This window comes from Lampris incognitus, chromosome 2, assembly GCF_029633865.1.
Source record: "Lampris incognitus isolate fLamInc1 chromosome 2, fLamInc1.hap2, whole genome shotgun sequence".
Lineage (NCBI taxonomy): Eukaryota > Metazoa > Chordata > Actinopteri > Lampriformes > Lampridae > Lampris > Lampris incognitus.
In genome coordinates this window covers 22,851,912-22,994,544 of record NC_079212.1, presented here as the reverse complement: position 1 = coordinate 22,994,544, position 142,633 = coordinate 22,851,912, and the positions used below count along the sequence as shown (strand labels likewise).

The 142,633-nt window shown below is 44.3% G+C and overlaps 7 protein-coding genes and 3 non-coding genes across 15 annotated transcripts; 5 read left to right on the top strand and 5 right to left on the bottom strand.

Annotated features, from left to right (window-relative positions):
- The first annotated feature begins 21,948 nt into the window (after positions 1-21,948).
- On the top strand, positions 21,949-27,754 carry fkbpl (FKBP prolyl isomerase like). Of its 2 annotated transcripts, none has more exons than XM_056275095.1 (4): positions 21,949-22,031; positions 22,741-22,896; positions 23,029-23,327; positions 26,500-27,754. In XM_056275095.1, exons 2-4 carry the CDS (start codon positions 22,743-22,745, stop codon positions 27,139-27,141), a joined length of 1,095 nt encoding a protein of 364 aa, XP_056131070.1. In that variant the 5' UTR covers positions 21,949-22,031; positions 22,741-22,742; the 3' UTR covers positions 27,142-27,754. The 2 variants fall into 2 exon arrangements, with proteins under 2 accessions (XP_056131070.1, XP_056131069.1); XM_056275094.1 differs by having other exon boundaries at positions 22,741-22,905.
- A 3,627-nt stretch (positions 27,755-31,381) lies between these two features.
- trnaf-gaa (transfer RNA phenylalanine (anticodon GAA)) lies at positions 31,382-31,454 on the bottom strand. Its single transcript has one exon. It is a non-coding gene; the product is annotated as a tRNA-Phe (tRNA).
- Positions 31,455-39,354: 7,900 nt separating this feature from the next.
- ebp (EBP cholestenol delta-isomerase) lies at positions 39,355-41,681 on the bottom strand. Its single transcript, XM_056274921.1, has 5 exons — positions 41,558-41,681; positions 41,022-41,334; positions 40,865-40,901; positions 40,643-40,773; positions 39,355-40,294 (listed from the first exon to the last, which is right to left on the bottom strand). Exons 2-5 carry the CDS (start codon positions 41,332-41,334, stop codon positions 40,074-40,076), a joined length of 702 nt encoding a protein of 233 aa, XP_056130896.1. The 5' UTR covers positions 41,558-41,681; the 3' UTR covers positions 39,355-40,073.
- A 498-nt stretch (positions 41,682-42,179) lies between these two features.
- trnah-gug (transfer RNA histidin (anticodon GUG)) lies at positions 42,180-42,251 on the bottom strand. Its single transcript has one exon. It is a non-coding gene; the product is annotated as a tRNA-His (tRNA).
- A 643-nt stretch (positions 42,252-42,894) lies between these two features.
- trnae-uuc (transfer RNA glutamic acid (anticodon UUC)) lies at positions 42,895-42,966 on the top strand. The gene has a single exon. It is a non-coding gene; the product is annotated as a tRNA-Glu (tRNA).
- Positions 42,967-56,063: 13,097 nt separating this feature from the next.
- znf740b (zinc finger protein 740b) lies at positions 56,064-69,953 on the top strand. 2 transcript variants are annotated; one of them, XM_056274362.1, is made up of 7 exons: positions 56,074-56,139; positions 59,680-59,831; positions 60,009-60,236; positions 61,141-61,275; positions 65,731-65,860; positions 67,446-67,564; positions 69,608-69,953. In XM_056274362.1, the coding sequence occupies exons 2-7, from the start codon at positions 59,787-59,789 to the stop codon at positions 69,782-69,784; spliced, it is 834 nt and encodes a 277-aa protein (XP_056130337.1). In that variant the 5' UTR covers positions 56,074-56,139; positions 59,680-59,786; the 3' UTR covers positions 69,785-69,953. The 2 variants fall into 2 exon arrangements, with proteins under 2 accessions (XP_056130338.1, XP_056130337.1); XM_056274363.1 differs by lacking the exon at positions 59,680-59,831 and having other exon boundaries at positions 56,064-56,139.
- Positions 69,954-84,282: 14,329 nt separating this feature from the next.
- On the bottom strand, positions 84,283-113,383 carry copz1 (COPI coat complex subunit zeta 1). Of its 2 annotated transcripts, XM_056272994.1 has the most exons (12): positions 113,315-113,346; positions 111,111-111,190; positions 110,881-110,954; positions 110,616-110,758; positions 97,080-97,148; positions 96,865-96,946; positions 96,688-96,779; positions 93,096-93,151; positions 86,074-86,151; positions 85,871-85,922; positions 85,713-85,751; positions 84,283-84,986 (listed from the first exon to the last, which is right to left on the bottom strand). In XM_056272994.1, exons 4-12 carry the CDS (start codon positions 110,649-110,651, stop codon positions 84,939-84,941), a joined length of 552 nt encoding a protein of 183 aa, XP_056128969.1. In that variant the 5' UTR covers positions 110,652-110,758; positions 110,881-110,954; positions 111,111-111,190; positions 113,315-113,346; the 3' UTR covers positions 84,283-84,938. The 2 variants fall into 2 exon arrangements, with proteins under 2 accessions (XP_056128969.1, XP_056128970.1); XM_056272995.1 differs by lacking the exons at positions 110,616-110,758; positions 110,881-110,954; positions 111,111-111,190 and having other exon boundaries at positions 113,315-113,383.
- Positions 113,384-120,053: 6,670 nt separating this feature from the next.
- nfe2 (nuclear factor, erythroid 2) lies at positions 120,054-125,085 on the top strand. Of its 2 annotated transcripts, XM_056298387.1 has the most exons (5): positions 120,054-120,242; positions 121,044-121,162; positions 121,776-121,854; positions 121,968-122,105; positions 122,820-125,085. In XM_056298387.1, exons 3-5 carry the CDS (start codon positions 121,807-121,809, stop codon positions 124,059-124,061), a joined length of 1,428 nt encoding a protein of 475 aa, XP_056154362.1. In that variant the 5' UTR covers positions 120,054-120,242; positions 121,044-121,162; positions 121,776-121,806; the 3' UTR covers positions 124,062-125,085. The 2 variants fall into 2 exon arrangements, with proteins under 2 accessions (XP_056154362.1, XP_056154354.1); XM_056298379.1 differs by lacking the exon at positions 121,044-121,162.
- Positions 125,086-125,235: 150 nt separating this feature from the next.
- hnrnpa1b (heterogeneous nuclear ribonucleoprotein A1b) lies at positions 125,236-128,525 on the bottom strand. Of its 2 annotated transcripts, none has more exons than XM_056298400.1 (11): positions 128,445-128,525; positions 127,525-127,644; positions 127,244-127,390; positions 126,904-127,114; positions 126,724-126,807; positions 126,556-126,642; positions 126,368-126,463; positions 126,130-126,273; positions 125,891-126,049; positions 125,728-125,798; positions 125,236-125,547 (listed from the first exon to the last, which is right to left on the bottom strand). In XM_056298400.1, exons 1-10 carry the CDS (start codon positions 128,454-128,456, stop codon positions 125,737-125,739), a joined length of 1,122 nt encoding a protein of 373 aa, XP_056154375.1. In that variant the 5' UTR covers positions 128,457-128,525; the 3' UTR covers positions 125,236-125,547; positions 125,728-125,736. The 2 variants fall into 2 exon arrangements, with proteins under 2 accessions (XP_056154375.1, XP_056154383.1); XM_056298408.1 differs by having other exon boundaries at positions 126,595-126,642.
- Positions 128,526-129,387: 862 nt separating this feature from the next.
- cbx5 (chromobox homolog 5 (HP1 alpha homolog, Drosophila)) lies at positions 129,388-135,799 on the top strand. Its single transcript, XM_056298421.1, has 5 exons — positions 129,388-129,489; positions 129,962-130,151; positions 130,280-130,505; positions 133,650-133,750; positions 133,835-135,799. The coding sequence occupies exons 2-5, from the start codon at positions 130,027-130,029 to the stop codon at positions 133,974-133,976; spliced, it is 594 nt and encodes a 197-aa protein (XP_056154396.1). The 5' UTR covers positions 129,388-129,489; positions 129,962-130,026; the 3' UTR covers positions 133,977-135,799.
- Positions 135,800-142,633: the final 6,834 nt, after the last annotated feature.

Sequence of the window (142,633 nt, the reverse complement as noted above, 5' to 3'; positions counted from 1 at the left end):
GTACACCCGCTCCGCGGAGGAGGCTTGTAGGTCTTCCTTCGGGGCGGTCCGCAGGCCCGGCATGACCCATGGGAGCTTGTCGACCCAGTTGCAGTCCTTGAGAGTAGCCCGAAGCGCAGCCTTCATGGACCGGTGGAAGCGCTCACATAGGCCGTTCGCCTGAGGGTGGTAGGCGGTAGTGCGATGAAGCTTGACGCCCAGAGCCTCACCCACAGCATTCCATAGCTCTGAGGTAAACTGTGGCCCGCGGTCAGATGAAAGGTCGGAAGGCGTACCGAAACGTGAGACCCACGACCCAATAAAATCCCGGGCCACATCAGCAGACGTCGTGGATGCCAGGGGAACAGCTTCAGGCCAGCGCGTAGTCCTGTCCACCACAGTGAAGAGGTAGGTGAACCCATGGGAGGGGGGTAGGGGACCAACCAGGTCGACGTGGACATGGTCAAATCGTCTCTCCGGCACTGCGAAGCGTTCCAGGGGCGCCTTAATGTGGCGGTGTATCTTAGCCCGCTGACAGGCAACACACGAGTCGGCCCACGCTTTCACGTCTCTCTTAAGTCCCTCCCACACAAACTTAGCAGAGGTCAGGCGCACGGATGGCTTACCGCCTGGATGAGAGAGGCCGTGCACAGCTTCAAATACGGGGCGTCTCCAGCTGTGCGGGACGATGGGCCTGGGCTGTCCTGTGGAGACGTCACACAGGGGGGTGACACCTGTGTCGCTGAAAGGAACGTCCTGCAGGCGGAGCCCCGTGTCGGAGGCCCGGAGACGGAGGATGCTCGGGTCCGTGGCCTGGTCAGCAGCCATCTGTGCATAGTCAAGGCCTAGGTGGACCGCTCCAATCACTGCCCTAGAGAGGCAGTCAGCTACCTGGTTAGACTTACCAGCGACGTGCTGGATGTCGGTAGTGAATTCCGAAATGTAGGAGAGTTGTCGCTGCTGGCGAGCGGACCATGGATCGGCCGTCTTGGACATGGCAAACGTGAGGGGCTTGTGGTCCACGTACGCAGTAAACTCGCGGCCCTCTAGCAGGAAACGGAAATGCCGGACGGCGAGCCAGAGACCGAGGAGTTCCCTGTCAAAAGTACTATACTTGCGCTCTCGGGGTGTAAGCTGGCGACTGAAAAAGGCCAAAGGCTGCCAAGCCCCCCCCACCCACTGTTCCTGAACCGCACCAACAGCATAGTCCGATGCATCCGTGGTTATGGAAATAGGCGCTGTAGGTGAAGGATGCGCTAGCAGGGTAGCCTGGGAGAGCGCAGCTTTAGTCTCGATGAACGCACGGTCCCGCTCTGCTGTCCAGTCGACCGCCTGGTTGGGGGACATGCCTTTCAGCGCCTCGTACAGTGGCCGGATGATAAAGGCAGCTCGAGGAATGAAGCGGTGGTAGAATGTCACCATCCCGATGAACTCCCTGAGCGCATGAGCTGTTTGGGGGCGCGGAAAGGCCGCCACCGCTTCCACCTTTGAGGGCAGGGGGACTGCCCCGTCCCCAGTGATGCGGTGCCCGAGGAAATCAATGGCTGTCAGCCCGAACCGGCACTTCGCCGGGTTGACGATCAGCCCATGCTGGCTGAGGCGTGTGAAGAGAGCATGAAGATGGGACAGGTGTTCTTCCTCGGAGGCGCTGGCGATGAGTATGTCGTCCAAATAGACGAAGATGAAAGGAAGGCCACGGAGCACTGAATCCATCAGCCGCTGAAAGGACTGGGCCGCGTTTTTGAGTCCAAATGGCATTCGTAGGAATTCAAATAGGCCGAATGGGGTAGTCACCGCTGTCTTGGGGATGTCTGAGGGGTGCACGGGAACTTGATGATAACCACGGACCAGGTCGACTTTTGAGAAGACGCATTTGCCAGACAGGTTTGCAGAAAAGTCCTGGATATGCGGGACAGGATAGCGGTCGGGCGTGGTGGCGTCATTTAGTCGGCGGTAGTCCCCGCATGGGCGCCAACCTCCATCAGGCTTAGCGACGATATGGCTGTCAGAGTTGCGGATGATCCCCATGCGTTCCAGGGGCTCGAACTCAGACTTGGCAATGGCGAGTTTGGCGGGGTCGAGACGCCTGGCTCTGGCGTAGACCGGGGGCCCCTTCGTAGCAATGTGATGCTCCACCCCATGCTTAGCAGTGGGTGCAGAGAAGGTAGGCTGGGTGAGGTCAGGGAACTCAGCGAGGAGGCGGTTGAACTTGTCTGCCTCTGAGAGAGAGTTGGCTAGACCTGCATAGGCCGCTTCCCTCCGCGTACATGCGAAGGAGGAGAAGGTTAAGGCATCGACCAGACGGCTGTTCTGAATGTCCACTAACAAACCGTAAGCGCACAAAAAATCAGCTCCGAGGAGGGGAAGCGTTACATTGGCCATGACGAACTCCCACGTGAAACGTTGTCCACCAAAACACAGTTCTACAGACCGCACGCCGTAGGTGTGGATAGGGCTGCCGTCAGCCGTCGCCAACTGGGGGCCCCGCTCCCCGCCCATGATGTCGACGTCAGTAGCAGGGAGCACGCTTCTCTGTGCGCCCGTGTCACAAAGAAATCGCCGACCGGAGATGGTGTCGAGGATGAAGAGTAGCCTGCTCGTATCGCCAACACTCATGGCCACTACTGAGTGTTGGCCCTCTCGTTTCCCGTCGGCCTGTAGTTGCAGGGTGAACGGCACCGTTTAGTGTAATGAATGAAAGGTCACGTGTTTAACTTGACCTACTCACGGATGTACGTGCAGTGCGTGTGACGTATACAGGAAGTTAGAAGCGCATGTTATGAAGGTTGTAACTCGGATGAACGCTAGTAAAAGCTACACAGTTAAGAACCTACGAAGTCGGCTCGTTCTTGAATTATTCTTATGTCAGTAAGACAAGGCGTCTACGGACATTACATGGTGTCAGAATAGTCTGTGTATCTGAACACGAGCGGTCATGCCGAAGTTTAATCCGCCGAGTGAATTCAAGTTTGACTGCCCCGTTGAATGGCCGGAGTGGAGACAACGGTTTTCGCGCTTCAGGCTCGCGACAAAGCTGGATAAAGACGACGGGGAGATTCAAGTGAGTTCGCTGATTTATGCAATGGGCAGCGAGGCTGAAAAGATATTCAGCTCGTTTGACTTCGCGGCGGAGGGTGATAAAGTGGACTATGATATCGTACTGAAAAGGTTCGACGACTACTTTATTCCCCGCCGTAACATCATACATGAGAGGGCGTGCTTCTATCAACGTAGCCAGCAGCCAGGAGAGACAGCGGAGATGTACATCCGGACATTGTATGAGCTGTCTGAACACTGTGAGTTTGGGGACAAGAGGGATGAACATATCAGAGATCGTCTGGTAGTGGGCATAAAAGATAAGGTGCTCTCCCGTCAGTTCCAGCTCACAGCGGACCTTACTCTGGTGAAAGTCATTGAACAAGTGCGCCAGGCGGAGGCAATAACAAAGCAGCTCAGCCTCCAAGCTAACCAACCAGAGGCCCAGCTGGCTAACGTCAATGTTGTCCGATGGCGGGACGAACGCCAAAACAAAAAGGGCGGACAGCGTCATGGTGGCGGCAGTCCGGCAACCAACAAAGTAGATGAATGCGGGAGGTGCGGCAAGACGCAGCACACCGATGAGCGGAAGTGTCCTGCAACGAACAGTAAGTGCAACAAGTGTCATAAAAAGGGACATTGGGAGCGTGTATGTCACTCTAAAGCGGTGAGAGAAGTCACTGAAGAGGTTAAACAGCTGTACTTTCTGGGAGAAGTTGGCAAAGAGAGCAGTCAGGAAGATTGGACTGTTAGTTTAACAATAAGTGATGTACCAATAACCTTTAAAATTGACACGGGGGCTGACGCTACTGTTATCAACCAAGGGACATTTGAAAAGCTGAAGCCAAACATAAAACTGGGACCTCCTGACACATGCTTCATAAGCCCAGGTGGAAACATCAGCTGCATAGGACAGTTTCAAGCCACAACCAACTACAAGGAGAAACAATACTCCTTTCCAGTGTATGTGATCAAGGGGAGAGGCAGCTGTCTGCTGAGTCGTCCAGAGGCAGTGGAGATTGGTCTAGTGAAGCGGATGAATGAGGTCAGTGGAGTTTTCGGTTCAAGTGGACTGCTGAAAACAGACCCAGTGAAAATAGCTCTGGTGGAGGGTGCCCAGCCATACGCGGTGCATACAGCCAGACGGATACCACTGCCACTTGTACCACTGGTTAAGAAAGAACTGCAGCGCATGGAAAATGAGGGTATTATTGAAAAAGTGACTCAGCCCACAGAATGGTGCGCCGCTATGGTGCCGGTGCTGAAACCGAACAAGAAAGAGGTTCGCTGCTGCGCTGACCTCAGGAGGCTGAATCGAGCGGTGAAACGTGAGAAATACGTGCTGCCCACTATGGAGGAAATAATGCCAAGGCTCGCAGGGTCAAAGTTCTTCACAACGTTGGATGCAGCAAGTGGGTTTTACCAGATCCCCTTGCATGAAGACAGCAGGGGGCTCACCACTTTCATCACCCCATTTGGGAGGTATGCTTTCTGCCGCCTTCCATTTGGTATAACGAGTGCTCCAGAGATTTTCCAGAGAAAGATGGCGGAAACTCTGACAGGGCTAGAGGGCACAGAGGTGTACATGGATGACATCCTTATACATGGAGAGACTGAGGAAATCCATGACCGGCGCCTAGCAGAGGCGCTGGGGGTCATTGAAACAGCAGGTCTCAAACTGAACCAAGCGAAATGCAAGTTCAAACAGAAACAAGTCCGCTTCCTTGGTCATATCATCAACGAGGCAGGCATCAGACCTGACCCGGACAAAGTGGCCGGAATAGAGAACTTTCCTCAGCCCCAGAACGTGACGGAACTCAAGAGGTTCCTCGGGATGGTGAACTATTTGGCAAAATACGTCCCAGAGCTGTCTACTGTAGGTCAGCCGCTTTATGGACTGCTTAAAGCAACGACAGAGTGGCTGTGGGGACCTGCACAGAACACAGCATTCCAAGACCTTAAAGCAGCACTCGCCACCGCCCCGGTACTCACCTTTTATGACGTCACTAAGGCTACGGTGGTGTCAGCAGATGCCAGCAGCTACGGGCTGGGGGGCGTTCTGCTCCAGCAGCACGGGGAACACTGGAAGCCCGTGGCCTACTGTTCCCGACGGCTGAGTGACGCAGAGACAAGGTACGCACAGATCGAGAAAGAGTGCTTAGCCAGCGTCTGGGCATGTGAAAGGTTCGAGAAGTACTTGTTTGGGCTTGACAATTTCAGACTTGTCACCGATCATAAACCACTAGTGCCTCTCATGAACAGCAAAGACTTGGATAATGTGCCCATTAGGTGCCAGAGACTGTTAATGAGGCTGATGCGTTTCAATGCAGTGGCTGAATACGCACCAGGCAAAACTTTAGCTGTGGCTGATGCACTCTCCAGAGGCCCAGAGCAGCGCTACGGAGATGGTGCTTCTCATGACGATGTTGCAGCGCACATTGATGCCATCGTGTGCCAGGTGCCTGCCACACCTCAAAGGATGCAGGAGATAAAACAGAGCACGGATGTGGATCTGCAGCTCCAGACAGTGTTGGGCTTCATCAGACACGGCTGGCCTGAGTATGTCGATAAAGTGCCGGAGACAGTCAGAGACTTTTATCAGGTGAGAGGGGAGTTATCTGAGGTAGATGGTTTAGTCATCAGAGGCAGTCGTATCGTCATTCCCACAGAGATGAGGGAGGTGATCTTAGACAGAATACACGACGGGCACCAGGAGATAGTTAAGTGCAGAGAGAGAGCTAGCCAGTCAGTGTGGTGGCCCAAAATGACAGAGCACATTACAACAAAGATACAGCAATGTCAATTCTGCAGAGAACACAAGAACACACAGAGAAAAGAGCCTTTAATGTCAAGTGAGCTCCCATCCAGACCATGGCAGAAAGTTGGCATAGACCTGTGTGAGTACAAAAAGCAAAACTACTTGATAGTGTCTGACTATTATTCCAGGTTTTTGGAGATCCTAAATCTACCAACAACTACTAGCAGTCAGGTTGTAGCTAGGCTGAAGGCTACATTTGCACGTTTTGGTATCCCTGAAATTGTAGTTAGCGATAATGGGCCACAGCTAGTTTCAGAAGAGATGAGGAGGTTCAGTGAGGATTATGATTTCATCCATGTGACTTCAAGCCCACACTACCCCCAGAGTAATGGACAGGCAGAGAGGGCTGTTCAGATAGCCAAAAGCATATTAAGGCAGGAAGACCCTCTCCTCGCCCTGTTGACATACAGAGCTACACCCTCTTCTTCCACTGGAGCCAGTCCAGCGGAATTGCTCATGGGTAGGAGACTCAGAACCACCTTACCCACATTGCAGCATAACCTGAAACCGGCCTGGCCTAAAGAGGAACTGATCAAAACCGCTGACGCCGCAGCCAAATCGAGGCAGGCTTTCTACTACAACCGCAGGAACGGCGTGCGGACACTGCGCCCACTGAACTCGGGTGACGCAGTACTCACCAAACCTGATGGACAGAAAACATGGACAATGCCAGCAGTTGTTCACAGTCAGAGCTCCACTCCCAGATCCTACATAGTGGAGACAGCTCAAGGTGAACATTACAGAAGGAACAGGCGCCACCTGTTGGCCACACCTAAAACACTCACCTTTGTCAGCAGGGATCCTGACCATGTCACTCCAGGGGAGAATGGAAACATGGATGAGTCCCGAGCAGCAGAAAGGCCAACTTCCACACCATATGTTACTCGCTCTGGCAGGGTGAGCAAGCCAGCAATCCGGCTGGATTTGTTAGGCGTATGGACTTGTGTACTGTGGGAGATTTTTAATTTTTTGTGAAAAGGGGGGTGATATACAGGTTAAAATTGTTGGCAGTAAATGTTCAGAGAAATGTTTAGAAAATAATCTTAGAGGGGGAGACGTAATGAATGAAAGGTCACGTGTTTAACTTGACCTACTCACGGATGTACGTGCAGTGCGTGTGACGTATACAGGAAGTTAGAAGCGCATGTTATGAAGGTTGTAACTCGGATGAACGCTAGTAAAAGCTACACAGTTAAGAACCTACGAAGTCGGCTCGTTCTTGAATTATTCTTATGTCAGTAAGACAAGGCGTCTACGGACATTACAGTTTAGCTTTCGCACCAAATCGAGCGTGGTACATACAGAGTCCAGAGGGCTTGTAGCGGTCTGATGCTGTGGCGCCACCGTCGGGCCACGCCCGCGATGTCGGCGGGGGGCCAGTGAAGGTAGGAGCCAGCACCCCGGCATGGGAGGAACGTTGTGTAGCGACGAAGAATCGGTCAGCCTCCTTTGCCAGCTCACGGGGATCAGTGATGGTGGAGTTAGCGAGCGCAGTCTGGACGTGGGGCGGCATGTTGCGCAGAAACAGCTCCATAAACAGGAAACATGGCTTTTCTTGACCCAGTAGGTTTAACATCCTGCTCATTAGCTCCGATGGTTTGCCATCTCCCAAGCCCTGAATTGCGAAGAGGCGACGTGCTCTCTCCGTTGTTGACAGTTCAAAAGTTTCAAGGAGGAGATGTTTAAGTGCGGCGTATTTACCATCGGCCGGTGGGTTGGTTATGAAACCGCTTATCCTGGAAGCCGTAGCGCCCCCCCCCCCCCAGCGCTGCCACTACGTAGTAGTACCTGGTCTCGTCTGCTGTTATGTCTCTGAGCGCAAACTGTGCCTCAGCCTGCGCGAACCATGTAGCCGCGGAAGCCTCCCAAAACTCCGGCAGTTTAATTGCAACGGCGTTCGTAGCCATAATGTGTGTGGTTTCAGAAAACTTATCCGAAAACCGACGTCGGGGTCACCAGTGTAGAGCCGAAGGAACGGAGAAGACCGTAGGTTCACACTTTAGCCGTGTAGGCAACTTTCTTTAATCCACGGTAAATCAGAGAGACAACCAAACCACAGCTCGACTGAGCGGAGGTGGCAAGAATAACCAGAAAACTGGCTGGACAACCATAACTTAACCCTGCGTTAACCTGCCAGGGCAACCATGACTTAACCCTTAGTTCCTGGGTTGAATTCTGTCCCCAATACGTGTCCACCACAAAGGTATCGTTGATTGGTTCATGATTCTTGTGTTGTGAGACGATATTGTTTGCTGAGCGTTAGGCATGCAGCTGTAACTCATTTTGATTGTGTTCTTATTGAGGTTGATGGTCCGGGGTAAAGCACTTATCCAAAAGTTCAAAAAACTGCTTACCGATGTTTGTGGCCAGGGTATCACTGTAGGGTGGGTTGTACCAGGTGATGTTTCGTCTTCTGCTACATTTGTTGATTTGCTGGCAGTCAGTATTTAATGGTGGGTTGTACTTAAGCTTAAAATTGTAGCCGCTCTTTTGCAATACATCTTAGTATGGGGGTGTAGCTTCATTGAAGATGGACTCACTCAATGATAATTTTGAGAGTCTTCTATTAATACTGTAGTGAATTCGAGGGGCAACCACGGGAACTGCCGCAGCCGGGAGGTGAACCCATATGTCCCGCACCGCGGGAGACATCGCTGACCGCTCGACTACCCTTTAGTCGACTGGTTAACGTTGTCGCCCGTGGTGCGGGAGATACGGGTTCGTGTCCCGGCTGCTGGCAGTTCCTGTGGTTGCCCCCTGATTTCGCTATAATTCTTTCTGGGATGTTCTTCAAGATGGAGGGTGGGTGGTTGCTTTCTCTCAATATATATAGCTTTTTTTACGAAACCATCAATGGCGTTGAGTGCTCGACTAATGAGGAGCGGAATATCAACACGGATACAGGAAAAAATATTTTAATGCATAACAGTACAGGCCTGTTTCGTGCGCCCCTGTCTCAGCTGCTACTGTTTTTTTCACAAAGAATCATACCGCTACATAGCCCAGCGTCACGCCCCTAATCTTGGTTGGACAGCGACCAATCAGATGGGGAAACATTCAAATTACAACAACCAATGGGGTAGGTACTTATGATGCACAGCAACCAATGGAGGGATAGAAAACATTACAACCAATGGGACTGGGGTTTGTTTTGAAAAGCATTTAGGGGCCAGGGCGCTATTGAAATGGCGTGCATTAAACATTTAACAAGGTAACGTGAATTATATATTGGAGTGGTGTTGGGGCACAGTTGGGAGGACAGGTAGTTAAAGAAAACATATATTTAAAATAGTATATTTTTAAAAATCCACATTATTTGTGAAAAAAACATTTACAGCTGATGAGTGCGAGATGCACGAAACCGGCCTGTACTGCTATGCATTAAAATCTTTTTTCCTGTATCCATGTTGATATATATATATATGTATATCCCCACGACCCTGAGAGCAGGATAAGTGGTTAAGATAATGGATGGATGGATGGATGGATATACATATATATATATATATATACACTATATATGTATATATATATGTGTGTGTGTATAATGTTTAGCTCTGTGAAAGATTGTCATGCAAAGATGCAACACTATGAAGTCCTGTTGCCTTGGGAGTTGAATGAGGACCATGTTTTTTCCCGCTGTAGTGGAGTGGTGAAGCAAGCTCTTCATGACATCGTAATCTGGATAGATGGCCTTGGCCTGGCAGACTCTGCTCCATCACTTCTAATGGAATAGCAAAGTCATATTTCACCTCTTGCGCAACTCCAATGGCAATCATTCTGAATTGCAGGGCCCTCTAACAAGACAGTTTTACCTTGTTTTCATCGACTGGTCCTCACCCAGGCAGGTAATGGACGTAATGGGTCTCCTACATCAGTACCACAAGGAGTAGAGCGACACCTCCATCCCTCCTGACCTCACGGTTTCAGTGTCTGTAATCGCCACAAGGATCAGCCTTGATCCCCACTTGACCTGAAAACCTCAATAAATCAGTCTCCCTTGACTCATTGGTATGGTACAACACACTCCTTAAGATAGCATTATACGGCATAACCACCAAATCAATTCACACACCTAAAGCAGCCACAGATTCCTGCTGCGCTTGACTCAGATGAGTTTAAACCGCACGAAAACTTGTGTCTTTATATACAAACGCAATCTGGTGAGGTTAGTATGTGCAATGCACTCAGTGTGGGAACCACTTGGAATGGCTTGAATTTGGCTTCTGTCCTCGCACCGACAGTTTACATTGTAAAGGCTGAACTGTTGTCAGTGTTTCTCACTCTCAACAACAAACAGCCCAGAGGGAGTACAACTAGACAGGAAGAAAACAAAACACCAGCTCACATGCTTCATACACACAATCACACATGTACACATGCGCACACACACGCACACACACAAGTACATCCACACACCCACAAACACATACACACACTGTCCAGCCTTCCTCCTCACTATGAGGGATAAACACCTCGCAGTGGCCCGATCTGTTTACGAGTTAGCCTCTGACCAGCCAGGGCTGTGTGTGTGTGTGTGTGTGTGTGTGTGTGTGTGTGTGTGTGTGTGTGTGTGTGTGTGTGTGTGTGTGTGTGTGTGTGTGTGTGTGTGTGTGTGTGTGTGTGTGTTAGGGCATATGTTGCACTGAGATTACAGGGCAATTTAGCCAGTCTCTCTTGAGGAAAAACAAACACAAACAGAATGTCAGACAAGCTCATGGTTTAAAGTTTTTGGTGGAGGAATTATGTAGTGTATCTTGAATGCAACCTGTCATCTATCAAACAACGGAAAACACAAAAAAAAACACACATCCAAAAAATGCTCCTCCCTTTTATTCATTGTTTGTCTCTGTTTCTTCGAGTTTTTTTAGTTACTTATTCCCTATACTCAAAATTTATATATCATAGAATTAAACAAGTTATTTTCTCTCAAGCACTCTCCGCGTGCGTGCGTGCGCGCGCGCGCGCGCGCGCACGCACGCACGCACGCACACACACACACACACACACACACACACACACACACACACACACACACACACACACACACACACACACACACACACACACACACACGTCAGGCCAGGACTCTGCAGTCTACACCCATCTACAGGCCAGTGGCCACTCTTTCAAGGATGAGGATGTGCACATCCTTGATAGGGAGGAACGCTGGTTTGAACGGGGAGTCAAAGAAGCCATCTATGTGAAGAGGGAACAACCATCCCTGAACCGGGGGGGGGAGGGGGCTAAGAGGACATCTGTCGCCATCTTACAATGCTGTGATTGCAACTATTCCCCAATCCTCTGTGACTAGTACACATGGCCATTGTGACTCTAGTTAATGCTCACGGCAGTTTGAATATGAAACCGATCGTTGGTTTCTGTTGTCATGCCGCCATATTGTTTATAAGGGTGGGGATACATGCAGTCAGTTGAGACTGAAGAGGTCACTACGATGAGCGATGAAACATTTCTCTCAATAAACCTTGTGTCCAGATGAGCTGACTCAACCTTCTGTCATTTCTTTACCTGGATTACTGAGCAGGCATAAAGACAAGCGACACGTGGTTTGGGTGTCCTCGGAGTCCCAGTGCCTCACAAATACCAACATCTCAAGTTGAGAATGGCCCAACATCAATTCGTTTCTCTTTCCGTCACCTCCTCCGTCTCTCCAAGCAGGCGAGTGAGTTGTGATGACAGTCTCTGTGGCGGGATTGACATTTTCGGTTAGTTCTGGTGTGATGCCCCGGCTGGCGGTCAGAGCACCTTTATCCCCGTGGGAAGAGTCTCTCCGCAGACCACACCAGTGACTCAGTCAGCCCCCCCCCCCCCCCCCCGGCCAGAGGAGCCTTCGATAAAGCCGATTTACACAGCCGGGCGATGCCTTGACACAAAACTGTACCTCAACACAGAATAAAGATATGAAACGCTTAACGTAAACACGAAAGTGAGTGTATTTCAGTGCAACACACAGTTTGCTATTTTTCAACACACGTTAAAGGTGTGTCAGAGGTAAGTGGATGGATGCCCCAAAACTTGTTTCAGCTTCTTCTCATAGATACTATGTCTTCACGTGAACGGTCCCTTCAGTTTATCCATTTATTACTGTATTTATCACTGTATCCATTCATGTATCTGTGTTTGCTTTAATATTTTCCCTAACTGTTGCATCATCACGGTTCATGTCGATGTGTATTTCTTGCATACTGGGATACTGAGTGAGAACATGAGGTGTGTCAGATGTCCGTCTAATCTGTTTGTATCCTGTGCACATGACAAATGCATTTGAAACACACAGTATATTTTTTCCGCTCAGTGTCTTCACCCTAGTTTCCCTCTTGCCTCTTCTGTCTCACCCTGGCTTGTTTTTCTGTATCTCCTCACCTGTTCCACCAAAACTACTCCCCAAATGACGCAAGTCGGGCCCCAAGGAGAGAGTAGTGGAGGTTGTACCAACCCCACTAGCAGCGGTCAGGGCTAGTTATTGGGCTCACGGTTTCCTCCCGGACCTGCTATTGGCAAGTTTTAACCGCTGTCTGACAAACAGAGGCTGGGTCCAGGGCCGCCTTGGAGACACATTGTTCTGATATCACCCATTGGGATGTTTCACAAGAGCCCAGCAGGAGAGTCTAGGTGTGCCAAAAAGAAGGTGAAGGGGTTGACCAGGGTAGATAGGAGAGACACAGGGGACGAAGATGATAAGGGATGTCGAAAGAGTGAAGTGAAGAGTTCTTTTGTTTGAAACATGTTTGTGTGTGTGTGTGTGTGTGTGTGTGTGTGTGTGTGTGTGTGTGTGTGTGTGTGTGTCTGAGACACGCGAAGAAGAGAATTTCTTGTTGACACTGGTTCCCACGTACACAAACACACATGGCCTCCCTCCCTTTCTCGTCACACACACATACACACATGCACGCATGCACACACACACACACATACATGCACGCACACAAACACATACATGCACACACGCACGCACACAAACACACACACACACACACACACACACACACACACACACACACACACACACACACACACACACACACACACACACTGAGATCTTGGATCTCCAAGCTGATTTGTTCCAGGACATTAAAGAGCAGTTAGGAGGGGCTGGCCTCACAATCACCCCATTCACTCCAAAACAAAATATCTTCCTTTTTGTTTTCTCTTCTTTGCTTTTTGAAACACGTCAGAGCTGAAGGATATCAGTAAAATCAAATCAGATTTCCCCCTTCTTAGCTGGTAATGGGCAGTTTGTAAACGGCAAAACGATGTGATATGATGTGCATTATACAACAGGAATGTTAGAATCTGTTGTGTAGACTTCAAAAATGTAATGCAACAAAATAGACTATTTGGCAGTCAGCCTTTAAGCAGTCCTGTCTACACTACTATACTGCGTCTACCTGTCAATCACAACATGCAATATTGCTGGGGAGAGAGAGCCCCCTACTGCTAATGCAGTCAAGGTTTACTCACTGCTCGTCAAAAAGGCAACCACAGAATTAAGGGATGAGGCAGGTTATTTAAAATGAGATAGATAGAATTGGTTTGGAGGACTAAAGTAGGCGTAGGCCTAATGCCGACTGGATGAGTGGACTTACACAGTAAGCAGAGTAGGTGTTTTTATGGTGCCCTGTGGTGACAGGTTAACTGACATGTTATAATCAGGTAATGCTTGCATGCCTGGTCATATCCAGATGATACACGACACTTTTCTTCACTGTCTTCCGTTTTGTTACAGCTCATTTGTCATCTGTTCCGCTTTTGGGCTAGTGCCCAAACAATGGTGATCTGGATTTACTAAAAAAGTTGTGTCTTAGGGCGTCCAGGTGGTGTGGCGGTCTATTCCGTTGCCTCCCAACACAAGGATCACCGGTTCGAATCCCAGTGTTACCTCCGGCTTGGTCGGGCGTCCCTACAGACACAATTAGCCGTGTCTGCGGGTGGGAAGCCGGATGTGGGTACGTGTCCTGGTCGCTGCACTAGCGCCTCCTCTGGTCGGTCCGGGCGCCTGTTCGAGGGGTAGGGGGAACTGGGGGGAATAGCGTGATCCTCCCCACGTGCTACGTCCCCCTGGCGAAACTCCTCACTGTCAGGTGAAAAGAAGCAGCTGGCGACTCCACATGTATCGGAGGAGGCATGTGGGAGCCTGCCAACAGGTCGGTCCAAGTCCAGGTGAGCCGGTTTGAGGCGATCTACTGAAATGCTCTCTGGCGTTTTGCCGATTTCCACGACAGAGTGCTTGTTTCCAGTCTTCAGGATGCAGATCGGCCCGTCGTAGGGAGGCTGTGGTGGGTCCACGGTGGGCGTCGTGGCGGATGAAAACAGATTCTGCCCACTGCAGAATTGCGGGGATGTGAGACTGTAGGAGGTCGTGTTACGAAGTGGGGACCGGTGCTAAAGTTCTGGCGTTATCCAGGAGCGTGGTCCGTTGATGGGCTGCAGACCAGGGAGCTGTGGTGTTGGGGACGAAATCCCCTGGGACACTCAGCGCCTGTCCGTAAACCAGTTCAGCGGACGAGGACTTGAGGTCCTCCTTAGAGGCGCTCCTAAGGCCCAGCATGACCCACGGGAGCCTGTCGACCCAGCTGATATCCTTGAGGTTGGCCCGAAGAGCGGCCTTCATAGAGCGATGAAACTGCTTGCACAACCCACTGGCTTGCAGGTGGTACATGGTGGTGCGGTGGAGCTTCACCCCTATGCTCTCTGCAACTGCGTTCCTAGGCTCAGACGCAAACTGTGAGCCCCGGTCCGAGGAGAGGTCAGATGGGATGCCGAACCGGGCGACCCAGGTCCTGATGAACGTCCGAGCTACGTCAGTGGACGTCGTCGATGACAGTGGGACAGTATCTGGCCATCGAGTGGTCCTGTCCACCATGCTGAGGAGGTAAGTAAAACCGTGGGAGGGGGGCAGGGGGCCCACTAGGTCCATGTTTACGTGGTCGAACCATCCTTTCAGGCACCGGGAACTGTGCCAGGGGGGCTCTGGTGTGGCGGTGCACTTTAGAGCACTGACACTCCACGCAGGTGTCAGCCCAGTCTCTCATGTCTTTTTTGAGCCCATGCAAGACGAACTTGGCTGCCACTAGTCTTTGAGACGACTTTTTGCCAGGGTGGGACAGGCCATGGACAGCGTCGAAAACACGCCAGCCAGTGGGAATGACGGCCCGGGGCCGACCCGTGGAGACGTCGCACACGAGCGTGGTGCCAGCGTCGTCGAAAGCCACGTCCTCTAACTGCAGCCCTGTGACAGATGTCCTGAAAGCCTGCACGTCCGGGTCGGCGGCCTGGTCAGCTGCCATGCGGGCATAGTCAAGACCCAAGTGGACGGCCCCCGCAATGGCCCAGGAGAGGCAGTCGGCGATGAGGTTGGTTTTGCCAGCAACATACTGTATGTCCGTGGTGAACTCCGAGATGTAGGAGAGCTGTCATTGCTTTCGAGCGGACCATGGCTCAGCCACCTTGGCCATGGTGAATGTCAGTGGTTTGTGGTCCACAAACGCCGTGAACTGGCGGGCCTCCAGCAGGGAACGGAAGTGTCGAACGGCGAGATAGAGAGCGAGGAGCCCCCGGTCGAATGTGCTATAGTTCCGTTCGCATAACTGTTGGCTGAAGAAATCGAGCGGCTGCCAAGGCCGTTCACCCACTGCTCGTGCCGACTGCGTAGTCTGAAGCGTCTGTACTCTGTAATAATGGCGATCGGAGCCTTGGGTGATGGGTGCGCCAGCATTGTTGCGTTAGCCAGAGCAGCCTTAGTGTCCTCAAACACCTTGTCCCTCTCCCGCAGACCAATCCACAGTGTGTTTGGTGGCCCTGCCTTTCAGGGCCTCATACAGGGGTCACATGAGTTGAGCAGCTTGGGGGATAAAGCGGTGGTAAAAAGTCACCATGCCGAGGAACGCGGTCATGGGAAGTTTACGATGGCGTCCACCTTTGACGGGAGGGGTACCACCCCATCTTTGGTGACTCGGTGTTCGAGGAAGTCGATAAACCTTAATGGGTCGAGGAAGTCGACCCATTAAGATCTATCTCGACTGGCCCAACTGTCCACAACAGGTGATGTTAAGGGTTGTCAAGGTCATCTTGAGGAATGGGGACCAAGCTTTGGAGACCTAAGCCGCGTTGGACGACGGCTCCGAACGAAGTATCGTTCTCCCTCAAGGCATGCAGTGCCTGAACCTTCTCAGACAGCCAGAGACTCTCCATCTATAGACAGTCCAGCAGAATGTCGAACAGCCCCAGGGCAGCTCCATCTACTTTGATGTTTCTCCACTGTGCATGCCTTCCCAGAAGTATCGGATCCACCAGGCCTTCACCGCCGAAGGCTTCAGCCCGGCCGAACACTCCTACCCCGTGGCTGCACTACAGAAACACTACAAGTAACCCCGCGGCCTGCCCTGCAGTCTGATTGATTCAGATATGCCACACCTCCTGATCCCAGTACAGCCCATACATGCTGTCGGCATCTGCTCCGGACTAGGTTGGTCACTACAGGGTCCAACAAGCCTTGCCCAAACTACATCTTCTTCACAGTGCCTCTGCATCTCCACTGTCTCCCCCGCCACCGAGTTCTTCAGGAATGTTGAGCACCTCTGGCAAGTTGACACTCTTCCTTACACCTGTAAGAAGGAAGCCACCTGCTCCAAGCAGGACCAGCAAGCCATGGCAATGCTCCAAGCATCCACCACCAGGGTCGAGGCCGATGGAGTCCAGCGCTACGTTAGCCACCTGCTTCAGCAAGCAAATGCTACTCTGCATCATGCTCCAAAGGAAGCTGTGCTACCATGCCTCCGCAGCATAGAGAGAAGACTTGCCAAGGACCCTAGGTGAGCAGAGGTCTACTGTAATTAGATACGGGAACTGGAGAAGGCTGGTTATGTGGCAAGGATAACCCCCGAAGAAGCTGACCAGTCTGCGGAATCATGGTACATTCTGCACCATATGGTGACCCACAACAGTAAAGACAGGATTGTCTTTAATTGTTCGTTTCAGTACCAAGGCCTGTCCCCACATTAACTTCTGCTCCCTGGTCCTGCATTCGGGTCTACCCTGTTTGGTGTCCTCATCAGATTCCACCAACATGCCGTGGCAGTCAGTGGTAACATCAAAGGCATGTTTCACCAAATCCGCCTGCTGCCCACTGACAAGCCAGTGCTATGCTTCATCTGGAGGAACATGGAGAGAGAGCAGGAGCTGAGCATTTACGAGTGGCAGGTACTCCCCCCCGGAACGACATGTAGTCCCTGCTGCACCATTTATGCTCTTCAGCAACACTTCCAAAACCACACAAAGGGCAATCCCATCTTGACAGAGATAGTTGAACAGTCCTTCTATGTCGACAACTGTTTGTATAGCACACACTCTGCTGAAGAGGCCAAGCATCTTGTCGATGATCTCCTCCAGCACCTACAGACTGGAGGGTTTGAGGTCCGCCAGTGGGCAAGCAATGTGCCCATGGTCATCGAGCACCTCCCTCCTGAGGCCCGCTCTGAAAGCAACGAACTGTGGCTCTCCAAGAGCAGTAGCGATCTTCAGTAGTCTACCCTGGGTCTACACTAGAACTGCCTCGGCAACTCCCTTGGTTATAAGCATCACCCTGTGGAGACCTCAGCACCCACCATGAGGAACCTCTATCGAGTACTTGCCTGCCAGTATAACCCCCTTGGGTACATTGTACCATTCACCGAGGGCTAAGGTCCTCATACAAGACCTTTGTAAAGAGGAGGTTGGTTGGGACGACCCAATCCGACCTCAAATTCTGCTTGACAGATGGCGCACCTGGGAACAAGAGATTCCTCACCTCATCCACCTGGAGTTCCCCAAGCCTACGCTCCACCACACGCAGACACCACTACAGCAACAAGGGATCTCCACATGTTCTGTGATACATCTGAGCATGCATGTGGCTCTGTTGCCTACATGATGACCATGGATGACCAACAGCAAGTACATGTTTCCTTTGTGCTCAGTAGGTCTCGGGTGGCTCCCAGGAAGCAGCTGTTGATGTCTCGACTTGAGTCGAGTGCTACCTTCACAGGTGCTCGGCTCGCCGACGTACTCCAAGCTGAGCTCACCGTGCCCATCCAACGGGTTGTCTTGTGGTCAGACTCCACCACAGTTCTCCACTGGATCAAGTCAGAGTCCTGTAGATACAAACTCTTTATGGGCACATGAGTCGCGGAAATCCAGAACCTGACTGAGCCCGATAGCTGGAGATAGGTGAACTCTGTCACAAACCCAGCAGATGATATCATTCGGGATGTAACCCTGGAGGAATTAGCCCAACCACATCGATTGCACCAAGGGCCAGAGTTCCTCTACTTACCTGGAGATCAGTGGCCTACTATGCTGTCTGCTCATCCTAAGTCTGATGACCGAGAACTAAAGAAGTCCACCATAATCTGTAATTTAACCATCTCTCCCAGTCCTCAGCTCCCTACCATTGAAGACTTCTCTTCATGGAAAGAGCTTGTCCAAGAAACAATCAGGTCCCTTCACGGGACGGTTGTAATGTCTGCACACTGGGTCATCAGTGCTGTATTTGGGTTAGCACTGTTCTATTGTGCTGCAATCGGTATGTGATACCTATACGGTTGTTCTTGAATTGATTGGTTGAGTCTGCTGTAAGGGGTTTTTGGAAATGGAGAGTAAAACGAACGTTGCGTTGACGCTGATACTGTGTCATGATGTGACCCCCTTCAGACATAATATTGGCGACGAAGATGACCACCTGCCCCCTTTCTGGCATTGCCTGGTGAACCTCCAATACCCTGGACTCGCTGGTTACAGTCCTTCGAAACTTATCTCATAGCCTCGGGGCTGAGCGAAGTGAGCGCGGCCCGGAAGAAGGCTCTGTTACGGCGCAGCTTGGGAGCTGAGGGTCAGCGTGTGCTCGGGATGCTAGGGACCATCACTGACTATGACGCAGCTGTGGGGCTTCTGAACACCCATTTCGCTGCTCCACAAATTGCCCTCCTTTGGTGATTTTTATTCCGTCAGCGATACCAACTGCCCGGTAAGTCTGTGCAGCAATATGTAGCTAATTTGCGAGGACTGGCTAGCTCGTGCAAGTTTGGCGCGTTGCAGGACGAGATGCTCCGCGACCAGCTGATTGAATGCACCAACAGCGCGAAGGTGCGTGAGACACTTTTACTTGAACTAGTTGATCTATCGCTGTCTAGAGCAATTACCATTGCACTGCAAGTGGAGAGTGCAGCTGAGTGTGCAGCTATGCTAACTACGCAGCAAGTGGCCACCCCCAGTCAAGTTGCCTCCTCAGATTGCTCTCTTTACTAGATGCTTCCCCCCTGGGACGCTTCTCAGCCAGAGCGAAGCAGACCCCGACTCCTCGAATGTCATGCAACTTGGGCAATGACAGTGTACTCGGCCCCGCCCACAACAGCCCTGCGGTAACTGTGGATCTCAGTCTCACGCCTCAAAGGCCCAGAACTGTCCAGCCCGTGGCCAGACATGCCGTAGCTGCGGTATGCAAAATCATTTTGCTAACGTCTGTCGCTCCTCCCCAGCTGAGTCAGACATCCATGCCTCCCAGTTTGCACATGTAACCCCTGGAAAATCTTAACATCTTCAACTCTTCCACCTCCAGCTCTGCCTCCTGTTTTTGAGTTAGTCCCACTGTCTCCAAACCATATAACATAGCTGGTCTCACTACGATCTTGTATCCCTTCCCTTTAACTCTTGCTGGTAACCTTCTGTCGCAAATCACCCCCTGACACTCTTCTCCAACCACTCCACCCTGCCTGCACTCTCATCTTCACCTCTCTTCCACACTCCCCGTTACTTTGAACAGTTGACCCTAAGTCTTTAAACCCATCCACCTCCGTCACATCTACTCCTTGCATCGTCACCATTCTGCTGTCCTCCCTCTCATTCACGCATATTTGTTCCGTCTTGCTCCTATTAACTTTCATTCCTCTTCTCTCCAGTGCATACCTCCATCTCTCCAGGCTCTCCTCAACCTGCACTCTACTCTTGCTACAGATCACGATGTCATCCGCAAACATCATAGTCCACGGAGACTCTTGCCTGAGCTCGTCCATCAACCTGTCCATCACCATTGCAAACAAGAAAGGGTTCAGGGCCGATCCCTGATGTAATCCCACCACCACCTTGAACCCATCCGTCATCCCTACTGCACACCTCACCACTGTCACACTGCCCTCATACATGTACTGCACCACTCTTACACTCTGCCACTCCTGACTTCCTCATACAATAAATACTACACCTCCTCTCTCAGCACCCTATATGCTTTCTCTAAATCCACAAATATACAATATATCTCCTTCTGGCATTCTCTATACTTCTCCATCAACACTCTCAAAGCAAACATTGCATCTGTAGTGCTCTTTCATGGCATGAAACCATACTGCTGCTCGCCAATCATCGCTTCTCTCCTTAACCTAGCTTCCACTACTCTTTCCTATATATTCATGCTGTGGCGGATCAACACTAATGCAGTCTAAATCACAATCTATGGCTGTGCCAATTATCAGTGATTTGTCTGGTAAATACTACTACTACTACTAATAATACTACTACTATTCGTCTGCTAAATACAATGTTTATAAATACAATCCTGACAATGTTACAGTAATATGGTCACATTCCATTTAACAGTCATATTTTTTTTAGTGAAAAATAATTACAGCATAACAATGTACCTGCTCATAAACAAAATAATGTCAGCAAACTATTCGAGAGAAATAATACATAGACCTAAAAAGAGAAACCAAGCAAAATAATATCTGAATAGAAAATTAAAAAATTAAAGAGAATAGAATATAGACTAAAATGAATCGATACATGTGACTGAAAGAATTAAGATAGCGTAGGAATTGGGTATATTGAAAGACTCAAATTGCCTGACAATCAGAATCGGCAGAATCATATTTATTGCCAAGTACAAGAATATACAAGGAATTTATCGTGGTATGTTGGTATAAGAGGGAAAAAATAGAATTAGAAAAATGCTTTTCCACAGAAAAAGCGTGTGAATGCTGAGCTGCTGAAAGAAATCGCAAAAGCATTGCTGAAAACTGATAAATAGGAAAAGTCAGAAAGTCACTAGCCTACCTGAAATACCTGGAAAGAGGAAGAGCAGTTAAGAAGTGTCAGAAGATGATCAAATCTACCAGGTGTTGAGAGTTGACAGTAATTAGGCTGGCAGTTGAGTTTCAAATTGATATGTGATGTCACAATAGGACTGAACAGTCGAACAGGCAAACTGTATGACAGAATTGCTCAACTTTAGAGCTGAATTGTTGAAAAACTCAAATATTTTTAAAATCTGAATAGGATTCTGAAAGAGTTGAATGTCCTGAACTGTTTAAGCTTTAAATGGGGTTTCTAGCTCAAAAAATGAAGGAGATACAGTTCAAAGGTGATGAGGGTTTCAACCTTTCCCCATAGACTTCCATTGTTTTGAAAAAGTAGAAAAAGCTTAATATGGCTAAAAGTATAAAAGATTTCAAAAAACCGAAATGTGAGCCTTGATGGGCTTAAAGAGATGAACATTTTGATACCTGAATGGTTTCAGTGGCTAAAAGTATGAAGGAGTAAAAGAGGTGGAAACGTTGCAAAAGTCCCGAATTGACTCCCATTCAAAAAATGGCTGAAAAAAGTTTAATATTTCAAAACGTTCAAAAAGTATGAAAAATCTGAAAGGGGAGCAATAATGTCCTTAATGAGTTGAACATTTTGATAGTTGAATGGTTTCAGTAGCTAAAAGTATGAAGGAGCTACAAAGTGTAAAAAATGGGCGGAAGAAAATAAATAAATAAAGAACTGCAAAGCAATAGTGTGAATCTAAATATTAAAGTTTAAAACATAATAAATAAAATATTCATACAATATAAAACAAAATAAAAATAAAAGTAAGGTGCAATCAAAACCGTTGTTGTTACTTAAATTATTTTTTTGTATTTTTTTTAGATGTTTTAGTTCTATTGAAAATATGTCATTGTTCATGGTAGCTGCCATCAGTTCTGTCAAACAGTATTTGCTCAGCGTTTCCCAATGAGTTTTACCACATGTACAGTGTCGTCACATCCTGTACCAGGCGGAAATGGTTTCTGTCACATGGTTTTGTTTATGCTGTGAGACTACGGCGATCCTGTCTCTCAATGGAGTAGCTAATTTTTGCTGTTTATTTCAACCAGACCTTTTCGAGGTGAGGTATCTCCATTATCATACATTAAACAACTGCTCACATGGTTGCGTGTGCCATTGTGAATGTGCAGACTACGTTATAGCTTTAGCTTCAAGTTTTATTTTTCTGGGCGGGCCTGGTGTATTATGCTAGCTAACATAAATTGACGGAAGTTAGTTGCCGGTGTCGTCGCACGGATCGAGTAAGCATGTATTAACTCCTTGGGGCTTCTAATATTGGGTTGAAGTGCACTTGTAGTGACATTCTCAAAATTTGATCGGTGTAAACTAGTTCAAGTCACTTGACAGCGTCATCGACCGCTTAAAAAGTACCCACATCACTATTTGATATGGTAGAGAAGTACAGAATTGCGCTCCCTCTGGAATTTGTATAGCATATGCGCAGAATTAGGTATTAGACGCTACACCGAACATGGATGTAAAAACTTTTAGACCTAGGCGTCATTTATTCTAAACTTATTCGAGAGAGATTGCCGACTTATTGTATATGTAGTTATGCATTTACAATGTCACCATCCCCCAAAGTTTACCCACCTCTGGAGATCTATGTTGATGTTTGACTGAGTATTATGTATTTGTGTGCAAACGGTATCTTAAGCACAAAATTTGCTCATAAAGAAATGATCAAACAAATGCTCCACAGCAACTGATCTTTGTTGGGTATTATTATCAATATTATTATTATTGTTATTCCATTTCTCTGTATCCAGTTATGGATTCTGTATACCCACCAACAACACAAGATGGCAAAGGTGGTCATGATAGCCATGATGTCACATCCTGGGTATCAGTGTGTTCCAAAGGCCTTTGGAAGGTCCAGCGCAGGCGAACAAACAAGGGAGGTCGACAGTCCACTTTTACTGCTGGTGATGATGGTACTTTTCTGATGTTATCATGCTTCTTCAGTGTAAAAGACCTGTCCTTTTTTTAGATTGCATACTGTAGTTGAATTATGTAGCACTAATATTATTCATATAATGTGTCTTTGTTCTATGTAGCGTGGTCATCCAGTGACTACCCAAGAATGGGTTCACTGTGTCAAGTCCGAGTGTATCTCAAAGAAAAGCAGAATGATGCTGAGACTTTGATAATTGCTGAAGAAGACGAGGAACTGTCAGTCAAATCTAAACAGCCAATCACAGAGATTATAGAAGTGCATTCTACATCCGCTCAGCACTCGCAGGATAGTGTGCTGCATGTTCCACTTGGTGAATGGACAATTCTGAGGCTGGGAGATGGTCACTGTGATATCACAGAAGCATGCGTGGAGGGAATGAGAGCTGAAGAAAAATGCGAGGTAAGAAGAGACTAACATGTACTTTTGCTCATAGCAAATTGACTGCATAATCAAAATAAACTTTCTACCCTTCCGTCAGCTCTCATGTAGTTTACTTCTTAGTATTTCAGCATTTTCGCTTAGATTTTCTTCAGGCAGGTGATAGACCCCCTCAAGTTACCCAAAGCTATAGGTCCTGTCACAGGGCAGCAGGGCTGTGAATGATTTGTTATAGACAAATGCAGTGTACACCGTTTTGTCATAGACTCACAGGGAGGTGGTTGTTTGTATCAAACGGTACATTTAACAGGGGTTGCGCCATAATTAATCATGATCTTTCATTGTGATGGGTGGGATTGTAAAAACTGTCGTACTCTATTTTTTACCCACTGTATTTATTTTCATGTTTACCGGTATTATATTTTACATTGCATTTGTGTTTATATGGATTGTAATGCTTATTTGCCAAGGATATAATAGGAATTACTAGGGCTGTGCTTAACAGAAATGTTAAAGTTTTGGAAAGATTAAATAATGTCAATTTATTCATACTGGAACCTCATGTGTGTGCGTCAGAAATATTGAATGTGTTTTTTCCAATGCTAGTAGCCTACTTTACACAGACAGCAAAATGACTGTCTACCACACAGGCAATGTTTTGATGATGCTTTAGCAAAGATGGTTACTTATACACCCTATTTGAATAGTAAATATACATTTTCCCAAGTTTTCTCAAAAAGCCAACAAAGCCGATTCCTTATGTTGATTCTGTCAAAATGATTGATGGAGTTTGGAATTCTCCATTGACCCTGAAAATTTGGTAAATGACAGTTAAGTCTCAGTTCACGCAGCCTCTGATTTAAGCTGAAATAAAATAATTCTCGTAGAAATACAATGTGAGAAATATTAACATACCATAATATGAACAAAAATATTATGGTACCTGCTCTAGGCTTGGGCAATATCAAAAATTCCCTGTTGATGGTATACATTTAATATCAGTATCAATATACAATTAAAATAGTGGATTGCTCCCGCCAGGTTGGGGATGAGTTGTTGCCTCAAATGAAGGCGTTCAAGTATCTCGGGGTCTTGTTCACGAATGAGGGTAGGATGGGGCGGGAGATTGACAGGCGGATTGGTGCAACATCAGCAGTCATGCGGACGTTGTACCAGACCATTGTGGTGAAGAGGGAGCTGAGCCAGGAGGCAAAGCTCTCAATTTACCAGTCAATCTTCATTCCAACCCTCACCTATGGTCATGAGCTTTGGGTAGTGACCGAAAGGGTGAGATCGCGGATACAAGCGGCTGAAATGGATTTCCTCCGTAGGGTGTCTGGGCTCAGCCTTAGAGATAGGGTGATGAGCTTGGACATCCAGAGGGAGCTTGGAGTAGAGCCACTGCTCTTTCACGTCGAAAGGAGCCAGCTGAGGTGGTTTGGCCATCTTATTAGGATGCCTCCTGAGTGCCTTCCTTTGGAGGTTTTCCAGGTACAGCCAACTGGGAGGACACCCCAGGGTAGACCCAGAACTCGCTGGAGGGACTACATGTCCATTATGGCCTGGGAATGCCTTGGGATCCCCCAGGAACAGGGACGTCTGGAATGCCCTACTTAGCTTGCTGCCACCATGACCCTACCATGGAGAAGTGGCTGAAGATGAATCAATCAATCAATCAATCAATCAATCAATCAATCAATCAATCAATCAATCAATCAATATATAATATTATCATTGCTGTATGAGTTCAGTTAAAAACATGTGCAAAGACTACATGTGGCTTTTATACAACAGGTTTCTATTTAGCAATACTAGAATGGCTTGTACCAAATTAGTATTCCCATAAGTTTATTCCAGGTGTCCTTACTTTTTATGCCTAGTCTTCCTCTCAGCTAAGTTAAAATGAACCAACTACATTGTACTTGTTCTGAAATAAAGTTGATTTTGGCTCTGATTAAGTTTTTACATGAAATAACTCAAAGTACCTGCCATCAAAGCAGATTAGACTATTATACTGCACATCAGTAGAGCAACTGAATCTGACAATTTTTTTTAAATCTAAAAAACTCAAACGTGCAGCTGATTATAGACTACAGTCCTGTATACACTGAATCCACCAAACCATATGGTGCCAAAACAAATGAATGATTTGACTGTAAGTGATCAATATAAAACTTGAATAAATAATCAGCGAAACTATGTCAATAAGGCCAAAATAAAAGCCAGGGTGCCTAAATAATCACTAATCTCAACAATATGTGATCCTTATGTACTGTTTCTGTCTAGAAAAATGAGAACGTCACTTTTTCTGGCATCAACAGAGCCATGAAATCCCAACATTTCCAGCTGTGCTGAAAACGATCTGATGAAGGACATATGGCCCACACATGGAATTTTTTTCAGCACAAGTTTTGCCATCACAGGGAATGATTTCTCCCCTTTTTAAAAAAAAAATTCATATCGTATGGGTTTTAAGCAAACTGCTGTGTTCATTAACTGGGGGGTGTAGGATGCTTGTGATTCTAGCTTTAGTTATGACTTCCTTTTCAACAAGTATGCATATACCTTCATTCACGTTCGCTGTTTTTCTCGAAGAATATGTAAAACAGGCAAATATTTTTGATTGCTTCAGCATGCTATTCAGTGCCCTTCTCCCACGTGTTGCTGGTGCACTTGGCCCAATGTTACTGTGTGTGCTGTGTGTCAATATTCAATGAAAGAAACGGTTATAACAATAATACAGCATTTATTGCTTGCTGTTATTGCTATTATTATGAATATCACAGTTTCCTATTTATTTAATCATACAGGCCAATGTTTTCATTGACTTTGTTCATTTGTTTGTTTGTTTTCCTGTGGCAAGGCAGTAGTTTACCTAGGTAGAGGAAACATTACATTTTTCTTTTTCGTCATCATTATTTGGTCACAGGAATATTGTCCAGGCATCATGGCTCAGACCTTTACAATCATTGTTGGTAACTAGATTTTTTTTTTTTGGTGACCTCCAAATTCATGCTTTGTTGCACTGAGGGCTTCAGTTCAATGTTCAAATGTGAAATGTAAATTAGGAGTAGCAGGCTCAGGAGTAAAATTCATTGTGTAGTGGTTACATCAGAGCTGTGTAATTTTAATTTTCATGAACATTGAAAAAGGCAAATATACAGCAAGTCTGAAAATTATTTTCTCCCTTCAGATATTGCTGTCTCCACTGGGAAGTGGACCAGAACCCCAACCCATATGGGAAGGCCACGCTTTACGTGCCACTGTTGAGTTGCACTCTTTCACACCAGGCAAGGAATTCTGGGAAATGTCTCCTGATGAAAAATGGGAATGGGTTCGGTCACACAAGGAGAGGGGCGGAGTGAGGTTCAGGAGTGGGGATGTTTGGGGGTCTGCAGACAGCTACAGTCGGGCCCTCAAACTGCTCATCACTCTTCACATCCATACCATAGAGGCAAATGTGAAAGGAGAAGATGAAACATATAAAAAGCTAACAGAGTCTCTAGTTCCTTCAGCTAATGAATACAAAACCATCAAAGCAGAGCTCCACTCCAACCTTTCCTTGTGCCAGCTCAAACTGAAACAACTGGAGCGGGCTAAGGCCAGTGCTACTAAGGCTACACAGCTAGAACCCAGTGGAGCTAAGGCCTGGTACCGGCTAGGCCAAGCCTGTCAATTGATGAATGAGCTAGAAGAGGCCAGAAAGGCATTCAGGAGACTGCTGGAGTTACAACCAGACTCACCTGCTGCCCTAAAAGCACTGAAAGATGTGGAGAGTAGAGAGAAAGAGACAAACTCACAGTTGAGGCAGAGACTCAGCAAGATGTTCAGCTGATGACTGTAAAGAGGCAAGTAACAATGACTGGTTTATGATACAACAAACTCCATTTTCCTTAATGTCATGGTTTCTTTCCTACTCATGTTGACTCATCATAATATTCAATTTACAGAATGTGAATTATCTGAATGTAAATTTCAAGTATATAATGCAACCTGTAAAAAACTCGTGTCTTGGGACATCAAATATCTGGGAAGAAAGAAGTTGATGGGGAAATTCTTTATTCAACACTAAGTAAAATGTTTAAAATCAACTTGTACTGTTGTCCTGTTTTACCATATTAGTAGAAATGTTATTTTCTATTGGGCCACTAAGTGTCAGGCTTTGCCAACATTGAGCCAAAAGGATACTACATTTGGGAATTGATTGATTTTGTTTGAATAGAATAATGGTCACTACACAGTCTGGATGTAATTAAGTGAACAACTGATCAACAAATATTTTTTTACGTTAGAATCTTTAACATCCATATTCTGTTAGAAGAGGAAAATGTATATGCGACATGAGAGCACTGACATATTTGAGAACATCGCCCTGTATTTTGTATTTCTGTTATTGGTGCTGAATTAAAGTTTATATATTTAAACTCAATTTGCTTTTGTACGTTGAACAATGCCGTGAATGTGGCTAAAATGCCGAAACCCGGGATCAAACTAGGGACTTTTAGTCAAATGCTCTCCCAAATTACCCGACACAGCCACTAGTCAGCACAGATAAGGCAAACCTGATCTATGCAAATTCTCCAGCTGGACCTGGCACACTGCTCTGAGTTCAGGGTCATCCTTACTACATGTCACCATACACACATACATATATACCATGTCTTTGTGGAAAAATAAAGTCAAAATAATTCATTTACTTTTCAAAGATATGCCTGTGACATACAGGTTATCCCTCTTCTGGGTCCAAAATACCCGACAGTCGCTAGTCTGTGGCAAATCACATCACAAATTCCATCATTTTGAAAACCAACTGTGTAGCATGGTTCAACTTTTGCAAGCAAATAAAATGTCAAAGTTCATAATTTGACAACCAATCATGCTGCATCGTCCATCTTTCTAAATGCAAATCAAATGGCAAGATCATCTTTAATAAGACAATCAAATCACGAATTCTATTTTTGAACTACCAATCACACAAGCACTTCAAATTTCTTGACCCAACTGACTGGATTAGCAATACGGTCATTGTAAAAAAAATAAAAAATAAAAAAAAAGCCAGAGAAACTTGCATTGACCCAAAGCATCTGAACCAGGCACTGAAATGCTCTCACTACATCATGCCAACACTGGAGGACGTCCTGTACAAGCTTCCCAAGGCCAGGATCTTCACCCTGGTGGATGCTCGAGATGTGTTCTTGCAATGTAAGCTGGATGAGGAAAGCAGCCTCATATCCACTTTCTGGGCCCCCTGGGGTCAAAAACACTGGCTCAAGCTCCCGTTTGGCAAGCAGCATGAGTTACTGTCTGGGCTCAAGGGCATCGAACCCATCACTGATGATATCCTGATCGTAGGCTGTGGTGACTGATAAAGAAGCAGAATATGACCATGATGTAAAGCTCCTGATCACGCTGTGCCTTGACCTGAAGAAGCTGCAGTTCAAGGTGAGAGACGTTCACTTCCACAGCCATATTCTGTCAGCCACGGCCTGAAGCCGGACCCTGAAAAGGTGAAAGCAATCCTTGACATGTCAAACCCGACTGATGCAAAAGGAGTGCAGTGGCCCATCGGCTTTGTAAACTATCTCGCAAAGTTCATGCCATGCTTGTCTGAAGTCTGTGAGCCTCTGCAATGGCTGCTGGACAAAGAGACACCATGGCACTGGCTATCCAATTATGAGGCAGCGGTGCAGGAGTTGAAATCTCTGGCCTCGTCTATGCCACTGTTGCGTTATTTTGATGTAACAAAGCCTGTCACAATCCAGAGCGACTCCAACCAAAGTGGACTTGGTTGCTGCCTTATGCAGGAGGGCCAACAAGTCGCATTTGCCTCAAGAGCTCTCACTCCTACTGAGCAAAACTATGCGCAAATCGAGAAAGAATACCTCAGCATCTTCTTCGCCTGCCACCGATTCCATCAGTACTTGTATGGTCGTGAGATGATCACTGCGGAAACTGACCACAAGCCACTCATTGCCATATTCGGCAAGCCTCTCCTCACTGCGCTCAAGAGGCTTCAGAACATGCTCCTGACTCTGCAAAACTACAGCCTGAAGGTCGTTTACAAACCTCAGATGTTTATCAGCGACACACTGAGCAGGGCAATGGTGTAATGCACAGGCAGAGATACAGCATATCAGCGGCATGGCATCTGCTCACTTCTGCAGGAACAACAAGATGCTCAACAGATGAATCGAGCAGAGTATTTAAACATCACAGATCACCACCTGGCCCAGTTCAGACAACACACGGACAAGGACGAACATCTGCAGTCACTGAAGTCCATGTTTCTCACCGGTTGGCTGGACCTGAAAGAGGAAACACCGTTCGCAGTAAGAGATTACTGGCCTTTTCGAGATGAGATCAGTGCGCAAAATGGCATCCTGTTCAGAGGTCAAAAGTTCATTATCCCCAAAACACTACAACCAGAGATGCTCACCCACATACACTCCAATCACAATGGCGGTGACACATGCCACCGCTAGGCCAGGGAGACATTATACTGGCCAGACATGCAGGCAGAGATAAAAGACTTTGTCAGCAACTGCACTACCTGCAACGAGTATGCTCAGGAACAGCAAAAGGAAACTATGCTGTCACATGAGCTACCTGCAAGGCTTTGGCAGATCGTCGGCATGGACTTATTCAGCCACAGACAAAAGGACTATCTTCTCATCATTGATCACTACTCTGACTTCTGGGAGATTGAACTGCTGCCAGACTTGTCTGCAGAGACCATCATAAAGTGCTGCAAGGCAGAGTTTACAAGGTATGCCCAGCCTAACAAGGTCATCACGGATAATGGGACACAGTTTAACTTCCAAGTTCAAACGTTTCGCTACAGAATGGCAGTTTGACCACATGACCTCCTATCCAAGGCACCCAAAGGCAAATGGCAAGGCGGAGTTGGCTGTAAAGATTGCTTAAAATCTGTTACGCAGGGCTGCACATGATGGCAACGGCCCCTGGCAGGCCATTTTACACTGACGTAATACACCAACCGAACACATGGACAGCAGTCCAGCACAGTGCCTCCTGTCAAGGCATCTGAAGACTCCCATCCCCGTAGCCAAAAAGCTACTTGAGCCCCACATCATGGTCGGGGTCACAGACAAACTGCATCACAGGAAACAGCTTGCCACGTGTTTCTACGACCAGACTGCTCGTGACCTACCAGAGCTGGACGTGGGTGAGGCAATCAGGATGAAACCGCTGCCGGGTGACCACACAGGACGTTGGAGGCAGGGCATGTGCCTACAAAAAGTTGCGCCACGCTCTTACCTGGTGGATGTCGGTGGCTCTCTCTACCGCTGCAACAGGGTGAATCTGCGCATAGCAGAGCAGACATCAAACCAGACATCAAACCATCAAACACACCACGCATTCACCTGGATGAGCCAAATCATAGTCCAGAGCTGAGGGCAAGGTGCACAGAACTGAGGCATGCGCAAACTGGGGGTGAGGCTCCTTCCCCACCAAGCTCACCAGCTGATGGCCCTAACCCTATGCCTGCCAGAGCTCACGCTTACTCTCAGGTGGGACGGCTGTACAACCCACCAGACAGGCTCAATTTGTAAGCAAGGACTGCTCAAAAATGTTGAACTGTTCTTTATTATAAGACTTGGACTTTAAAAAAAAAAGAGAGCGAGAGAGAGAAGAAGAAGAAGAAGAAGAAGAAGAAGAAGAAGAAGAAGAAAGAAAAGTTAGATGGCAACTTAAGGAACAGTTGTTTGGTTGTTATGTTTGTGTTCAGGTTAGAATTGTTATGTCAGAATTTATTTGTATTCTAAGAACTTAATGTGATGCTGTTGCCTTTCGCACTTTCTATTGAAAATCCAAATTAAAACTAACGTTAGTTAACCCGTTATGATATACCCGACATGACAGCAATGCATCACTGATGTATTTTATAACACTGACCTGTATTCAGTGTTTCTTTCATAATTTTTGAATAAAAGCTTTAACTTTTTTTTTAATTTATTTTATTGCTTACATGTTCAATAAACTGACTGAGAGTGTGTATATTTCAACTATATTTCCTGTTGTACGTTGAACAATGCTGTGAACGGGGGCCAAAATGCCGAAACCCGGGATCGAACCAGGGACCTTTAGATCTTCAGTCTAACGCTCTCCCAACTGAGCTATTTCGGCGTGTCTGGTCGGGTCGCTCCGTATTGTTGTAAACTGTACACGCACATGGCGTCCTTTATTTGTGTATCCAATTGTTTGCTAAAGTCTAACTGAAGTTAATGTGGCATGGCTATAAAGCAGATGAGGTTATATGAATTATTTATACATGTTAAAAACTGTATGCTCCCCCCCCATTTTTCAAGTCCCATAGTGTACGCCTGCTTGTTCCCTCGGAACTTTTCAAACAGGCAGATTCGACACGTTGCAACGTTATTGCAGATCGAGAAAGTTTTGCTGTTTCCTGGCCTGTTGGAAAATCTCATTTATTTCATTTTTATCATATTCCTAGTGGGTTTTAGGTTGTAAGAATAATTTTCTCAGCCCAGTTTTTATGAACAATAATAATGGAAATATTCCTCACTCGTTCCATAGTTCATGTGTGACATCTTGCGCATGCGGCAGTGGGTGGGGTAAGTTAGGGCAGCGCCGTGCTGAGTTAGGGGTTCTCAACCTTTTGTAACTGAAGGCCCACTTCTCATTTTTAAAATCTACTGCTACTACTTTCGGCTGCTCTCATTAAGGGGGGGGGCACTGTGGATCATGCACCCATCCATTATCCAAACCGCTTATCCTGCTCTCAGAGTCGCGGGGATGCTGGAGCCTATCCCAGCAGTCATCGGGCGGCAGGCGGGGAGACTACCACATGCCTCCTCCGATACATGTGGAGTCGCCAGCCGCTTCTTTTCACCTGGCAGTGAGGCGTTTCGCCAAAGGGACGTAGCACGTGGGAGGATCACGCTATTCCCCCCAGTTCCCCCTCCCAGAGGAGGCGCTAGTGCAGCGACCAGGACACATACCCACAATCCGGCTGACTGTAGGGACGCCCGACCAAGCCAGAGGTAACGCGAGGATTTGCACTGGCGATAGCTGTGTTGGTAGGCAACGGAAGCCAACCGCTTCTTTTCACCTGACAGTGAGGAGTTTCGCCAGGGGGACATCGTTGTTAAAATAAATTATTAAAAAAACATAACATTGTGGAGTTAGAAAAAAACGAGACAGGAGATGTGAGAGTAGACGTAGTCGAGGTAGTTTACTAGCTCCAACTGAGCATGTCATACATTCGACGACACTGAACTCTGAACCGGAAGCGGAAGTGCATTATCTGACCCTTCGCCTCTTCCCTTAAAGGTACACCGTCCTCTTAGGTGAATGTCTCTCGTTATATAGATGTGGGTCACCACACAGGCCCCCCCAGAATTCACCTACACAAAACAATGCAAAACAGCAAAAGTGCAAGTCATGAACATAAAGATAGACTCTACAACAGAACAGTCAATGACATAGTGCAAAGTCACGGGGAAAACAGGTGACGAGTCGGGGGGCGGACCCTGCGGCCATAACGGCTGCGCTTCACAGGAGGGGAAACAGATGGGGTCGAAACCCGGGCCATAGGCGGGGCCGAAGCAGGAACAGAGGCAGGTGCCAGGGCCGACCTAGGAGCCCCCGCCGCGGGGGTAGGGCCAATTGCATTGGCTCCCCAATGTCCAAGTGAGCGGGCTTGAGACGGTCTATAGCGACCCGCTCCGGCCTGCCCCCCATGTCCACCACAAAGTTCTTATCCCCCGCCTCCAGGACGCGGAAGGGCCCGTCGTATGGGGGCTGCAGCGGGGACGGATGGCTGTCGTGCCTAATGAAGACGTACCTCGCCGATGGCAGATCCTTGGGGACGTAGGACCGGGGGAGGCAGTGTTGAGACATCGGAACGGGAGCGAAGGCACCGGCAGCGCTCCGGGACGCACTGAGGTGAGCCGTAGCATCCGGAAGAAACTCCCCCGGAACCCGCAGGGGCTGGCCATACACCAGCTCAGCGGAGGAGGTCTGGAGGTCTTCCTTCGGGGCCGAACGCAGGCCGAGCATTACCCACGGGAGCCGGTCCATCCAGTCGGTCAGTGAGGCTTGCCCGCAGAGCGGCTTTCATGTCCCGATGGAACCGCTCACAAAGTCCGTTGCTCTGCGGGTTGTACGCCGTAGTGCGGTGGATCTTCACCCCCAGGTGCTCAGCGACCGCCGTCCAGAGCTCCGAGGTAAACTGAGAGCCCCGGTCGCTCGTGATGTCACCAGGCGTGCCGAAACGGGCCACCCAGCAGCCGATGAACGCCCGTGCTACCTCTGCTGCCGTCGTGGAGGACAAGGGAATAGCCTCTGGCCACCTGGTGGCCCTGTCCACAATAGTGAGGAGGAACGTATAACAACGGGAGGGGGGCAGGGGACCCACCAGGTCAACATTGACGTGGTCAAACCGCCACAAACGGCGCCAAAGGGGCCTTGGTATGGCGGTGCACCTTGGCGCGTTGGCACGCCACACACGAACCGGCCCAGGCTCTAACATCCTTACGGAGCCCAGGCCAAACGAACTTGACGCTCACCAGCTTGGTCGAGGCCGTGGACGGTGTCGAAAACTCGGCGCCGCCAGGAAGTAGGCACCAGGGGGCGCGGTTTACCGGTGGAGATGTCACAGAAGAGGTTGGTGTTGGCCGCGTCGAACGTCACGTCCTCCAGCCGTAGCGCCGTAGGGGTCGACCGGTAGTCTTGAACGGTCGCGTCCTTGGCTTGGTCCGCTGCCATAGCGGTGTAGTCGAGTCCCAAGTGAACGGCGTTAACAACCGCCCGTGAAAGGCAGTCGGCGACGAAGTTATCCTTGCCCGACACGTGTTGTATGTCCGTGGTAAACTCGGAAACCGCCGCGAGATGGCGCTGCTGACGCCCAGACCACGGTTCTGAGGTTTTGGCCATACAGAACGTCAGCGGTTTGTGGTCCACGAAAGCGGTGAACTGTCGGCCCTCCAATAGGAACCTAAAGTGTCTGGTTGCGAGGAAGAGACCCAGTAGTTCCCTATCAAAGGTGCTGTATTTGCGCTCGCTCTCACGGAGTTGTTTACTGAAGAACGCCAACGGCTGCCAGCCCCCCCACCCACCCACTGCTCACACACGGCCCCCACGGCGTAGTCGGAGGCATCCGTTGTAAGGGCTATGGGGGTGGCAGGCGACGGGTGAGCCAGCAGCGCAGCGTTGGCCAGCGCGGTCTTGGCGGCCACAAAAGCCTCGTCCATCCCCGAAGACCAGTCCAGCTCGTCCTTAGACTTCTTACCCCGCAGGGCCTCATACAGGGGACGCATGATGTGGGCGGCACGGGGCAGGAAACGGTTATAAAAGTTCACCATGCCCAGGAATTCCTGCAGCGACTGTACAGTGCGGGGGAGGGGGAACATGGTGACAGCCTCAACCCTGGCAGCGAGGGGAACGGCCCCCTGTGGAGTGATGTGGTGCCCGAGGAAGGTGATGGACGACTCCCCGAACTGACACTTAGCTGGGTTGATGATGAGGCCGTGTTCGCTGAGCCTGTCGAACAGCTGTCTGAGGTGCGTCATGTGTTCCTCCGCCGACGCGCTGGCCACAAGGATGTCGTCTAAGTACACAAACAAAAATGGCATGTCGCGGAGCACAGAATCCATAAGGCGCTGAAACGTCTGCGCCGCCCCTTTAAGGCCGAAAGGCATACGTAAAAACTCAAAGAGCCCAAAGGGTGTGATGACAGCCGTTTTTGGGACATCCAGTGGGTGGACCGGCACTTGGTGATACCCCCGCACTAAGTCGATTTTGGAATAGATGGCAGCGCCCGCCAGGTGGGTAGAGAAATCTTGTATGTGCAGTAAGGGGTACCGGTCGGGGGTCGTGGCATTGTTTAGGCGACGGTAGTCCCCGCACGGGCGCCAACCCCCGTCGGCCTTAGTAACCATGTGAAGAGGGGAAGCCCATGGGGTGTCAGAACGGCGGACAATGCCGAGGCGCTCCATAGTCGAAAACTCCTCCCTGGCTATTGCGAGCTTGGCCAAGTCGAGGCGTCGGGCCCGGGCGTAAACTGGGGGGCCCACTGTGGTGATATGATGTTCCACGCCGTGCTTGGCCACCGCCGAGGAGAAGGTGGGTGTGGTGAGCTCGGGGAAATTGGCGAGCAGGCGTTGGTATGGATCCCCGGTGGAGAGTGTGTTAGCGAGGCACAGCGCTCCAGCCCCCCCAAGCGTGCAGGGGTATGACGCAAAAGAGACGGGATCAATCACGCGACAGTTTTTAACATCCACCAGCAGGTTGAAAGCACAGAGGAAATCCGCACCTAGGAGCGGGGTGGATACAGCAGCCATCACAAAGTCCCAGCCGAAACGTCGGCCGCCAAAACACACGTCCACATGTCTGATACCGTACGTCCGAATGGACGTGCCGTTGGCGGCGTCCATCTGGGGGCCGTGACTGTCGGTCATGGTGTCCACAGCTTGTGCTGGTAGTATGCTGCGTTGAGCGCCAGAGTCAACCAGCAGCCGCCGGCCCGACAAGGAGTCTCTGATGAACAACAGCTTGCAGTCACGGCCAGCGCCCATAGCCGTTAACGAGCGCCGGCCTTGGCGTTTCCCTGAACACTGTAACTGCAGGGTTTGCGACACCGTTTTGCTTTTGCCCCAAACCTGGCATGGTAATAACAGAGCCCGTCGTCAGGTTGGCGGCGGGCTGTCACCGCAGCCGCGGTGTCCATATAGTCGTACACAGGTGGTGGTGGGGCGGTCTTGTGGGGTAGCAGGGCATGCACAAACTGTTGCCGGTTGGCCAGGAAAACCCTGTCTGCTTCAGCAGCCAGAGAACGGTAGTCCTTGGAGGCGGCGAGAGGAGAACTGGCCAGTGCTGTGCGTACAGGTGCGGGGAGCTGCCTCAGAAAAATGTGTGTGAAAAGAAAGGCCGGATCAGCCGATCCCAGCACAGACAGCATTTTTTCCATTAACTCAGACGGTTTGCCGTCGCCGAGGCCATTCGGGGACAGTAAACGGTCTGCCTTCTCCAGCTCCGACAGTTCAAATAGTTTCAGGAGGAATGTCTTTATAGCATCGTACTTGCCAGCAGCTGGCGGAGCTTCCAACAGTGTCATTGCTCGCGCCGTTGTCGATGCGTCTAACGCCGCCACTACGTGGAAGTACTGCGTTGCATCCTGCGCTATCCCTCTCAGCTGGAACTGGGCTTCCACATGTTGAAACCACGGCCGTGGATTATGCTGCCAAAAGTCGGGTAGCTTCACAGAAGCGGTGTAAATGCTAGCGTTAGCAATAGCCATGTTGTTAGCACCGGCGTCGTCGTTGTCAGACATACTCGTATTAGTAGTTCGATCACGTCGGGGTCACCAATGTGGAGTTAGAAAACAACGAGACAGGAGACGTGAGAGTAGACGTAGTCGAGGTAGTTTACTAGCTCCAACTTAGCATGCCATACATTCGACGACACTGAACTCTGAACCGGAAGCGGAAGTGCATTATCTGACCCCTCGCCTCTTCCCTTAAAGGTACACCGTCCTCTTAGGTGAATGTCTCTCGTTATATAGATGTGGGTCACCACAACATGACAAAAAGGAGAAAAAAATCAACTGGGCTGTAAATTTGTGTTATGCCACTGTCAACTGCAATGACCAAAATAAATATTCTCCTTACCCTCAGTGAGACACTTGAGCTTGCTTCTGGGAAATAATGAGATCAAGTCGCGGTGGGATTGGTGAGAGGCTGACACTAGCATTCGAAGTTGCTTTCAGTTTGTTCCTTACCTTTGGTTTTGTCAGATTCATATTTATTGCCAAGTACACGTACATAGAGTTTGCCTTGGTATGTTGGTGCAAGAGGGAAAATTAACAGTAAATAGTAAAGATAAAAGTTAAAAAGAATAACACACACACACACACCCACACACACGCACAGTGGTGGTCACCTCACAGCAAGAAGGTCTTGGGTTCGAGCCCTGGGAAGTCCAACCTTGGTGGGTCATCCTCTGTGTGAAGTTTGCATGTTCTCCCCGTGGGTTTCCTCCCACAGTCCAAAGACATGTAAATCAGGTGAATTGGCCATACTAAATTGTCCCTAGGTATGAATGTTTGTGTGTGTCTCGGCCCTGTGATGGCCTGGTGGCCTGTCCAGGGTGTCTCCCCGCCTGCTGCCCAATGACTGCTGGAATAGGCTCAAGCATCCACCGCAACCAGGATAAGCTGTTCAGCTAACGGACGGAAGGATATATATATCGTAGCGAATTCGGGGCGCAACCACAGGAACCGCCACAGCTGGGACGCGAACCCGTATCTCCAGCACCGCGGGCCACATCGCTAACCGCTCGACTAAAGGGTCAGACCCGTCAGCCAGCGGCCAACGTGTCTACTGGAGGGTGGGCAATACGGGTTCGCGCCCCGGCCGCGGCAGTTCCTGTGGTTGCCTCCCGAATTCGCTACATTGGCGTCAGAAGTGGGATGCGCGCGGACGTTACACTACCCCCCTGTGTAATGTGCGTGGAGAAGTAGACACGTTAGCCCTTGATTAACGGGTCGGACCCTTTGGTCGAGCGGTTAATGATGTCGCTCGCGGTGCGGGAGATACGGGTTTGCGTGGCGGTTCCTGTGGTTGCCCCCGGAATTCGCTACAATATATACATAGTAGCAAATTCGGGGGGCAGTCCGGGAGACCGTCACCATGGCCGGGACGCGAACCTGTGTCTCCCGCTCCGCAAGCGACAACGTTAACCAGTCGACTAAACGGTCCGACCCGCGAACCAGCGTGTCTTCTTATCCATACACGTTACACTACCCCCCTCCTTCGGGAAGCGCGTCCCCGCGCTTAAGCATATCAGCTCCTTCACGCCTCCGCTTCCGATGGCCTTACGGTCGCTCCATCCCACTTCTGACACCAATATAGCGAATTCGGGGGGCAGACTGGGAGACCGTCGCCACAGCCGGGACGCGAACCCGTATCTCCTGCACCGCAAGCGACAATGTTAACCAGTCGACTAAAGGGTCCGACCAGTTAGTCAAGGACCAACGTGTCTACTTAGTCAAGGACCAACGTGTCTACTTATCCGTGCACGTTACAATATATATATATATATATATATATATATATATATATATATATATATATATATATATATATATATATATATATATATATATATATATATATATGTATCAATACAGGAAAAAAGATTTTAATGCATAGCAGTACAGGCCTAGCTTCAGAAATGAGGACGCGAAAAATGCAACGGCCTTAAGCCGCCACAATTGATCATTGGTAAACAAGAATATCAGTTATTCCGTCTCTTGGAAAATCCTTGCAAAGAGTAGTGCATATTCAGTTAGGGGCAAAAGAGGTAACCTGTGCTTGGCAGAAAAATATTTTATTATTTGCAGACCTTGAATAATAGAAACGAATTGGCCACCAGTTGTAGACACCGAAAAAAATATCTTCTTTGTAACTAGAAGTAAAACGTCTTTATTATCCCCCCCCCCATTAGATGATACACATATGACATTTATTAGGTTTTTTACATATGCTTTTTTTTAAATATGCTATTTTAAATATGGATTTTTTAAATATGTTTTTTTAACTACATGTCCTCCCAACTGTGCCCCAACACCAGCCCAATATATAGTTCACATATTACCTTATTATATTTTTAATGCACGCCATTTCAACAGTGCCCTGGCCCCTAAATGCTTCTCAAGACAAACCCCAGGGTTGTAATGTTTTCTACCCCTCCATTGGTTGCTGTGCATCATAAGTACCTACCCCATTGGCTGTTATAATTTGAATGTTTCCCCATCTGATTGGTCGCTGTCCAACCGACATCAGGGGCGTGACGCTGGGCTATGTAGCGGTATGATTCTTTGTGAAAAAAACATTAGCAGCCGATGAGACGGGCGCACGAACAGGCCTGTACTGCTATGCATTAAAATCTTTTTTCCTGTATCCGTGTGGATATTCCACTCCTCATTAGTCGAACAATCAACACCATTGACGGTTTTGGAAAAAAACGCTATATATATATATATATATATATATATATATATATATATATATATATATATATATATATATATATATATACACATAATAACTGGCTTTGTAAATTACCAAAGGGGGGAAAAACATTTTAATCTAACCATTTGGTAGTACCACTGCCTTTATAGCCCACTAGATGGCGCTGTGAGGCCCACCAGAGAATGGTTTGCGTAGGCAACTAATAACTGGGCATATATCCTTATAGTTACGTCTTGCCTCTTGAACCATCTATTTACCCTTTTATTAACTAAGGATTATTCGATCAAGTTTCACATCACAGTGCAAGTTTCTCGGAAATCTTGCACATGCAGTTCAAAGTAGTCCTAAATTTAGTTTGGACTCGATTAAATTCATTAAATTGAGGCAGAATATTGACTAAAATCAACGCTTAAATGGGCAAAGTTTAATGTCAGGTTAATCTTGTTCGCAGCAGTGTAATGTCAGTAATAAATGTGCACCAACCGATACCAGTCAAAAATGACCAGAATTCTTCAAGAAACAACAAACAACATGAGGGTGGTGTAGTGATGACGTTGGAAACATGTTTTTCAAAGAATACACTTGCAACTTCTAACATTGAATAACAAAAATATTTTGCTTGATCGTTATTGTTCGTCAGCTTCTTCACCCACAGTACTTTTTAACAATAAAAATATGTATGTGACATACAGTTTTCCTTTTCCTCTCACAAATACTCTAGCATCCAAGTCCTTTTTCCTATTGTTGCATATCAGTTCCTCTTAGACTTTTTTGACCTTATGGTGTCCATGTGCATCTGGGCTGATGAGATATGGCTCCATGCATCCAAAATAAGCACCAGGGGTATGATGATCCACAGTACATTCATGAACACAAAGTAGAACCAGAAGTAGATGGGGTGTCCCAACTCACTGTGAGCATAACCATCTCTGTGTTCTGTGTAGAAGTAGAGGACTGCTCCATACAGCTGGCCTGAAATCAGATTGTACAGAATTTTAAAATCTAATGAAGTTTTGTATCTCAAAACGTCATTCATTTGAATGTCATTTGAGATCAAGAGAAACATCTTTTTAAAAGTGGGTCTTATTTCTTGAATGTATGTATGTATGTATCTATGTGTTTGTAAGATAAGGTCAATGTTGTTTCACTGTAATTCAAAAGACAAAAATGATAGTGTAAGTGGAACAGGGTCCTGAGCAAATGTGGATCAATTCAGCTACCCAATTTTGGATCTTCTTGCTTTTATATACAAGTGTGTTATTATTATGATTAAGCTATGATTAAGCGATAGGCTTTGAATGACTGATTTTATTCTCTTACCTAATGAAATAATGAGTTGCAGTACAAATCTGTAGGGCTTGTTGGTCAGGAAGGAAAACACTGCCCAAAAGCTAAATGGTCCCCATAGCCACGCAGTCACTGTCTCCATACAGACAGTGAAGTTATCACCTCTACATAGAGGAAAAAGGGACATTCAGTAGTCTATTCCTTCTTCCTTGAGAAATACATTAACATTAGATTTGTGTCCACATATCAACTTACATTACATATCGACTGTCTCCTTTGGAGTATTCTTTCCCTGTAGATTATAAAAAGAAAGCTTATTGACACACATCGCACTGCAGCATCATATTTAACAGTGTTTACACAGTTCAGAAAAACCCTGTATGTGTCCGTGCTTATATAATGGTACACGTACAAAGCTGTGAGAGAAGCCTCTGGTCTGCTGGGATGCTTTCATAATATAGTGAGAACCAGCCCTCAATGACACTGTGTATAAAACCACAGACAGCAAACCAGCACAAAGCCAGGCGCCTCCAAATTCCCATTCTGCCATTGGTACCCTCCAGGCCGGTGATTACCCAGGTCACCAGCAGAAATACCCCCGACACAGAGAAGAGAAACACTAGGATCTCAGACATGGATCGGTCATTGGCCACATAGCTGGGAATGGACAGGTTACGTGGCCAATATGGATGAAGAACCTGAGTTTCTGAACTGGTCTCCATCATCTGTTAAAAGGAAAGAAATAGCAGAACTCTCAATAAAATCCATATTAGACCTAACCCGTTATGCGGAGTGTGGTAGATCGTTGATATTCTATACACTGCTGTACAAGTTATAAATTGTGTATGATTTCCATAATGATTTTTTTTTTATTCAAGTTTGCACGAATTCGGAGGAGCACTCTTTCATTTATGTAAATTACACAAATAGTTCATCTTCTGTTCTTACCAGTGATGTTGCCAAGGGGAATGTATAGTTTAAAAATTAAACGAAACGAAATTTTGGGTAAAATAAAATAAATGGGATATTTTAAAGTCCGGAGTTGCTTGGTCAGTGCGGGTACATCTTTGCATTAAAAACTCAAATACGGAAATTGGTTAAATGGGGTGGTTACTTGGAATCACAGAGACCAATCAGACAACATCGAGTTAGTGACACGTACGATGTGTCGGCTTGTTGATTGGTTTGTCTTCTCGGAACATGGACGTTATCAAGAGAGAGAGCCAATGAAATGAAGACTACCTTCCTTTTATGCCATTTGGTCGGACACGTTATATATCATTGAGGGGAGGAAAAAAAAAAAGGTACCTTTGGCCTGGAAAAAGAGACGTGAGCTGTCGGGGCTGGTGCCGACCCAGTGTTGGGTCGTAAGAAACGTTAGCTTAAAAGTATTAAACTCAGAGAAGTTAATTACAAAGTCCTTCCGGTGACCTCAAAAACTCCCTTGTGTGTTCACGGGAACATAACGCCGATATGGATATAGTCCTAAACTCACCAACCCGTTTAAGTCATCATCACGGCCACAAAAATCGAAAATGACACCCTCATGCCGTGCCAGGAATCTTGTTCCTGCCGTGACCCGGATTCGAACCGGGGTTGCTGCGGCCACAACGCAGAGTACTAACCACTATACGATCACGGCGAGCTACCGGGCGGTGATGGTGACGCAGGCTCAGTGTTATCTTATCAAATATGCCCGCTGAACCTGGCCAGGTAGTTAGACTCAGAGTGGGGGGATTTGTCTTCAGACATGCCGAATAATCCAGGCAAGAAAATCAAAGAAAGTTGAATCAGTGTAGGAGTTTCCTCGGCTATATATATATATATATATATATATATATATATATATATATATATATATATATATATATTCTACCAGATATTGTTAATTATTGCTCAAAGCCCTCCGTTGACAGACGCACCCAGTACATGCCTGCCACTGTGGACACACTACATTTTTTGTTATCACCTGAGGACTTAATTTATTATCCATATCTTATCCAAGCCGCTTATGCCAACTGGGGTCGCGGGGATGCTGGATAATTAAAATTATATATAATTTATATTCACAATATATTTAATGTTTTCTATAGTTTTGGCTTTATGCATGCTCATATGCCTTTTTGGTCCTATAGTTTTGATTAACTCACAGTTAACTCAAAGTTTCTTTATAATACAAATTTTGGGTAATTGCAATGAGGCTGCAATGAGCATACAACTTCAAAATTCTACCACTGCTCGCCAATTTTGACTTCATAATGTTAAGTGATGGAGGGATGTTCAAGTCCCATATGGTCTAGCGGTTAGGATTCCTGGTTTTCACCCAGGCGGCCCGGGTTCGACTCCCGGTATGGGAAAGTACGTTTTTCTGTTCTCCACGGGGAAAGATGCTTTTTGTTTTGTTTTTTGGCAGGGCCTCGTTCCATACCATCACGTTTCATTTTGCATTGCATTTTGCTTTCCGTTTACAGGCGATAAAAGAATACGGAGTAAAAAAATAAGAAGACTCTTATTACTTTCATTTAAGTATATCTTGTAGTATAATATAATAAAATAGTAATGAATGAGAGGGAGGACAGTGGATCGGTGAGGATGCAAGGAGTAGAGGTGATGAAGGCATATGAGTTTAAATACTTGGGGTCAACTGTCCAAAGTAATGGGAGTGCAAAAGAGAGGTGAAGAAGAGAGTGCAGGCAGGGTGAAGTGGGTGGAGAAGTGTGTCAGGAGTGATTTGCGACAGAAGGGTACCAGCAAGAGTTAAAGGGAAAGTTTACAAGATGGTTGTGAGACCAGCTATGTTATATGGTTTGGAGACAGTGGCACTGACGAAAAGACAGGAGGCGGAGCTGGAGGTGGCAAGGGCCAAATTGTGGCAGGTCTTGTGGGGTGTTCCCAGTATGCAGTGGTCAGTACCTACCAAAAGTGGTCAAAGGAAGGACAACCAGTAAAACTATGACAGGGTCATGGGTGCCCAAGGCTCATTGATGCGCGTGGGGAGTGAAGGCTAGCCCGTCTGGTCCGACCCCAAAGAAGAGCTATTATAGCTCAACTTGCTGAAAATTTTAATGCTGGTTGTGATAGACAGGTGTCACAGCACGGTGCATCACAGCTTGCTGCATATGGGGCTGCGCAGCCACAGACCAGTCACAGTGCCCATGATGACCCCTGTCCACCACCAAAAGTGCCTACTATGGACACGTGAGCATCAGAACTGGACCATGGAGCAGTGGAACACGGTGGCCTGGTCTGATGAATCACATTTTCTTTTAGATCATGTGGATGGCCAGGTGTGTGTGCGTCATTTACCTGGGGAAGAGATGGCACCAGGATGCACTATGGGAAGAATGCAAGCTAGCGGAAGCAGTGTGATGCACTGGGCAAGCACTTTGAAGTCTTACAGTTTAATTTTGTCATTCCTTTAACTGAAAGGTCACTCCAGCCATCAAGGAACACATGCTGAGGCAAGGAACCATGTTAGTGGGCTACCAATCTCTGGGAGACAGTCCTTTTTTTTCACATCGTGGTGCTTTCCCCAACAGGTTTCCAAACAGAATCTGGGTTTGTTTTTGTTTTTTTCTTGATGAAATTGAGAAATTATGAGTTGATCTGTGAGCAATATCGTTATTAAGATTTTATCAAACTTAAGACTATTCGTCCACCTGGCCCCAAAATGGTGGAATAACTCCCTTCATATCTTCTTCAGAATGAATTATTCAGGGCTTCAGAATGAATTATTTCATTCAAGAAAGGCCTAAAAATGTTCCTTCTCCAAGCCTACCTTAATCTATGAATGATCTCTAAATATGACCATAACAGAGACTTGTTGCTGCTCCAGCTAATTTGGAATCCTCTTTTACAAACCCCAATTCCAATGAAGTTGGGACGTTGTGTAAAACGTAAATAAAAACAGAATATAATGATTTGCAAATCCTTTTTGACCTATATTCAATTGAATATACCACAAAGACAAGATATTTAATGTTCAAACTGATAAACTTTATTTTTGTTGGTTTTTTTTGCAAATATTCACTCATTTTGAATTTGATGCCTGCAACACGTTCCAAAAAAGCTGGGACAGGGGCATGTTTCCCACTGTGTTACATCACCTTTCCTTTTAACAACACTCAATAAACGTTTGGGAACTGAGGACACTAATTGTTGAAGCTTTGTAGGTGGAATTCTTTCCCATTCTTGCTTGATGTATGACTTCAGTTGCTCAACAGTCCGGGGTCTCCGTTGTCATATTTTGTGCTTCATAATGTGCCACACAGTTTCAATGGGAGACAGGTCTGGACTGCAGGCAGGCCAGTTTAGTACCCGCACTCTTTTACTACGAAACCACGCTGTTGTAACACGTGCAGAATGTGGCTTGGCATTGTCTTGCTGAAATAAGCAGGGACGTCCCTGAAAAAGACATCGCTTGGATGGCAGCGTATGTTGCTCCAAAACCTGTATGTACCTTTCAGCATTAATGGTGCCTTCACAGATGTGCAAGTTACCCATGATGCCATGGGCACTAACACACCCCCATACCATCACAGATGCTGGCTTTGAACTTTGTGCTGATAACAATCTGGATGGTCCTTTTCCTCTTTAGCCTGGAGGACACGACGTCCATGATTTCCAAAAACAATTTGAAATGTGGACTCGTCAGACCACAGCACACTTTTCCACTTTGCATCAGTCCATCTCAGATGAGCTCAGGCCCAGAGAAGACGGCGGTGTTTCTGGGTGTTGTTGACATATGTCTTTCACTTTGCATGGTAGAGTTTTAATTTGCACTTGTAGATGTAGCGACGAACTGTGTTAACTGTCAATGGTTTTCCGAAGTGCTCCTCAGCCCACGTGGTAATATCCTTTACAGAATGAGGTCGGTTTTTAATGCAGTGCCGCCTGAAGGGTCAAAGGTCACGGGCATTCAATGTTAGTTTTCGGCCTTGCCGCTTACGTGCAGAGATTTCTCCGGATTCTCTGAATCTTTTGATGATATTGTAACGTGCATGGATAAGTAGACACGTTGGTCCTTGACTAACGGGTCGGCCCTTTAGTCGACTGGTTAACGTTGTCCCTTGCGGAGCAGGAGACTCGGGTTCGCGTCCCGGCTTGTGGCAGTCCCGGACTGCCCCCCGAATTTGCTACATTTATGTCAGAAGTGGGATGGTGAGATCGTGAGGTCATCAGAAGTACGTGCGCCCAGAGGCGTGAGGGAGCTGATATGCTGAAGCAAGGGGGCGCGCTTCCCGAAGGAGTGGGGGGGGGGTAGTGTAACGTGCATGGATAAGTAGACACGTTGGTCCTTGACTAACGGGTCGGAACTTTAGTCGACTGGTTAACGTTGTCGCTTGCGGAGCGCGAGACACGGGTTCGCGTACCGGCTGTGGCGGTTCCTGGTCTGCCTCCTGAATTCGCTACAATATTATGGACTGTAGATGATGACTATTTGCTCACTCAGTTGTTCACAAAGTGGTGACCCTCACCCCATCCTTGTTTGTGAACGACTGAGCCTTTCGGGGATCTTCCTTTTATACCCAATCATGACACTCACCTGTTTCCAATTAACCTGTTCACCTGTGGAATGTTCCAAACAGGTGTTTTTTTTTAGCATTCCTCAACTTTCCCAGTCTTTTGTTGCCCCTGTCCCAGCATCTTTGGAACGTGTTGGAGACATCAAATTCAAAATGAGTGAATATTTGCAAAAAAACCCAATAAAGTTTATCAGTTTGAACATTAAATATCTTCTTTTTTCGTGTATTCAATTGAATATGGGTCGAAAAGGATTTGCAAATCATTGTATTCTGTTTTTATTCACGTTTTACACAATGTCCCAACTTCATTGGAATTAGGGTTTGTACTTATCATTGTTGGTGTCTCCCTGTTGTGCACATATAGGGACTGCATGTGAAATGACATGTATTCTTGGCTATGATTATTTTTCAGTGGTTGCAATAATCCTCAGAGGGTAATACATAAAAATGATCAACAATCAATAAAGACTCCACTATCTTTAAACAATTTTCAGCTGTTCTTTAAAACCAATAAATGTAATTAGCTCTTCTTGTGTGAGTTTTGTACATTTTGTCCTGCAAAAGATGCATGTCTGGACAGAAAGGTGCATTTGTAGAAATGAAGCTTGACTTGGCTCTTTTGACTGGTGTGAATTAATTTAGTTTATGGGTGGCCTGTACTGATTACTGTTATGATTGCGGAAAGAGTCCTTTCTACTTTTCTCGTGCTGTCCTAAACACAATCTTGATATTTTGGCTAAATTTCATCGATGATCGTGCTATATTGATTGATTGATTAATGTTTTGCTTCCTGCTGGCTGTCCTCCTGAAGTGTACAAAACCAGCGACAGTGACAGAAAGTGTATACATACTGCCACCTACTGTTTTGACAGTATTGACCAGAAAGCCTTTGGTGAGCAACTGTCTTTTTCTAGCAGGTTTTTTTTAGAAACTTTTTTCCCCTGATAAAAAAAATATTTATTAATATATATATATATATATGTATAATAGATGTTGTATTTTTTTATATTTTAACTGCCTGCCCTTCCAACTGTACCCCATCACCACCCCACTATATGATATACATAGATTACCCCATTTGACGTTACCTTGTTATATTCTAAATGTATGCTATTTCAACGGTGCCATTTAAATGCTTTTTCAAAACAAGTCCCAACCCCTTACCCCACTGGTTGTAATGTTTTCTCCTCTCATTGGTTGCTGTCCACCAAAATAAGGGGCATGACACGGGGCAATGTGTGTTTTCTTTGTTGGATCACAACCCAGCCACTGAGGATGCACAAGCCAGTGCATTCTTAGTGCCAGTCCCAAGCCCAGATAAATGGGGAGGGTTGCGTCAGGAAGGGCATCCGGCATAAAATCTTTGCCAAATCAAATATGCAGATCATAAATAAGATTTACATACTGGATCAGTTGAGGCCTGGGTTACCAACGACCGCCACCGGTACTGATAACCAGCAGGGTGCCGGTGGAAACTATGCTACTGTTGGGCGAAGGAGAAGGAGAGGGGGGAGGCATGTCCAGAGGCAGCGAGGGAGGAGGAAGGGTAGGAGTGTGGAAGTGAGAGTTGGAATTTTGAATGTTGGCACTATGACTGGTAAAGGGAGAGAGCTGGCTGATATGATGGAAAGAAGAAAGGTAGGCATACTGTGTATGCAAGAGACCAGGTGGAAGGGGAGTAAGGCCAGGAGTATCGGAGGTGGGTTCAAACTCTTCTATCATGGTGCGAATTGGAGGAGAAATGGGGTAGGGGTAAGAGTATGTCAAGAGTGTGTTGGAGGTAAAGAGAGTGTCAGACAGAGTGATGAGTATGAAGCTGGAAATCGAAGGTGTATTGCTGAATGTTATCAGCGCATATGCCCCGCAAGTTGGGTGTGAGATGGACGAGAAAGAAGAATTCTGGAATTAGTTGGATGACGTGGTGGAGAGTGTACCCAAGGAGGAGAGAGTGATGATTGGAACTGACTTCAGTGGACATGTCGGTGAAGGGAACAGAGGTGATGAGGAGGTGATGGGTAGGTATGGTGTCAAGGAGAGAAATGTGGAAGGACAGATGGTGGTGGATTTTGCAAAAAAGATGGAAATGGCTGTGGTGAATACATATTTCAAGAAGAGGGAGGAACACAGGGTGACATACAAGAGTGGAGGAAAGTGCACACAGGTGGACTATATCTTATGTAGAAGGCGTGATCTAAATGGGATTGGAGACTGCAAGGTGGTGACCGGGTAGAACGTACCTAGGCAGCATCGGATAGTGGTCTGTAGGATGACTTTGGAAACCAAGAAGGGGAAGCGAGTGAAGGCAGAGCCGAAGAGCAAGTGGTGGAAGATGAAGAAGGAAGACTGTTGTGTGGAATTCAGGGAGGAGTTAAAACAAGCACTGGGTAGTATGGCTGGGCAGGCACTGCAGAAATAGTGAGGGAGACAGCTAGGAATGTACTGGGTGTGTCATCAGGACAGAGGAAGGAAGACAAGGAGACTTAGTGGTGGAATGAGGAAGTACAGCAAATTATACAGAGGAAGAGGTTGGCAAAGAAGAAGTGGGATAGTCAGAGAGATGAAGAAAGTAGACAGAGGTACAAGGAGACGCAGTGTAAAGCAGAGAGGTGGTGAAGGCAAAGGAAAGGGCGTATGATGAGTTGTATGACAGGTTAGACACTAAGGAAGGAGAAAAGGACTTATACCGGTTGGCTAGACAGAGGGACCAAGCTGGGAAGGATGTGCAGCAAGTAAGGCCGATCAAGGATAGAGATGGAAATGTGCTGACAAGCGAGGAGAGTGTGCTGAGAAGGTAAAAGGAGTACTTAGAGGGGCTAATGAATGAAGAAAATGAGAGCGAGAGAAGGTTGGATGATGTGGGGATAGTGAATCAGGAAGTGTGGTGGATTAGCAAGGAGGAAGTGAGGGAAGCTATGAGGAGGATGAAGAGTGGAAAGGCAGTTGGTCCTGATGACATACCTGTGGAGGCATGGAGATGTTTAGGAGAGATGGATGTGGGGTTTTTAACTAGATTGTTTAACACGATCTTGGAAAGCGAGATGATACCTGAGGAGTGGAGAAGAAGCATACTGGTACTGATTTTCAAGAACAAGGGCGATGTGCAGAACTGTGGCAACTACAGAGGTATAAAGTTGATCAGCCACAGCATGAAGATTTGGGAAAGAGTAGTAGAAACTAGGTTAAGAGGAGAGGTGACGATTAGCGAGCAGCAGTATGGTTTCATGCCACGAAAGAGCACCACAGATTACATTACATTACAGTCATTTAGCCGACACTTTTATCCAAAGCAACTTACAATAAGTGCATTCAACATAGGAAATCAGGAGAGCTACTACTCATCAGAGGTAATCGGTGCATCTTCTCTCTAAACAAGCATCTAAGAGCAAAACCAGTGCTAAAGTAAAAACGCAAGAGTTTTTTTTTGAACGAGTGACTATAATAAGTGCTAAGAGCAAGTAACAGGGTAGTAGTTCTTGAAGAGGTGAGTTTTCAACCTGCGCCGAAAGATGCGATGTTTGCGTTGAGAAGTTTGACTGATAAGTATAGAGAAGGCCAGAAGGAGTTACCTTGTCTTCGTAGATCTAGAGAAAGCATATGACAGGGTGCTGAGAGAGGAGGTGTGGTATTGTATGAGGAAGTCAGGAGTTGCAGAGAAGTATGTAGGGGTGGTGCAGGATATGTATGAGGGAAGAGTGACAATGGTGAAGTGTGCGGGTGGAATGACAGATGGGTTCAAGGTGGAGGTGGGATTATATCAAGGATCAGCTCTGAGCCCTTTCTTGTTTGCAATGGTGATGGACAGGTTGACGGACGAGATCAGGCAGGAGTCTCCGTGGACAATGATGTTTGCGGATGACATTGTGATCTGTAGCGAGAGTAGGGTGCAGGTTGAGGAGAGCCTGGAGTGGGGCAGGTATGCACTGGAGAGAAGAGGAATGAAAATCAGTAGGAGCAAGACGGAATACCTATGTGTGAATGATAGGGAGGACAGTGGAATGGTCAGGATGCAAGGAGTAGAGGTGACGAAGGCATATGAGTTTAAATACTTGGGGTCAACTGTCCAAAGTAATGGGGAGTGCAGAAGAGGGGTGAAGAAGAGAGTGCAGGCAGGGTGGAGTGGGTGGAGAAGAGTGTCAAGAGTGATTTGCGACAGAAGGGTACCAGCAAGAGTTAAAGGGAAGGTTTACAAGATGGTAGTGTGACCAGCTATGTTATATGGTTTGGAGACAGTGGCACTGATGAAAAGACAGTAGACAGAGCTGGAGGTGGCAGAGTTGAAGATGCTAAGATTTTCATTGGGAGTGATGAAGAATGACAGGATTGGGAATGATTATATTAGAGGGACCGCTCAAGTTGGACAGTTTGGAGACAAAGCAAGAGCCCAGCAAACATGCCCGTGTGGGCTCACTGTCGCACGGGCATGTCCAAGGTATAACCGGTCCATCCCATACTTAACTAAAACTGCCCATCCAACAAGACAAGTACCCTCTCAACTTTTTGGTTTGTCGCAGCTGTTTCATATTATAGTTAAGAGAAAGAACACTAGTTTTTTTCGTTAATTTTTTGTCCCTTAAATGTTCCCATGGAGCAGCTCATAGGTGTGGGTTTACTGTGGGGCAATATGGGCAGGGGCAAACCCGCACTAATCCCACATTGGCCCCATGTGGTTAGCCCATGTGGGGCCCACAGTAGTTTTGCCCTTTGAGGCCCCTGTGTGGGCTTATTATGGGCAAGCCCAACCATGCTCTTGCCCGCAATTAGCCCACATGGGCCCGCTGTGGGTCAGCCCATGCGGGGCCCACAGCAGTTTAGCCCTTTGAGGCAACTATGTGGGCCCTCTGTGGGTAGGCCCATGCGGGGCCCACAGCAGTTTTGACCTTTGAGGTCAACCCCCTGTTTACAGTACAGTTAAAACTTTTTAAGATTACAACTGCTTTAGGGTAAGCGGTACTCAAACTTTTTATTTACCACCCATGCCCAACGCTGCATATAGTCAGACCTCTGCAAAAATGACAGTAAAATGTAAACAAGTTTTCCAAGGTATATAACCGGTCCATCCCATACTTAACTAAAACTGCCCATCCAACAAGACAAGTACCCTCTCAACTTTTTGGTTTGTCGCAGCTGTTTCATATTATAGTTAAGAGAAAGAACACTAGTTTTTTCGTTAATTTTTTGTCCCTTAAATGTTCCCATAGAGCAGCTCATGCTGTTTTTTTAACCAATTTAATTACAGATTAACTATTACTCATAACTTTACAATTTTAATAATTTTGAACCATCAGAAATTTAGCAAACATACACACACAACAGCTTATTGTCGTCTCATATAGTCTGCAATACATCTGACATGTTGTGCATGTGTACAGTAATAAACTTGACACACTCCATCACTCTAGCAGTACACAAGTAAATATAGCCTATAGCCCTGGTTCAGTTTGGGCTTGGTCACGAGGTGGTGCCAACCCTCATTACTTTAAATACTCCAAGAAGTTGGATTTGGGTAGTTTAATTTGAATTTTGCCCCGCCTGAGTCCAGGGAACAATCAAAGTGTCTGTTTACCTAAATAAAAAAACACGGTCACATACAGATAATTTTGGCTTTACTTGCCCAGGTTTCGAGACATCTCTGTTCGAGATTTGCCTCTACCCCAACAGGTGAATGGAATCCCAGGCTAGATTAAATGCTCCACCTGTGGCTAACTCATACTGTGCACTTACATTTCAATTGTTTTCTTCAGATGCTATGACAAAAAGCAGCTGGGCCACAGCATCCGAGGTGGAAGCTGCCATCAAAATGTGGCTCGGAAATGCCAGGGATAGAGACGGAGGAAGGAGCAAAAAATAAATAGATTTAATGTTTGGGTTTTTTTTAGATTTAATGTTCTTATTGTGTTCAAATGTGGTTCTATGTTTGTTGTTCTGTTTTATAAAAGTATTTAATTTGGTATATAGTTTTGTTTTTCAATTCCAATTGTTTCCAATTTTCAATAAATTCTTTCTTCGTATAATTTATATTTTCTTCATTTTTTTTGTTTGAGCTGGCTGTCAATAAAATGTCACTAGCATAACAGGTACACATGGGGCACTATGGGCCCGTGTGGGACCACTGCTCCCAGCCCAAAGTGTGGGCATACTATGGGCATGCTGTGGGCCCACAATGGGTCCCACTGAGGGCCCACTCTGCTTAGTGTGGGCAGCCCACACTCAGCTCACACTCTGGGCTGAGCGTGGGCTGCCCTTTAGTATGGGGCCCACACGTGCAACCGCATTTCATGCCGGTAACGGGGCCCACAGTGGGCTGCCCACAGTGGGCCCTCTGTTCCTGCCCGCAGTGGCCCCACATAGGCCCCAAAGAGGCATGTTTGCTGGGAGAGGCCAGATTGAGATGGCTTGGACATGTGTGCAGGAGAGATGCTGGCTATATTGGGAGAAGGATACTGAATATGGAGCTGCCAGGGAAGAGGAAAAGAGGAGGGCCAAAGAGGAGGTTTATGGATGTGGTCAGGGAAGACATGCAGGTGGCTGGTGTGACAGAGGAAGATGCAGAAGACAGGAAGAAATGGAAACGGATGATCCGCTGTGGTGACCCCTAACGGGAGCAGCTGAAAGTAGTAGTAGTAGTAGTAGTAGTAGTAGTTCTTTGTTGAATCACATTAGTAGCTGATGAGTGTTCGATGCACGAAACATGCTTGTACTACTATGTATTAAAAAAAATGTTCCTACATCTATATTGATATATGTATATATATGCCGGCAATTATATGAGTCACATAGGCTGTTTGGATAATGCATGGATGGATGGATGGATGGATGGATAAATTGTAACTCTAATATCTCAATTCAACCTACACATTCTCACTCCCAACTCGTCACATATGGACACTTGCTGAGGACGACCTCTTCGTCACTGTTCAACGCTCTAGGTACCCCTTTACCGTCAACTTTCAACGTGGAGGGTCGTTGTAGGCACACAAAAAAAAAATTCCAGATTATCCCGACTGTTTTTTTTTATAGAAGTACAGAGTCTAAATCTATCTTTTATCTGTGTGCATTCATCAACATGATCTCACAGAAATACGTGAAATGATTTCGACCTCTTAACACTCACATTGTGGCACGTAATGTGTTGTGTTAAAATTACGTGCCGGCACCAGGGACGATTTTTTTGTTCTCTAAAAACACTGATTTGTGTGTGATATAACTCATTTTGATGTAATGAGGTTAGGGTGGTTTTTTTTTTTTTTTGTGCCCATGAGGGATCTCAGTCCCTCAATGTTGAAAGTTGACGTTAAAGAGCATTGAACAGTGACCAGGAGGTTGTCCTCAGCAAGCGTCCATATATGACGAGTTGGGAGTGAGAATGGGCTCATTTAACAGTTAATTTCTGTTAACAAATGAGAAGACAGCCACAATACTTATGACATAGTGACCATCTCGCCTCCCCTGAGAATAGCTCACTATCAAATATGTAAATAAAACATGGTCTTCAGGTGAATAATCACGTCTTTCCAAGGGCTTCATCAATCAATCAATCAAGTTGCATTTTTTATAGTGCTTTTCTAGCCACAGATGTATGGGCTATAGGTCTCAAGTAATTTCAAGGCCTATGATCCTAGGCTTTTTGTGCGCTGGTACTATGGTGGAGCTTTTGAAATATATTGTGGCAAGCCAGCGTGGAAGAATGAGAGATAGCAATTTCTTATTTGCAACCCTCGTGTCCCATACACCACACCACCCCAAGTGTTGTTTAATTTTAACACGCCGTCAGAACCAAACGGAACTGACGGGAAAGGAGAGGCAAGAGGCAAAGGATTCAGTTAATGGCAGCTCTTGTGTCCCATACACCACACGACCCCAGGAGTGCTCTTTTATTCTAATTCTCCCCAATGGTTGCCGAAGAATGGCTTCCCCTGAAAGGTCGTTATTGAACATACAAGTCTTAGTCACGGTCCTACAGTCAGTAAAATGGTCGTCTACCCAGTCCGAGTCGAACATCCGAACAACAACACAATAATCAGAACATGAACACATAAATCAACAATTTCAACAAACACCAACAGTCCCATGAGCCCCTGTGTTCCCCCAGCGTGGAGCAGCCGACAGTCAGAGTAACCGCCTCCCCCTGTCGCTATAGCCCCCCACCCGAGGGGTCAGTTGTCCTCGACGACCCCATCACCCAAGACATAGTCCCTCAAATGTCCAGGGGGCCAACACTGGCGAACAGGTTGCCCAAAGCACCGTCCAGAGCCGGTGTCGGTACTTGATCTACTCGCCCTGCTCGGGGTCCTGCGACTACAGGTGACATCACTACTTGATTGGGTAGGGGCTTGTTTAGTTTTTTTTGGGGGGGGGGCTAGTTCAGTTTAGGAACAGCGGGAAACAGTAGATTGACGTTAGACGCAGCTCGGGCCTTCGGCCCTCGCGCGCGTTCACTCGTCCAGGGGTCCTGAGCCTGCAGCCTCGCTCCTTAAGACGCAGCTTGGACATTCGGCCCTCATACCTTTACTAACCAACTGTATGTCAACGTGGATTGTAAAAAACACACAGCTAAATAATTATAAAGCTAGCAACATAATCTGTGACGTCATATGTAGTTGAAGGACCCCGAGTCAATATTGTACCCGAGCAGAAATGGAACCCACACCAGCCCGAGTCCGAGTAGCGGGAGTGCACGTGAGCAGCGGCAGTGCACGTGCAGCTCTACGTCGCATCGACCAGGCCAGTAGAACCGCCCCCTGGCGTTTCCGTAGTGCCCCGCCCCGACCAAGCCATGGACCATCTAGAGAACCTGGGGTCGGAGCACACGAGGCACCAATAGCTGCAAGAGGCCACTCCCTCGTCCGGGAGCTTGCCACCTCTGGTACACCAATCCGTCGTGGAGCTCAGAGTTGCCCTACTGCGAGTGGTAGGCCCCCCACCTTGGGCCCCAGCGCTGACACCTTCGTCCACTTGGGGCGCCGCCTTGTCTCCAAGCCAGCCCTTCACCAGCACAAGGGCCATGTCTGCCTCCTACTCCAGTGGCCGCCCCGGGGCTGTGACCGGCGGTTGCTCGACGACTGACTCGCTGGCCCCTGAGCCCTCTCCTCCTCCGGCCGGACCGGAGCACCACGGTCTTCATGCCGAGCGGGTGATGGTTGCCTCCAACACGTTAACACGGGCTCCCCAGTGGGTCAGCAGGTCCGGGCCGATGACACCTGGGTCCCAGATGTTGGCGAGCCAGAACTTGTGTGTCAGCTGGTCTCCGGCCAGGATTTGCACTGACTTCTTACCTCTCATCCAAGCCTTTTCTCTAAGTCACCGTCATAAACTGGGTGTTAGTTGGGGACCATGCTATCTTTGTCACGTGACAGGTCTGGGTTTAGGGAACCTCTACAGGAAGTTCAGATTATGTTATTTCAAAATGGTATAACTCATAACAGCCGCAGTTAATCACTTAATTACTATCACTGCCACGTAAGAAGTCCCATTCGTGGGTCCATATGCCACCACGGTCTTTCATCATGAACGTCAAAGTGGCTAGCACCATTTGTTATGATGAGAAGTAAAAATGAATTAAATTTCAGGAGGCTCTGCTCATTTTAAGAAGCTGTTGTAATTTCTTTGAGAAATTTACACAATTTGAGTTGTATCTTGTTATGGATCTATCTTTGATAATTCTGAAGTTAATTTAACCTTTATTCGGTGGTCCGAAAAAATGTTACGTAAACAAAATAAGATTTTTCATTCAAACACCAGTGTTTAAATATTTTCACCTGACGAGTCACCAGAAATAGTTTTTAATATCAGATTTTGAAAGTAAACGTCCCAAATTCACTCTGTTCCCTTACAAAGATGGCCGTAAATATGGGTCACGTCGCTTAACTCATACGTGTAGGGCTTTGTCCAATAAGAACTCTCCCCAGGGAGCACTTCCGGTAGCGTTTCCTGTCAGTGTTTGTAAACTGAGAAAAAATTGGAAGTGCGACAAGAATTATTAATCTCAGTAACTCTTAAAATCGAAAGGTGAGTATACAGTTTTAAGACCATCTTGATTACGAAGCTCTTTGCGTTTTGATAATAGGAGTCTGAACTATTTTAGGCCTTTTATCCGAAGAGAGTGGGGTTATTTTGTAGTCGGCGCTCAACCCGCACGCCCTGCCTCGCTGTTGTTGTCTTATCGGTGGCGGGGGGTGGGAGTTCGCACACAGTCATACAAGTGTTGTCCCAAGCCCGGCTAGCTAGCTAGCTCGCATTTTGAGCGTTTGTATGATCCCTGGTAAAAAAATAAAAAATAAAAACGTTTCTCGCCACACTAAACACATTAAAATGCGTGTTTTCAGAAAGATCGCGTTAATCTTTTTTATACAGCCTTGCTGAATGTTCCGTTGATATTGATCCATAAAGCGTACAGTTTGCCAACAGGTCATGGAACAATTCGTAGATTTACACCAAATACAACTAACGGTAAACTAGTTGTTGAATTCAGAAATTATTCTAAAAGGGGACCGCATATTTGGCTGATCAGTGTTTGCCTCTGCGACAATACAAAACCTCACTGTTACTGATCAGAGTCATTACATCCGTTTAACTTTGAATTTCATTTTCAGTTTGCTAACTTTTGTTAGTTAAATTATAAATTGCACAGTCTTGTGCACAGCTTATGTAGTTCTCCTTTACTGCTAGCTGGATACTTTATCCACAGCTTCATTATGTGAGAGGAAGTGGTAGCATAGCTAGCATGTTGCAGCTAAAGTTGCTTGCCCTGCCCAAGGGCGCTGTGGCAGTTTAGTGATTGCAAGTATGTAATTCATAATCTACTATAGCAGCCACTTTTATCCCACAACTACCAAGAATCCAAACACTGACCCTCCAATATTTTGTCGTCTTCTTCTTCTTTCGGGTTGCTCCCTGTTTCCCAGGGGTCGCGACCGCGGATTTGATATTTTCCATCGGTACCCTGTGAGGACCCTCCAGTATTTTATAATCTCATGAATTGCACGGCCTTCAGCTACTTGTTCTAGTTTTTTCATTGCTCTATTACCACTATTGGCATCAAGGTGCAAATCCATGTCAATCAACCTTAGTTGAGACTGCTCTCGCCTCTATAGGTACATGAGCTTTGGCAATGTCAGACCATAGGCATAAAGCGATGAAATTACAAGTATTTTGATAGTATCCAAGGATCAATCAAATAAAACACTTGTGTGCTTGTAGTTCTTTTTTTATGTATCTGTTACATATCAGATTAAGATCACAGGTTTCACAAATTAATTCCTAAGTGTGGCATAAATTTCACAAGCAAATTTGTAATATTGGGCTATACAAATAAAATTGATTTGATTTGATTTATGGATGTTCAATAATCCAGGTAAGGAAATGACAAAAAATTGAATCAGTTCATCTGGACACAAAGTTTATTGAGAGAAACATTTCCTCACTCATCTAAGTGACCTCTTCAGTCTCAACTGACTGCAGGTATCCCCACCCTTATAAACAATACAGTGGCATGACAACCGAAAACAACAATCGGTTTCATATACAAATTGCTGTGACCATAAACTAGAGCTACAATGGCAATGTGTACTATTCACAGAGGACTGGGGAATAGTTGCAATCACAGCATTGTAAGATGGTGACAGATGTACTCTTAGCCCCCCCCCCCCCCCCCCGACCGCCTTCCTTGGTTCAGGGATGGTCGTTCCCTCTTCACATAGATGGCCTCTTTGACTCCCTGTTCAAACCAGCGTTCCTCACTATCAAGGATGTGCACATCCTCATCCTTGAAAGAGTGGCCACTGGCCTGTAGATGGGTGTAGACTGTGAAGTCCTGGCCTGACGCTTTAGCTCTTCTGTGTTTTGCCATCCTCTTGGCCAGAGTCTGTTTGGATTCCCCAATGTACAAGTCACGGCAGTCCTTATCAGCATATACTACATTGCTCTGTTTGTGCCGGGTGACCCAATCCTTGGGGTGGACCAGTTTCTGACGTAGCATGTTTTGGGATTGAAAGCAACTGAGACGCGGTGTTTGGAAAATACACATTTTAACTGTTCCAACACTCCCATCACATACGGAATCACCACTGGTTTACACTGTGGCAGCTTTTGTCCTTCTCTCTTTGATCGGCTGGTGCAGTGTTTAGGCGTTTTCCTGGCTTTGACAAATGCCCAGTTAGGATAACCACACTTAACCAGGGCCTGCTTAATGTGGAATTTCTCCCCTTCCCTGACCACTGTGTCGTTGGAGACATTGTCAGCTCGGTGATACAGCATCCTTATGACTCCTAGTTTGTGCGCCAGCTGACCAGTATGTGTTGGTTTACGGTAAACATCAACAATCAAATGTCCCCCATCACCAATTGAAATTTCACAGTCTTAGAAGGCTAACCTTTCATTATTCACATCCTCCCTGGTGAATTTGATGTGATTGGCCACAGAGTTAATGTGGTCGGTGAAATGTGGTATGTCCTTAGATTTAATTTTACCCAGGTGTCATCCACAAATCTGAACATGACAGATTTGAAAATGAAAATAACAGAAGACAGATTAGCCTTCTTAGACTGTGTGTGATGCATATCTTCTGATGCATGTTACATAATATGCTTAGCCAGTTGGCATCAAAATAATTGTCCCAGCCAAATTCACAATCACAGGATGCACTGCCACAGTCTAAAGAAATTATGCTTCATAACATTCATCCTGATCCATAACATTATGTTGAGAGGCACGTGACCACTGAACTAGTGTTTCAGGCAGTCAGCCATTTTCTTAGTCGTACAAATGTAAAAAAAATTTTACAAATTTTTTTTTTTAACTTTACAAAATGTGTCCACTTACAAAATCTGTCATCACAGTATTGGCTGCACTTTACACATAACAGTAAGTTTAGAAGTTTTTAAGATAAAAAAAAAAAATCACCCAGGCACAGATTATGACTAGCTGTCCAGGGAGTTAGCAAAGCAGAACATGTGCCTATCTCTGGAAAATAGCATTGAGTACTGTTTCTGTGTCCACTTAATGCTGCATTTACTGTCTGAAACATGCAGATTATGACCTTGATGTGTTGTCTATCCTTTGTGAAGCTTTGGGGGTGACTTGTTCATGTTCAAAACAGACTGTACAGTCCTAGATCAAAAGAAAAATGTTTTCGGTTGCATCTTCTCTTTGTCAGGAGCACACAAACACACTCTTTTTAAAAGCTTCGCATTTTGTATTTTCAATATGTGATGCTGTCCCAAAGCATATATATTAGATGGTGATGTGTACTTATAGAAAGACTATGTTGCCTTTCTTCTTTCTGTCAGCTCTCCTTTTCTCTGATGGTTTAAATATATCATTTTACTTGGCTGCCTTATGTTTTTTGTCAACGCTGGGAACATTTGGCATGTACCAAACCATTGGGGCTCTCTTCAAGCCTGATCAATTGGATTTGTGAATTGTTTGCCCAAATTTCTAGTCCTATCCAAATCTAATGACTGATTAAACCTAAACGGATCGGTTTGGCATTCTCGTTCCTGATTCCAACATGGAAAACTTAGCCTTATATTTTCATACCTCTACTTTCAGGCTTTGGCCCCCTGATGATTTGGGTGGGTGTGGTCTCCTCTGTCACCCCTCATCCTGAGTGAAGTCCCCTCTGTTCCCCCAAACACACACTCATTCAAACCACGGCGATGACACACCATTCCAACAACTCTGTTCGAGACCATATGAAATGGGTCAGTGGAAGTCTCCTCATCTCCAGAATCACCGTCATTGTTTTCGTTTTTGTCTTTCCAGTCCTGCGCCTATGCATTTCCCTTTTACCCCTGGTCTTCAGTATCTCTGTAATTTCTTTTCTCAGAGGAATCCCTTGGCTACATGTCCTAGCACTGACCTGTTGTTTGTTTTGCTAGGCTGGGTTGCTAGGCTGTGAGGCAGTGCTGTCCAGCATGGCACTGATGCAGGCCAACAGTATTCCAGGCCAGAAGAAGATGATGTCCCCACTTGGCCAGGGGCAGAGGGACAGCTCTGAGGGCCACCAGTCCCAGCACAGCCACAGCCATGGACACCAGGGTCATCATGGCCATCAGTCCCACCATAGCCACATGGGCCACCCCTCAGCTGGGAGCTGTCCACCTTTGGTGAGAGACACACCAGTCATAGCGCCACACACAACCCAAGAGCTTCATTGTTTCTACATGGAGGAAAACTTGACAGGCTTGCTCAGAAAGCCTGTTAACACTGTGTTTTTCGATTCAATAAAGTCAACTTAATTATGTATGTAGTTTATTGACCATTAGAAATCATGGTATTAAATTTGAATAATGGTCAAACCGGAAAAATAACAAAATGTTGTAACCATATTTCTGCTGTGGTATTTATTTATTGAAGCTAAACACTGATATATTTCTATTTTGTCATTATGAGATAATGTGATTTCTTCATAAGTGAATATTTGTTTGCTAGATTGCTTGTTTGTTTAAAATGAATAAGGACATTAGCCTCGCAAAGCCAGCCCACAAATTTCACTTGCTCATTGTGGTCTGGCAAGACTCAATAGGCATTTGTTTGTGTTAGGGGTATCATCAATGGACGTAGACCAAAATTACTTTGCAGGCGATTGGATCAGCCTTTAATCAGTAGGGGCTGCAAATCCCATGATGTAGAACCAGAGCGCCACATTTAAAAAAATGCTGATCTTCTTGTAAACACAACTGCCGTTAGCAGGTCAGTCAGTGTAGCTAGTTATTTTGTATGTGCGTGATTGTTTACGTCTTGTTTTTGATGCTGCTCAATGCTAACCTCTCCAAGAGCAACTATTGTTGTCATTATCAAAGTTTAGCGCTATTTATTGTTGGTATCTAAACCCTTGATTCTCAGTGGATACTTTCCCAGACTACTATCTCGCATAGTGAAAACTGAGCTCACGAGGTTTAGGCTGGCTTCACGAGGCCATCAGGATATTTATTACCTTATTGACATTTTCTGTTTTACTATTGATTCATTATCATGCTAACTGCCTTTTTCCCATTTGTTCCTCCAAAGTTAATCCGAAAAGATGGGGATTACCACTCCTCAAGACTGATGGATGAGAAGGAGATACAGGCCAGCCAGAATATGCAACCCAAGAAAAAGCACAAAAAATCAGGGACAGCAAACAAAATTAAAGAGAAAGTGGAGGTAAGAATGTTACAAAGTGCTACTTCTAAACAAAAAGTGAACCACTCTTACTTTTGCTATAATAAAGTTTATGACTTTCTGAGTTTTGAATTACCTATCAATTAGTTTTGAACAGTCTGGTATGAGGTGCGCAAATACATTGTAAATCATTGCAGTGCTCTGAATTTGAGTGTATTTTGACTTATTTGTCACTCATGTCATAATGGGTGGTGCTTATCATTGTGTTCGTTGTAGGCTGTAATAATGATCAGTGATATCCTGACAAGTGACCTAAATGCAGACAAACCCTCTGCTTGATAAACTTGTTGCCTTCTGACAAGAAGTTAGAAACATGTGCATGTACTTAGAAAACTCCCAAATATACATTATATACCCTACTATTATTGCAACATCATACTTTTTATACTTTTTAGAGAAATGAAAAGGAAGATGTTATCATTGAAAGGTTCCGATATCATCACTGTCCTCCAAAATACAGGAAAAAAAATCATTACATGCCAATTTCTTTTTTTAACTGCTATTTTTATTTGCGTAGAGAATCTTGTGTTTCTCTTCTGTGAAAAGGCATCGAATTCATAATGCCTTTATGCATGCTCAATAATCCAGGTAAGAAAATCAAAGAAGGTTGAATCAGTTCATCTGGATACAACGTTTATTGACAGATACGTTTCATCACTCATCTAAGTGACCTCTTCAGTCTATACTGACTGCAGGTATCTCCAGCCTTATAAACAATACAGTTGCATAATGACCGAAACCAACGATCAGTTTCTTATGCAAATAAGGGCGTGACCATTAACTAGAGTTTCTGTGTGTAATATTCACAGAGGTTTTGGGAATGTTTGCAATCACAACATTATAAGATGGCGACAGATGAACTCTTAGACACCCGCCCCCCCCCGATTCAGGGATGGTCGTTACATCTTCACATACAGTGCATCCGGAAAGTATTCACACCCCTTCACTTTCCTCACATTTTGTTATGTTACAGCCTTATTCCAAAATTGATTAAATTCCTTTTTTTTCCTCATCAATCTACATACAATACCCCATAATGACAAAGTGAAAAGGGTTTTGTAGAAATTTTTGCAAATTTATTAAAAATAAAAAACCGAAATATTGCATGTACATAAGTATTCACACCCTTTACTCAGTACTTGGTTGAGGCACCCTTGGCAGCGATTACAGCCTCAAGTCTTGGGGTATTCTCCCATTCTTCTCTGCAGATCCTCTCGAGCTCTGTAAGGTTAGATGGGGAGCATCGCTGCACAGCTATTTTCAGGTCTTTCCAGAGATGTTCAATGGGGTTCAAGTCTGTGCTCTGGCTGGGCCACTCAAGGACATTCACAGACTTGTCCCGAAGCCACTCCTTCGTTGTCTTGGCTGTGTGCTTAGGGTCGTTGTCGTATTGAAAGGTAAACCTTCGCCCCAGTCTGCGGTCCTGAGCACTCTGGAGCAGGTTTTCATCAAGGATCTCTCTCTGTACTTTGCTCCATTCATCTTTCCCTCGATCCTGACTAGTCTCCCTGTTCCTGCCGCTGAAAAACATCCCCACAGCATGATGCTGCCACCACCATGCTTCACTGTAGGGATGGTATTAGCAAGATGATGAGAGGTGCCTGGTTTCCTCCAGACGTAATGTTTGGCATTCAGGCCAAAGAGTTCAATCTTGATTTCATCAGACCAGAGAATCTTGTTTCTCATGGTCTGAGAGTCCTTTAGGTGCTTTCTGGCAAACTCCAAGTGGGCTGTCATGTGCATTTTACTGAGCAGAGGCTTCCGTCTGGCCACTCTACCATAAAGGCCTGATTGGTGGAGTGCTGTAGAGATGGTTGTCCTTCTGGAAGGTTCTCCCATCTCCACAGAGGAACGCTGGAGCTCTGTCAGAGTGACCATCGGGTTCGTGGTCACCTCCCTGACCAAGGCCCTTATGCCCTGATTGCTCAGTTTGGCTGGGCGGCCAGCTCTAGGAAGAGTCCTGGTGGATCCAAACTTCTTCCATTTACAAATGATGGAGACCACTTTGCTCTTTGGGACCTTCAAAGCTGTAGAAATTTTTTTGTACCCTTCCCCAGATCTGTGCCTCGACACAATCCTGTCTCAGAGGTCCACAGACAATTCCTTTGACTTCATGGCTTGGTTTCTGCTCTGACATGCACTGTCAACAGTGGGACCTTATATAGAAAGGTGTGTGCCTTTCCAAATCATGTCCAATCAATTTAATTTACTAGAGGTGGACTCCAATCAAGACGTAGAAACATCTCAAGGATGATCAGTGGAAACAGGATGAACCTGAGCTCAATTTTGAGTGTCATAGCAAAGGGTGTGAATACTTATGTACATGCAATATTTCAGTTTTTTATTTTTAATGAATTTGCAAAAATTTCTACAAAACCTTTTTAACTTTGTCATTATGGGGTATTGTGTGTACATTGATGAGAAAAAAAGGAATTTAATCCATTTTGGAATAAGGCTGTAACATAACAAAATGTGGGGAAAGTGAAGGGGTGTGAATACTTTCCGGATGCACTGTAGATGGCCTCTTTGACTCCCTGTTCAGACCAGCGTTCCACCCTATCAAGGATGTGCACATCCTCATCCTTGAAAGAGTGGCCACTGGTGTAGACTGCGGAGTCCTGACCTGATGTATTGTGCCATTCTGTTGGCCAGCATCTGTTTAGATTCCCCAATTACAAGTCACAGCAATCCTCCTGGCATTTAAGTGTACACTATATTGCTCTGTTTGTACTGAGGGACCCAGTCCTTGGGATGGGTCAACTTCTGGCGCAATGTGTTTTGGGGTTTGAAAGCAACTGAGATGTGGTGTTTGGAAAATACGCATTTCAAATTTTCCGACACTCCCAGCACATACGGAATCATCACTTGTTTATGTTTAGGGAGCTGTTGTCCTTCTCCCCTCTCACATTGCTGGTGCACTGTTTGGGCGTCTTCCTGGCTTTGACAAATGCCTGGTTAGGATAACCACACTTAACCAGGGCCTGTTTAATGTGGGAATCTCCCCTTCCCCGGTCGGTGGGGACGTTGTCAGCTCGGTTGTAGTGTCCTGATGACTCCTAGTTTGTGCTCCAGTGGATGATATGAGTCAAACCTTAAGTACTGATCAGTATGTGTTGGTTTACGGTAAACATCAACAGTCAAATGACCCCCATCACCAATTGCAATTTCGCAGTCTAAGAAAGCTAACTTGTGATTTTTCACATCCTCCCTGGCAAACTTGATGTGGTTGTCCACAGAGTTAATTTGGTCAATGAAATTAAGTACGTTCTGAGATTTAATTTTAACCCAGGTGTCAGCCAAAAAGCTGAACCAATGGCTACTTGGTGTCCCTGGACAGGACATCCAGAGCCCTCTGATGTCCACCAAGTGAAAAACACTACCCACACTAGCGCTAGCTAGCATGACCCGCTGCTTCCGTACCAAAGTGGAAGGATAAAACTGGAAAAGCACATTTTAAGGAACTTCATCAGAGTACATCTGTCGCCATCTTACAATGCTGTGATTGCAAACATTCCCAAATCCTTTGTGAATAGTACACATGGCTATTGAACCTCTATTTAATGGTCACACCAATATTTGCATATGAAATTGATGGTTGGTTTTGGTCGTTATGCAACTGTATTGTTTATAAGGCTGGGGATACAGTGAGTTTAGACTGAAGAGGTCACTTAGATGAGTGATGAAACATATCTGTCAATAAACATATCTAGATGAACTGCTTCAACCTTTTTTGATTTTCTTACCCGGATTATTGAGCATGCATCAAGACATAGACAATGTTGGGAGAGGGATCCATTCTCTCTTGCTCTCCCTGAGGTTTCGTCCTATTTTTTCTCTCTGTTAAAGGTTTTTTTTTGGGGGGGGGGAGTTGTTCCTATCCAATGCGAGGGTCTAAGGACAGTATATTGTATTTCTGTAAAGCCCACTGAGGCAAATTTGTAATTTGTGATGTTGGGCTATACAAATAAAATTGACTTGAATTGACTTGACTTGACGAACCGCCCCTAAATCCCACCCCACAGTCTGTTTCTTTTGTAAATTCGTCACATCGCGGAAATTTGTGATACCTTAAATGCCATTTCATGTATATGATAAAAGACAGAAGAACCAACTTTCATATTAAATTTAATTGCCTGGCCTAAGACTGGGCTAGAATTAGCCATGTGATACTAGGGCTATCAGAGGGCTAAACAAGCCAGTCTGCAGCATAGCCACTACAAAGACCTCCCTCAATGTTTAGATGGAGGCTAGTGCACACTGTATTACAAAAATAAACGAGGGTTCACCCCTTAATGGATGTATCGTAAGATTTTTTTTTTAAGGACCTTGACAAAAGAGACTTTTAAATGATTACTATGAAAATTAAACTCCAAAGCTTCATGGAATATTGCTGGTGGAGGTTCAAAGTGTAATTTCTAATTCTGTTAATTTTGACAGCCTGTAATTCCACCAATGGATATGGATGATGACAACTCGCTGAAAGTCCAAAAGAATTTTATCTGTGACCACTGCTATGGAGCATTCCGGAGTAGCTACCACCTCAAGAGACATATACTTACTCATACAGGTAAACATGCTGAACCTACAGGTGTTTTCCATTTACCATTAAGATAAATTATTATCATCAGTATTTTCTATTTATATACTGCCATCTATATATATACTGCCATTAGATTATAGAACGAGGACTCAAGTAAAAATCAAAGGGGCATCTGCCTTTCTGAAGTGTCCGTGAGCAAAATACTGAATCCTTACCAGTTCCAGTGGCTTTATCAAGTAGCTGACACTGCAGCGAGGCTTCCCTGTGAAAGAAACAAATGAAGAAACAATTCCTCTATTGCAGTCAATAGTGTCTTATATTATGTTTATACAGTGATGTGCCAAAACATTATGACCACCTGCTTAATATGTTGTTGGTCCTACATGTGCTGCCAAAACAGTGGCAACCCGCCAAGGCATGAACTCTACATGATCCCTGAAGGTGTTCTGTAGTATCTGGCACCAAAACATTAGCAGCAGATCCTTCAAGTCCTGTAAGTTGCGAAGTGGAGCCACCATGGATTGGACTTGTTGGTCCAGCATATCCCACAGATGCTCAATTAGATTGAGATCTGGAGAATTTGGAGGCCAGAGCAACACCTTGAACACTTCATCATGTTCCTCAAACCATTCCCGAACAATGTGTGCAGTGTGGCAGGACGCATTATCTTGCTGAAACAGGCCAGTGCCATCAGGGAATATGGGCATAACACTCCCTCCAGTTTGTCATCTTCCCACAGTCCATCCTGGTGCCATCACTTCCCCGGTACACAGTGCACATATACACAGCCATCCTCGTGATCTAAAGGAAAATGGGACTCGTCGGACCAGGCAACCTTCTTCCCCTGCTTCATTTCCAGTTCTGACGCTCACGTGCCCATTGAAAACACGTTCAACGATAGACAGGGTCATCATGGGCACTTTGACTGGTTTGCGGCTACGCACCAGGATGCAATGTACTGTGTGTTGTGACACATTCCTCCTGTAATCATCATTAACATTTTCTGTGACTTGTGCCACAGTAGACCTTCTGTCGGTTCATACCAGACAGGATAGCCTTCCTTTCCCTCGCACATTGATGAGCCTTTGACACCCAACACCCTGTCACTGGATTGTGGTTTGTCCCTCCTCGGACCACTGTCGTTAGGTACTCACCACTGCTGACCAGAAGCCCCCACAAGCCTTGCTGTTTCAGAGATGCGCTGACTCAGTCATCTGGCCCTAACAATTTGGCCCTTGTCAAAGTTGCTCAGGTCTTTTACTCCTGCCCATTTCTCCTGCATCCAACATGTTGACTACGAGATCTGATTGTTCACTTACCATCTAATTTACCCAGACCATTACATGTGCCCTTGTTTGGAGATGATCAATGTTATTCGGTTTGCCTGTGACTGGTCATAATGTTTTGGCTCATCAGTGTATCTTTATTCCATCCATCCATCCATTATCCAAGCCGCTTATCCCAATCGGGGTCGCGGGGTGCTGGAGCCTATCCCAGCAGTCATTGGACGGCAGGTGGGGAGACCCCTGGACAGGCCGCCAGTAACGTTATACAATCAAATAAAAGCATCCAGCAGACCCATGGCAAATTTTGAACTTGTGATTGTTTGCAGGGGAAAAGCCCTTTGCTTGTGATGCGTGTGACATGCGGTTTATTCAGCGCTACCACCTGGATAGACACAAGAGGGTCCACAGTGGAGAGAAGCCGTACCAGTGTGATCGCTGCCATCAGGTAAGTGAGCCATTGTGCCAGTACTGCAGACTTGCTGCAAACTTGTTTTTAGGGTATTTCATTTAAGCCTGAATTTCATGACATTATAACAACCATGAGGATTCTACTTTCTTGTTGTTATCAATGATCAATCTATTTACAACTGTATGTGTCTTGATCTGTACACGGTCACAACTACTACATATGATACCTTCCTCTGTAATCCATAACGTGAATATCTCTGTAACCTAAAATTTGAATATAGCCCGTTGTATATTTTCACATCTATAACTTTCTCCTACTGGAAACTACTACTACTACTCTTGGCTGCTCCTGTTAGGGGTCACCACAGCGGATCATCCGTTTCCATCTCTTCCTGTCCTCTGCATCTTCCTCTGTGACACCAGCCACCTGCATGACCTCCCTCACCACATCCATAAACCTCGTCTTTGGCCTTCCTCTTTTCCTCTCCCCTGGCAGCTTCATATTCAGCATCTTTCTCCCAATATACCCAGCATCTCTCCTCCGCATATGTCCAAGCCATCTCAATCTTTTCTCTCTTGCTTTGTCTCCAAACCACCCAGCCTGAGCTGTCCCTCTAATATACTCGTTCCTAATACTGTCCTTCGTCACCACAAATGAAAATCTTAGCATCTTCAACTCTGCCACCTTCAGCTCCACCTCCTGTCTTTTGGTTAGTGCCATCATCTCCAAACCATATAACATAGCTGGTCTCACAACCATCTTGTAACCCTTCCCTTTAGCTCTTGCTGGTACCCTTGTTGCAAATCACTCCTGACACTCTTCTCCACCCACTCCACCCTGCCTTTACTCTGTTCTTCACCTCTCTTCTGCACTCCCCATTACTTTGGACAGTTGACCCCAAGTATTTAAACTCGTATGTCTTCGTCACCTGTACTCCTGGCATCTTCACCATTCTACTGTCCTCCCTCTCATTCATGTGTATCTATTCCATCTTGCTCCTTCTACTTCTACTGGAAACAACAGGCAGCATACACTATCACATCCCATGTTTACATTTAAATCAGTCAATTAGGGCTGTGCAATATGACCAAAATCTCATATCCCAATATAAGTCATTTCATATCCCAATAACAATGCATATCTCAAAATAGTACATTTTCTGTAAATTCAATGAATAGTTTGTGGTCAGTGTGCCCACACTGCGTGTGTGTGTGGAGGGCCAGACCCGCCCACGCTGAACCACAGAGAGCAGAGGAGATTAGCACAACCATAAATGACAACAAAACACAGTAGAAACTCTCACACTGAGCTGAAATCAAGAGTGCACATAAATTAGATAAATAAACATAATCTCTACTTTATTTTGCTGTAATTTATGGTCACATTAGTTTCTCATCTCCTCACCTCTGCACTGTTTCACCGCGGGTGGGGCTCAGCCCCTCCACACACGGAGACAGCGGTGGAGAGTTGGAGAGTTGACGATAACTACGCTAGTTACGTTTCTGCAAGTGCAGTAAAAGTTTCATGAGTAAAAAGCCAATAAGAGTAATTTATTAATCTAATCCATGCCAGTAAGTTATTTATTAATGTAGTCCATGCCAATAAGAGTCATTTATTAATGTAATCTGCACGAAAGATGGACAGACTCCACATGATAAAGAATATTGCTGTTAAGTATGATTAGCGACACAACGAAATAAATGATTGAGCACAATATGAATCAATAAACGCTTTTCTATCGTCACACAATATATATCGTCATATCGCACAGCCCTACAGTCAATTATGCTTTTTTTTTTTTTGGTCGTTATTTAATCATGGCTGCCATAGTTCTAATCAGTTGTATTTATTTTTATACATGGTTATATTTAGTACTTTCTTACCTTTCTCATGGTTGTTTTTTACACCACCACTACTACTACTACTAATATACCCCTGTAATGACCTAATATTCCCACTGGGATCATACAGGTATCATTTGAGCTGACCTTCTGACGGGAATTAACTAGACTGTTTAATAGGTTTCCTTCCAACTACATCAAGTTAAAACACTCACATGACTTTCTTGTCTGGTTCCAGAACTTCTCACGGACAGACAGGTTGCTGAGGCACCGTCGGCTGTGTTCAGTAGGGATCAACAAGGAGGAGAACCAGACATGTTGTGACAGTCGAGCGTCAGGGTACTCTCAGGATACCCCTGCCCACACAGCGTCCTGGAGCCCGTTACAGCCCTCCAACAATCGCCTGACTGTCTGACCCTCCCCTAGCGCTCCACAGAGCAATTCTGTGGAAGATGGAGGTCCGCAGCTCAGTAATACCACACACTGGAGCTCAACAGTACTGCAGCCTCACAACAGTCTGGCAAAAGACAACCCCATAGTTTGCTCTGGCCAGCTCTTGTTCTTGCCAAGGCAGGGTAGTAGATTTTTTTTGTACTCATTTTTAATCTTATTTTTTGTTTGTTGTATTGTTACACTCATGGTACATGCAAGAGGGGAAGGACTGGTACATGGCTGGTGGGTCTTGGACAACGGCTCTTATTACTATGGCAATAACTGAATGACAACCGCACACATCCACTCTCGTTGGAATGGTTGCAGGGAAGTGTTTTTCACTACATGAGCTGTGGATGAATCATGCAGGAATGTGTATTCTGGTCATAAATGCCATTGCGTGTGCAACTCTTCAACATCAGGCAGTATCTATGTGACAAAATGCTGACCTATAGGCAGCCCCAGTAGTGCCTGCCATATCATACAGACAAGAATTTTATCTAAAAGACATTGTTTAATGCACAGACCTAAATTGCCTTCCAATGTTCCAAGTCCTCTTTATGTGGTTTCTTTACCCAACTAATATTGTTCTAAGTAGTGCTGATTAGTGAGTGAATAGTTGGAACAGATGCTGTTTATGACCTGTGCTGCCTTGAGGTAGCAATGAACACATGTATCCAGTTGATCTATTGTGCTTAATACATCAGAAAAGAACTTTTGTATAGTATTTGATAACGTTATTCTAATCATACAAGGCTCCTATTACAGAATCATGTTAGAACTGCTAATCATAAATGTTACTTACTCAAAAGCTCTCAAAATTCATTTTTCCTTTACATATGGAAATTGTATATCCACCTACTCTACTCAAATGATTATTTGGGCTTTCTATTTGGCTAGCATTTCACACAAAAAGATAAGGACATGCGTCCGGGTGGCATGGCAGTCTATTCTGTTGCCTACCAACACGGGGATCTCTGCTTCGAATCCCCATTTTACCTCCGGCTTGGTCGGGCGTCCCTACAGACACAATTGGCCATGTGTGCGGGTGGGAAGCGGATATGTGTCCTGATCACTGCACTAGCGCCTCCTCTGGTCGATCGGGGCACCTGTTCAGGGGGAGGGGGAACTGGGGGGAATAGCATGATCCTCCCAGGCGCTACGTCCCCCTGGTGAAACTCCTCACTTTCAGGTGAGAAGAAGTGGCTGGCGACTCCACATGTATCGGAGGAGGCATGTGGTAGTGTGCAGCCCTCCCCGGATCGGCAGAGGGGGCGGAGCAGTGACCGGGATGGTTCGTAAGAGTGGGGTGGGTAATTGGCCGGATACAATTGAGTAGAAAAACAGGGGGGAAAATCACAAAAAAAAAAAAAAAAAAAAAAAAAGAAAAACAAAAAAAGACAAGGACATTAAAATGTTTTTTTATTTGGCAAAAAGCATGATGTGGTACTACAGTTTATGGTAGTTAGATTTGCTAAAGTTGGCAATTTTGTGGCATTGTTAAAAGTTGGTCATCATCACTGGATGAGCACCCAGTTTATTACATGCAAGAAACTGGTTATGACAGCAATCCTTAAGCAGAGATGAGCTTTACATGCAAGATGCTTCTGTAATAATTCCTTAAATTGTAGAACCGATCATCTCATTTTGTTTTCTAGTTCCTCAGTTATTAGAAACTGTCGTCTTAATTTTTTTTTTTTTGTCAATAGTATTTTATTCTGTTCAGTGTTTCGTTCTGGCAAATATATTTCCATTGTGGCTGAGGATAAGTGAGGGCACATCTGTGTCCACATTCCAGTGCTGGGTCAACCCTTTCCTTTTTATTTTAAGATCCTCTCAAAGATGTACTTGTGATGGAATGAATACCCATGGTGGAATCAGCTGAGAGGCCTGTGAGATCATGCACGACTGTTTTTATGGGGCCATTTCCACACACATGGATCAAGTTTAGTTTTACACCTATGAATAATTTTCAGATGGGCCTATCCAATCAGTAAAAACCTTGGTTTTGACGAGATTTATTCCACGCTCATGAAATTGGTCTTGGTTTTTAAAATTCACTCAGCGTATATTTTCACTCGGGTCTCGTCTCTTGAGGTTGGCAGCGGACATCTTGTCAAGACCTGCGCTGATTGGGATGTGAACTCATGTTTTTAAAATTCAACACACTGCGATGTCTCCATTTCTAATTTAACATATATCATCTTCAGTGAAGATGACTAAATGTAATCAGTGGATAAGGGAATAGGAGGTCTGTATGGTGTCTTGTCTCTAGATTTCGTTCAGGCCTCTCCAGCTCCAGTGTTTATGGACTTGGAGTTGGAGATGATGGCTCAGATGTAGAGAACACATCAGTTTTAACTGTTGTTACCTGTTTTGACTAAGAAAGTTTTATTGTAGTTTCATTGCTTTCAGACTGTTAGATAATGTAAAAAGGAGTTTGGGGGGCATCACTAAGTTTTCTACTGCTTATGAAGTTAATATATGTTTTAAATTGTATTAGGAATAGAGAGGAAGCTGCCACTAGTGTCCCTCTAGTGTAGCCATCATTTTTAGTCAGTTTTTTTTCTCTTTTCTCTTGCATGTATAAAGAGATCCTCAATTTGAAATAAGTTGGAGATCTTAAAAAAAAAAAGTAAAGCGCATTATTATTTTTTTTAATCTTGAGTTGTTTTTTTTTAGTAAAATGGATTTTATTATTGCCACAATTGTTATTTCACAGATTAATTGGAAGTCCATTTTGATGCCCATGCTGTAAAGAATGGAGATTTAGGGCCTCAAGCTTGAATAAAAATGTTACTCTTTTTAGACAAGAGCATGTTTTATTCGTATACATTTACTGCAGCAGCGATTCTTAAACTCTGTTTTTACCACCATTTTCAAACACTGTAGTTTTTCCTGACATTGCCGATATCTTGGGAGGCTTTGGTAAGAAATCATATCTAGCTCAGTAGTCCAGTGGTTGGCACTGTTGCCTCACAGCAAGAAGGTCCTGGGTTTGAACCCCGGGTCGTCCCAGGCCCTTTCTGTGTGGAGTTTGCATGTTCTCCCTGTGTCTGTGGGTTTCCTCCAGGTGCTCCGGTTTCTTCCCACCATCAAAAAGACATGCATGTTAGGGTTAATACTCCTTGTCTGTGCCCCTAAGCAAGGCAATGGAAAGAAGAACTGGCGTTGGCCCCCGAGCACTGGAGCTTCCCACTGCTCCTATACAATAGGATGGGTTAAATGCAGAGAACAGATTTTAAGAATACAATTTGTTGTGAGAATACAATGACAAAATAAAGTGGCTTAGATAAAACTTTCTGATGACAACTTTGATGACCCATTTCAGTCTTCTTGTCATGCAGCTCCAGGTATCAGTCAGCACGACATCAAAACACTAAACAATACTGATTTTGGTCTTGATTAGAAAGTTATTGACAAAGTCTGAAGGGTTGGAGAGATTGGAATAGGGTTTTCAGAAGTTGTAATGAACCAATTATGTCAGCAGGTGGCACTCATGACCATACATGTTAAACGTCTATAATGTTGAGCACAGTAATGGATTTAAAAAAAAGCCTTTTTAAAATGTGTTTTTCCTCTATGTAGGTTATACTCCTGGTGAAAAAGCCTTCCATTCCTTCCATTTATCAAGTATGAGCTAGAAGCAATTAGTTATTAACTACACTATCTTAATTCCAAGTTTTCAATGTAGTTGGTTTAAAGGAGGCGTCATTTGCACCTCAGAAGGAGTGTAGCCTTGGCTTCTCCACATTATCTCAGACTAATAGTTCAACATACCAGACACATGTAAAATCTAATATTTTCTGATTCCCAGGGGCCAACACTGGAGCAGTAAGTCTACTGTGTCAGTACTAGTTGAACCAAGACAAATCGGCCCGAGTAGGAGGCGTTTTACACCTCGACTTCTTTGAAATTACTGTCCAATCTATGGTTGATCAATGATTGCTATCGTGGCTCATAAAACATAACTTGGGCTGGGTTGGAAATGTGGAGTTTAACCCCATATGTTCTCAGGGTACATTGTATCATGTTTCATCCATCAATGAAAAGATAAAATCTGGTAAAGGTCGGCAATTTTTTTTTTTATTTGGTACATGGATATGTCTTAAGTTAGGTTCACAAAAAGTTCAACAGCTGCAGATAAAGGATACACCAGTTGTTAATCCTTTTGCAAGGAAATGTTTATTTTAAAGTCTAAAATTGGGAAAGAGGCAAAGTCGTTAAGATAACCGGGAAACTTGGCCTTGCTGAGTGAAGTGTGACAAGAGCTTATCAATCCGGGATGAGAACACTTTTCACCCGCCAAGTTCACAGCCCCATCATTCTACCTGCATGTGCACTGACAGATCAGTCTACAGTAGGAAGTGCAGATTATACCCCGAAGCACCTTTCCCTTCGCTATTGACCAGTTCTTTAATTAAAGCGTGAGGATGGGCAGGATGAGATCAGCCTGAAGACTGCTGGGAGTGTGTGCTTTGCCCCATGGGAGACATCCCCTCCCTCTCTAGCCTGATTTACGGTACCCACAAGCCCCCAGCACTTAACACTGGACTGCCTTAAGTGGGGGAGGTGGGGAGGAGATCAGAGAAAGGGAGATACCACTCCATCTTCATACACAGAGTGCTGAAATCATCTCGGTTCGAAATCATCTCTCCAAGACAAGACTGGCCACAGAGTCCCACTGGTGGGGGCGCGTAGGAGTGTTGCCCTATCCAGTGTTTGGCTCACTCTGTCAAGGAGCAGAGCTATCTCTATTGCTAAGAGCCGACTCATTTTATACAAACCCCTACTGCCAGAGAGATAAAGGAAAATTAATAGGTGGGCCGAACTAAAATTTCCCTTGACAATCAGTAAATCTCAACTGATTATAGGCACTATGGCCCTGTCGATATACATGTGGTCCAGAGGTTTACAAAAACAACCCCTCAGCAGCACAACCATTCTGTCTCTAACACATGTTTGGATGCCCCCTGATCAAATATTTTACGCGCTCACAGGGAATGATTGAAACCTTGCCGACAATAGCTCTCGCTATCTCTCTCTCCCTGAGGTGTGGGAGCGCCTTTTCATCTCAGGCTTTGATTAATAAAGGAATTGTCGGCTGGGTGAAAGCAGTGATCTGCTCCCTGAACATCCATCGTGTGTGACAGCCCGCCTCTCCGTGTTAATTAGCGGTGATATTTAAGCCGTCCGAGGTGCTCCGTGGCCGTCAGCATGGCAGTACTACTCATCATTAAAATTTCAATTCCTCCACCTTGGCAACTCCCATCTCCCTGGATGCCCCATTGCGCACACACACACACACACACACACACACACACACACACACACACACACACACACACACACACACACACACACACACACACACACACACACACAAACAGATGCGCAAACCCAGTTTGGCTGCGAGTAGTAACCACGCCATAAAAAGCCATCAGGAAGGCTGATAAACACAACAGCGTTCTTCCTTCAAATATGAAACTGAATCATGGATCGATGCATAAGTTCTCCCGAAGCTAAATGAAAGAATTTATCCAACCCCTGCAAACACGGACATTGCGTTGTTGTGTCTGTGCATTGCCCTTTCAAAAATACCTTTTCTGTGCTATGCCAAGTATGCCAGCACACGTGCAAAGCGATTACAATTTTAAATCTAACTTCCCACACTCTCACCAAATGATGCTGTATTACAGCCAAGAATTTGCCATAAATCTCATCATATCCTGAGCAGAGAAAGTGTGAGAGCATGACTTATTAATAATTACCAAATATTGTAATATTCTCTAATGCTGGGGGCCATTATTCTGAAATGAATTATGCATGTAGCCGAATTCTGATTTACATTTTAACCAAGAGGCAAAACACGACAGTATGCAAACTTCAGCTCAAGACATCAGTGAGAATGAAGTGCCCTTTTGGGACAAGAAAAGAAATTGGGTCCCTTGTCAAAAGGCAGCGAGCTGAGGAGATGTGTGCAAAATAGCCTTTGAATGGAGATGGTATATTTGTTTTAAAGTGAATGCTAATGCACAGTCAATATCCCATAATCAATGACCATAAAGACATTGACAATCTGTCTCTGCCGGTGTACCAAGCAGATACCTGTCAATCCCTTTTCCCACAAAATAACTCTGATGAGCAATGTTCTGTGACATCAATTTGTCTGATTCATTCAGGGGTCTGCCACTATCCCAACAAGCTCATTTGGGAAGATTAGCCTCTCTATATATCATCGACGGTAATCCAAGCACCATCAGCTCGACATGAGACAAGAAAAAGTGTAAACTGCAGCATCTGCCTGGTACAAAGGGGAAAACAAGGTTTTACTGGCCTGTCATGTCATTCAAATTATGAATATTCATACATGAACTGGTACATGGTACTCCTTTTTAAGTGATAATTTGTAATTGGAATGTGAATTGCAATTAACATTATTTTCAGAGATTATTTTTAATTGCTTTTTTTTATGCTTCATCAGAGAGAAAGGGAGATGGTCAAACATGACACAGGCCATGAGCCGCACTTAAATTCACAATATGTGAGTGCATAGTAAATGCCATGTCAGTAAACAGCCCATTTAAGGTATGCCTATTTCTGGGTTTCTAATATTCAGTATAGAACGCCACAGGGAAGGACTTGTTTGAGTTGAAAATCAAGTAATGACATGATCAGACAGCTATATGGAGAAGCTGCTGGATCTCAATTAGGAGCGGGTCAACTTAAGGGCAATTCAAAGCTGCAAGAAAATAAAGAAATGCCCTTTTCAATTCCAATGCATGCTGAATCTTAAAACAGTGAAAAGTAGAAAGCGGTCTGGGGATGATCTCTGTGCAGACCCTGTCTTCCTCACCCATGCTGAGGGTTGGCAAACTGGGGGAGTACCGTATGCAGAGCCAGCTCAGTTGTGCGGAACCTCATTGCTGAGATTTATTTGGCCCAAGAGTCATCCACATTCCCCTTGACAGGACGGACAGCCCGGCGCCCTGCCGACTGTGTAAAAATCACTTTCCAACGGAGGTGCGTTTAGCCTCGACAGATACATTAACGTGCCGTGGCCTTACACCACCCCATTAATCTACAGCTTGTTGGGCTATGTTGGGATGAAGCTTCTACTCCAGAGAACAGACGAGCAGCCAAGACATGGGTCCCTGAGTGAGTGTCACCACGGATCTCAACTCTAAAGGCGTGTTTACCTTGTTCATTGAGATGTATTAGGGGGTTTACAAAGATTAAACAGTTTGTTAAAAAGATTAGTCTGCTGAAGGGAATAGCTCACCCAGTGTCATGAGTGTGATATTTGTTTCTATTCCTTGATGACAGGCATAGAGAAACTTCAATTAAAACTTAATATATCATTGGCCTAGCCATTCACATAGACTGCAAGATTATGTCAACTTATTTAAAAATCCACATCCATTGATCCACTTCACTCACTTACTCATTCTTGGGATCCCAGCAGACTGGAGCCTGTCCCTGCACACTGTGGGCAGAAGACATGGAGATACCTTGGTCAGGTTGCCAGTCCATGGCAGACCAACATGCAATTACGCAGTCATCCCAATGATACATACCTCATACCTATGGGGAATTAAACGTCTCTGTTTGGGTTTAGGGATTTAAGCCAAGGTCCCTCTTGCTGTGAGGCAACAGGGCTAATCTCAAGGCCATAGTTTCAATTGACTCAAAAACCAGTAAAGCAACATTTGGCCCTGCAGATTTGACCACTGAATGGATTCTGATGCAGGTCCGATCACTTCACAACACTCTTCGTACATACTAATGTGTGGTGAGTTGGTGGAAGTGATTATGACAGCCAAACTGTAATCAATCCTGTTAGTATGCATAAGGGTGAAGCTACTTTTTAAACCAACATGCACAGCCACAGAATTATGGATTGAGCTGATGCATACTATATGGTCTGGTTCAAGATCATTACCTATCCTACAGTGCCAAACATCCTAAATCCACATTTTCTCTGGCCACACCGGATGCATAATACAATATAGGAAGTGCTGGCATATTTGGTCTGGGCAGGTGCCGTTTAAACAAAAATCTGTATCCTTTAAAAATATTCAGTTAGTAAGAACATTAAATTGAGATGTAGAGCCTGTCTCCTCGGTATGAGTTCTTCAAAATGCTGACCCACGTAGCACTGAATGGATATCCATTACTCCCAAGACTGAAGAAAAGTGAATAAAAGGCATCTGTTATGAATAACACCACTTAGAAAGCGATTCATTTTTCGGAACAAGAGCTACTGTAACATATTATAAGACATTACCTACTCCCAGCACACAGCGAATTGATATGTGCTTGACCAAGGAAAATATGTGGACTGGAAGATGGGTTCTTAATGAAAAAGAAATAATAGAAATGGCCTACGTAGGACAGACATCACAGAATTGGTTGACTCTACGCTATCAATGCAAGTACCTGCCTCAAAACCCTCTATTACCCCAGTGAAGAATCCATCATTTTTTTCCCCCAGAGTTCAGAGAGGTCATGTTTTTTTATGTGAAAAACCTGTTTTCTTTCTCTTGCATGGCACACTGTCAGAGGGTGTTCATTTTAACCCCATGTTATCAAGTTCATGAGCAGGCCTCTCATGGAATTAGGCAATCCAACTTCACAAGAGGAGTCCAGGGCTTTCTTATGTCTCTTTATTTTCCAGCAATTTTCCAGCTGAGCAGACGGTCTTGGGTGTGAAGTGAATGAGTAAGGAGAGGGATTTGATATCCAAGGGAAATGGTGCATGAATTTACCAGGGTTGATAGACAGGACAGGGGCAGCGTTCCTATTTACCCTTAGAGATTTCCACGGGTCATGGCCGATATGGGGCCACATTCTTGCTCTTCTTGATCTCTGCAAGATTGACTGTCAAGCTGATGAAGAGATAGGCTGCAGATAGATGATGGCCCCGCACGAACGCGTGGGCTGCAGTGAACAGATACAGTAGGCAGACGTCAAAGTGACTTTGGCAGTTTGCTGCTGTTGATCAGTTATGCGATATGCTGATTTACTGTCACCTAAAGTCCCCTGAGTCGTGTGGCTGTTCACTGATCGCACAGAGGTATGACATGAGAAGACACAGAAGACTGTGTGTTGTTCATGTATAGCTTATCCTTTGGGTAAAACCGATAGCTCTCATATCATCCAGATTTCATCACAGTAGCTAATCGCACAAGCGGTTGTGGGGAAAGGGTTGACACAAACACCAAATGCACCGCTTTGAAAATCTACACTTCCACACAGAAAATGGGATGTTATACAATGTGGCTTTCAAGCGTCATTATGGCACATAAAAACGGACAGCTCTACTAGAGAGTAATGGCATACTTTATGAACTGTTGGAGGCATTGTTTAGATAGACATCTAGCCATGGGCTTTCGTTTTTATTCCATTGCTCAGTTTCCCTCTTCTTCCTCTGTGCTCTCCAGAAGGTCTCTCCTCCTCTAATGACGTCAGGACTATTATACACCAGCGCCACCTCCCTTCAGGGATAAGATTTTACGATTGCAACCTGACACCATTTCTGTGTCCTATAAGCGACAGAGCTGTAACTCACTTCAAAGGCAGCAGGCATCAAATCACAGTGCACCTATAAATTAGCCTGTCAAGACTTGGCCAATGAGAATTCAGCATTAAATCTCAGCTGTCACGCTGGCGGCCAATGGAAAGACGATGGCGGTAAATCTGTCAGGGCTGCGTCTGTTAACGGCGTTGTGGTGTGGTTGGGGAATCCATGGGGAGGGAGGGGAGAAAGTGAGAGAAAGAGAGTAGATGGCAGAAAGGGAGGAGGGAATGAACTGAGGGTTCAGAGGCATGCCACAGAATAAAATGCTGCTTTTCTCTCTCATTCTCTGGCTCTGATAAAAAACCCACATACACAAAGAGTAGTAAAACGGTGGAGGGCATGTGGGGGAACTTTCTGAGCAAAACAAGACTAAACACAGCCACAAAAGAGGAGAAACACATGTCCCCTTGAGGGATGCAATGGAAGCTGAATAACACCAGGAGAAACACTCGTAAAGCTTTACGGCCAGCATGGCTGTGTCTGATGTTGACTGTCTACAGTGAAAATGACTGATGGCCATTCTTTAGCACTCTCTTGCATCATTGCCAGTCCCAAACCTAGTGTTGACTGTTTGATAACAGTAGTAACCCAGTAACCTCTGAATGTCATGGGCAGTGGCAGGCGCCCGGGCCGCAGGCTGCCCTGAGGGCTGCTGGGCTGTCTGTCTAGGAAGGTCTGGTGTTGGAGTGGGACATTGGCTCACCCAAGGCTAACCGCTGACCAGATGTGCTCCAGGTGTGCAGCAGTGCAGATTCGGAGCCCTGGTTGGTTATCTGACCACTGCAGCACAGCAGGGTCCAGGCATGTTTCTGGGCTGGAGGAGATCTTTCTGCTGCTAAATCACAGAGCACACACACCCCTCTAAACATCAACAGCTTTACACTGAGAACAGGATGTTCACATACGGAGTGCATCACTACCACTCTGCTGAAGCCTGCTTTCAACGAGGGGTAATGGACTGCAGTGGCCCAAGTGAACTGTGGGGGAAATAGCAGAGGAGAAACACATCAGCAAGAAATTTCCTCTGTTAACAATGCTCTTGGTAATGTACTTTCATTATCCTATCAAAGTTAAAGATTTTTGTCAAATAAATCTTTCAGGTATCATAAAAAAAATGTAAAAAAAACTCCCAATGCAAAGGGGGAAGGAAAAAAAAAGAAGCTTTCCTTCGACAAAGCCGCACAATTTTCACACCAAATTGTAACAACACTCAATAAACCGGCCATATTTGCGATGACGTTTTTATCTGACATCAACAAAAAATTAAACATTAGCATCAGAATTTACAATCAAATTGTATCATTACTATGAATGCTTTTTTTCAGCTTCTTAAGTAATATAAATAGCAGGTTGAGTTATGGCGGAGGGCAAACAAAAGTGCAGTGGAGGAGGTGTTGTTTTTGGCTGGCTTTTCCTGGAGCAGCCATGATTCTCTATTCTATGGGAATCCATAAACAGGCCCAGTGAGGGCAACCGTGGCCATAAAGCACGTCAGGCTGCTGAGATGATGTGAAGGCAGGGGGACCGGCCCAAAGGCCACACCCCCCCCAGTGCACACGCTCACACATGTATACGCCGAGTCGCCTTTGTCAGCCCATCTCAAACATGCCCTGTTGAACTGAGTCTGATCATCGGCAAGCGGTTTGGTTTAGTTAAAAAAGAGACGCAGTACAGCGAAAAAGGTTGCCGGGCTTTACGAAACACAAGATTGAAATGCTTTTCATAAAGATCTCCATTACAAGAAAGATCTTGGTCCAGGACTAGCATTAACAGCATAAGGGTTAAAACAGCATTGTTAATTTTAGTATAGAGGGTTATGAAATATCATGTAGGTCCTGCCCTTTGTCCTGCTCAAACTATAATTAAGGCACTTTGTTTAATATGTCTGTATTGGAGCTAATACACGCTCATTGTTTTCCATGATGCTTCTCTTTACCAGGGCCGGCCATTGGATGGGTGTTCAGGCACATTGACTATGACATAAGCTTGCAGATGATGATAATTTATTGACTCTTACCCATTCCACACACACACACACACACACACACACACACACACACAATCAGAAGAGAGAGAGAGAGAGAGAGAGAGAGAGAGAGAGAGAGAGAGAGAGAGAGAGAGAGAGACTCTTACTCTATACATCGATCAATTACAGGGCTCTAGCCCACACGTCACTGACAATTTTACAGCATGTTATGTACAGCATGTCAAGCCATGGCGTTTCAGACTATTATACTCATTCCTGTATAATTAATATAAATTACCTCTCTGGTTTTTTACGATGGTGCAACTGTAATTAGCGGATGAAAGCAAGTCGTTGAGTGCCCGATGGTGCCGCTGGGCTATCTGGATGAAAAGTGAGGGTCCAGACAGGCACCTTGGGTGGGATCCATTTTAACCCTATCTCTTCCCTGCGGAGCCCTTGTTGGGATCTCGTCTCATCACATTTACCACTGTCTACTTCTGCTAACCTCGTCCTCTTTAACCTTCATGCCCTCCCCATCACGAAAACCACATACTGAGACAGAAAGCTGTTCTCATTATACCAGCAAACTGGTGTGATAACTATAAACGAGAGCAATGATGGAGTCCATTTATAATGATTACCTTTCTCTATTCCCTACTCTTTCTATAGTAAAACGGTTAGCATGTAGTGCCAACATAGCCTCCATTCATGCAATCTCTGCAGCCATAAAGAGTCCAGATTCACAGGCAGAATCAAACTGGACCCATGCCAAGACAATAGGACCATAGGTCAGTCAATAACAGTTTCATTGACTACATTAATGCTGCCTGAAAACACCAACCCGCATGCAAGCGTGCGTGTGCATGTGCACACACACACACACACACACACACACACATACACACAGCTAAACACTTTGCAGTCTGCCCATTGGACGCTGTGATTCATGCAACAGACAAGCACTTATGTCTGAAAAATTACTCCTCCGTGTAAGAATTTGCAAATGCTACTGTTATGGCCTAGGGCAGTTTGCATAACATTTTAACATGGATAACTTCTTTCACAGCTACCAACTAGAGAACCAAGAGTTCTGTTTTTTGATGTCATCAAGATCCATTGCCTGGAGCCGCTCCACTGGCAATGAACTATGGACAGGACAATGTCCTGCACATTTATTGGATATCGAAAGTCATTTTGATTTTTAAGGTGTGTTTTAGGCCTGACCTATGTGTGCTCTACTTTTATTATTTTTAAATAAATGCACCCAGAAAAGTGATTCGGTGGGTCAGAAAACAACAAGATAATCCTCTTAATTCTTATATTGAAAAATTAAGTTCCCTATAAATTTGCAATATGTTGCATTTAATTTCATACCCAATTTTGTGTGTAGAAATTACAATTAATAATGATGAGTGAATGTTATATGGGAAGGTTTGTTACATTGACTAGGATTTTTTTTTATTTTTACATTTATTAGGATTTTATAATTGCCAAAAACAACTTAGGAGAATCTCGTGAAATGTTGTTCAGAGAATTTCCCTTAAAACTCCAGAGTGCTGACAGGGGGAAAAAAAATCTTTTTTCAACACAACTGTCCTATGACCAGAAGTGACATACCATAGTATATGAACACTCATTTTTGACAATATGTACGTGTATATGGCCATATCCATCTTTGCATGTACAGAGGTGGAGACTCCGAAACTTGGAATAATGCATTCTACTCATCGAGCTGCAGGACTGAGACAGGATTGCAAGACATGTCCTGCACTGTGAAATAGGTTGAGAAAGGGCATAAATCATAAAAATTCTTTTTGTCAGTTGTGGGGTACAGAAATTTGTTCCTAATTCCACTCTGCAGTGGTTAATTTACCTTCTTGGTTCTGACATCATTACTAAGAATACCTGTGTGATCTACATCCACTGACTGCTTCAGGCTACAGACAAGTCAACATGCGGGGCATTCATTTCATCTACCTCTCGCTTTGATACCCGAGCCAAATGATTAGACACAGGGAGAACAGAGAAAGCAATGGGAGGGGCAAAGGCATGATATTCCACAAATTCTGACAAGGCCACAGGTAGAACCCCAATTGCTCCTGACAAAAACCTTGTCGTAACATGTAAAGGTCGTTTGGAGATGTGGCACCCGAGGAGGAGAAAGACAAAGGAATAAAGTCTATGCAGAATCCATGGGCTGAGACAAAGCCCAACAGCCCCAATGTGTTTCACATTAGACTTGGTGGATCTATCTGTTGCGCAACATGACACAAATCTCAGCTTGCAACAAATGCCTTCAAGAGGTCAGCATGAGAACGTATGGGGGTACTAAGGTGTTAGAATGCAGATAGATCACATCCTATTCTGTAATATGCATCAGGTTGTGTATGATATAGCACCTATTTCTTTTTGGAGGGTATCCTTCATTTGCATTGAAATGAGTATATATAGTATATAAGATGTGCACGTTTGTGTGCATGCATGCAGGAGCATGAGCGCAATTCATAATACACACATATGCTCTCAACAGAGCTGAAATGAATTATGGCCCCTTTCTTCTCGGCTTTCCATCATCTGCAAACTGCACAGTGTGAGCACCAGCCAATAATACATGGTAAACACCGATATCTATTATATCATCCTTCAGGATACCTTACACTTGCACTTAGCAGCATCAGCCATGAGATGGAGCCCTTGCTCCAACAGTCCCTGGCGATCCACCATGTCTGGAACCAAGAACACGGCAGCCACATACATAAACATTTGCCCCAACCACGTCACTTAATCTGTTGGTACAAGCAATAACACTGAATCACGTAAAGGAAGGTGTTGAGAACCTGGTATGACAGCTGACTGATAACTATTGTGTGTGATCATAAATTGCAAAGGCTGTGAAAGTGCAAACAGGTGCACAGACTGGAAAAAACAATCCTCAACGCTGTTTTTATTTCTCCAATTTTACAGATGATCAAACATCAATGTCAAAAAATCTTATTTATTCAGAGTATTCGTTGACAGATGTGCCCTGGATAAAACAAATGCATGCCTCTTAGACCAGTGGTATACTTGCAAGACCCTTACTGTACATGTTGAATTATAACATACACATAACAGAAAAAGGTATTAAGAGAATCAGTGCCTTGAACCTTGAATTCATACAGTACTATGAAGGGGTCAGGGTGATGTCAAACAGGTTCATCTTCCCATACTAATAAAAACGTGGAATGTTATCACAGACTGTTGAGAGTCATTGCAATGTTTTATGAGGACTGATGAGTTTTACCAAAATGCAATGAGGGTCTGCAAATGGAAAATAAGAGACAAGCCAGACCCAAAAGACGGAATGTTTACCATCATATCACATCCTAAAATCCTTCTTGATATTAGCATACAATGCAAATTTGTGCAGAGAGGAAAAACAGCAATTTGGAAAGACATTTTGTTAAGTATAATTCTTTGGAGTGCAACTGGATGAGTCACTATGCTCTCCACAGTCATGAAAGGGGGAGAGGGGAATAGACCAGAGGAAAAGGAAGATATGGAACAGTGCTATGATGAGAGGCTCAACAGTAGATGGGTACCAGAGTGGTCTTATCGCAGAAGTGACCATTTGATCTGTTCTTTGGCAGACTGCAAAACCTGAGGAGGAAAACTGGATTTGAGCAAGCAGGTTCATTGAAATGACAAACAAGTTTAAAATATATAATAATAATAATAAAAAAGAATATATTGTCCAACACAGTATTACATGAGTTGATATGCTAGGGTGAAAAAAATCTACAATTTATCTGACATCGTTTAAGAAAGTTAAAAGGGAACAAAACTGACAAATTTTATATATTTTTAAAAAATGAACAAAGACTGGTAAATGAGTGATGTACATGGAGAAAAACTGCAAGATTTAATTAATCATCTTAATTCGTTAGAATGAAAGGCAAACCATAACCATAAAGCATGGGGAAGGGGGACAGCCATTAATCATGGGCAGAGGAGGGATGGCTGTAACCTGTCACAGGCCTCTTAAATGAGAACATTAATCAGGATGAGCCCGTGCACACGTGTGTGCGCGTGTACACACACACACACACAAAGGAAGAATCATCTATGAACTAAGAGACAGGAACCACTGCTGGCTAACTACCACCTTACTATCAAATAATCAGTTCTCTTCCATACATGTATGGAAGAAAAGTCAATGCAACAATCCAGAGGTGAGCGACAAAGCTGGAGTGGAGGAGGACGATGCAGTGACAGGGGCCTTGTGTTAAAAACTTCTACACCAATGAATTTTAACAGTACTTGAAGTAATGGAGCATTTATGCTTAATGTCACAGACGAGAGGCGGGCCAGAATGTGTTTTCTTACCTGGGTGACTGTCTGCTCCGTCAAAGGCACATCATCACCCTAAAGAAATAATCCCAATAAGACTATAGTTAGGAGGAGACAATTACACTCGAAACATCACACTGTTTTAATTCTACGGTAAGCAGAAAAGGGATGAGATACAAAGAGTAGAGACTTACTCTGAGTGCCACGCGATGGACAACCTGCTGTGGGTCACTCTCTAGGATCACTCTGTAGGGGGCAACAAAGAGACAGGATATTAACTGGTAAACTGAGACTGACTGAGCTAAATTGCATTTTAGCCAGTAACCTTATATTTTTAATCTTGCCTGGATGGCCATTATTTATCATCAACTGCTCAGAGCCATCAATTCTCACTTACCCCCCATCTACAATTTCATCAACAGCAAGGAAGAGGCCCTCCATATTTTCCAACAACGCTCTCCTCTCAACATTCTTCCTGCAAAGTCAAAAGAAAGCGATTAAGCTCAAATATCTAGCCTTTGCAACAAGACTGATTTGGAGAATACTGATAAGTGACCAGTGGCATTTTCTCTCAGAGGCCAAGGGAAGCCATGCTTCCCCTGTTTTTATTTCTTCCCCACACTGTAGTTGCAACTTCAACAAAATACTTCATTAACAGTTTCAGTAACTCTGCAGTTGCTGCGATCTCTTGCCCATTTCTCACTGAGTATTTTATTAGGGATGAAAAAGCGCCCTTTTAAATGTCAGTCAGTGTGTGTGGTGAAACACTTTACTGCACTCCTACTGTAGACGTAGTCATGTCAAGTCTGTGTGAGGAGGCCAGGCCAGAGTCGTGCATTTGTGTGGTGTCGGAATAATTGGAAGAATGAGTTCCCGACTCAAAATTCACGCGAACACTCCCTAAGTCGGAACAACTCGGAAAGCTGGCGAAAATGTTGGTACACGACTTGCTGACTTGTGACATCATATACACAGAAACATGGCGGACGAAAGCAAATATTTCGTTGATGGTAAACTTTTCATTAATTTCGGTACTGCATATCAATTTTTTTGCTTACATATAATTTGAAAGGTAAGCTATATGGCATTAGTTTGTAACAATGTTGCTGTCCATGTAGAGTGACCTAGATAAGTTAGAAAAGTTGTTTATTAGCATTAACCCTGGTAAGTCCGATAAAGCAATATTTTAGTGGTTTTATGGAATATACTAGTGCAGCTACAAGTCCGACCAATAAAATGCAACACGTCTTCTTTGTAGCATCCATGTTGTTTCCACATTACGACTTAAAAGCTCATGAATACACCGAAATTGAAAGAACGACTTCCCAACACAGGAAATGAGACAAAACAAGGAGCATGTGGCTTCTTTCTGTGAAAAAAAAAATATGGAAGGATTAACAGATGAGGCTACCATCATACCACCATAAAACCAAACCGTGATTATTCAAAATGGATTGGACCTATGCCAAAACCGAGGGAAACCAGCCACCCGTTGGCCTCACACCAATCAAATCATAGCATGTTATCGACGTCACTGAAATGAGGAAAAAAAAAACGGGAAAATTAAACGTTCGCTGTTTTTTGTATTAATACATCACTATTAGCAAGTAGTAGCATGCAGTTATGAGGGCGGAGAGTTAAGAGTTTTTAGTAAAAAACAACTTTACCAAACTACCACTGCAGCAGCCATTTAAAATTAAGACTGACGACAACAAAACTAGAGCTGGGTACAGAGAGGGAAGGAGGGATTCATACTTTCAATGAAGATAATACATCATGTCCGCACGGAGTGGCTAGCTGGTTGTGCTAAACTTAAGTGGTTATTTTGCTGGCCGTGTCTTCTTTTAGACAAGACAGGAAAATGGCCTTCCTCTTCAAATAGGGTGAGTAAAATGCACACCCCCCTCCATCTCTGTGGCTTTGCTGTTGACGGAACTGACCGTTATGTGTATTATGTGTATTAAACTATGTGTGCAATTTATTTATTTTTTGGATTTCCCCCCCTTTTTCTCCAAATTGTACTTGGCCAATTACCCCACTCTTCCGAGCTGTCCCAGTCGCTGCTCCACCCCCTCTGCCGATCTGGGGAGGGCTGCAGACTACCACATGCTTCCTCACCTGACAGTGAGAAGTTTCACCCACGGGACGTAATGCGTTGGAGGATCACGCTATTTCCCCCAGTTCCCCTTCCCCCTTAACAGGTGACCTCACCTACCAGAGGAGGCGCTAGTGCAGCAATCAGGACACACCCAAATCTGGTTTCCTACCCACAGACACGGCCAATTGTGTTTGTAGGGATGCCCGACTAAGCAGGAGGTACCATGGGGATTCGAGCCGGTGATCCCTGTGTTGGTAGGCAACGGAATAGACCACCATGCCACCAGGACACCCCAATGTGTGCAACTTTTGATGTGGTTATAACTTATATTGCTTAGATGCATTGTGCCTTGCTTGATTGGATTTAGCTGCACGTGCTAGGGTACGGTCACACATATGTGAAATTAACATTGGCGAATAGTCGCCGCCTGTTCACTTCTATTCATACTTTCACTGGAAAGTGAGAGGATGCCTGAGAAGTGGAGAAGAAGCATACTGGTACCGATTTTCAAGTATAAGTTGTATGTGCACAGCTATACTAACTACAGAAGTACAAAGTTTACCGGCTACAGCATGAAGATATGAGAAAGAGTAGTGGAAGCTAGGTTAAGAGGAGAGGTGATGATTAGCAAGCAGCAGTGTTGTTTCATGCTATGAAAGAGCACTACAGATGCAATGTTTGCTTTGAGAATGTTGATTGAGAAGTATAGAGAAGGCCAGAAGGAGTTATATTGTGTCTTTGTGGATTTAGAGAAAGCATGACAGGTGCTGCGAGAGGAGGTGTGGTATGAGGAAATAGGAACTGGCAGAGAAGTATGTAAGAGTGGTGCAGGATATGTATGAGGGCAGTGTAACAGTGGCAAGGTGTGCAGTAGGAATGACGGACGGGTGAAGGTGGAGGTGGGATTACATCAAGGATCAGTTTTGAGCCCTTTCTTTTTGGTGATGGACAGGTTGACGGATGATATCAGGCAGGAGTCTCCATGGACTATGATGTTCACGGATGACATTGTGATCTGTAGTGAGAGTAGAGTGTAAGGTTGAGGAGAACCTGGAGAAGTGGAGGTATGCACTGGAGAAAAGAGGAATGAAAGTCAGTAGGAGCAAGACGGAATAACTATGCGTGAAGGAGAGGGAGGACAGCAGAGTGGTGATGATTTAAGGAGTAGAGGTGATGAAGGTGGATAAGTTTAAATACTTGGGGTCAACTGTTCAAAGTAATGGGGAGTGTGGAAGAGAGGTGAAGAAGAGAGTGCAGGCAGGGTGGAGTGGGTGGAGAAGAGTGTCAGGAGTGATTTGCAACAGAAGGGTACCAGCAAGAGTTAAAGGGAAGGTTTACAAGATGGTTGTGAGACCAGTTATGTTATATGGTTTGAAGATGGTGGCACTGATGAAAAGAGAGGAGGCAGAGCTGGAGGTGGCAGAGTTTAAGATGCTAAGATTTTCATTGGGATTGACAAAGAAGGACAGGATTAGGAAAGAGTATATTAGAGGGACAGCTCAGGTCGGATGGTTTGGAGACAAAGCAAGAGAGGCAAGATTGAGATGGTTCGGAGATGTGCGGAGGAGAGATGCTGGGTATATTGGGAGAAGGATGCTGAATTTGGAGCTGCCAGGCAAGAGGAAAAGAAGGCCAAAGAGGAGGTTTATGGATGTGGTGAGGGAAGACATGCAGGCTGGTGTGACAGATGAAGATGCAGGGGGCAGGAAAAGATGGAAATGGATGATCAACTGTGGTGACTGCTAACGGAAGCAGCCAAAGTAGTAGTAGTAGTTCACTTCCATTCTATGCGAGCGAAGGGGCGAATAAACATTCGAAAGAAATTTGCGTCTTCGCTTCGTGTGGAGTTCAACTTTGACTGGTGAATCCGCAGCTCAACCAATAGCAGTGTGTGTGGTTGACCCCACTTGGCTGTAGTTTTCTTAGTGAGCCAAGATGGAGACTTTGATTGTTGCTGTGTCTAACCAGCTGGTCTTGTACAACACTGCCTGTGAAAACTACAAATATCCCCAGAACAGAGATGCTGCCTGGCTGGCAGTGTGTACAGTGTACAGTACAGTGTACAGTGACAGGCATTGAATGTAAAATTTATTAATAACAAAATTCATATTTTGCGGTATACAAATATAACTTGTACACAACGTTCTTCCTCCGTATTTGTCCATGAAACTATGTACAAGTGAGACAATTAAATTAAAACATTTATTTATCTTTCTTTGGACTTCAGTGTACATTTTCCCATCGCAAAACCAAAAACCGCTCATGTATGACCGAAAACCATAACCAGTCAAACGGACTACAAGCCAGCAAAATTATTTCCATGTGGGTCACATCCTGCACTGCCCACATTCAGTATGACAAGATACAAATTTCGCCTCAGCAGCAGGTGGTCATTCAACTGCATTCGTGCATGTGACCGTAGCCTTACAGCGTTTTAACCAAATGCGAAGCGAAATCTCGCCTCACTTTCCTTGCGTGGGTTTGATCGCTTGCCCAAAAAATGAACAAGTGAATTTTTTGTCACATCACAACAAGCATTTTTGACCACACCGATGCTGCTAGCAAGTTTGCTAGACCCAATAGAAGACAGCTAAGTTATAGTGATGGGAATTACGACTTTTTTGTTTACTGAGCCAGTTCATTAGGTTCAGCTCAGCAATAACAACTGGGTGATTTATGACAAATAATGTGAAAACATCAAACTGTTACACGTGTATTGAACATTTTGTTTATATTGAACTATGTTTTGTATGTTGGCGACTGGCGCAACAAACAAAAGTCTCACCATGCTCGGCTCTTAATGTTATTACCAGTGTGAGATGTTCCTGGGTAATACATACTTTTTTTTTCTTGGGCATGTTCCATCTTTATTGGATAGTGATAGTAGAGAGAGAGAGACAGGAAAGGCAGGGGAGAGAGAGGGGATGACATGCAGCAAAGGGCCCGGGCCGGATTCGAACCCATGCCGCTGCGGTAAGGACTCAGCCATCCATCCACTATCCAAGCCACTTATCCCCATTGGGGTCACGGGATGCTGGAGCTTATCCCAGCGGTCATTGGGCAGCAGGCAAGGAGACACCCTGGGCAAGCCGCCAGTCCATCACAGGGCCGACACATTTACATCTAGGGACAACTTAGCATGGCCAATTCACCTGACCTACATGTCTTTGGACTGTGGGAGGAAACTGGAGCACCCGGAGAAAACCCACACGGACATGGTGAGAACATGCAAACTCCACACAGAGGACAACCTGGGATGACTCCCAAGGTTGGACAACCCCGGGGATCGAGCCCCGGACCTTCTTGCTGTGAGGCGAATGCACTAACCACTGCCCCCCCCCGTGCTGCCCCACAAAGGACTCCATAAGTATATGAGCCATATGAGTCCATAAGGACTCAGCCTTATGTGGCAATTTCTGGATAATATTTAACAAATACATTTTTGGATCAGCTTAGTTTTCTGTCTTGTATTAATTTACAAAAAAAAAGAAAAAAAGAAATCAGCTCAATGGTTACCAGCTCATAGAACCGACTCGTTCGCGACCAACACATCACTAGTGAAGAGTAAGTCCCAAGTTCATCATACGTTATCTTGCTGTGATTGCATGGGCGGATACCTACTATAGGCAATCCATACCCTCGGTGGACCGCCTGGCAATCTATCTCCGGTGGGTATCCACACATGTAAAACGATTCTTATTTGTGTATAAAAATTATAATTATATGATAAATATACAAAACAAATTAAGAATAGAATGACAATTACTTTATTTTCTCATTTCTGGACAGAGCTTTACTTTTAATCACTAACTCATGTTTGTATAAGTTAGTTAACTCCGTGTGGGCTCTAGGCTGCTAGCATACATAACATACCTGAGGTGGATGGGGCAACGAGAGATGATCTACAAGAAAGGCAGTCAAACTGTGCCTTTATCAACCTGTATTTGATGCACTTTCGCTAGATGTTTCGAAAGATTGCTTGTGTTTCTGCCCCTACATGCAAAAGAGTTGTTGCACTTGTGGCAGCAAGTATTGTCAGCATTGACTCTAGTGAAGTACAACTAGACTTTTAACTGTTTAGTTCTCTCCACCATTGTCACTAAGATCATGCTGTGTGTGTGTGTGTGTGTGTGTGTGTGTGTGTGTGTGTGTGTGTGTGTGTGTGTGTGTGTGTGTGTGTGTGTGTGTGCGTGCGCGTGTCAGAGAGAGGTGGAGAGAGCTGACCCCGCCCCTTGGCTCGCAAATACGACAGGCTCCGAGAGAGAGATCTCTCTTCTGGATTGGGAATAGCAAAAATAGCATTGTTATTTGTTATTGACATATATATTGATGTATTTGTTATTGACAACCCCTGAATTTAAACCCCGGGGTTGTCCAACCTTGGGGGTCAACCCAGGTCATCCTTTGTGTGGCGTTTGCATGTTCTCCCTGTGTCTACGGTGGGTTTTCTCCCGGTGCTCCAGTTTCCCCCACCATCAAAAAGACATGCATGTTAGGGTTAATACTCCTGTCTGTGTCCCTGACCGAGGCATGGCAAGACGAACTGGGGTTGGTCCCCGGGCGCTGCACGGCGGCTGCCCACTGCTCCTAGTTACACAGCTAGGATGGGTTAAATACAGAGAGGAATTTCCCCACAGGAATTAATATAGTATATCAAAATCAAAAATAAAAATAAAAAAATGCATCATAGACAAATGTCTTAATATCATGCTAATTAGAAATGGAGTTGGTGAGATAAAAGGTGCAAAATAATGTTTATGTAGCCGAAATAAATATTTATTTTCTTAGTTTCTCCAATACCGATAGCAGAACCGTTAGTGTCGGAGCTTATCAATACTACAATCTTTAATAATTTAGCACCGGTGCCCGTTTAATACCAGGTTAGGTACCCATCCCTATTTTTAAGTCGTGTTTGACACATGTAGCCTACTGATACCTACTTTAAGATGTGAATGTAAAACTTTAAACGTCCTCTGATTGAGTTTGTGAACGAATGCTTCTTATAGTTATTGTTGAATCTGTATTGTGCATCCGAGTAATTGGGCAATATTGTATAGCCTATATTTTGTACAACAGGAAGGTATAGTAGCATGTGCAAGTCCTACATCTGTATGATACAATTTTGTGTAAAATGATACTGGGTGCTATAATAGCTCATTGGGTTACATACGTTGGCTGTTAAAGCGGCAACGTATTCCTGTCAATTAAGATGCCTCCCCCCCGAAAAAAGACACAGATTAGAGATCTTGTCTCACTTGGTTTCCTCAAAAAAATGTCCCCACGCCACACCACTGTGAATGACAAAATGCAGGAAAACTTACCTCAACATCTGGCTGAGTGAATCAAATAGACAATTCAGAACTGCCATCAGCATAAGCTAGTGAGAAAAAAAACATCAGAATTCATTGGTGTTTATCCGGCGACATCTTGGACAAAATCAGTAACAGAATACTATCACTTTCAAAGTGGAATACTATGACTTCCAAAGTATTTTCTTAAAAATTAACATTTACATAATTCCTTCCAATTACTTTCTAATTACAAAGGCAAGCATTACAAAGTCTCTATAGATAGAGTCTAGCTTGCTTTGACTCTATCACTGAAGGAAACAACAAAGAAAAGTTCTTGAACAGTACCATTGTTGATGCATAATTTTTTGCATTTCCAATAAGTCTACTATGAAATAACCTATAGGAAAGCAAAAAAGTTTAAAACTCTTAGCCATCAACTTCATGTACATTGTAACAATACTCCCACCCAAGTCCCATAACCACAAATGATGAAGATTATATTCCAGTGTCTATGTGACGATGCCAAAATTGTTGACAAGCTAGGCAAGTCACAGTTGCTACCGGATAACCCTGACTGGCATAAACAATTCAAATTGTAGGCTTTTCGCATTAAATAGAAGACCAAATCAGGATGTACGTGTAGTGAAAAACAATAGTAAAAATAAAAAAATACACATCACCACTCCGACAAGACAACTGGCCTTGTAATTTATATGGACAGAATTGACAGATTGTTAGACTATATGACAGACACAGCCAATGTTGATGTCTACATGAAATACCTGAATATATCAGCCTGTGTTATTTTCTAAGTGTTTTACATCCTTAAAGTAGCACCACATAATTTTTTCCCTTTGACATATCATTAAATTCATTTTGGTCGTGTAGTGTGACGACTAGGGGAGAATGACACAATCACCGTTCAGAACAGTTCCCTGGAAGCCTTGTTTTCTCTGTGTATTTTGTCTGCCACAAGACACAAATCTTCCTGCTTAAAATAGGGATTGCTTTAAGGCAGTTATTTCCTGTTTCCTACTACAAAAAATAACATAGTACAGCAGTTTTATTATACCTTGTCTATAAACAAAGCTCTTCTTCCCCAAGTAGTCTTTTTTAAATAAAGCAAGTAGCATCCGGGTTGCGTAGCGGTCTACTCTGTTGCCTTAACTGCCTTAACATTTACAAATGCTTCATTGTCTGGTGAAATGAATGTTTGCTCATTTTTGTTGAGTTTTAGTTACCAAGTTAGAAAAGTGACACGATGGCGTCCGGGTAGTGTAGTGGTCTATTCTGTCGCCTACCAACACGGGGATTGCCAATTCGAATCACTGTGTTACCTCCGGCTTGGTTGAGCGTCCCTACAGACACAACTGGCTGTTTCTGCAGGTGCAAAGCCGGATGTGGGTATGTGTCCTGGTTGCTGCACTAGCGCCTCCTCTGGTCAGTCAGGGTGCCTGATCGGGGGGGAGATGGAACTGGGGAGAATAGCATGATCCTCCCATGTGCTATGTCCCCCTGGCGAAACGCCTCAGGTGAAAAGCTGTCAGGTGAAAAGAGGCGGCTGGCGACTACACATATATTGGAGGAGGCATGTGGTAGTCTGCAGCCCTCCCCGGATTGGCAGAGGGGGTGGCGCAGTGATCGAGATGGCTCAGAAGAGTACAGTAATTGGCTAAGTACAACTGGGGAGAAAAAGGGGGGAAAATCCAAAAAAAGAAAAGAAAGAAAAGCAAGTAAAATCCCAGAAAGTTGAATCAGTTCATCTGGACACAACATTTATTGACAGAAACGTTTCATCACTCATCTAAGTGACTGACTGCAGGTATCCCCACCCTTATAAACAATACAGTGGTGTAACAACCAAAAACAATGATCGGTTTCATATGCAATTTGCCATGACTTTTCAATGTTTATGTGTACTACTCACAGAGGACTCCACAGTTTACACCCATTTAAAGGCCAGTGGCCACTCCTTCAAGGATGAGGATGTGCACATCCTTGATAGGGAGAAATGCTGGTTTGAACAGGGAGTCGGAGGCATTTATGTGAAGAGGGGACAACATTCCCTGAACCGGGGGGGGGGGGCTAAGAGTACATCTGTCTCCATCTTACATTGATTTGATTGCAACAATTCCCTAATCATCTGTGAATAGTACACATGACCATTGAAAAGTCACGGCAATTGACCTTTCGCAAAGTCCCGCCCCCCTTAGTTACTGCCCGTCAAGCATTTCAGAACTATCCAGGAAGTAGCCGGAAAACACCAAAATATGAAGGAAGAAATCAGCGCATTGTGTGGGTAAAAGTAACAGTAATACTACGTTAGCTGTATTAGCTATCAATAATAGCTAGTAGCAAGCTTAGCTTGGAGCAGATAGGTATTTTTGTTGATTTTGGATGGATTAAGCTGGCCATGGCGTCTGCTATACGGCGAAATCTATTGCAGACATTGCGCTTCTTGCGTTCTGGGTTTCGGGAAGGGAAAGAAAATTACACCCCCTCCAAACTTTTCAGATTTCTAGTATCCGATTTGCAGATCCCATAGGCACACCGTTTCAGCATTTTGTTGTGTTTGAAAGCTTGATGGACCGTTGCTAAGGTAGGATTGGACAAGCACTGTTCTGGGCTGGTACTTTGCGAAAGGTCAATTTGCCTATGAAACTGGTCGTTGTTTTCGGTCATTATGCCACTGTATTGTTTATAAGGGTGGGGATACCTGCAGTCAGTTGAGACTGAAGAGGTCACTGAGATGAGTGATGAAACGTTTCTCTCAATAAATGTTGTGTCCAGATGAACTGATTCAACTTTCTGTGATTTTCTTACTGAGCATGCATAAAGACAAGTAAATAAATGCATGAGTCTTATTGATTTGCTATGACAAAAAAGAAAGGTCTTGGTTGTCTTTGTGATAGTGACATAAAGATGTTGACCACATCTAAAAAGTTACCCGGCGCCACTTTGAAGGTGTGCTATTCTAGTTTCGGCATGGATGCTTAGGATTCAATGTTATTTGTGTCGGGAAAACTTGGTGTTAGAACTGCCTGTCATTTCTCCAAGATTTTTATTAGAAAAAAAGATCACTGGATTGAGCAAATATGAAAGAATTGACCCGTATGGTGACACTACTCATATGCTCGAGTGAAAACAACCAAACATGTTGACCTGTTTAGCTTAAACTGGGTGCACCTCACCAAATCAAGTGTGAAGGATCAAAAGAAAATGTTTTCACATCAAAACACAATTTAGAATAGCAAAGAAAGAACTTTTTAATTTGAGGCTTTTTCTAGACACTTAGGCATCAAGCTCTCATTATTTTGAATGATTTCGCCATCCCTTGCATTGAAAACTGACTAAACTGGGGAAAAAAATGTTATGAGTAGTTCCAAATTTAAAACCCAACAGACTATAGCCCCCACCCAACCCCAAAGGACTGCCTTCATTTGATGTATAGTCAAAATGCACCAGCTACTCATACAATTTTCATCTATATCTATTAACAAAGAATTGTCCTTTATGATTTCATTTTATGTCAACATATCCCATGTGGCAACCCATCAAGTCAAATTCCTTAATTATAGTGAAAACTGTGATGCTTGTTCTTGATGCACATCTATAAACCTACCTCATTTTCATGTGAACTTCCAATCACATAGAAGAATAGGTCTATGTTGCTCTTGTAGACGACTGTGAGGCCTTCCAATAATGCTATCTCACCTATGAACACACAAAAACAATGAATGAAGCAAGATATGTCAGTTATTAATTTAGTCATTAATATGCTTGTCATGCCCTCCCTTACTATCAGTCCGATGCGTCTTGTTGAAAATGTTCTTTTCGAAAGCCTTTTGTTCCTTCACTGTGGGGTATGTATCATCATAATACTGCAAAATAAAAAAATTAAAAACACAGCATTAAAATAAAGCCAGCCGTTTCAGCGAGGAGTTCTGACAGCAAGTGCTTTTTAAAAAAATGTATCAGTAGGAGTTCTGCCTGTTCACTTGACAAGAATTATACCTTGGCATAAAGCCTGTCTCCATCATTGTCCAGAATAAGAACCGCTTTGACAGTGTACAGCGATGGCTCCTATAAGGGGAACAGACAAAGAAGGCATTAATTATGCTCACCAAAGCACTTCTAAATAGACGCAAGTTCAGCTACTGGTGCTGTTGAACACAGGGAGTGCAGAATAACCCCCAAAAAACATCCATTTACACCAGGAACTCTTTTTTATCATTGGCCAAATAAATGTGATGTACATTCTTGAAAATTGCAAAAAGTAGCCAACTCTCATAATTGGTGTAAAAAAAGCTGCCATTTCAGTGCCTTTACTGATTAATATTCATGAGCTCTAAGGCATCACAATATGGCATCATATAACATATTGCCCTACTGCCTGAAAAATGCTTAAGGGCATTGTGTCGCTTTTCTTGTTTGTTTGGGTTTGTTTTTTTTTCACCCTTTTTCTCCCCAATTGTATCAGGCAAATTACCCCACTCTTCCGAGCCATCCCGGTCGCTGCTCCACCCCCTCTGCCGATCCGGGGAGGGTTGCAGACTGCCACATGTCTCCTCTGATACATGTGGAGTCGCCAGCCGCTTCTTTTCACCTGACAGTGAGGAGTTTTGCCAGGGGGACGTAGCGCATGGGGGGAATCACGCTATTCCCCCCCGTTCCCCCTTGAACAGGTTCCCAAACCGACCAGACGGAGGCGCTAGTGCTAGTGCAGCGACCAGGACACATACCCACATCAGGCTTCCCACCCACAGACATGGCCAATTGTGTCTGTAGGGACGCCCGACCAAGCTGGAGGTAACACAGTGATTCGAACCAGCGATCCCTGTGTTGGTAGGCAACAGAATAGACCGCTACGCTACCCGGATGCCATCATGTCGCTTTTCTAACTTGGTAACTAAAACTCAACAAAAATGAACAAACATTCATTTCACCAGACAATGAAACATTTGTAAATGTTAAGGCAGCTAATGTAGGGTATTACTATAAAAATCCACAGCCTCAGATCTGTCATAATGCACAGTTGTACTGACACTAGTCTATCATCTCAGGTATTCAACAGAGTTTTTGAACTCTAGTGGCGGTATAGAACCCCAGGCTCCCACACAATTGGCGACTGAACCAGTCTTTGCCAATCCAGGGTGTTCAAGAGTGGTCTCAATGATGGGTCTTGCCTGCTGTCTTGATTGCATTCACACTACAGGCGACAGATAGAGGGTTCCACACTTGAAGACATTAGGACCATTCTTCACGCCTCGACTCCAATTTCACAAAATCGCAAAGAAAAACACGTTGGCTCAAAAAGGAAGTTGAAAAACAAAGCGTGCCAAAGAAGAGAGTGAGACAAGAGGGCCATGTTACCAAACTACAAGCAACTAAACCAGTACGGTTGTACAACTGCTGCAAACTCAACAAAAACAAGTCAGGACGTTGCACAATGAAGAAGACCTGGTTTCAGAGACGGCTGCAGCAAAGACTGTAAACTTTACATAAAAATAAAGGTGCCTCTAAAAGAGCCATTGTCTTGACCATGTTTTTCTCCCCCTTGTGTGCGCCATTAGAGGTTAGTGTGGATAAAGTGACTGCAAGTCCTGCCTGTTCTGTTACTATGTTCCCAAGTTTCAAACCCATTGGCTGTTGCCAGGGCTGGTCTTCAATTTCGATCTTTGACTCATTCAGACAATGCGTTGCAGTCGTGACAAAATAAACATGCTTAAATAAACAGGCTGCAAAGTTTGTTTGGTAATCTGCAGGGGGTGGCAAAATCTTGAGTCTTCGGCCCTTTGATACTAGAAGATAATCTGACCAATTGGCCCCATGTGGCTTCAATTGGTGAGGGCAGCTCGACGTGAGAATCAGACCAATTCTAGCCAAGAGTGGAGTTGATGGACTGGTAAAGTGCCCCAGCAGGTCCCTGTATTGTTTGCATCACATGTTCTTCAAGCACCAATGATTTTTTTTTCTGCAGTCCTGGCTGTCTGTTGTAGTCTGTTTCTGTCCTGTTTGGTGGCCGATCCCAACCAGGCAGTGATGGATGTGCAGAGAATAGACTGGATTATTGCAGAGTAGAACTGAATCAGCAGCCCCTTGAGGCAGGCTGAACTTTCTGAGCTGACGAAGAAAGTACATCCTCTACTGGGCCTTTTTGATGATTGTGTCTGTGTTGGATGTCCACCTTAGGTCTTGGGAGATTGTGGATTCTCAAAAGCTTTCCCCAGCAGACACAGTGCTGTTGAGTATGGTGATGGGGAGGTTGGGGGGCTCCGTTGAGCTGTTTGCCCAGTAGGCAAACTGCAGGTGGTCCAGCAGGAGGCATGTGATGTCCTTGAGGTAGGCCAACACCAGTCTTTCAAAGGATTTCATGACCACAGATGTCAGGGCAATGGGCCTATAATAATTTAGGGTTTCTTGGGGACCAGGATGATCATAGAGCTTTTGAAGCAGGAGGGGACTACACATGGTTTCAGTGATCTGTTGAAGATCAATGTGAAGATGGGGGCCAGCTGATCTGCACAGACCTTCAGGCAGGAGGGATACACACCGTCTGGGCCTGGGGCCTTCCTGATCTGGTGTCTCTGGAAGAGCTGACAAACATCCTCTTCAAAGATCCTGAGTGCACGTGGGGGGGGGGGGTCAGTGGGGAGGGTTGAGGGGTTGGCAGGGGGTGCAGTTGGTTGTGTGATGTGGCCAGAGAGGGTGAGGGGTGTGAGAGTGGGCTTATCAAACCTGCAGTAAAACACGTTCAGGTCGTCAGCCAGTTGATAGTTCTCTGCAGTGTGGGAATAGGGTCTCCTGTAGCTGGTGATGTCGTGCAGGCGTCTCCTAACAGACACCGGATCGTTAGCTGAAAACATGTTTTTCAGCTTTTCACTGTAGTCCCTTTTGGCTACTCTGATCTTCTTTGACAGTGTTTCTGGCTTGATTGTACAAGATCCTATCTCCACTCCTCTAGGCCTGACAAAGCTCCCTGAGTTTTGCTGTGAACCAGGGCCTATGCGGAAAGTTTTGGTGGGCACGCACATGTCCTCACAAAAGCTAATGTAAGATGTCACAGTGTCAGTAAGTTCATCCAGGTCTGTAGATGCAGCCTCAAATAACTCCAATCAATGCAGTCAAAGCAGGCCTGAAGCTCCAGTTTTGACTCATTGGTCCATCTCCTCAAAGCTTTAACCACAGGCTTTGCAGATTTTCGTATTTGTCTGTAGGTTCAGAGAAGAGCCAAACAATGATCAGAGAGTCCCAAGGCTGCACAGGGGACAGTGATAGGCATCATACTGTGTAGCAGCAATCCAGTGTGTTTTTCTCCCTAGTGGGACACTTAATGTGCTGTCTGTATTTTGGCAGTTCATGGCTAAGGTATGCTTTGTTAAAATCCCCAAGGATAATGAGAAGGGAGTCTGGATGTTTGTGCTCTATGTTTATTATCTGGTCAGCCAGGTGTTGTAATGCCTCACTAACACAGGCCTGAGGATGAGAACTCCCACTGTGAATAAAATGGTTAACAGTCAATGGAAAAAAGGGTCCAAGTGAGGGCTGCATGATTTCTTCACCACTGTGATATCTGTACACCGACCTTCGTTTATATAGAAGCCGTTTCTGCCTACCCATTTTTTCCCCATTAGCTCCATTTCACAGTTGCTCGGAGGAGTTGGAAGTGTGGCAGATGGAGTGAGCTGTCTGGAATATGCTCACCAAGCCAGGTTTCAGTGAGGCACAGGGCAGCACATCTGGAAAAGTCCATGTTTGTTCTGTTGAAGAGCAGCAGGTCATCCATCTTGTTGACCAGAGAGTGGACATTCGCAAGGTGGATTGACAGGGGCGAATTTTGAAATCCCCACTATCACAGTTTAAAAAGTGCTCTGGCTTGCTTCCTGTCATCGGCTCTGGCGAAGCCCATACAGCGCTACTGCTCCTCCAACTAAAAGCTTGGCAAAAGTTAAGACCAGTGGATAGTTTAAAAGTTCTCCCCTGCTGAATGTGACCAGAGAGTGAGAGCTGGGCACAAAAATAAACAAAAAAAGAAAAAGTACTAAAGATTGCAAAACCGAGGCTGCCATCTCTGGCATGTCATTCAATATGGCATCTTCCCAAGGTTGTTGACATCTTTCCAAGACTGTTAATATAGATAACCTTGATATACAAACATTGAAGGAGCAATAAACGATCTAATTCTACTTGTGGATACAACACGCCTTGACATGTCCTTTTTCTCCCCAATTACCCTCGGCCAATTACCCCACTCTTCAAAGCCGTCCCGGTCGCTGCTCCACCACCTTGCCAATCCGGGGAGGGCTGCAGACTACCACATGCCTACTGCAATTCATGTGGAGTTGCCAGCTGCTTCTTTTCACCTGACAGTGAGGAGTTTCGCCAGGGGGATGTAGCGCATGGGAGGATCAAGCTATTCCCCCCAGTTCCCCCTCCCCCACCGAACAGGCGCCCCGACCGCCCAGAGGAGGCACTAGTGCAGCGACCAGGACACACACCCACATCCAGCTTCCCAGCGGGAGACGCGGCCAATTGTGTCGGTAGGGACACCCGACCAAGCCAGAAGTAACACGGGGATTCGGTAGGCAATGGAATGCACTCTCTGCATAACTGTATGTACTGAATGTCTGTGGATATTTTTAAATATTTTTGTACTCGTGCGCTTTTTTTAACCTTTTTTTTAGCTTTTGGTCATCATCTGTGTATATCTTATACTGTTTGCTGTGTTTGTCTATGTCTGTCTTGCACTGTTTGGTGAAGCCGCAGTCCTCACTTCATTTTTAACATGTGCCTGCGCATTGTTTTTAATGACAATAAATTGAATTGAATTGAACTGAACGGAATTGAACTGAACTGTAGTCCCCGGCAGTCATACTAGTTTCCGGTTTGCCATCATCAATGGCATAAAGTTTGCGATGCCTACATGATTTACCATGGATAAATGTCAACAATATGTACAGAATTACAAGGGTGAGTAATTAAGCCAACATTCTAGCCTAGTTTATAGCCTAGCTTGATGTCTGTAAGCTTACTGTTTTTCTTCGTAGATTTTGTCATTACTCACCCTTGTAATTGTGGACATAACCTGACATGTACAATTTCAAACCTTTCACCCATTTGCTGGGGGTTGCAGGTGAAAGTGCGTCGAAATTTCTGTACAAATCGTTGACATTTATCCGTGGTAAATCTTGTAGGCATCGCGATCTATGCCATTGACGATAGTGCACGGCAATAAACCGGAAACTGGTAAGACTGTCGCGGTTTAATTAATCAGTGGTTATGGCACTTTTGTTTATTCTACTAACTCAGTTTTAAACTTGTCTGTCCTTTACAAAATTTGCCTGTCCTTTTTTTGTGAGGGGGAGAGATTTTATTGTTTTATTGTGTGAAGCACTTTGTGTTACATTTGTTTGTATGAAAAGTGCTATACAAATAAAATCTTATTGATTGATTGGTTGATTGATACTGTAAAAACAGTCATCATCGCAAAATGTTAACTTATTTCTTCTCAAAACATTATCAGTTATGTAAATAATGTCATCTGAAAAAAAGACCCAGTTTAATATTATTGTGGTGAATTCAGGGGGGCAGCCGGGAACCGCCACAGCCGTGACATGAACCCGAGTCTCCCGCACCACGGGCGACAACGTTAACCAGTCCACTAAAGAAAGGGTCCAACCCGTTACCAAGGCCTAGCAATTCTGTTTATCTGTGCACGTTACACTACCCCGTCCTTCTGGAAGTGCGTCCCCCCACGCGCTTCCGATGTATGTAAAATTGACTTGACTTAATTTAATGGTCTGCCTCCTTGAGAATTCAACTCCGTAAATAATTAACCAGTTAAGTGCAATTCAAAGAGTGCGCGAATAGGAACTGGCACTTGAGTTGGGCCATATGCACGTTCTTGTTGCAGTGATTTTCGACGAGTCTATCACAATACAAGGCAGTGACTGCGCTGACTAAATGACAACTAAGCCATCTTTAGTGGTTGCTGTCTGATCGACTGGTGCTGAAAAGCTACGTCAATTCATAAATCATATTTGAGAAGTCAAGTCAATTTTATTTGTATAGCCTAATATCACAAATTATAAATTTGCCTCAGAGGGCTTTACAGCAACACAACATCTTGTTCTTAGACCCTCTCGTCGGGTAAGGAACAACTCCCTAAAAAACAATTTAGCAGGGAGAAAAAATAGGAAGAAACCTCAGGGAGAGCAAGAGGAGGAATCTCTCTCCCAAGACGGACGACGTGCAATGAACCAGAGAACTAGACCAAAAACTAGTTTTTGGAGAGAGAGAAACAATTGGAATCACAACATTTTGTTTTATTATACTAGGCATATGTCTTACAGACAAAAGTATACATTTCACAAGCACATACATATGGAAGATTCAAAGAGCTTCACATAAAACACATTCAGTACAAAAAAAGTCAGGTTACAATTCACAAATAATGTAATGTTACAAAAACAAATAAAAAAGAACCCTATCCCTACAGAATCATGATATTCATTTATCATATCTGAATGCATCAGTAACCGAAAGGCACAAGGAGGCGTCTTTTATCATACACCACGGTGAATTTCTTTACCATTGACCCGTTGGTCAGATGAAACCCTTTCATATTCATAACCATTTTTGTAATAGGTACGGATCACGTGAGCTGTGTCAATATCCTCAATGTAACCCTCAACCAAATCTGTCAGACTGAATGTTGATGTGCTGGCAGTTTTCAGAATTATGCCTTTGGCTTTTAGGCACGCTTTGCCCTGTTTACTGAGGTATGCGTATGTTTTGGCTCCTGCTGGCACCCAATCGACGATGGCATCATATGGTCTGAGCGTGGGATCATACTCTAAAGGTTTACTTACATAGACTGCCGAGTCTGTGTCATGGTACAAGATCATGTCCTGCAGTTTTTCTAATTCCCTGTACAGCATAAGCATAAGCAGTGGTGAATGTGGCTATGAAGATATTTACATCTCCAGGACCAGGGGGAACATGGACGTCTTTGTTATGATGCCATTGCACAATTGCAACACAATCATTGAACTGGAAAGTTGAAACCTCATACTTATCCAGAACAAATATTGGAAGAACTCTTGCATGTTTTTGATGAGACTTGTGTTAAGCAAGTTCGATCACTGAGCAAACTTGCCCCATAGTTTAGCAGAAGTTTTGGGGGGGGGGTTTATTATTACTATAATTTTTCCTTTTTCTCCCCAATTGTATCTGTCAATTACCCCACTCTTCTGAGCTGTCCCGGTCGCTGCTCCACCCCCTCTGCCGATCCCAGGAGGGCTGCAGATTACCAGTCTCCTCCAATATACGTGGCGTCGCCAGCCGCTTCTTTTCACCTGACAGTAATGAGTTTCGGCAGGGGGACATAGCGCATGGGAGGATCACGCTATTCCCCCCAGTCCCCTCCCCCCCGAACAGGCGCCTCGACCAACCAGACGAGGTGGTAGTGCAGCAACCCAAATCCAGTTTCCCACCCGCAGACACGGCCAATTGTGTCTGTAGGACGCCGCCCGACCAAGCCGGAGGTAACACGGGGATTCGATTCGGCGATCCCCGTGTTGATAGGCAACGGAATATTCCACCACGCTACCCGGACGCTGTTTAGCAGAAATTTTGAGAGGTGTCTTTTAGCCAGATTGAGGGCAATACGCTCTGGACTTAACTGAATATCCTCTTGATGGCAGTAGTCTTCAATGTATTGACTCCAGGTTTCCTAGTCTCTAACAGACTCGGGATAACCCGAAGCCTCCTGTTTGTCTAAGCAACATGTTGATGTAGCCAGAAAATATACTATCGCTTCGTTTAGTAAAGTGCTACACTTCAAATATTTTGGCTACAGTGTCAACCTTTTCGATGGCTTTGCAGAGTTCGACGCTAGTTCACACTCCAATGAGTGCCCTCTGTTGAACCGTGTGGGTACACTCCTCTCTCTGATCATTTTGTTCGGTGCACGCATGAAATGAAATGAAATAATGAACACACTAAATTTACCCTTAATTGTCCTTGCAGGCAACAGTGGAAAAAATAGCCCTCTAGGTTGGTTCACAGTTGTTCGAAACATGTCAAAGTAACTTTGAGGCGAATCAAAATGGATACTGGTCATGTGGCCTACCAGATACTCACTTTGCTTTGCAGTAGGGACAGAGTTAAGTAAAACCCACATATTGAATTGATTCATTCTCCCGAGCCGATGTCTAAGAAAGATTACAGATGTGCACCCTCCAAACAGAGCATGCTGAAGAATTTAAATTACTCAAGAAATATTCTCAGTTGAGGATCATTTTGTTTCATCTCTGTCCATTCATGCTCCCACAGCACTTGGACAGCTTGACCGCAGCTTGACTGCAGCAAGTCTAGTTTCTTTTGCATCTCTGCGTACATCCCAACAAACAATTTGGCGTTTATTGGGGCAGATGTCATGTGGCTGAAAACATTGTGATAGCCGTGGAAAAAACACCCTAAAAATTCAAAGGCAATGCCCTGACAATCTCGCACTATAGCTGTCTACACAGTGCTGTCCTATTTTAACCTCACCCCCATTCAAGGCGTGCCATATCTTGATTTCACGGGAAAAGGTGAGAAATTCAAGCCACTGTATAGACGTGTAAGAATACGGCTTTCATTGCTATTGGGATTGCTATTGTGTCCTCGTTCATAAAAGTGGTTTTAAAAATCCTCAACTGTACTGGAAATTGTTGCATACTTGAATGGATCAACGCCTGTTTCCAAAATAATTTCATCTCTGAATTTTAGAAAGCTCTCTCATAGGACATCCACATCGTTGTCGCAATATTCTTTACGTTCTTTTTTTAAAGTCGAAAACGCCGTTTTTAAGAGAATTGCACTAGGGGGGGGAAATTCCCTCTCTTTCCCTGACATTTGATCGGGGCCGTAATCCTCAGACTGTGGATATTCCACTTTGTAATAAAACTGGACATGCTGCAAAAGTGATGAGGGAAATATCACTCCTTCAGCTCGGTGCCCGGGATGTTTCTGAGAGGCATTAGCAAAAACGAAATTGAGTTCATGTACCACTGATCAAACGCCTTGTCGGTAAAAAGTACTATTTTGGTACCCTGCGGCACAATTTTTTGGCGTGACACTTTCATGGATTTTTTTTTGTTGTTGATCTGATTGTGACATACTATATTAATCCCCGTGGGGAAATTCCTCTCTGAATTTAACCCATCCTAGCGGTGTACCTAGGAGCAGTGGGCTGCCGCCGTGGAGCGCCCAGGGACCAACTCCAGTTCGTCTTGCCATGCCTCAGTCAGGGACACAGACAGGAGTATTAACCCTAACATGCATGTATTTTTGATGGTGGCGGAAATCGGAGCACCTGAAGAAAACCCACCGCAGACACAGGGAGACCATACAAACGCCACACAGAGAATGACCAAGAATGACCCCAAGGTTGGACAACCCCGGGGTTCGAACCCAGGACCTTCTTGCTGTGAGGCGACAGCCCTAGCCACTGGGCCACCGGAACAGGGCGCTGAGGATAAGGTATGAATCAAAACCTTTGCCATAGTGTGCAATGAAGACATAGTTGGTATATTTCTTTTGGCAGAAGTATTTCAGGAATTTGTGAGCGCAATCAACATCCCAGAAACTCTAACTTTCACCAGCGCTGGATTTCGCTGAAACATAAATCGGGAAGTGCTTGCTATCAGTTTGTGCAGTTTCAAAATCTCATCTCATCATCAACCGCTTCTCCGGGGTCGGGTCACGGTGGCAGCAAGCCAAGTAGGGCACTCCAGATGTCCCTCTCCTCAGCAATGCCCTCCAGCTTCTCCTGGAGGATCCCAAAACATTCCCAGGCCAGATTGGACCTGTAGTCCCTCCAGCGAGTTCTGGGTCTACCCCGGGGTCTCTCCCTAGTTTGACTTGCCCAGAAAACCTCCAAAGGAAGACGGCCAGGAGGCATCCTAATCAGATGCCCAAACCACCTCAACTGGCTCCTTATGATGCAAAGGAGCAACGGCTCTACTCCAAGCTCCCTCCGGATGTCCAAGCTCCTCACCCTATCTCTAAGGCTGAGCCCAGAAACCCTACGAAGGAAACTCATTTCATCCGCTTGTATTCATGATCTCACCCTTTCGGTCCCTACCCAAAGCTCATGACCATAGTTGATGGTTGGAACGAAGACTGACTGGTAAATTGAGAGCTTTGCTTTCCAGCTCAGCTCCCTCTTCACCACAACGGTCCCGTACAGCGTCCACATTAATGTTGATGCTGCACCAATCCACCTGTAAATCTTCCGCGCCATCCTACCCTCACTCGTGAACAAGACCTCGAGATACTTGAACTCCTTCACTTCAGGCAACAACTCATCCCCAATCCGAAGGGACCAATCCACCATTTTCCGGTAGAGAACCATGGCCTCAGACTTGAAGGTGCTGACTCTCATCCCGGCCATTTCACACTCAGCTGCCAACTGCCCCAATGCGCACTGGAGGTCGCGTTTTGATGAAGCCAACAAAACCACATCATCTGCGAAGAACAGAGATGCAATTCTGAGGTTCTCAAAATGGAAACACTCCTCACCTTGGCTTCGCCTTGAGATTCTGTCAATGAATATCACAAACAGAATCGGAGACAAGGGACAACCTTGGCAGAGTCCAACACCCACCGAAAACCCACCGAAAACAACTTTCCAGCACCTTAGAGTAGACTTTCCCAGGGAGGCTGAGCAATGTGATGCCCAGATAATTGGAGCACATCCTCCGGTCCCCTTTTTTAAATATGGGAACCACCATCCCAGTCTGCCACTCCACAGGTACCGTCCCCGAACTTCATGCGACACTGAAGAGGCGTGTCAGCCAAAACAGCCCAACAATGTCCTAAGTCTTCAGCATCTCAGGGCGAATCACATCCACACCCGGCGCCTTGCCACTGAGGAGCTTCTTAACTACTTCAGAGACCTCTGCCAGGGATATGGGTGGCCCCCCCCCCCCCGAGTCTTCAGACTCTACCACCTCCACTGAGGACATGTTAGCCGGGTTCAGGAGCTCCTCAAAATGTTCTTTCCACCGCCCGACAACCGCCCTAGTCCGGGTTAGCAGTCCCCCTCCCCCGGCTGAACACAGCCTGAGTCAAACCCTGCTTCCCCTTCCTGAGTCACCGGATGGTTTGCAAAACTTCCTTGAGGCCAACCGAAAGTCCTCCTTCACAGCCTCACCGAACTCCTCCCACACCCAAGTTTTTGCTTCCACAACTGCTGAAGTTGCAGCCCTTCTGGCCTCCTGGTACCTGTCTGCTGCTTCAGGGCACCCCTGGGCCAACCAAGCCTGAAAGGCCCCCTTCTTCAGCCTGACGGCTTCCCTCACCGCCGGTGTCCACCAGCGGGTTCTTAGGTTGCCATCTCGACAGGCACCGACGACCTTATGACCACAGTTTTGCATCTGCAATAGAGACTTTGAACATGGACTACTCAGACTACATTTCCCCAGCCTCCCTCGGGATACATGAGAACTTCTTCCGGAGGCGGGAGTTGAAGACCTCACGGACAGGGGCCTCCGCCAGACATTCCCAGTTCACCCTCACTACACGTTTGGGTTTGCCAGGTCTGTCCGGCAGCCTTCCCTGCCATCTGATCCAACTCACCACCAGGTGGTGATCAGTTGACAGCTCTGCTACTCTCTTCACCCGAGTGTCCAAAACATACTGCCGCAGATCTGATAATACAACCACAAAGTCGTAAGGCGTATGTACGGTTTAAAAATCATAAAAAAATATTTTGTCTGAACGCCATCTCTCTGGCTGGAGAAGTGATTACACGGGGCTGACTAAGTTGTTTACAATTCCTAGAGCACATGATACAGTTTTGTTCACACCAGTGTTTACCAAGAGCTTAATAGCCTTTGTGACAGGAACTGCAGCGAAAAGGTGTGCCTGCCCAAACACCCCTTGAGAGATTTTATGCCATAGTAATGATTCTGGTTTAGGAGACAGTACGTCTTATCAGTTTTCTGGGTATGAGTTTGAAACACTTAGTTTTTTGAGTTTCCAATTTGAAAATGGATTATGGTTTTTATATTTAAAATGCTCTCAAATTTGTGTATGTTGATGAAAGTGACATCGCTGGCACTACTCATCCCTGCCTGTGTATGAATCTCATTACCTTTTAAAGTCACTTCACGATCTGTCAGTTGGACACATTAGGTAGGCCAAGCTAGTAGCCACATATTTTTGATCAGCATTAGGTACCACATACAGATCACACGCTTTCTTTTTAATAATTTCCAATGATAAATATGTCTCAATTTTTCTTTTACCACTCCTTCTAGGCTCCCCGATTATTGGCAAGATCAGTTCCAAACTAGCATCGTTCAATATTTCCATATTACTCTGAACTAATCGATCCAACAGTTGCTAAAACTGAGTTAGGTCAGATTCACCATAACGCAGTATCATGGAGACGTTTTTTAGACCACTGGTTCTCAACCTGGGGGTCTGGAAATAATTTCCAGGAGTCACCAGATGGTTGTGGACAAAAAAAAATTGCACAGGGGAATGGTTTTTACATTACATCGCTTGTACCAGTGATAAAATTTGCCTTAGAATAGGAGAGGCAAAGTGTGCGCACATGAGGTGCCGTTATTTCAATAAATGTAAAAACACTAATTAAAGTCAAAATCGAATTAGATGTTCTGGCTGTGGGCAAAGCAATGGTCTTCTTGTGTTTTTGTGTGAGTTTGGTAGCTTTCATGTGTTATATTACAGTAATCCCTGAACAGTCTCGGGCAGACACTTTATGGGTGATCAATGTGTTTGCATCAGGTTGTTGTGAGTTAAATGTCCCAGTGCTATTGGGGGGGAGGTTCCACGGGGGGGGGGGGGGGTCCACAAACACCAACCGGATTATTCTGGGGGGTTCGCAACTCGAAAAGTTTGAGAAGCACTGGTTTAGACTATCAGCTCTCAGTTTGGCCTAAATCACATCGCCTTAATTCGCTCTCTGTACGGCCATGTATCTTTGATTATGCATTTCTACACTGACAGCATTGAAAAAATATGCTAAATCTCCCAGATTATCTGGCCGTGGTATGTTGAGAAGTTTTCTGATTTCTATGTTGTTAGACGATTCCCTGTTTACAATCCTACCAGAACCTGACCTCTGCTGGATTTTAGAAGAATGCGCATTGACTATTTCAATTTCACATGGATCAGGGACAATTCTAGCCAGCTCCAATCCCATCAGGCCGTGTTTCACTGTGTCACCCGCAGGTTGCTGTTCTGCTGAAGGTTTGGATTCACCTTGTTGTGATGTTGGTTCAGCTCGAAGAGAGAGGCTTGTTCCATTGCCGTTTCCAACCAGGTATGCCATATCATCCAATATCAACTATTTGACGGGGATGAAGGCAGATTTGGTTCAGCTAAAGGAGCGAAGTTCGCTACCTCTCTGTTGTTCTGATCTGCTGACCGAAGTAGGGATTCGCCTTGTTGTAGACTCTGTTCCAGGGACTAAAAAAGCTGCACATACACAGAAACTATGATATATATCACATGCACACTGTCTATCTGTACCCTGCTCTGGATTGTATGGTTGGCGACAGTGGGCATGATCAGGCGACGGGCCACTCAACACAGGTGGTGGATGTACTATGATGACATCAGGTGATAGTGGTATGGGTTGAAGGTGTTCTTTGCCATTCTTTGTCCATTTTTCACTACAGAGAGAGAAATTAAATTGATAAATTAATGCACTTTTTTCGTTATTTAAAATATAATGATGTGAGGGACACTACATAGACCCTGACATAATTCAACACTATTGTTGGCGAACCCTTACAAATAGAATGTGCAGTTTTTTCCGACAACTCTAGTGGCAACATGAAGCAATGTTGAATGTTGGTTTAGCGGCATCTACACAGAAACGAAGAACCATATTTTAGATGTCAATTTTCTTTTCTTAACATGGAAATAAATAGATATGAAAGAAAACCAGTGCATGTCTTTAATTTAAAAAAAAGAAGAATAAAATTGCAAATGTTACACTGTATTTAAAGTTTAAGTACTTACCCGATACTCATGAAGAACTCGTCAGCACGTCTCACGCCTTTAGCGAAGCAATGTGTTTTTCACTGTACCATACCACCCCACTAAATCAAATGAGCGGGTAGAGGGGTTCTTTAATTTTTAGCCAAGCTTTTTTTTTTTGTATTGTAATAAGTGCGAGGCGAGTTCTTTTGTTTTATTCATATCTTAAAACACTTTGTGCTTTTTCTGACAATATCTCCATGACATGACATGTCTAGCCGACAAAATTAAGTACACCACAGTGTTTTTTAATTTTTATTTAACTTTACACATCAGGTGTAACGGTACGTCGAATGACAACACAAATTCCCATATGGTCTAGCAGTTAAGATTCCTGGCTTTCATCCAGGGTGTACAGTGGCCCAGGTACGTATTTTTTTTGTAAACAATATCCAAATTAACTGTAACTTTCCTAAACTAATGATCTGGGTTTTTTCAGATGACATTAATTACATAACTAATAATGTTTTAAGAAGAAATAAGTTAACATTTTGCTATGATTGTTGTTTCTTACAGTAGTCCTTGTATGTTAAATATGTTGGTAGGATGAGGGTTAAAGAAAACAGACATGTCAAGGCATGTTGTAGCCAAAAGTTGAATTAGCTAGTTTATTGCTGCTTCGATGTTTGTATATCAAGGTTATCTATATTAACAATCTTGGGAAGAAGTCACATTGAATTAGTTTATTGATCCTTTGTACTGTAATGAGCACGAGGTGTGTGTGTGTGTGTGTGTGTGTGTGTGTGTGTGTGTGTGTGTGTGTGTGTGTGTGTGTGTGTGTGTGTGGTCACGTGGGGGAGGTGTGGGGTTTAGTTTATATTTAATTGTCGGGGGCAGGGCTTAGGGACAATACTTGCTTCTGATTGGTAAGGGGCAGGGGCTTAGGGGGGTCATAAATCACTCAAATCCATTTGTTATGCTAATGTTTCAGAGAGGGGATACTACTGCTCCCTTACTACTGCTAAATGTTCGTGCTGTTTTTTTGTCAATGGTGCTAGGTGTGCTGGCATGCCTAAATAAAACGGAACCATTTGTCTGATTAGCTGCAGCTGTGTTTATCCTGCTACGCTTACATCACAGAGTACCAAGACCAGCCTGGCATATTTCTAACCTTTAGATGATTTTAACCTGTAGATGTCAGCAACTCACTAAAATGGCCCAGGGCTTAGTTACTCTTTTAGTCAGGGATCATGACCTTACTTAAAAAGCTTTGCTGTGGCTGCACAGGCCCATTGGCGTGGATTGCCCCGCTTGTTACATGGCTTTACTTTATGAAAGAAGTCAACAAATTCACAGAAAATAATCCTATCAAACCATTTTGACCAGACTTCTTTGTGTATACTTAGTTTGCTAATATTAGCCTACAAAGGCTTCAAGAAGTGCATTAATTTGGAACGGAACAGGGATGAGGCTGTAGCTTGACAACAGTCTTGCCACTCAGAAATAACTGATAGCAGAATGCTTTAATTGACAAATAAGATTCAAATATTCAAAATGCCCATGTAATTATATGGCTCTAACGATTACTAAACAGAAATGTACTTTAGAATTTTATTTCTTTGGTATAAACAATATAATTTTAGCCCAAGAGACTCCCAGTCATTGTGAGGAGTGAAAACCCACTCCCCGACGCCTAGCGGTAAAAGACTGTATTACATGGTCAATGTAAACCCGTGGGAGACAACGAAGTGTTTTACTCAGCTTTACAAACCAATGAGCTAACGAATACTAAAGTAGCTAACGAAAATTAAATGTAAATGTGGCGTGTATGTAAACGGTTAAATGCAGCTAGTTAACCAACCTAAACTAGCCATAACGATAGGTGTTAAACCAGAGTCGATGGTTATATTTACGTGGGATGACTAAAACAAGCACAGCGGATACATTATATGATTCGTACTATACAGTGAATGATACATCCGTAGAGACAGCTAATCAAATAACAACAAAAACACTGGGTCGTGTTGACTTCCACATCATCCTCAAAACAACACAGGCTACGGCTACATTAGCTAAAGTCGGCTATGTTAACTAGGCAGGCGAAACATCCCCTATTGGTACAAGAGCCCAGTGAATTGCTATTTTATATCACTTCTTTAAGCGTCTACATTTTTTTCGATTCAATGTTAAAATTAATGACATATACAGCGTACGCTATATTCGATAGATACAACCGTAAACATTACCAGTATGGGAGAATCCATGTTGCTGGTTTGTGAGCTTACTTGCGCTAGCAGGCCAGTTATGATACTGCGGCTGCGCATTGCGTCCAAATGACAGCGACTCAGTCGTTCATTGGTTGACACGTTTACTGTATCGGGTGGTGGAGCGGTACAGAGTTCAACTCACACAACAGGTAATTCCGTTGTCGATCAACCTGTGAGAAATATTTGATAACATAGCGGCAAACGGTGTGGTCAATTTAATTCTTAAAACAAAGTAATTCTGTTTAGATTACAAGTTTGGCTGGTCATTTTTTTCAGTAGATAAACAAACACTTTTTTAAAAGTTATCAACCAACAGTTTACTCTTGCATTTTTGTGTATTCGCTTTATGCGGTCGCTGTTTTGTGTTAAAGTGGAAAGTAATTTGTTGTCTCACATGCCATTTTAGACCACTTGGACTCATCAACATTTCAAGACCCACCTACATTTAACCAACCCTAATTATCTTAGTTCCCACTTCTGGGAAGACTTTGGAAAGCCAGGCCGTTGGGGATTTCCCTCTATTTGATTCCACATATGACATCATTTTTCTACCTTACTGGGTTTTATTCTTAAAAGAGAGGGGAAAAACGTTTCATGAAAGATAAATTTTTAATGTTAGCAGTTCATTAATGCACTATTGAGAACCCCATAAGCCAACAAAGAAAACATTTCACTGTAACTTATTTACATTTGCAACAGTGCTGTGGGCAACCATAAAATTTTGCAATGGTGTATCATGTTTACACAATAAAACCACCAAATTTCAAAATTACTGTGTGGGACTGGTAGGAAATCTATTATGCATTCTTGAACTATGGAGAAAGGTTGAAAGGTTCTCACATTCACACACACTTGCTCTGTTTCTCTGTTACTCGACCAATTCAAGTGACTATTTTATTATCTTAATATTCAAAGCTTGGCTTACAAAAAAATTCCATAAAAATGGTCATAACAGATTCCCTGTGCAGAACTTTAGAGTTGTAATCATGCCATACACACACATATGTCGTTGGTAAAGGTTTTACACCGGATGCCCTTCCTGATGCAACCCTCCCCATTTATGCGGGTTTGGGACCGGCACTAAGAATGCACTGGCTTGTGCATCCACAGTGGCTGGGTTAGTGTGACTTTCGGTCACACTGGCAGTGCTGGAATAGCATTTTGATTCTCAGGCTGGTTTACCAGAAACACCCAACCTGACCCCCCCCCCACCGGGTTGAAGGCAAAGGACATTACTGACATTACTGTTTATTGTGTTTTTACTGTCAAAGACTCCAGTTTATGTAACCACCTGAAGAAATGAGACACAAAACTCTCAATGTATATAAACATTTTATGCAATTCAACACCTGAGCACTGAGCTAGTGTGTGTTGACCTTACATGACCATTTTGTTCGCGTTATCTGCTTTAGTTCGACAGATTTTTTTTACACTTTTTTACTCTGTGTTTAATTTTTGTCGTTTTATTTTTGCTAATGTACTTTGTTACATTGTTTAGAAAAGTGCAAAATAAACAAATTATCATTATCATCTTTTAAATGAATGGCCACGGAAAATATAAGTGGTCACACTATTAATGCCACTTTATTGGATACATTTTAACCTCAGACTGAAAGACCATACAGTGTTGTGTTATTAAAGGTAACACTAAAACCAAACAAATTAAATAACCCCTTTTGTCCTCAGGAGGTCATGAAACGGTATACCTGTATTGATTAAGAAGCAAGTTCATTTGTTTCTCATTAAAAGGAGCTATCTTCAAGCAAATATTCTAAAGCTTACAGAGAAAACATTTGTGCAATACAAGCAGCATATAGTGAGGGACAATGTAAGAGTATTTGCTCCCCACTCCCCAACCTATGCCAGAAACCACAGCAGTTAGCAGCTCCCTTCATTAAAACCCAGTGGTGCTTTTATCAGCACCCAGCAGAACTTCCGCCATTCAACATCCTCCTTTCCCTGTCTTCCCTCTCTGTACGCACCCGCTGTCATAGCCATGGCACTCAAACACACATGCATGATCACATGCTAGAATTGGTTCTTTACAAACTAACACATGCACACACACACAAACAGTTCTTACACACACATAAACATACATATACACATACATATAAACACACATACACACATACACACATACACACATACATACATACATACATACATACATACATACATACATACATACATACATACATACATACATACATACATACATACATACATACATACATGTGTACATGTATACACAAACACACACACACACACACACACACACACACAGAAGTTCTTACATACACATACTATACACATACATATACACACATTCACACATACACAAACACACACATGCATGCATGCACGCACACACACACTCTCACTCACACAAAAACACACACACACACAGAAGTTCTTACATACACATACACATACATATATACACATATACACACACACCGCACCACTGAAACAATATAGACAAAGTTCCTTATTCACAAAAAATTGAATGATACATCTGTTTAGCATGTTACCCAAGGCTTTAATGCTCATTGAACATAACTCCTGAATAATTTGAAAAAGGTTTTACCTTCTAGACGTAAAGGCCATGAAAAGTCGAATTTACTTGGAATTTTAACCAAGATCTATCTCAAGTTGACACTAACATAAGTCTGAGTCTTGTTCAAATTGAGTCAAAGAGCTTAAGCATCAGTCTTTGACATCACCTGGATAAAAACGCTCTATTGCAATCTTAATGTTTGCTGTGGTTTAACTCTGAGACACAGCTTAGCATCATGGACAGCTGCAAATACAACGCTGATTAACAAATGTGTTTAAGTGTGACATGCAAGCAGACATTTTTGGAGTAGTTTTCAAAAGAGAGTATTGAGCTGAGCTTTCACAAATGTCAATAGGCTTTTTTATGATTCATACACAGCAATACAGAGATATTGAGTGAGCAGATAGTACACATGTGTCTAGATGGAAGTTGATAGTCGATATTTATTTGTTTTTCCATTTGTTTATCATTGTTGGCCAAAATAGAAATACGCTGGTCAGCTAACACTGTTATAAAGTGAAGAATGACACGACATTAGAGAGAGTTGTGAAACAAGCTCCATCTGAAAATTTCATGATGAGGACATTTTGTGCAGGTTGAGGTTGCTCATCTGATCTTTCTCAGGTACAACGTTCAGCTGTGAAGACAGACAGTTCATAGATTAACAGTCACACTGCTGTTGATTTCTCCTCACCCCTATTGTGGTTATTGTACAGAGAAATGCTGTCCTTGTGTCTTTTTATTTCCTTGAAAAAGGATGCTAAAATGTACGTAAATATATACGTTGTGAATATTGTCTAGATGGCACAATAGACAATGATGGTGTGCCCCATTGTTTTTAAGTCAAATATTTAACACAAGGGGTGGCACAGTGGCGCAGTGGTTAGCGCGGTAGCCTCACAGCAAGAAGGTCCTGGGTTCGAACCCCTTGGTTGTCCAACCTTGGGGGTCATCCCGGGTCATCCTCTGTGCAGAGTTTGCATGTTCTCCCCATGTCTGCGTGGGTTTCCTCCCACAGTCCAAACACATTTGGGTCAGGTGAATTGGCCATACTAAATTGTCCCTAGGTGTGAAGGTGTGTGTCGGCCCTGTGATGGACTGGTGGCCTGTCCAGGGTGTCTCCCCACCTGCCACCCAATGACTGCTGGGATAAGCTGCAGCATCCCCGCGACCCTAGATTGGATAAGCAGCTTGGATAATGGATGGATGGATGGGTTTGGTAAAACCGGAAATAAAAAATAGCACACAGTGCCATCCACCCCTCTCTATGATACAATCCTTTTCCTCTTTTCCCATCAGCTGACTCCAAAAATATCCCTGTCTTGATACCACAACCAAAGGAATACACTCGTTTTGTTTAGCGATGAGGTCGTTTTTCCACGCACAGCTTATACAGCATGATTTCTGGTGGCCTAAACACGACATCAGAGGCCACATTCCTCCATTTTTAACATGTAACATGTACTAGGAGTTGAACAAAAACAAGCCAACACAATAATCACTGATGTCAATTGTACACCCAACACACACACACACAAGACCCAGTTTTATTTACAGAAAGGCAAACCATGTAAGATCATGGAGGCGGTCGAAAGCGGGATGTAAATGTTATTTTTAGTGCATAAGTGCAAAATTAGAAAAACAAGTGGGAGACCCCTGGGAGGTTATCGGGCAAGCCGAAAAGCAAAGAGATGTCAAAGTGTAATTGAAGCAAACAGACACTAACGGAGAATGTGGGTGTTGACCTGGGAACTGTGTCCAGATTCAAAACCACCGTGGTTGGCGTAATAACAGGCTGCTCTTGGCTGGCTTTAGCAGTGGTTGAGTAGGGGGCTGGGTGCTAGGAACTTGGGTTGGGAAGTCCCTTCTCTGATTCCTGGTAGACATCCACCTTTCTTGACTTTGTCAGCCACCTACCTTTTTTTCCACCTCAGAACAATGACCCAAAAAAAAAAAAAAGGGGGGGGGGCATAGTCTGTGCTTTTGTGGGACCTGGGAATGAAATGAGCCAAACAAACCATTCTGTGTTTTAATGTTTATTGGATGCATTTTAGCTGAAACTTTTACCTGTGTGAAATAGCCTTGGTACATTTCTAAGCTGCATATATTAGGTTAAAAAAAACACACTTTTATATTCTCATTATTCCCAAAATGTTTTCTGTGAATTATCAATAATAGTGTCGTCACACCTTTTCACCAAGCGATGATGCATGATTTTGACTGGTCAATCACGCTTGAAATTTCTAAAATGGGCAAAAATTACCATTATTCATTTTTAACATAACACATGGTCGTGATTCACTTAAACATTTACTTATCATATATGCCTGTGTGATGGTTGTGTTTGTGTTATGGTTGTGTTTGTGTGATGGTTGTGTTTATGTGATGGTTGTGTTTGCATAATGGTTGTGATTGTGTGATGTTTGTATTCTTGTGATGGTTATGTTTGCGTGATGAGTGTGTGTTTGTGTGATGGTTGTATTTGTGTGATGGTTGTATTTGTGTGATGGTTGTGTTTGTGTGATGGTTGTTTGTGTGATGGTTGTATTTGTGTGATGGGCGTGTTTGTTTGATGGTTGTTTGTGTGATGGTTGTGTTTGTTAAAATGTTACAATTTCATTTAGCAGACGCTTTTATCCAAAGCGACATACATCTGAGAGTTAATACAACACAAGCAAGGGTCTAGTCAGTGTTTGTGTGATGGTTGTGTTTGTGTGATGGTGGGGTTTGTGTGATAGTTGCATGAGCTTTGAAACTTGTTAAAATGGGCGTTTGGTTTTGCCATTTTTTTCTTATGGTGCGTGAACACATTGATTTTCTGGTAGAAATACCTGCATTGCTTTATGTGGACATGCTTATTTTTTCTTCGTCAAAAATTTACAATTTCGCAAAAAGGACAGTTCTTGGTATCCTTCAGTAATAGGTTTGTTTATTGATGTCTGAACATTTCATAATGACTTCATTCAGAGGACTTAACTGGGACTTAAATGAGAGGATGTAAACAAGAAACACAGGTAAGCAGTAATGCAAAATGAGTAGACTTGTATTTTACCCCCCCTTTTTGGATTGATGTATTATGTTATGAAGTGTATACAAAAAAGGCTACTCTGCATGCTGTACACAATGATGTAGCCAGTGTCTTAGAGAGCTTTAGGGGGCCTAAATATTTCTTTTGATGGGCAGGTCTGAATGGATCGCTGTTACAGTGAGATTAATTTACTATCAGAGAAGACGCTGGCATTGCAAGCTGCCTCAATAAAGAATACTGAGTAAACGATGTACTGAAATATACACCGTGTAATAAATGTACTAATACTATAGCATTTTAATTAATCAACCAAGTGGAAGTTGTTGCACAGAAATGCTGATTCCACGCAACACATTTGCCTTTGTCTGTTCTCGCTGCTCACAAAGCTTCAGATCCGACCGGCGAGGGGATTTTTTTGTGCAGGATTTTAATGGTCACTTGCTATGTAAGACACGCTCCCCTCTATTCTCCCCCTGCTCCTCTCTCTCCCTTGGCGGTTGCTCGGCCAGATATAGGAACAATGTGTTCTTTCTTACCTGGTGGAGGTGTACATTCCATCCCTACTAAACTAAGTCTCAATTCAGCCCTCAATACACCCCCGCATGAACAGGGCCCTCACTGCAATGTCACTTCTACCTCCAGGTGCTTCACATCACACAGCTTCTACCTTTCATTTGGAGGGATTTGGAAGGACACTGTTGTTGTGCGATATGGCAAGGACAGACCCCTGCACTGGATAGCTGTAATTCACTTTCTTTTCTTTCTTTTTTTTAAAATCTAAGATTTATTCATTTTCGTCGTGTTTAATACATATTGATAAACAGAACTCGTTGTTTTCTTCTCCAATTTTAAAACATCCATGTGTTTGCATGTAGACTGACAGAATGATTTGCGCTGCTGTGTGCCAGACTGTTGGTTTGTGGTCTGTCATGTGAGGAAAAGGGAAATTTTGGGGTCGGGGTGCAAGTGTGCTATTAAGGACACAAGAGTGCAAAAAGGAGCGGTGTGGGTGCTTTACAGGAAGATTGCGTTGGTCGTTGCACAGCCATCCCATTTATGTCAGTGGCTGAGCGCACCGCCTAACAGAAAGGGACAGAGAGAGTTAATGGAAGAAGATAGAGCATGAGAAGTGTGAGAGAATAGTTATTCCAAACTTCTTCTGGGGTTTTAATAATAGGCAGCACCACGAGACATCTCAAAGAAAATAAAGACTCGTTCTTTTTTATTCTGCCTCATCTTGTTCATCGGCAGGATTATGTTTCACTCTCCAAGTTTTTTTCTCATCATCACCTGTTGACGACGCTGAGAATGCCACTCAGGTATGTTCCTTCACATTCCCCCTCTACCACCTTTTCACATCTTTTTCTTCCTTTTTGCAAGGCCATGTTGTGAAGTTAGGACCTCGACAAGACTTGAACAGTGTTTATTCGCTCAGAGACAATCGTAAGAAGAATGATTATTTCATAAACTCGAGTGTTAGAGTATTAAGGTATCTCACATGTTAACCAATATGCATATGTGAAATTTGCAAAAGAAAGTGCTATAATGACATTGGCAAAGGTTCGGCTCTTATACAGTACACTTACACTGAGTTTCATATATTTTCAACAAATATTAAGATGCAACTCCACCAAGTACAGGCAAATATGCACCATGCATTATATCGGCAGAGCTCACTTTAATGCATGCGACCGGACTTCATTTTTCATCTCATCTATTCTTTTCTACCATTCTCTTTCTTATATTGGCAGATGCACAGCATAGCCATAACTGGAGCAGGGGTAGTTGTCAACGACATCTCCTTTACAATAAAGGAAACAGTCTTAGGAAACTCACCACAAACATAGTAGTGGTTATGTCAGGATATGAGTCAAATCGCCATGTAATACCAGAACCTGTTTACATAGCATGATACCTTCACCAAATGTTGAAAAAATATATATTCTGGTTGGCTTGGTGGTGTACTTGCAGTAGCTATATACGTACATGTACTCTTGTGCAATGATGATGATCATGGCCAAACAGCCCATTACCGATGACTTGTTAGACTTGTTATTTAGAAATTACCCATTTCATAGTTGTGGGAACTGTTCTGGACAAGAATTTTCCCCATTCCACAGACGTAGAGACTGGACCATGTGATGAAATTCCATGTGTGTGCAAACTTACATGGCCGATAAACCTGATTCTGATGTCCAAAAGCGAAATCTCCCATTTGCAGTCAATGGAGTATCTCAAGGTTCTCTTTTTAATTATATCATTCTTGAGAAATTTATTTTTGTGCACAAGTAAAAGTCACACAGTTGTGTGGTTACGTTTGCCTACACAATATTTTATTACTACTTTTAAGTGGCATTCACATATTTGAGAAAAATGTGAGCGGGGAGACTTTCCACTGTCAGAGCTTAGCCAAGACAGCTCTGAAATTGATGTAGACACATGGGCCACAAACAAAAACGTGTGATCAAGCCTCAGCCTTCGTGTACTGGAGCTTGCTGTCATCCAGCAGATTGTCTTATCAGGGGATGGCATTGCTGCACCCAAGCACAGCTGATGGGAGGAGTCAGCTCAACGGCACTGTACACTTCATACTGTATATTCCCAAAACATCAGACCTAAACAGCCAAGCTAACACTGTCATTAGTTAAGAAACTAATGGCATGCAGATTCATTAACAATACACATATTCATTAAATTGTTGGTGGTTAACTAAGATATGCATTATTAGCCTGTGTAATTGTCCTTTCGAATTAAGTTTCCTCTTTCCTTGCAACATGCAATCTGACAGCAGAGAGGCTGTCACACTGTCTGTCTGAATGGGGGACAAATTCCTTTGTGTTGGTCTCTTCCAGGAGGATCTTCTGCAACAAGAACCTGTTCTGAATGTGTTCAACAGCTAACTATGTTCTCCCTTTGCGGAGAACCTGTGAGGTAGGTCTGTCATCGAGGTGGGGATAGTGGAACCAGGACACATAATGGAATGTTTTTTTCCAGTTTACTACATAGTTGAACCAAAATTAAACCATTATCTCTTCCATTCCTAGGTATTAGCCACTCCAGGAAAGCTGTGTGGGAGCGTGTCCATGACCACTAATTTCCCTGGAGCTCGGTCTCATGGAACCCCCCAGGACACAGACATGGATTTGGCTTGGCAGGAGCTGATGGCCATCACTGAACTGCAGGTAAGACCTTGGTTATTGTTCAGTGTTGTCCTCGATATGCCAAATGCATCACAAGTCATACCAACTGAATATCCCAGATCTTTATTGCCCCATCTATAAGAGATTATTGTGTATTAGTATGAGTTTCCTGGTTCCTCCATAAAACTCCATCAGTAATCTCAAAAATGAAACTGATAAATTCATTAAATCAGCGATAGCAGCATTTTCTTCTCAATGTTGCTATGACCAACTATACAACTGAAAAGGAGGTAAAGATGTTCATATAAGAAGCGTAATTTCTGTGCACAACACAACTAAGGTCAATGTAGGCAAAACAGATATTGTAAAACATCTGATGAGCCTGAGGGCTTAAAAACTATCTCACACTCATGGAAGGTGGACAACAAAGAGCCAATTGAGTGATGGCAGGATGAAGAGACAAGGGAGAGGGGGCAAGTGCTGTATGCTACCAGCAGCCCCCTGTACAGCACAATGGCCATCTGTTTTCATGTGAAACCTGATCTCACCAATGCAAGCCCTGCATAAGCTATGGGTGGCATTTAAAAGAGGTTAACTGTTTTACGGCAGGTCACATGACTTACGAATAAGACTCAATTAGACAAAAGAAGTCCCATGTACTGCGTAATTGCAATTAATTTTGTGGTAGCATAAGGATATGTCTACCAAACACAGGATTTACAAGTCTAATGGTCATTCTTTGGGTTTCTCTCGTAGGAGTTTGGGGTCCAAACTGAAGGCCCCTATGAGACACCACCCAACTACACCATGGAGAACATGGCACCTATGGGAGAATATGGCATAACTCAGTCTCATTCTGAGCCTGCTCCTTCTGCTTGTGCTCTCAACTCTGGTATCGCTTATGAGGGGTCATACCCTGAAGTAGTACAAGCCTGTCGCCAAGGTGGTAATATAGAGTTAATGTACGGGCAACCTGGATCTCAGCTGAACCCAAGAGTGGCACCTAACTCATCACTAACACAGCCCTCACTAATGGGTCTCAAAGAGCAGATGGACACGTCAAGTAACAATGAAAGGCACAGAAAACCTAACACCTGTCTCTCTCAGGGTCAAAACATGCAGTGGACTGCCCATGGACAATCATACACTCGCACAGCTGATGATCTGGAGTCAGACTCTGGCCTATCTCTGGGTTCTAGTCCACCACTAGCCTCCCCAGATAATGCCACAAGTGGTGCACTAGTTTACCAGAGCACAGACATGGGCATGGTGTTTAGTGACAAGGAGATGGACAGTCCAAGTGAGCAGGCAAGAAGAGCTTGCTTCCATTACTCCATGGATTATCAGAGCCAACTTTCATCATACCAATACTCAGGAGCACATTCATCTTACTTCCCAACCCAACCCAACCCTTTGAACCCTGCATCACTGGAACTTCAAGCAAGCAATCTATATCAACTCCACGTGAACAGCTCCAAAGTGTCCAGCAGAGGGAACCCGAGTGTCAAGTCACAAGTTAATATCGCTACTTCAACTACTCTGAGCAGAGATGAGCGCCGTGCGATGGCTCTTAAGATACCCTTTACAATGGAAAAGATTATTAACTTGCCAGTGGATGATTTCAATGAGCTTCTGACACAATACACTCTGACTGACACCCAGCTGGCTCTCGTCAGGGACATAAGACGAAGAGGGAAAAATAAAGTGGCTGCTCAAAACTGCAGGAAGAGGAAGCTGGAGAACATAATCCACTTAGAAGGGGAGCTGAGGCAGTTGCAAGCACAGAAAGAACATCTGGCACAGGAGAGACTCGAGTTCCAACGCAGTCTTTCTTTCATCCGTTGCCACCTCTCAGACCTCTACACTGAAGTATTTTCCCATTTAAGGGATGAAAACGGGCACCCATACTCAATAGATGAATATTCCCTACAACAGACCCCTGATGGAAAAGTCTACCTGACCCCTTGCACAGCTATAAAGGGGAAAGATCAATGCTAAGGCACTACAGAAGTCCATCAACCAGTACAAAGACCATAACAAAATTTAGAATGCCAGGTTGTGCCAATTTCAAAAGACAAAACTTTGCCTGGTTTGTTAGTCTTATATGTTGTCCTTACATTTTTATGTTAGCATGAAAACTGCAATGTCTAACTAGTGGACACATGTTTACCAACTTATGTAAAGAAAAACAATTACTGGACACGTTTACCATCTTATGTAAAGAAATTAAACCACATCAACAATCTTTCATATAAAACATTTATTATAAAAATATAAAACGAAACTGCACAGCAGTTGTCAGCCTCCTGCATCGGTAAAGCTGTTCAGGTGAACCTGTAACAAAAAGAATTAAAAGGTTGAACACACTATTAACACAACTGGGGGTTTTCATGAAAGGTTAGTTTAAACAATACCATGTAAAAATCCGAGGCATCAAATGAAGTCCATCGTGGCAACTGTTCTAGTTATCTGGAAAACAAAGGGAAAAAATGAGCATGGAATAAGGGAAAGTCTGAAATAAGACTTGACCGAAGTTTCCAGCATGCATTATATCTTTAAGACCATTTTGTGCAGATAAATACCCGTTACTGGTAGTTCGTATAATATGCAATAAATATGGCCTTCCAAAAAAAGTCATTCATGGGCTACACAACCTACTATCAGCTACAGAGCAAAATGGGAAAAAACAAAAACAAAAAAAAAAGTCTAACAGTAGTTGATAGGTCTGGTCTTACCTACTGACAGCTTTTAAGCCTTTTGGTAGCTGCTGCCTGCTAGTCTCAGCCTTCTGTTCTCACTCTCCCCTGCTCCTGGCGATGGTTTTGCTACTTCTCTCCCTTAGCTGGCTTCCATGGCTAGCCTCATAAGACTGCATGCAAGTTAGCCTCCTCCAGATGTTCTTTCCATAACTCAGGTTGAAGTCTGTCAGTGATGGGCTCTTTATGAAGAATGCATTTGTGCACCACTTCAAAATTATGGATTGTGTCACTCATCCCTAATAAGGAATTCAACTTTCCCCAATCCAACTATTGACCATGCTATAAGTAGACCATTCAAAAAGGACCACATACACCAAAGCACACAAGTACACCGGCTCTTAAGTCCCTTTCCCAGCTATGCAATCCAGTGAACCCTCCCTCTTCCCCTAAAAGAGGCTAACAAGACTGAACAGTTTTATAAAAAATTGAAAAGTTGTTTATTTCAACTTAATTGGTTGCAATTACACAAAAGTAAAAGACAAAAAGAAATCTACATAAAATCTCAAGTGGAATGCTTGCTTTCCAGAAACATAATATAAAACAAGCCTGGTTGACAACACAGAAAAGTTTAATTGAAGCCTCTCCATGATTCTCTAAAATGTTCTTGCAGCAGCTGTAACCTGCCACAACTGTTTGGCTGAGCAGATCTAGGGAGGTAAACCTGCAGCTGCCCTGTCACTTCGCTTGCTCTCCTCTCCTTGCTCTCCTCTCCTAAGTACTCAGTCCTGTTGAACAATATGGAACAACATTGTTAAACTGTGCACTGACTTTGACGACCTGAGATCCAGTCAATTTTGTTCATAAAACCTGGGATCTACAAGTTACAATGAAACCCTTCAACTAGAAAACTGGTTTCATGATGCATTTGACCACAGGAAGTCTCAGAACTGGACCTCAGCACTCACCTCTCAGACCTAGAATCGTCGTCCAGAGCCACCCCCGTATCCGCCGCTGCCACCCCCACCCCCACAGCCACCTGGAAACAAAAAGGGGAACATCGAAATGCAACACTACAAGCCGCAAGACAGGCGCAGTTTGTCAAAGCTTTACAAAAACTGTGTTACATACCACCATACGGGCCGCTGTTCCTGCCACCTCCACCGAAGTTGTTCCCCTTCATTGGGCCATAGTTTGAACTCTGGTTGCTGTAACTGCCAAAATCATTGTAGTTACTGCCGCCGCCACCACTGCCGCCGCCACCACCACCACCTCCGCTGCCAAAGTTCCCTGCAAGTTGAGAATATTAGCACATACAAATCTGAACAAGCACCAACAACAAATAGGTGTGTGTGTGAGGCGTCACTAACCAAAGTTTCCATTTCCGTTGTTGTAACCATCATAACCGCTTCCACCATAGCCTCCACCGCCACCACCCTGGCTACCATAGCCCTGTCCACCTCCATAGCCTCGGTTGCCTCCGCCATAACCACCAGGTCCACCACCGTAGCCACCTACAAGATACATTCAGCACCTTATACAACAACTCACAGAACAACTTTTGGGTGGCTGGGAGAGGAAAAAAAAAACCCAGCTCAAATGTCTTACCACCATCTCCCCCTCCTCCTCCACCTCCTCCACCGCTGCCGCCGCCGCCATAGCCGTTATTGTAGCTATCTCCACCTCCATATCCACCTCTGCCACCTGGAAAAGGCAAAGTAACTTAATATCAACTAAAACAATAAGTCGATATGAAATGTATCAGATGTCAACTGATTTGTTGTAACATCACATACCGCGGCCACCGAAGTACCCATCACGGCCAAAATCATTACCTCCATATCCACCACCTCTGCCATAACTACCCCCACCGCCTCCACGACCTGAGAAGACAACACAAATCAGAGCTCAAACATAGCACTGTAGTAAAGCTGAATGTTGAGTATTAAATTTAACTCTCATACCCATTCCTGTGTTTTGCATTTCCTGTTTCGAGAGGGCCTTCCTCACTTCACAATTGTGGCTATTGACTGTGTGATACTTCTGGACTATGAGGGGAAAAAAAACCCAAAATTATTTGATGTGTCGAAAACACAAAAGGTATCAAAACACAAAAGGTAATATCAAATATCCAGTCCACTTACTAACAATTCTGTCCACTGAATCATGATCGTCAAAGGTCACAAATGCAAAGCCTCTCTTCCTGCCGCTGTTACGATCTGTCATAATATCAACAACCTCAATTTTGCCAAACTGTCCAAAGTAGTCTCGTATGTGTGACTCCTCAGTGTCTTCTTTGATGCCTCCAACAAATATCTTTTTCACTGTGACATGGGCACCTGGTCGATTTGAGTCCTACAATTGAAGACATTTAAAGTTACAATTGCACCATTTACTTTCTATGCAATCCGTTAACAAGACTATTAACAATCTACGTTAACAATCTACCAAAACTTTGGTATATTGATTGGTACCATCAACTACCTCTCTGGATACTGCTCTCTTGGGTTCTACCAGTCTTCCATCAACCTTATGAGGGCGAGCACTCATTGCAGCATCAACCTCATCCACTGATGAGTAGGTGACAAAGCCAAAGCCCCTGGACCTTTTGTTAGAGGGGTCCCTCATCACCTGTGACAAAAGGCTTAGGGTTACAAACAGCCCTGCACAACACAGACTGAGGTTTCACAAGGAACGCCATTGTAAAAAGGGAGGTTGACTAATCTACAAAAAAATCATAATGCCAAGTTAAAACAAACACTTACCACACAATCTGTAAGGGTCCCCCATCGTTCGAAATGAGCACGCAAGCTTTCATCCGTGGTCTCAAAACTCAATCCTCCAATGAACAACTTGCGGAGCTGCTCCGGCTCACGTGGTGGGGTCTAAAAAAATTTTTTTTTAAAAAAAAAGGACTCAATACGAGAATATGTTCATATCTACATACAGATTTACTGTGGCCTATATAATCAAACTGCATGGAGTACAATGGCTGATAAATATTAATCTCAGTTCCAATGAGCAAAGCTGACACAGGGACACCGCCGCCATTACTTGTCTGACCCAATTAGATTTCATTTAAGAGTTTGCAGAGCAAAGTATACCTGATATTGTGATCAATGTAATCTATTGCACTGAACCCAACAGATTACATATTGCATTGAATGCAATCGATTATGGATTAAGTGCAGGAAAGCAGTGTTACTAAATATTATGGCATATTACATACATTGATTACTTATTGCATTTAATGCAATCAATTATGGAAAGTGCAGGAAAGCATCACCGGTAAAAAACTAAAATTAGTCCCCAACAGCAAAGCCGACATTATAGGGTGGGACACCGCCGCCATTACTTGTCTGACAAAATTAGCTTTTATTTAAGAGTTGGCAGGACCCAAGTATGTTCTCGATTTTGTCAAGTGTAAGTAGCTAGATCTTATTGTCGATCGTCGCCACAATTTGCAAACTTTGAACCACGAGAAGACCAAAATCGGTCATAACTTGAACAAAAGGCCACGAGGCCCAGCATATACAAGATGGCGGCTTCATAGTCCTCACTAGCTGCGGCAATATTTCTTTTTATCAGATTTATAAGGTGCCGATTATATGATTAATCTGCAAATTAATCGAGTAACACTAAATTTAACTGCAAACAACAAACAAATAAAAAATAAAGTACATACGTCCTTCGACATCTTGCATCAAGCTCCTTGAGATGACCGCTGACGTCTACACTATCGAGAAATGAACCAGCTATAACCAGCTACAAAGACACAACTAAAAAGGACAGGGTAGGTCCGCCTCTTTCATCCAGCAATTGGTCAACCGTTCCCGCTACGCCTCTCGTCATCGTTTACTAACAATTGGTTGGTCAAACAGTTCCCGCTACGCCCTCGTCATCTTTTACTGACATTTGCTTGGGCAACATACTCTCAATCACAGACGATGTCCAATAACAGAACGGTAGGCGCTTACGATTCCATCGAGTATAAAATTTTGGTACATTTCATAGGCAGAGAAAAATTAAAATGCTTAACTTCCCGTAAGTCTGTGATGATCGGCATAAATGTCGATAGTCCCATGAAAATACTAGCATAAGAAACTGTCCAATAGCATTTATCAGTCCCTACATGTGTCAAAGGCATGAACTGATGTTCGAGCAGCTGTGGCAAACAGGTCTGCCTCAAAAGCCCATAAAATTCATCCATCCATTATCAAAACCGCTTATCCTGCTCAGGGTCGCAGGGATGCCGGAGCCTATCCCAGCAGTCATTGGGCGGCAGACAGGGAGACACCTGGACAGGCCGCCAGTCCGACACACACGCACACACCTTTGTACAATGTTGTACGGCCGATTCACCTGACCTACATATCTTTCGACTGACCAAACAGATAATTGGTTCAGTTGTTATGCACATAAAATAATTCCTTTATTCTTTGCAAATGTGGAACAAAGTATCTCTATCACATTATCTACCAATATCTAATTATCACGCCCTAACCCGTTGTTAAATCGTTCACAAGGCACACCTCTTTGGTAGCATCAGCTGACCCAGAGGCGTTCTTGGTCATTGTGCGCACTTCCCGCGCGCTTTTTACGCACACGCAAGCGCAAAGCAGCTTTTGTGACGGGACACAGGCTTCCTTTAAACTGTGATAGCGAAACGGCAGTGAAACTAAGCTACGGAGAAACGCTGATATTAAAAGTCAGTGGTCTTTACTCCAAGGGTAAGATACTATTTAATAAAAAACACAAATTGTCCATACGTATTTGCAAGGTTCATAAACGCGCGGCCTGTGATCATTAGTTAGCTAAGCTATCCCATTCGTTAGCTAACATAAGGTAAGCTAATATTCGCTTGCTCCAGCAGACTTATGTCCAGTGCCTCTTGGTTTGCTTGTTATAACGCACACACTATCATGTTCTCGCCAATTTTGCACATATTGAGTTTTCATGCGATGTGACTCGTAACGTTGATATAGAATGGAAAACGTCCAACGTTGTGAGTAATTGCTTAGCTAAACGTATACTGTTTAATGAAGTTGGCTAGCCATGCTTAGCGATGTATATGCTAAAGCTCGGTTGGTACCTGATAGTTTTCATTGGCATTGTGGCTAACTTTAGCTCACATCAACGCAATGTAATATACCAGTGTTTCTTGATTTGTGACATGGTCCCATCTCTATTATTTTATTTTAGGATTGCTTTCGCCAGTGCTTTTCTGCTTTCGTGAAAGTATCATTGTTCAGTCAGCACCCAACGTCATGGGCAAAAAGTCTCGTGAAAGCGAATCCTCTGAAGAGGAAGAGTATGTTGTGGAGAAAGTACTGGACAGGAGAGTGGCGAAAGGCAGAGTTGAGTTCTTCTTGAAATGGAAAGGGTATTCAGAGTAAGTAAAGTTGGAAGTTTGCCGTGTCGTCTCATGTCATCGACGTGGATCCATAATAGACCATTGTTTTTAACTGTGATATTTGCGCTGCTGCTATTTCTGACTTACTCTACTGCTGTCTCTTACAGTAAGCACAACACATGGGAGCCAGAGAAGAATCTTGATTGCCCTGAGCTTATTTCAGAGTTTATGAAGACTTATAAGAAAACCAGCAGTGGAAGCTCCACACCTAGCAGCGGGGGCAGCAAATCAAGTGCAGGCTCATCAGGGCGCTCCAAAGACTCTGGTAGCTCCAAGAAGAAAAACTCTGATGACGATGAGGAGGGTGGTAGTAAACCCAAAAAGAAAAAAGAAGTAAGTAATTTGATGTGGTTATCAAGAGGCAAGCTGTTTTCAAACCTTGTAGTTTTAATTGCATTGGCACTGAAAATGATACCCATCAAATCAGTTTATTTTCAGTTGCATAAGGCTTTTGTACCTTACACATTCTAGGTAAAAAAAGAAGCTAATATGCAAAGGGAAACTAGAGGTCACTAACAACTTGAAAAAAAAACAGCTCTACGATATGGTAGAATGTCTATGAAAACACCCAGTTTATCTGTTTTCTATAGTAGTTAAGCTTATGTCTGATGTAACTATTACAGTTTTGCAGTTCTTTGTCCAGTGGGTCTGTGGCACTTTACTGCAATCTATCACCTAAAGAATATTACACAAAAATCTTGGTATTTTCCTGGGCTTTAAATTCTGGTATTGTTGATATAAGTCCCTTTTTCATCACCAATTCTATTCCAACATTTTCCTGGAAAGAAAAACATTTCATGCGCACTCGGTGATCCGTTGCATTTTGATTATGTCTGACCTCTGTGCAATTATCACCTCTGTATTTGGGTTTGAAATTGATTTTGCACAAATATGCATTTTCTATTTTGCCATTATTAATCAGGTGCGCCACACAGCCAAATAGGGAGAAACATGTGCATATCATCACTCAATTATCAATATTTCATATGTATATCTGGAATATGAATACGCATTGTCATTGGTTACATGTTTACCATGGTGAGTTAAACACAATAGGGTAAACGTGCAAATGTGGGTATTCTGTGAAGTAAAATGCCTTGGAGGACTGTTGTTTCTTACCCAGGACTATCCTATGATTTTCAGAGGAAGAACCTTTCATGTCAAAGGCAAACCTTAGGATTTTTGTTTTGTGTGAAAGGGGTATGTGAAACCATTTTGTGTGGTTGAGAATGGAGGGGGAAATTGAGTTCAGAGGTGAAGAAATTATGCCTTCTTTCACATAACCTAAAGAATAGAATGGGCTCTAGTTTCCAGACTGAGCAAGGCCGGTTGTACCACTAATGCGGATGTAGTGGCCATTTCATTGAGCACATGGTGATTTTACTGGGCACGTTTGCTAATTTCTTGTCCCACCATGACATCGCTTGCACCGAAATGGACGTGGGGTCGAATTAGGGTATGTCAGTCAAAATCAGGTGGAGCAGTGCTAGTTTGGTGTCAAATAAAACCAAATATCAGGCCTGCATCTTGCCTGGTCAGACCACGTCTTAGGCATTGTGTGGTAGTTTCTGGGCTTTAGGCGAAGGGGCAGTAAGCCCCTTTTTGTATGTTGTTGGCCTAACGCAGAGAGTTTGAGGAAAATGTTTCGTGACTCATCTAAGTGACCTCTTCAGTCTCAACAGACTGCAGGTAGTTCATAGTTGCAATTACGGCATTGTAAGATGGCGATGCTGTGATTGCAACTATTACCCAATCCTCTTTGAATAGTACACATTGCCATTGCAACTCTAGTTAATGGTCATGGTAATTCTTGTATAAAACCGATAGTTGTTTTTGGTCTTTATGCCACTGTAGTGTTTATAAGGGTAAGGATACCCTCAGTTGAGACTGAAGAGGTATACACACTTGGCAACTCTGCACCTCCCGAACAAGGACATCAGTTTCCTCCTGGGAGAAGCTTTTCTGCCTTAGCCTGTCTGGACTTTGGCCGTCCATAATGAAATTGGCAGTTCGCCATGACAGAAAGTGCTCTGCTTTTAAAGGGAATGTGAGGAGCTGATTTGATTGGCCATAATTGAAGACAGCCCCCAACACTCCTACTGATAATTTATTTCTTCTAATCCAACCCTTTTACAACTGCGTCTACATCGCGCCCAATAACCGCCAGCGAAGCACATCCCGAAATTAGTAAAAAAAAAAATATTTTTTTAAATATTGACCACACCTTAGATCGATTGACTGATCTGAGAAATCTCATTTGCTGAGATGACAGCTCCCAGCCTTCAGCTGTGATGCAGTTAAAACCTTTGAGTGAAAGAAAAGCTTAGCTTTTAGGGAGTACTTAACATTTTGCATGTTAATTAACAGCTGAAAGGCATGTCATTGTTAGGTGAAAAGACTGGTACTTGAGGGTTGTTTTTTTTTCACAACATAGTTTTCACTGAATCAAATGGCTTCTATGTGTTGAAAGCGCGTGTGCTGTTAATACTCTTTGATTTAAAAGGTGCTTCGAAATGATAACCACTTCAGGTTTTGTTAAACTTAGTGGTAATTATGATTTAAAATGTCTTTATTGATGCTCAATAATCCAGGTAAATGTTTGTAAGGGTGGGGATACCTGCAGTCAGTTGAGACTGAAGAGGTCAGTTAGATGTTATTTATGAAACTTGTTGTGATGTTACGTAGTTATGAAACGTTTCTCTCAGTATCAAAGAAAGTTGGAATAAGTTCATCTGGATGCAACGTTTATTGACAGAAACGTTTCATCACTCACCTAAGTGACCTCTTTAGTCTAAACTGACTCCAGGTATCCCACCCTTATAAGCAATGCAGTTGCGTAACGACCGACATGATCAGTTTCATACGCAAATATGGGTGCGACCATTAACAAGGGTTTCAGTGGCCATTTGTACTATTCACAGAGGATTTGGGAATGTTTGCAATCACAGCATTGTAAAATGACAACAGATGTACTCTGAGCGCACCTCCCCCAGGTTCAGGGATGTTTCGTTCCCTCTTCACATAGATGGCCTTTTTTTACTCTCTGTTCGAACAAGCATTCCTCCCTATCAAGGACGTGCACATCCTTATCCTTGAAAGGGTGGCCACTGGCTTGTAGATGGGTGCATGTAAGTTACCTGAAGAGTTCACTTAGATGCAAGTTTCTGTAAAATGTTGTATTCTGATAAACTGATACAACTTTCTTTGATATGACTTAAAATGATTGCTTCTTCTAAATACTGATTTGGAAATCACATGCTTCAAGATGAATAACAACTTATAAATCAATGTTCCACCATATTTTTTTTTTCATGCAATTAATACCTTTTTGTAAATCCCATCAAATTTTTGAAATGTGGATATCTCATCTTGGAAGAATCTTATTTGTTTTTATTCATATTATGTAAACCAGCTGAAAGGATTCCCAGAATATTTTTTTACTGTATGGCTGTTTTCCCTCCCTTGATGTCTTTTCAGGAGAATATCTTAGTTGCACGTGGCTTTGAGAGAGGGCTTGAACCAGAGAAAATCATTGGAGCCACAGATTCATGTGGAGACCTAATGTTCCTCATGAAATGGTAAGGTTGTATGATGATTTTTGTGAATTATTTAGGTATTTCTGCTTCCTTTGTTCTACTGAAATGCAATCTCTTCCTTTGTAGGAAAGACTCTGATGAGGCAGATCTTGTGCTTGCCAAGGAGGCCAATCACAGGTGCCCACAGATTGTCATAGCCTTCTACGAGGAGCGTCTCACCTGGCATGAAGACACTGACAAGAAAGAAAAAGATGCTGTGAGTGTGTGAGTCTATATCGTCATGAAGAAAACAGACCTCCACTGCAGGGACAACTGTTAAATGGACATTTTTCACACACAAACCTCCCATTCTTCCTTTTAACCATGTCCAACTGCGCACACAAATGGAGGACAAAGCCCACTTCATGATTTTCTCTTTTCATGCACCACATAGAGGCAAGCAGCACAAGAGCCAAAACTGTTGAGGGTAATCTGAAAATCGTGATGTGGTGGGCTTAGCTGGTGTGCTACTAGGGGACAGTTTATCCTGTATTTTGCTTTGTATTTGTCCTTTTTTAATGTATTTCAAGTTTTAATGTTGATGGGATATGATTGTATTAGTAAGGTGTTTTGGTTTATAAATTCTTCACAGCTTGGTCTGCTCTTCACCAGAAGCCAGCATGGGTAATCACAGCATTACCCATGAGTGTGTACCAAACACACTTCAAAATCCCCATGCCATATTCGTGTAATCTGGAAATCTGACCTTCCTTGCTTTAAAAAAAAAAACACCTTTTGTGAACACACCAGATAAAGTAAAACCTTAAAAAGTGCATTTCTCGAGAAAGGTGTTGTAGACCCGTATAGTGAGTGTTCCATTAAAAAGAGACATTGTCTCATCTGCATAAACTTTTTTTTTAACTTTAAAAAAATAGGCCGCTCTAGCTGTATTTTTATATTTTGTTCAGGTAACACTGTGTTTGAATTTTACTCTTCAAATGACACCTGTCAGTTTGATCTCTGTATGTATTGTAAGGTAAGTTTTATTCATTAAAAAGTCTTATTTTTATTCTTGTCGCTTTTCTCATTTTGTGGCTGTCTTGAGCGGATGTTTCTCAAATATTGAAATGTTTGTAATTTTTTTGGTCCTTTAATTTCATTGAGCAAACTGTCATCAGAAGACTGCAAAATTAAGCCTTTTTGTTTACTTTTGCATGCTAGTTTTGTTGCTGGAATTATTTTTTAACTACATTATGTTAACATTGGACCAGTCACATTTGTTATGAGAGATTAGACAATCTTCACTTTATTGAATTTGCAGGGGCAAATAAAACCAGCACCAATTATCAGTCAATTCAGTCCGCCACCTTGTGGCTAAAACGTTAAAACTTTTGACAGGCTGAAATGACAAATCTACACAGCTACAGTATGGACAGCTCTGCAGTTTAAATTTTGTGATAGTAGTTAGCCTTATAACAGTTTTTTTTACGGTTTTAAAAGATTTCCACACAGTTATATTAAACATATGTCATTTTTGATGTCATGGTCATGTTAAATTTAATAAAAGGGAGATGAAACCAGTAATCTGATGGCCCTGATCTGCAATCATTTTTTTATTTTATTGTGAAAAATCCGTCTATTCGGATAAACTTTCGCGGAACCGGACATACTGGTTCATACTGATGCACGAGGTGCGCTCTGCTTTGTTTCCGGTTCAGTCAGTCTCTTGTGTTGCAAAACAGCCACTTGGGGTCCTTATTAAGATGTAAATACAGTCGAGTCTGGTTTTCTACTTATTCGACGTTGAGAGTGAAGGCAGAGTAGCCCCTATAGTATCGCTGTTACAAAGGGGGGTCTTCGGCTGAGCAATTGTAGAGTCTGTGTTGTCACTCAACCAGTGTAAATAATTTGTCTTGAGGTCAAATAGATTGTGCATTTTGTGTAATAATTGTGCATTTTGAGTTTAAAGGGTTTTGGAAATGTTTTGTTTGCTTTATTTTCATGCCACTGCTTTAAATTGTAATGAGAATAGAAAAGGTAAACCGTTGTGTTTCTTATGTGATTCTTTCGTGATTTCCTTTTCCGTACAGTATCAACTTTTAATAAACTACTTCAGTGTGTAAATGGCGGGAAACTGGCTGATATTTTACGTGAATTTCATTGTGTGGGTTTCGCGCTGAATAAATAATTTAAATATGTCTTTTAAACATTCATACTGAATGTGAAAACACCGCCGTCGGAGTGCCAATGAGGAAAGTCGAAACCTAAAGACGTGGAGATGTCTTTATGCGTGCTCAATAATCCAGGTAAGGAAACCACAGAAAGTTGAATACATTAATCTGGACATAACCTTTATTGAGAGAAACGACCGAAAACACCGATCGAGTCCACATGCAAATTGCTAGTTAATGTCCCGCCCATATTTGTATACTATGAAACCGATTGCTGGTTTCGGTCGTTATGCCACTGTATTATTTTTTTCTTTTTAATCTATTTCTGATTTTCCCTTTTTCCCCCAATTTAATGGCCAATCGATCCCTATCTAATTCAAACATCCACCCTCGCACTGCATGCGGCCGACAATCTCGATGGAGACGCCTCGCCACTTCCGTGCCAAGGCGAATCCAGGCCGACCCACTGCTTTTTCCGACACACACAGAGATGCATTCATGTGACGAACACAAGCCGACTCCGCCCCCCTCCCGAAGACAGCGCTGCCAATTATTGCTGCTTCATCGAGTCCGGCCATAGTCGGATCTGACGAGACCGGGGCGCGAACCCCGGTCCCCAGTGGGCAACTGCATCGACACAAAGCCGATGCTTAGACCGCTACACCACCGCGGAGGGTTGCTTGGGACGCCGCATCCGGGACGCGAACCCGTGGTCCCACACCGCAAGCGACAACGTTAACCAGTCGACTAAAGGGTCTGACCCGTTAGTCAAGGACCAACGTGTCTACTTATCCATGCACGTTACAGTATTGTTTATAAGGGTGGGGATACCTGCAGTCAATTTAGACTGGAGAGGTCACATAGATGAGCGATGAAACGTTTGGATATCAAAGAAGGTTGAATCAGTTCATCTGGTTACAAAGCTTATTAACAGATACGTTTCATCACTAATCTAAGTGACCTCTTCAGTGTAAACTGACTGCAGGTATCCCCACCCCTATAAACAATACAGTGGCATAACCATCGAAACATACGATCGGTTTCATAGTACGCAAATATGGACGTGACCATTAAATAGAGTTACCATGGCCACATTCACAGAGGACTTTGGGAATGTTTGCAATCACCGCATTGAAAGATGGCGACAGATGTACTGTAAGGTACTCCGGGGTTTGAAAGCAACTGAGACGCGGTGTTTGGAAAATACGCGTCTCAACTGTTCCGACACTCCCGCCACATACGGAATCACCACTGCTTTATGCTTAGGCAGCTGTTGTCCTTCTTTTCTCTTCGATTGGCTAGTGCACGATGCGTCTTCCTGACTTTGACAAACGCCCAGTTAGGATAACTCAGAGCCCTAGAAGAGAGAGTTGCGTCAACTCCGTAGACGTCAATGGGCCAACAGCAATGGCGGATCATGGGAGCCCCGGATCGTTCCAAACAGTGTGCATAGAATATGTGTCACGTTGGGATATATTTATATCTATATATAAATGTAAAAATCTGAAAATGTTGGTTAGTTGTTACCAGAAATCGCCGCTAAGCAGTTCATTTAAATGACCGTTTGGAACTATTCGGGGGCTACAGGAACCACGTGATCCTCTCGCGTTCTGACCCCTCATTGACGCAACTCTCTCTTTCTAGGGCTCTGGGATAACTGTAGTTAACGGTCACGCCCATATTTGCATATGAAACATGGTCGTTGGTTTCGGACGTTATGCCACTGTATTGTTTATAAGGGTGGGGATACCTGCTGTCGGTTTAGACTGAAGAGTTCACTTAGATGAGTGATGAAACGTATCTGTCAGTGAACGTTGTATCCAGATGAACTGGATTACTGAGCACGCATACAGACGTTTCTCAATAAACGTTGTGTTCAGATGCACTGATTCAACTCTCTGTGTCGAGGGGTTGTGTTGTGATTGTTTGCAGAGAACATGAAATAGCACTAGCTACATTCATCCAGCAGGTGGTACTGTTTTACATCGAACCAGTGTAAAAGTCAGTCCATCTCAAACCATTTACAAGATAAACACTTCACGTATTCACTACAACTCATAAAAGGGTCTTCTCCTCGGAGCCCCTAATGGCTGTAAAATTATCCATGTTTTTAAGGTGCATAGATTTTTGTCTTGTTGACTGATTGCGTCAGAACATCTTATTTTAAATGCTTTTTTTAAACATTGTTCGTAAAGTATGTTGGATCTCTTAAAACTTGTCTTTTGGGGGGAATCACTCATTTGTTTCCTGAGATAGCAGGCATCCATACTGACCTTAATGCTGTTTGGAGAGTAGATGCAACAGCAATAACCGTTGGTATAGGATCATGTATTCCACTGTTATTATTGCACTCTTTTTCTCTTTTTCCCTACCTCTCTAACACACACACACACACACACACACACACACACACACACACACACACACACACACACACACACACACACACACACACACACACACACACACACACACACGGGGCTGCATAGCTATGTCTAGGGCGGTGGAATTTTCCTAGCAAAAAGGCTGTTATACTCCAAATGGAATGCAAAGGTCACTAGTAAATTTCCAGCCCCTGGGACCATTAAGCCTTGCAAAGGGAGCGAGCAGCAGGCAATTTTATGGAGCCTCGAGCTGTCTGCTGACGAACCCGGACCAGTAGGGTTGGTTTGGAGAACCGCAGTAGCACTCGGGAACTCTGTCAGTGATGTGTGTGGCAAACCCTGCTATAGGGTAGTTCTGGTACATCATCAGCAGGCATGGGCAGACAAACAGATGCTTCAGTCAAGCTACAAATGTAAAGGATAGAACGGTGAAAGTGTGAATTTAGAGCAGAATGTGAGTTTCTTTATGTGATAGACTCGAAGATGGGCCGTTCCTTGCTAAGATCTATTTTAGCTTGGCCTTGGTTAAACTGATATCAGACTATTTCTAAGCACTGATATTTCGATTTTTTTGTATCGTATCTAACTACTGTTTGATTTTACTTAATGTAAAACCGTGACTGTCGTCAATTTGTGACTTTCATGCTTTAAGTAGTGACCCTGCTTTCTTTGCTATGGTCTTTCTTGAGAGAGAGATTTTTAATCATACTTTTCAGGTGTGTATGAAGGTATGTTTATGTACAAGCCTCCCCACTTTTCAAGCAAAGTCTATGCAGTATTGGTAACTTTATAGAGCAAATGAGTTCCAGAGGGTATTGCCCATGGCAAAGGTTGGTCGTCATGCAGCACATTACCCCAAATGAGCGCTGAGGGAGCTACTGTGCAGCTGTGATGAGGAATCATAGAAAGGGATTGCTGCAGTGGGCCTCATCAGTATTGCACAGCTTGTTCAACAACTGCAAACAACAAACAAATAAATGTGAGCCGCCTATTCACACACATGCATACACACGCACACATGCACTTACACACAAGCCATGGATACAATATTTTCCTGTATCTTAGAGGAATAACTAAAGCTTTGTATTCAGGAATTGTCCCTGGGAGTACAATGAAAAACCGTCTCCCCTCCCTCTCTCTAAGTGTCTGAGACTGATGCCATTTGATGTGGCCTTTCTGATGCTGCAATAAGGTAGCCACAGCTGCTCCACAGCTGGATGTCTCCTCGGTCCTCATTGCAAACAGATATAAAGGTCTGTAATGACGACTGGTGCATCATTTCTTGGCATGGCACGCTGATCCGTGTGAAGGTGATTGCAACGTGATGCTCTAATTTGGGTGGCTATCATACTTAACGTGCAGTAAAGCATCAGAGACAAAGCCCCCCCCCCTTCATCACACCACACCCCCTGCCACCAACCCCTTCACTGGTTTCCCCTTCACTCCCCCTGGCCCTCCCTTCATCTTCTCTCGCCACCGGGGGGAGAGAGTTATAGCTGCCATAAAAGGCAGGTAATGCATTGTTAACTAATTCTGTCTGCTCAGAGCTGATATATCCTCTGCTCTAAATCTCCATGCTTCCAATAAAATGCAAATGCTAATGCTTGCCCTCCATGAGCTGATATCATTTTTAACAGGCAAGAGGTAAATGCTAGAAGAGGGTGGGGTGTGCCAGAGGTGTGCTGTGGCATGGTATAGCCCATTATGTCTCAGCTAACCCAAGAGAGGACAGGTCTGGCCCTGTCCCACACACAGTAGGCTACTTCTGCAATAAGCTAGGGGAGTTTGCCAATAGCTCACTTGCGATAAATCACTGCAAGCGTGGTATATTTGTTATGATTCTCAGTAGACTACACTAGACCACTTCTACCATATCCATTCACCAGTAAATAATAGAAACCAATTTGCCTGTGGATCTAATGCATCATATCTCCATGTTAATAGTAGTGTCATACTTCGTGTAACCTTGGGCTTCTAAATATTGATCCACTTCTAGATTTTCAATTATCCTGTGCCATTTTTCTGCCATCTGGTAAGGACCAGTGATTTGTGCTCCTTCATAACTGGAGGCTTGTCCTGTAATTAGACCATAAATTAATTTGCAGAAAAGAGAGAGTGAAAAAAAAGATTTAAAGCAAGTAAGTCCTCCATGATTGGAGACAGAAAATCTTGAAACACACAGTGTTTCAATCACCGGAAGAGGATAACTAGATTACACATTCCAACACCATCATTTTTCTATTCTTACACGTTTCAGTTGTTGGTCTTTGAAGAACTGAAAACTGCAATGCCACTTATAGTTATGTGAGAGTTTCTAACCATTTATCAATTTCTTGAGAAATGGCAAGAAATCATCCACTGACATAATCATGGCTTTCAAAAAATATTTGAGAAAAATGTTCAATATTCATTTTAAACGTTCATTCAATTTTGACACGCAATGTTCCACGTATGCCTTCAGTTTATGTGGAAATACCCTTCACACTGGCAGACGGAACAATTCATCCCTCCAACCTGATTCTTATTTACAATTCAGTCCAAGTGGAGGTTCTAAAATACCAAATGGGTCCTGATTGATTTTAAATTAGGGATATACTCTCTTGCAAGATTGGCTCGTCGTCCCCTGCTGCTAAATTACACGTGATAATTGGGGCTGTCGCTGCAGAGAGTCTCAGCATTGGAAGTACAGTTCCCTGTGCCATGTGGAAATTCACATTAGACAAGCCCAACTTACCCGCTCAAAGTAATTTAGAGGAAAATGATGCAACAGAATGGGGTTCTGTTTGGCTGGAAAATGCAAGCTCAGCATGGTCTAAGTTTAAGAGTGAGGGTAGTGTGGTATGCAAGTGCTCATGTGGTATCAGCTATGACCATTCACAGTAGGTTGAACACTGAGCTCTGGTATACCTGCTGCATATGATACCCTGGGTTTTGTTAAGCGAGGCCACAGCTGCCATCATAGTCTGATCATATCTAGAGGGGCTTGGGAGGCAAGGTCAGCCAACACAGAGCCCACCTGCTCCCCCAATCTCCATCACAGTCCCTCAGCCCTGCCCTCTCGGAGGAAACATGCCTGACTGTCGGGCTGCTATGGACAACATGTGTCCCTGAATTTATGATGGCGACTTATTGGCGGCCTTTTGCGTTAAAAGTCATCTTGAGTTTCCCAGTATTGCCGTATGTGTGTCAAGCGTTAATCCATTAACATTCAGGGCAGACACGTACGGAGGCTAGCTTTCAGCCAGCCCTGAGCCCTGACAGTCTATGGCCCACGACTGACCACAATATTCTCCTGCCTCAGCCCCCAACCCCGGCCAGGCCTGGCATAATACAGCATCATAAACTATCTAAAGTTACCCCTTCTATGAAAGAAGGGTATTACACGGTTCAGGCTCAATATGTGGGACTTATAACCAAGTGAGAAAAGCCAAGCTGTATCAGTCCCATTTTGGCATAAAGGGGGAAAAATGACACATCTGTCTAATGTAGAACTCTGCACATCCTACATTTCAATTCTAGGATGTCAGATGGATGTGAAGTTTCGGGACCTTACTGTTTCCATGAAGGATTATAGTTCAGAGAGGCCATGAAATCCTTGGGATTTTCTATGGTGATATTTATTTCAACAGTAGATGTTGAAGGCCGTATTAATTGATCCACAAGGAATAGTTCTGGCGCAGCTTAAAATGGTGCTTAAAACAGTGCAAGGCCAGCCTGCAAAGGCTTTGACTTAGAATAGAAAACAGGATTCTCCATGGACAGCGGCTTTTGGATTTAATTACAATTTCAGTGGCCTACGAAGCCATGATAAATACTTAATAAGACCACAATGTGCGACAAATCTGGCACATACGGGCAGGAGTAGATGCCGAGTGACGCTGGGTGTTGAGCATCGTGAAGGGTTAAGAGTGAGTTTCAAAAACCAATATTATAACCATCATCCTTATAAGGGGCCTGTCATTTCCCGAAGCCTGCAGGATATAGTATACATTAAACACACATACAACCACTCACAGTCGAGTCCATTACATTGATTAGCAGCAAACACATTTGTAATAAAACTTAGTGAAATGGAGCAAGATGGTCAGCGTACTGATTCATGGTAGCATGTTGGTGAAATATTATGTGTTTTAGCTGTCCTACTTCTAAGTGCACCGAGGTGATGCAGGGCCTTGCTTGCGAGATCTCCAACGCATATGAGCCAATTCATCCAAACAGCTCGTGTCTAAACACTGAGTCCTTCATCTCATCTGTGGGCCAGAAATAAACGCAGGCAAAGCAATGTGGCAGGAATCCAGTAAACGTGAGAGAATTTGGGAAGCGGAGCAGACCAAACAGATGTCTCTTCAAAACATAGACACCTCCTACTTCTACTCCGTTCTCTCTGCTGT

What these genes read in the sequence shown, in the direction of transcription:
- fkbpl (XM_056275094.1), top strand. Translation starts at nt 22,743, where the DNA reads ATGGATTCTGTATACCCACCAACAACACAAGATGGCAAAGGTGGTCAT. An exon ending in TTTTACTGCTGGTGATGATG is followed by an intron (nt 22,906 to 23,028) that starts GTACTTTTCTGA and finishes TGTTCTATGTAG; the next exon opens with CGTGGTCATCCAGTGACTAC. An exon ending in GAGCTGAAGAAAAATGCGAG is followed by an intron (nt 23,328 to 26,499) that starts GTAAGAAGAGAC and finishes TTCTCCCTTCAG; the next exon opens with ATATTGCTGTCTCCACTGGG.
- ebp (XM_056274921.1), bottom strand. Translation starts at nt 41,334, where the DNA reads ATGATGGAGACCAGTTCAGAAACTCAGGTTCTTCATCCATATTGGCCA. An exon ending in GAGGCTTCTCTCACAGCTTT is followed by an intron (nt 40,902 to 41,021) that starts GTACGTGTACCA and finishes TATAATCTACAG; the next exon opens with GGAAAGAATACTCCAAAGGA. An exon ending in GGAGACAGTCGATATGTAAT is followed by an intron (nt 40,774 to 40,864) that starts GTAAGTTGATAT and finishes TCCTCTATGTAG; the next exon opens with AGGTGATAACTTCACTGTCT.
- znf740b (XM_056274362.1), top strand. Translation starts at nt 59,787, where the DNA reads ATGACACACCATTCCAACAACTCTGTTCGAGACCATATGAAATGG. An exon ending in TTCGAGACCATATGAAATGG is followed by an intron (nt 59,832 to 60,008) that starts GTCAGTGGAAGT and finishes TTGTTTTGCTAG; the next exon opens with GCTGGGTTGCTAGGCTGTGA. An exon ending in ACATATACTTACTCATACAG is followed by an intron (nt 65,861 to 67,445) that starts GTAAACATGCTG and finishes GATTGTTTGCAG; the next exon opens with GGGAAAAGCCCTTTGCTTGT.
- copz1 (XM_056272994.1), bottom strand. Translation starts at nt 110,651, where the DNA reads ATGCCCACTGTCGCCAACCATACAATCCAGAGCAGG. An exon ending in TCACTCAGCCAGATGTTGAG is followed by an intron (nt 86,152 to 93,095) that starts GTAAGTTTTCCT and finishes TTGACTTTGCAG; the next exon opens with GAAGAATGTTGAGAGGAGAG. An exon ending in GATGAAATTGTAGATGGGGG is followed by an intron (nt 85,923 to 86,073) that starts GTAAGTGAGAAT and finishes TGCCCCCTACAG; the next exon opens with AGTGATCCTAGAGAGTGACC.
- nfe2 (XM_056298379.1), top strand. Translation starts at nt 121,807, where the DNA reads ATGTGTTCAACAGCTAACTATGTTCTCCCTTTGCGGAGAACCTGTGAG. An exon ending in CTTTGCGGAGAACCTGTGAG is followed by an intron (nt 121,855 to 121,967) that starts GTAGGTCTGTCA and finishes TTCCATTCCTAG; the next exon opens with GTATTAGCCACTCCAGGAAA. An exon ending in TGGCCATCACTGAACTGCAG is followed by an intron (nt 122,106 to 122,819) that starts GTAAGACCTTGG and finishes TTTCTCTCGTAG; the next exon opens with GAGTTTGGGGTCCAAACTGA.
- hnrnpa1b (XM_056298400.1), bottom strand. An exon ending in AGAGAGCAGTATCCAGAGAG is followed by an intron (nt 127,115 to 127,243) that starts GTAGTTGATGGT and finishes CTTCAATTGTAG; the next exon opens with GACTCAAATCGACCAGGTGC. An exon ending in AATGCAAAACACAGGAATGG is followed by an intron (nt 126,643 to 126,723) that starts GTATGAGAGTTA and finishes TTGTCTTCTCAG; the next exon opens with GTCGTGGAGGCGGTGGGGGT.
- cbx5 (XM_056298421.1), top strand. Translation starts at nt 130,027, where the DNA reads ATGGGCAAAAAGTCTCGTGAAAGCGAATCCTCTGAAGAGGAAGAGTAT. An exon ending in AAATGGAAAGGGTATTCAGA is followed by an intron (nt 130,152 to 130,279) that starts GTAAGTAAAGTT and finishes TGTCTCTTACAG; the next exon opens with TAAGCACAACACATGGGAGC. An exon ending in CTAATGTTCCTCATGAAATG is followed by an intron (nt 133,751 to 133,834) that starts GTAAGGTTGTAT and finishes CTTCCTTTGTAG; the next exon opens with GAAAGACTCTGATGAGGCAG.